The 134,135-nt window shown below is 55.5% G+C and overlaps 3 protein-coding genes and 1 pseudogene across 12 annotated transcripts; 2 read left to right on the top strand and 2 right to left on the bottom strand.

Moving 5' to 3' along the window:
- Positions 1–28,332: 28,332 nt before the first annotated feature.
- Positions 28,333–92,069, bottom strand: ARAP1 (ArfGAP with RhoGAP domain, ankyrin repeat and PH domain 1). Of its 9 annotated transcripts, XM_045894370.3 has the most exons (36): positions 91,918–92,056; positions 86,933–86,997; positions 75,199–75,282; positions 70,026–70,589; positions 57,877–58,046; positions 57,008–57,075; positions 56,071–56,204; positions 55,773–55,928; positions 55,320–55,389; positions 54,885–55,005; positions 54,264–54,466; positions 52,159–52,265; positions 49,736–49,935; positions 47,745–47,830; positions 46,366–46,548; positions 45,138–45,312; positions 43,837–43,971; positions 41,835–41,970; positions 41,457–41,559; positions 40,446–40,641; positions 40,123–40,174; positions 39,846–40,009; positions 39,501–39,713; positions 39,086–39,191; positions 38,485–38,632; positions 38,310–38,396; positions 38,154–38,222; positions 37,713–37,830; positions 36,240–36,353; positions 35,842–35,987; positions 35,296–35,328; positions 31,568–31,650; positions 30,862–30,912; positions 30,620–30,683; positions 29,249–29,398; positions 28,333–28,955 (listed from the first exon to the last, which is right to left on the bottom strand). In XM_045894370.3, exons 4-36 carry the CDS (start codon positions 70,544–70,546, stop codon positions 28,938–28,940), a joined length of 4,380 nt encoding a protein of 1,459 aa, XP_045750326.1. In that variant the 5' UTR covers positions 70,547–70,589; positions 75,199–75,282; positions 86,933–86,997; positions 91,918–92,056; the 3' UTR covers positions 28,333–28,937. The 9 variants fall into 9 exon arrangements, 6 of the variants coding, with proteins under 6 accessions (XP_045750326.1, XP_045750327.1, XP_054368084.1 ...); XM_045894371.3 differs by lacking the exon at positions 86,933–86,997 and having other exon boundaries at positions 91,918–92,068; XM_054512109.2 differs by lacking the exons at positions 35,296–35,328; positions 86,933–86,997 and having other exon boundaries at positions 91,918–92,068.
- LOC123857481 (small ribosomal subunit protein eS12-like) lies at positions 50,550–50,945 on the top strand (annotated as a pseudogene).
- A 1,999-nt stretch (positions 92,070–94,068) lies between the features above and the next one.
- On the bottom strand, positions 94,069–124,411 carry STARD10 (StAR related lipid transfer domain containing 10). Of its 2 annotated transcripts, none has more exons than XM_054512114.2 (7): positions 124,391–124,411; positions 118,141–118,451; positions 98,081–98,228; positions 97,374–97,477; positions 96,612–96,729; positions 94,734–94,786; positions 94,069–94,488 (listed from the first exon to the last, which is right to left on the bottom strand). In XM_054512114.2, exons 2-7 carry the CDS (start codon positions 118,345–118,347, stop codon positions 94,243–94,245), a joined length of 876 nt encoding a protein of 291 aa, XP_054368089.1. In that variant the 5' UTR covers positions 118,348–118,451; positions 124,391–124,411; the 3' UTR covers positions 94,069–94,242. The 2 variants fall into 2 exon arrangements, with proteins under 2 accessions (XP_054368089.1, XP_045750334.1); XM_045894378.3 differs by lacking the exon at positions 124,391–124,411 and adding an exon at positions 118,841–118,972.
- Positions 100,763–101,137, top strand: LOC123857483 (large ribosomal subunit protein eL31-like). Its single transcript, XM_045894379.2, has one exon. It carries the CDS (start codon positions 100,763–100,765, stop codon positions 101,135–101,137), a length of 375 nt encoding a protein of 124 aa, XP_045750335.1.
- Positions 124,412–134,135: the final 9,724 nt, after the last annotated feature.

Raw genomic sequence — 134,135 nt, 5'->3', positions numbered from 1 at the left:
GAGCCTGGGGGAAAAGCCTCTCTGCCAGGGTGGCGGCAGCCCCTCCAGGAGGGGGCCTGCTCAGGGGCCCTTCCCAGAGGGGGGTGGGCGCGGTCTCCAGCCCTGCTGGGGCCGCCACTCCTCCCAGCACCGGCTGTCCTCCCCCGACGTCAGACGGGTAACAGCGCCAGGCTAGCCTCAGTCGGATGTCAGGTACGAATCTCTCTCTGCCCCCCCTCACTGCTAATTGTTCCGGGGGTTGTTAACACTGTCAGCTGCCCCTGACAGCCGCTCTGGGTGCTCATGTGCCTCCAGAGGCGCCCCATGCACCCCCATCAGCGCCAGCCTTGCTCTCCCCACACTCCGGAGGCAGGAACATAGCGCAGTCCAATTAAGCACCTACTATGTGCCCCTGGTGGTGTGAAGCACTTTCCATTCATTATCTCATTAAATCGGCTCCTAGGGCTCTGAGGGCTTGCCCCACCACCTGCATCTCGTGGCCCCTGGCCTTTCCACTCGCCCTCCCCACACCTCGCCGCAGCTTCTGGGGCAGCGCTCCATAGCCGTGCATGCACACGGGTGCCTGGGAGCGGGCAGTTTGATTCTCCGCTGCAGGGCCGGTTATGGGGGGCAGAAGGGGGAGGAACGGGCCGGTGTAGGGACAACAGCAGGAAGGGGAGAGAAAGGGAGGAGGGAGAGCACACGGAACTGGGGGCAGGGGGGCAGCAGGCCGCCCGCTCACCAGCCACACTCCGCACAAACGTGCATGTCTGCTGGGCCTGGGCTGCAGCCAGATGATCGACCCACGGCGCCGTACTCCCCGGAGCCCCAGTTCCTGGAAGGCAGCGCTGCAGGCATTATTGATCGAAGGCCTCCCAGCCTTCCCTTCCTGATGCCCGGAGGCTGCCTCCTCCATGCAGCCCTCCAGCTGATCAGTGTCCCTGCCAGGGTGATTCTGGGGGCAGCCTGGGGACAATGAGCAGGGACTCCTCATCTGTCTCTCAGTCCAGCACTCTCCCTACTCCTCAGGACCCTGGTCCAGATAGATGGGTGGTGCAAGGCCCAGCACACAAGTGTACACGTGTACACGTGTTTGTGGGCGCACATGTACACACCAAGTAAGTCAGTATGGCAAAGGAGCTGGAAATAAGATGTAAGCCATACGACTTGGGTTCAAATCCCAGCTCCTCCAGTTCCTGGATATGTGCACCTGTGAAAGTTATTTAATCTCTCTGAGCTCCAGTTTCCTTACCTCTTTCCTTTCCTTACCTCTGTAGTGAAGTGACCAATAGTACCCAGCCAGAGAGTGTACATGCAGAACTCTGGCGCAGTGCTTGGCATACAGTATTTTTTGATACATGATTGTTTTTATTTTATTACTGTCACTGTGAGCATGTGTGCGTGTATGCATTCGTAGGCAGCCTTGGGAGGAGGGATTTCTGGTACTCCAGCAAGGAGGGGCAGGCTGCTCCCTAACCCTTGACTCCCCTAGAGTAGGGCTGCAACCACACTCTCAGCCCAACCTCAGAGAAGGGGGAATTGCTGCACTGATCCTCTTCCCCGCCAAAAAAACCCCACCTGTGCTGGATGAAGCTGGGGGTGGGGGGAGCGGGGGGAGATGGATGGTTTGACGGCCACCAGGCAAAACTGGTGATGAGAAGGCTAAAAGCCCAGCATCCAGAAAGGAATGGGAAGGAGGCTGAGCTGTGGGGCCATCCATCAAAGCTGGCAGGGCAAGCAATGCTGCAGAGCGGGGTGGAAGAGAGGCAAGGGACAGCTGCGAGGTGGGGGGAGTGTAGCCAGGCTAAGCGCCAGGCAGCCAGGCCCAGCCCAGCACTGACCTGTTCAATAACCCCGAGTGAGTCACTGTTGCCCTGAGACCTCAGTTTCTTCATCAGGACAACGGGGCTAAATGTCTCTCTCTGCCCTGAGAAGTTCCAGCCACAGCAGACCCCATATCAGGCCCCAGGGCCAGGAAGAACCTGGGGAGGCTCAGAGTGCCCTTACCTCCTAGGGGTGCCCAATTCAGACAAAGATCCCTGAGGGTGCAGAGTAAGGGATGTGGCACAGTGCCTGGGCTGGGAACTTGACGGCCCAAGTTTCTGACCCTAATCAATTTCTGACCGTAATATCTTGCTGACCTCAGCCAAGCCCCTGGCTTCCCAGGTCCTTCCTTGGATGCCCTCTCCAACTACCACCAACGCGCAAGAGGCAGGGAGGGCCAGAGCACAGCCATTGCCTATGCAAATTTCATTCAAACTAAGGACAAAGTCACCCATGGGCCCTCCTCACCTTTTGGAGATAGTGGTTATCTGGAAAAGTCCTGGCCAGCAAGTCTGAGACAAGAGGTCCTAGCTTGGGTCTAGTGGGATCCTGGCAGAGCCCATAGCCTTGGTTTGTCTTTAGTGACCTCAGTAAGCTTAAGCAAGTCACTTTCTCTGTGCCTCAGTTTTCCCATCCCTAAAATCAAACACTCAACAACAATTCCTCAAGAGCACCTCCTTCCCTATGAGACACACTGCAAACTCCTCATTGCAACCACTGCCTCCCAGTCCTTCCCCAGGCTCCAGTCCTCCTCTTCTCCCTGCTACAAGTAGGCTGCTCTGGATTTCTGGCAACCCCCCATCCCTCTTTATGTTTCACCTCGGGATTCATGGTTCACCTATTCACCTCTGATCCTCTGCCTCTCCACAGGAAAATCTCCTCACTCAACAGGACCAGAAGTGTCACTCCTTCTGCAAAGCTGTTTGCACAGCCTCCGGCAGAGCTAAGCCAGCCCCCTCTTGCAGAGCCACCAGTGGCTCCCGCATACCTTCTCTGAAGCCCAGACCAGGATGTGTCTGTGTCCCCATCTCACTCTGGGCTCTTAAGGGTGAGGGCTGGGCTGGGCCTGATTCCCAGAATAGGGGGAAGAGGTGGGCAGCTCAGGGCCTTGCACAGGGATGAGGCTTAGAGAAAATGGAAAGAAAGAAAGGAGGAGGAAGGGAGGGAGGAATGAAAAGAAAAAGAAAGCGGGGAGGAAGAGAAATAACTATCCTCAAGTTTCCTTTGGATCTAGCAATCTGAAGGAATGCTAGGCTACTCCAGATGGAGCCCCCATGCCCTGGTCCCTGCTCCATCCCCAGCTCCCTCCCTCCTGCTTCCCCCTTTGGGCCCCAATCCCCCTCAAACACACCAGTACAAAGGCCCAGAGCCAAAGGGTCTCTGGCCTCTGCCGCTGCACCCTGACTGGAGGCTAAGAACATGCCTGGTCGTCATAGTGATGGTGCAAAGCTGTCATCACTAATTCATCGCTGGAGCCCTGGGAGGCCCAAGAGGTGTGAAGAGAACTAGTCAGAACTGATCAGAGCCACCACTAGGGGCAGGAGTCTTGGGGCTGTGGGCCTGGGGGAGGACCAGAGGTTAAACTCCATCACCCCAATCCTGCTGTGTCCTTCCCTCAGCCTCCCAAAGCCCTGATAGGAAGGAGGAGCACAGACCTTCCCTCAGTCTGTCTTGTGCACCTACTGTGCGTCTAGCTCAGTCCAATCTCAGAGCTGGGGGTCAGTGAAGGCCGGAATAGGAAACCCTGTACCCCAGCGTCTCTGAGCAGTTATCCAGGTCCTGCTGTCTCCAGTAGGGCAGGGGGATGTCCTTCCTCAAGTCACAGGGGCTGAGAAGAGGTGGAGGGAAGCCGGAAGAAGTGAGCCCATATGTTGTGCCCTTTCCAAGCAGGCAAATATGCCAGGCATTCCTAAAAAGTAACTCATTTAATCCACCTAGAAAACCTATAGGGTCAAAATTATTACTTCGGTTTACAGATGCCTGGATATTCTCTCTGCCTAAATCTTCCCCACCAATCCCATTCCTCTCTTCCGGGAAGCTTTTCAGGATGCCCCATCCTGAGGATACACTCATCTTCCCTCCCTTGACCTCCCAATGATGGTGAGGGTCCTGATCTCTCCAGTCTGAGTGGACTGCTGGCTCCTCTCACCTGGAGCTGTGGCGTCGACTGGGCGGGCCCTCCCATCCCAGCTGCGCGGCCAGCGACCAGAAGACCACACCCAGCGACCAGAAGACCACGCCCATTATCGCGGGCTGGAGCTGTCCGTGGTTCTTAACTCTCCCAGGCCTGTCTCTGGAAGTTGCCTTTTTTCTGTCCTACGTCGTCTCTTCCTCAGCCTGGGGGAGAAAAGCCAGTCTCCACCTGCGAGGCAACCCTGCCCTCCTCTCACATAGGTCCATCATCCACAAACCTTGAAACAAGGAACCCATTTGGAGTAGGAGAAAAGGGAAATACGCATTCACTTAACAAGCATTTATTGAACAACTACTATGTGTGGCCCTGTGAGTAGAGCTTGGGATAAAATATTGAACAAAACAGACTTACTTCCTGCTTTTTTGGAAATTTTTGTCCTGTTAAGTCAGCACTGGAGTTTTCTTTATGCACATTAACCCACTTGATCCTTACTATGTGTGTGAAGGTGGATATTATTATGCCCATCTGACAGTGAAGGAAACTGAAGCTTGGGGTGACAAAGAAACCTACCCAAGGCCACGCAGCTAGTAACCAGTGAAGGTAGGCAGGCGGGTCACAGACCTAGTCCCTGCCCTCAAAGAGTTCATAATCTAGTTTACCTGTCCCAGTTCTCCAACAAGCATCTCTGGAAAGTGTTCCTTGAGTCTGATCTGAATTCCTCCTGCCACAGCTCTGACTTGGCTTCTCTTTGTTGAGACCTCAGTGGGGTGGAGGATCAGCTTTCATCTCCTTGCAGACACTTGGGGTGCTTCCATGAGCTCCCAGCCCTTTCTCCACCCCCACCTTGCACAGAGGCCTCTCCTTCCCCCCAGGAGGGAGTGAGGTGTGTGCTCTAAAAATACCTTAATCCCTCCCTGCTCTCGCTCTAATTAAGCTGAGTGAGTCACTACTTTAAGTAATTTATTGCTAGTTACATAATTGCTTTAATATTTGGTTGCAGAACTGGGGAACAAAAGTGCCCCCTTCTTTTCAGGGAATTGCTAATCCACAGAGGGGTTTATGGCCCCTGGAAGGGGGAGATAGATAGGAAGAGATGTGGAGTCATCTTGGGCAGGCCCCTGCCATTCCTATCAGGGCCACAGGGCTCACCTGATCCAAGGAGGGGCAGGTTTGTGAGAACACCAACTCTCTACTCTCTGTCACCCACTCTGTGGATTTCCGAGGCCACCACTTCCGTCTGACCCAGCCCTCAGACCCAGAGTGTGCCCTCAGGAAAATGTGGCCTGAGCATCCCTTCCCCTCCCTGGCCTCATTACCTCTGCCAGGAGGTATAAAGGCCACAGGAATAAAGGCCCAGAAAGGGTGAGCATTTCCTTGGCATCTCCCAACATGTTAGAAGGAGCTCCAGTCTATGCGCCTAGGTTTTCAGCTCAAGGAAAACCCAACGCCTCTCACAGCCCTGTAAAAAGTCACCCCCCAAAGGGGATTGACTGCAAAGGGCACAGGGAAGTTTGAGGGAGTAATACTCTCTTCTTGATTGAAATGGCAGTTATATGACTGTATACGTTTACTAAAACTCATTGAATCATACACTTTAAATTGGTGATTTTATTGTATATAAATTATACTTCAATAAAATGGATGTAAAAAAATTAAATTAAAAAAAAGAAGTTATACCCTCACCTTCTGAGCCCCCCATAGGGTAACAGCTGTGCAGAATCAGCAGGCATGCAGAAACTGAGGAGGGGAGGTGCAAAGACCCAGCCATGGAGGACACATAGTAGGTACTCACACACATGTTTGTTTCACTCAGTTCCAATTAGCAAGGACTCACTAGGCACCTCCTGGGTGCACTTGCACATCCTTGATCTCATTAGCTCTCCCTCAGCTCTCACACAGCCCGGAGTGGGAGCCGAACTGCATGCCAAGTACCTCACACACTTGTCTCATTTAATCCTTGCGGCAGCCCTAATGAGGTGGGCTCTATTAGCATCCCCCTTTTACAGATGAGGGAACAAAGGTGGCAGAACTCACACATGTCCTGCTGCCAAGAAGTGGAAGGGCTGAGATTTGAACCAGGAGACAGTCTCCAAGACTTATGCTCATAAGCATCCCTTTACCAAACTAAATGGCCTGGGTTAGGAGACCATGTATGGAGGATTTGCCTCTGACCCTAGGCATTGAATCATGAGGTTTTCCGGAGGCTTAGAAGTAGAGGCAGGGTACACCCAAGCGAAGAGGGCAAGTGAACATGTGTGAGCTCAGAGTGGTGGCAAGAGGCAGGACTGGCTTTGGGAAGGAGGGAACTAGGTTGGGCAGCAAGTCTAGAAGAAACACAAAAGAAATCAGGCAGCGTCTGAAAAAAAAAAATGAGGCAAAGGACATCTGGCTATGCTAGCCTGTGAGTTAAATGCCTGCTCAGGCCCTGAGCAGTCAGGGCTCCTCATTGTTATTCCTGACTCTGTCCCCCTCAAAATTTGTTTCTGCTCGGTTTCTCAGCCCTAATGGCCCACTCACAACCACAGCCACCACCTCACCAGGCACAGGCAAAAGTTTCATCCCAAAACTTGTCAAAGACCGGTTGGAAAATAGTCAGTGATGCCATGTAGCAGGGGAGAGCTTCAAGGTTGGGGAGTATGGAAGGGATACCACGACCTAAAGAAGGATAGGAATTAACCCTGCGAAGTGAGGGGGCATCCAGGAAGAATGTTCCAGGCAAAAGGAACAGCATATGCACTAGCCCAGGGGTGAGAAGGCTGCACAGGTGGGGAACCAAAGGTAGCTTGGTCTGGCTACCTGATGGGCAGCCCGTATTTATGCCAAGTATGAGTGTTTCTGTGTGCTGAGTGCGTGTCTGTGTTGCATGTGTGTATACCTGGGTGATGTGCACAGGTGTTGCAGTTCATTCCACTACTAGGTCAGTTTTTTAGATTTATTCTCTCTCTGCTTTTCAGTGTATATTAATGTCTGTGTTATGTGCGTGTTCGTTGTGGGTCTCTCCGTGTCTTTGCACTATGGTCTGCTCCTCTGTGAATGGGTTTCTGAGGCTGCTGAGCTTTTCTCTTGTTTATTTCTGTTTGTCTCTCCATGCCTGGAGATGGATGTTTGTGGCCAGGACACTTGGTCCCTTAGCTCAGGCAGCTAGACCAGGAGAAGCCTGAGGTAGGAGGTGCTAGAGTTGGAATCCAGTTGCGCACAATAGCACCTAATGATTGTCAAGCACTTAGTGGGGTGGAAGGCTGCACCAGAGATGCCAATTAACACTGATAATGAGTCAGTGACCTGAGGCCCAGCAGAGGCTGAGAGTGGGTCCCCACTGGCACATAGGCACACGGATGAGCTGGCTGGGCCAAAGCCCATAACTGCCCCCCAGCACCAGGAGGGAGCCATCTCACTGACTCATCTCCCAGGAAGGCCAAGGCCCAGGCTCTGGAAAGCAAGAAGGATTGAGATCAAACTCCAGGATGAAGGTCTTAAAAGAGAAGACTTTTATTAGACTTGGCAGTGGACAAGTCATAATTTTCATTAAGAGATGAGGCAGCAGTGACAGAGCTTTGCTCTTGGGGGCTACGGTGTGAGGGGGTGGCTTATGGTACCAGGGATGGAGTGTGGAAGCCACAGGCAGGATCAGGCAGGGAGGGGTGCTCCTGGAGGAGAGTCTAGAGTTGCCACCCATCCCTGCACTGGTGGGTGGACCCTGAAGAACTAGGGCCATAGCTCAGATGGGTGGCTGGGGGTTGGGGATTGCCACTCCTCCTCTGACCCATCTACACAGCTCACTTGTCCTCAGCCATCTCCAACACAGCCGTCTTGCCTCTTACCTGGGTCTCCACACCAGCCTCCTCTCTGGCCCCTCTAATTCACCCCTCACTTGGGGCTTTCAAAACTCAAAGCTAACCATGACCCTGCTTCCGCCCTCCCTGGCTTCCCTGGGTGAACTGGGCTTCCACGACTGGCCCTTCCCCCAGCCCAGCAGCCCTGGCCCTGCCACCATGACTTCCTGCTGTTCTTCACACTTCTGCTTGTGCTGGCTTTTTGCCTAGAATCACCTTCCTCTCCTCCCTCACCCGGAAAACTCCCATTCATTTTTCAGGGCTAAGACCCAGCATCACCTCCTCAGGGAAGTCTCCTGATCAGCGGTCCCAGCATGGGCTTTCCTCCTTCCCTGCACTCACCCCATAAGGCTCACTGCCTTCCTCTAACACAGGGGAGGACAAGGGCTGTGCAGCCCATCTCCATGGCCAGGGTGACAAGCACCGGGCAAGGGATATGACGGCATCACTGAGGAGGGGTGGGATCCATGAGCAGATGGCTCAGTGGGGGCCCAGGGCACACCAAATCCTGAGAATGACATTCTTCAGCAGCCCCAGTGCTACTCAGGTAGGGAGCAGGGCAGTCTTGGCAGAAGTAGCTCCAGCCGAATAGCAGACCACGAGGTGCCTGGGGGAGCATGCAGAAAGCACCGGTGGTATCTGGATCCCACCAAGCATCAGAGAACATGACAAAATGCATGTGCAGAAGCAGGGCCTGGCTTCTGGCTCCAGCTCTGAGACCAACCAGCTGTGTGACCTTGGGCAAGTTGGCACTCTCTCTGGGCTTCGGGTTCCCATCATCTGTTTGTCCCTCCAGACCTCCATTCTTTGTCTCCTTTGACAGCCTCTGTGGGGCAGCCCTTTATTCATGCTCTGGCTCTCAGATCTACAGCACTCTCCTTGCCCCTTGGGCCTCATGGATGTTAGTCCAAAGTACCTCGACATGCCCTGTTTTTTCCCTTCATCCTGCCCCATCTCCACAATGGTTGCTTCATCAAACTGCCTTCAATTAAATCACATAAGTGTGTCATCTGTTTCCCCTCTACAAAACAGTGCGAGCTCCTTGAAGGATTGTTGAGGTGATTAAACAAGGTAATTTGGAAAATATAAAGGGCACTCCATAATCGTTAGTTCTCTCCATCTAGCCTCCAGACTGCACCCTACTTGGAGTTTTAAGATACCTCTAAATTCTCTGCCACGGGAAGGATGCGGTGCCGGGCTGCCCGCTTCTATCCAATCCCTGCCCAGCCTGTGGCACCGGGAAGCCTCTGCCCCCAACCCACCCAGTTCTGAGCCTCCCATGGGCCTCCAACCTTAGAGCCCCCCACATCTCAGCCCAAGGGAAGCTAGCTGCCTGTCTGTCTGCCTGTCTGCTCCCTCCCTGACAGTGCTACCAGCAAAGCCACTGTCTGCCACCCATTGCAACCCCAGCTCCATTGGAGTCTTTGAATCCAGCCCCCTGCCTCCAATCCCCAAACTCCAGAAAGATAGTCTCTCCAGTTTCGCAGGGAAGGGGATCTTCCAGCTTCCAGCTTCCCACTGCCCAGGCCACCAGGAAAAGCACTGTGGGGCTCAAGCTTCCCCATGCCGAGTGGGCTGAGGTATGTCCTTCTCTGGCCCCTCCATGACAGCTAGAGCTCAAAGGGACTTCAGAGAGTTTGCAACCAACTTCTCTGCTAGGACAGGAGTCTCCTGTGCAGTCTCCCTAACCAGGCTGCCCAGCCTCCCTGTTCACACCTCCCTGTGCCATGGACCCAAAGCTCATCCCTCTGCCTTAGGGCAGTCCCTTCCCCATGGGACTACCCTGCCCTCCTCTCATTGAGCCAAGCTAGGTTTCCAGGACTCCCCCACCACCTCAGCACTTTTTCAGTACTAAGAGCCCAAGGAAGGATTACAGGAAAAGCCTTGAATATTAGAACAGTAAAAACCTAAAAAAGCCATGTGATGCAAAGATGAGGCCCCTCCCCCTGGTCCCACTCCACTGCCGGACTCCTCTCCATGGAATCGCAGTGCTCCAGGAATGACAGACTTCACAAGTGCCCAGGCGGAGTCTCACAGCAGGCAGATGCTCTGGTATAAACTTCAAAGGCAGCATCTGAGGCCTCGGAGGAGTGCAAAGGCCCAGGTGCAGGAGGTGGCCTCATGCCACAGAACAGTATCTCTACTTTGAGCTCCCCATCTGCTCCAGAGGCTGGACAGAGAGGGGCCTTCTAGGCCAGACACACCCCCTCTGTGCCATCTCACCCTGGATCCAGCTATGTGACCCTGAGTCAATCATTACTCCTCTCTGGGCTGCAGGATTTGTATCTATAGAAAAAGACTGAGCTGGGAGCCCCTGAAACTCTGCTAGTGGGGTGCAGGTATGGCCATGTCCAACATCTCCAAGTGATAGCCCTGGATCCTGGTTAGTCTGATCTGAGCCTGAATACAAAGACACCATGTTCCTCTAGGGCCCTCACTGACGAAGAAGGGGTCCCAGAGTCTCCTGAGGGAGGCCCAGCCTCCCTGACAGCCCCTCCAGCCCAAGTCCACACACATATCGTCTCTACCTTCAGGCAGATGGGACTCGGGAGAGAGAGTGTTGAGTATCCAGACCTTGGGCGTGGCTTTACTGGGTCAGCAGAGCAGGGGCACGTGCCTTCACACACATTCACTCATCCCTGCCTTTACGCTGAAACACGGAGACCCACATACATGGAGATACACACCCACATACAGTTTTATTAGAACATATGTGCATAACACTGTACACAGAGGTGCACACATAACCATTTACCAATAATCAGGCATAAAAATGGGCACTCATGTATTCACACCTATGAATATGTCCACACTTTTATACAAACACTGACCCACACACTTACACCCTCAGACCCATAAACACACATGCACAACTGGAAGCTCACATTCAGGTTCACACACACAGAAACACAAATAAACCAACCAATCTTAGCCCTCATCTCAGGATCAGGCAAATCACAATCCAATAGAAACCCAGACTCCAGCTGCAATTGTCATTCTAGATCCATTTCCAAATCTAAACTTGTCCCAGAACTGTAAGGAGGTAAAATACCTTGTCCTCTGGCTTAACGCTTTCTACATGTCTGTGCTTGCCATGTGGGATCTGGTCTCTCCTCAGCCCTCCTTCCTCCCTATGCCATGTCAGCAGTGCCCTCACCCTGGGCCCAGTGGGAGTGGAGAACAATGGGCTCCCCCCACCCCCAGTCATCTCTGCTCCCAGTCCAGCCTCTTCCTCCCTCTGGCCTTTCAAACATGAGGACCATCCAGGCTGCAATTGACTGTGCACGACAGCAACCCCTGCTGGAGACAGGTGGCATTACAGCACAGCTCTATGGTACACAGTCCTCACTCCCCAGGCTGGGGTGGAGGGGAGCGGGGTAGAGGGGGGAGGAAAAAGAGGAAGAGGAGGAAGAAGCTGGGAAGAAGTGTGGAGGATGAAGAGGAGCAAAGTGCTGAGAGCACCATGGATGAACCTCAGAAGCCTCAGATTGTTTCTCCAATCCTAACCATTCAGCCCAGATCAATCTTTCCAAAGTCCAGCTCTAATCAGGCCCTGCCCTTGCTCCAAACTCTTGGGAAGAGCCTGATGGGCCATGGCAAGAAGTTCAAATTCTCAGCCTGGAATTGGTCGTCTGGGGGTCTGCCTAGTCTGCTTCTTAGCCTCATATCCCTCGGGGCTCAGCCTTTGCCTTCTGTCCCTTGAGTCAGGTCTTTGTTCCTCGGTTCCTCTGCTGAGATGTCTAACTGTCTATATCTTGCCTGTCCTTCACCGCCTGGCCTTTGCCACCTGGAACAACAATCCATGGAAAGAAGAGGAACTTCGGGGAGGGCAGATATGTGCTCCAAGCCTGGCTCCATCAGTCCCTGGCTGAATGGCTCTGGGCAACTTATTTCCCCTCTCGGATCTTCGGTTTCTTCATCCAGAAAACAGCAGTCTCTCGGGTTTGTAGTGAGGATTAAATGAGATCATAGATGTGAAAACATGCTCTGGAAGCTGTAAACTTCTGTGTGAATGTGTGAAGAGTCCTAATTATGGCCTAGTCCCTTTATCCCCCACCTGCACTGCCCAACACACAGCAGGCTGAGGGGTCCTGAGGGAGGGGTTGATGCTGCTCCACTTTGGGGCCCTGCATCCCCCAACCCCCTCCAGGGCCTGTCCCCAGCCTGCCTCAGCAGCAGGGTGCACATTTGCACGCAAGGAGGCTGGACTAAGTATACTTACTGCAAATTCACGCCAGACTACAACTCCCAGAATGACTCACAGACTGCTATGAGTGTGGCCGCTGGCTTAACCCCTTCCTATTGAGCCCTTTCCTCCACCGTATCCTCTGGGGGTTAGTCCCTGACCAGCCAGTGCAGCCTAGGGAGGTGGTCACATGTCTCTGAAGGCCCTCCCACAGAGCATCCACACTTCTCACCATTCCCACCACCATGGCTCCATTTCAGACCTCCTTGTGTCTCCCACACGATGACAGCTTCTGGGCTCTTAGCTCTGGTCTCTCCCCCTCCAGGCCCCCACTGAATCTTTCTAAAAGTGTAGGTGAGTGTGGGTGGTTTATAATGGCAACAGCTAACCTTTATGAGCACCTGCTGCATGCCTGCCACTAAGCTCTCCACTTCCAGATTCTTCACAGTCATCCTGCCATGAAAGTATTAATATTCCCAGTCCACCATTCACACAGGGTTCAGAGAAGCTAAGTAGCTTGCCCAGGACCACACAGCTACAGAGTAATGGTGCTGATATTTGAACCTCCAACTGTCCACCACCTTTTCTATTCTATTCTCAAAGCCTTCTCTGGCTTTGGACCCAGCTAGCCATCTAAAGAGTGAGAACCCAGAAACCTCAAGGTCCACACATATTTCAGCAACTACACTGTTGGGATGTCCTCCCAGATGTCTGACTTAAATCCCTTCTGCTGCACCAAGCCCCATCTGCCTCCTGTTTTTCAGGGAGGGCAGTGAGAAGGGTGACTTCAGGGAATTCGAGAAGTGGGTCACGTCACTGGGGACCTGGCCTTTCCCAGGGAGCGGGCAGCTGAACAATGGGAGATAAATGTGTTGAAAACATCCGTTACTAAATATATCGACTTTCCGAGAGGATGGGGGTGCTGACAGGGAGCCTGTGGCCCCTAACCTAGAGGCTATAATCTTGTGGCTCAGACAAGCTGGGGCACTCAGAGCAGCAGACAAGGCTGTTCTGGCTGTCCCGGGGCGGGGCAGAGGGGGTGGGAGGCAAGCAGGGAAGGGGGTGATGTCTCATCCTCCCAGACAAAGCTGCCAAGCCTAAGCTAGCTTATTTGCATATTACTTTGCATTCATTTGCATGCCACTTTTTGGAAGGGGCTCACATTCAACTGCCGCCTCTCCCCCATTTTCAGGGTCTCTGTTCACTGAAGATTTCATTCCCAAGCAAGAAGGAGTCCCTCAGCAGTTCACTGGGAGAGACCGAGAAGTTGCAAATTCACACCAATGCTTACATGTCAAAGCTGCTGGGGGTACCTTGGCTATAGAAAGTGCTTCCTATAGTGTAACCTCAATTCCCTCACTTCTCTCCTTCTCCGTCTCTGCTCAGGCCTTCCATACCCTTGCACTTCATGCTTAGGCCACTCTGAACTCCTCCAGTGCTCACATAAGCAAAACCATGCTTGCTCTCCCCTCAAGACCTTTGCACATGGCATTTGCTCTTCCTGGAGCTGTCAATTCTGCCTGAAGAAGTGACTCTTCCTTCTAAGGCCGGCCCCAACCGCCCCTCCTCTGAAAGACCTTCCCAGCACACTGGCAGAGGTAGGCGGGACCATGGGCCTTCCTCCATGTGGCCATTGCTCTGTCCAGCTCTCCGCAGACCTGGCCTGTTTGGTTGGGCAGCAGCCCAGGAAATACCCGCTAAATGAATGAGTAAATCCTGATCTCCCTCCCCTGTCTCTCTCAGCCCCTGCTGTCCCCCTCTCCCTGGATGACTTCACTCACCGGCAGGAGGGACAGGGCTGGAGAGGCCCTCGGTCTCCTACTCCCCCTCCTGTCCCAGAAGACTTCTCCCTCATGCCCACAGCCCACTCTCACAAAGCCAGGAGATTCCACACCCCTCTGAGCTGGTAGGAAGTTCTTCCTGTTGTCTATCCTCACTCCCTTTTTTAGCCATGCCTGCTTCTTTATCATTATTTTTGGAGAGGGGTCAGGGACTGCTCCATCTCAGTTTTACCATCTGTAGTGGGACAAAGGCCGCTTATCTCTCCCTACTCTCTGCCCGGGATGTGTTCATACCACTCCTGAACCATTATGCCCCAGCCTGGCCCTACTTGGGAAGAAGGATAGTGACCCAGGATGGAGAAGGGACACAAGGCCAAGCAGCCAGGCCCTGTAGAGGATCCCAGGACAGATATAATCACTCCAAGGGAAGGGCTGCTCGAGAGGGAAGGGATGAGCCACCTGTCCCGGGGGTATGTAAGCAGGGCTGAATAGATCTGTGGGCAAGTTGCAGAGAGGAGTAAAGCAACTGCTAGAAGGTGGCCCAGATGCTCTACATGTCCTCCTCCGTTGGGAGGCTGCACTGAGCCTAGGTGCTCAGCTCTGTGCTGGGAAGCACGAGGAGAAGGCTCCTGCCTCAGAGGAGCTCCTTGGCTGGCTGGGTAAGGACCACACACCCAGGGGGCATCATGGGGGGAAGGCTGAGTCTGGGCCACAATCTTGATGCCATACTGCAGGGTGGGTCATGGGGTCAGAGGGAGGGGTAACCAAGGAAGTCTTCTGGGGGGAGGCTTCCTATTTCCTCAGCAACCTAGTCCTATGACGAGAAGTCCAAACCCCTTCACCTGGCATTTGGGACTCTACAGAATCCGGCCCCTCCTGTCCTCTCTTCCTCTTCTCCACTCCCTTCTTGCTCCCGCCAACCCAAACTCTTTCTGTCCCTTGGTCACATAGCACTCTCTCACATCTGCCCCCCTTTACGTGCTGTTCCCTCCACTCTTCCCCATGCGGGCCATTCCCATCCCTCCTTCAAAGTGCAGCTCAAGTGTCTCTTCCTCGGAAGCCCTGGCTTGGGGTGGGCCCCACAGTTCCTGGTTCCCTCTGCACAGCACCGTTCATACCGCAAGGCTGGAGGTTTCCACTCCTGCCTCCTTCATCAGACCAGGAGTCCCTGAGAGCAGGGTCTGGGTCTGTGTCCATTCTGCGCCCCTAGTGCCCAGCCCAGTGGGCACCAAGCAGGCATTGGACAGTTTGTGTTGAGTGAATAAATGAATGGATAAACACAAAAATGCCAGAATGGGAGCATGCCGAGCGGGTAGGTTGTATAGGCCCGGGCAGCAGGAGCCTGGGGAGTGTGGGCCTGACTTGACAGCAGCCTGGCTCAGGGTGAGACTCCCAGGCCATTAAGACCGAAGGCGGGTATGGCTGGGAGCTCTGCCTCCCCTGTTTGGCTAGATCCCAGCCAAGCCATCAGCAGTCCCTGGGGACAGGAGGCTAGTGTGGGAAGCAGCAAGAGTGGCAGGAGCTGCTTGGTGGGCAGGGGCGACTGGGGGGTGCAGGGAGCAAAAAGGCGATTAACCCTCACCAAGCCGACCCAGCTCAGGCAACCCACAGGTCCCCTGCAGGGCCTGAGAAAGGAGACCGAGGCTCGCATCTGCTGAGGAGCTTCAGCCCTGGCCTTACAGCCAGAGGAGGTGGACGAAGCCACAGCCTCAGTTTCCCTGTCTGGGAAGAGGCAACTCCATGATTTCCAACCCTCGGCACCCAGGCTAGAAACCCCGTGGGGATCTCTCCTGCTACCCTGTTGGCCTGACTTTCCAAAGGCTTTTCCCCTCTAACACCCTGAGCCCCTGAGGTCCTGCCACCGCACCTCCCACCTGCGTCCAAGCCCAAGCCACCTTGACATTCCCCGTCCCATCCTCTTCCCCAGGCCCTCCAACTTCTCCCTTCGGAAAGGCCCTGGTCATCTGCCCCTTGGTCCCCCGGCCCCAGACCTCCTAGATGCCCACGCGGTCTGGCCTCCACCCTGGCCTCCCTGCCCCCTCGCTCTCTTCCAGTTCAACTGTGACAGTAGCACAAGGGCAGCTTTCTAAAACCCAAACCTGATTCTGTCCCTCCACCACACGGAACCTTCTCAGACTCCCCAGGGCCCTCAGGAGAAAGCCCAAGAGGTCTGGAGTTCTAAGTGCTGCAGGCTGAGGTCGCTGCCCCTCCCTTCAGCCTCCTCCTGGCTCCAGGCACGGGCCCCATCCCCACCCAGGGCCTTTGCTTATGGTGCTCACACTCCACCCCCACCTGTTAGCTTGATCCTGATCTTTATGCTTAATTATTTGCAAGCTATTTTATGTCTAGGAAGCTGAGGAGGCCCCAGAGGGCAGAGCCATTATGGCCTATTTCTTTTCTGCTTCTCCCCACAGGGTGGAGAATGAATTGTCCTGGGCTCACAGGGGTGGTCGCACATTCAGCCACCCCCGCCCTGCCTCAGTGGGCCACAGTGTCCCAGCTGTGTCTTCAACCACCAGGGGAAGGAAACAGCAACCTACACACAGTTGGATGAACACACACATAGACACACACACACACACACTCACGCACACCAGCATCAGGATTACACACCCACACCCGAACACTTAGCCTAACAGACATCCACGTCGATATGCACACAGTGAATATTAGCAACACTAATATTCACACGTGAGTGAAGGAGCACACAAACGTGAATGTGCATGGAATCAAACACCATACTCAGTACTGTGTCACTCTATTTTGCAGATGCAGCACATCTATTAACATGCATGCCAACATACAAACTCAAACTAACACACACCCACCCGCACCGACACACAGAGCACCCTGCTCTGACACGCGTACAGATGAACTCTCACGGTCACACAGCGTTGCTCACACATCCTGACAGGCTACTGCCCACCCGACCACCAAGGACTCCACAGGTCCTTCCATACCCCATGTGTCCCCTTGCACCTCGCACATGTACACACACACGTACCTTCATGTGCAGGCATGGACCTGCACCTCCACGGACTTGGAGACACACATGTCACTTGTCCCCCACCTCGGCAGCCCTCAGATGGTGGAGGGCCACCTCCACAGAACCCCCCACTCACCTGCACAAGTACTCCCCCCACCCCGCATGTGGACACACATGAGGCTGGTGCACAGGGGCCTCATTCAACCAGCCCCATGGCTTTCTCTGGGACAGGTGTTTTGAGGGTAAAGTTGCCTAAACTGGTGGCTATGAATCCCAATCCCATGAAAGGTGGTTGCCCCAGACCCTCTTCTGTTCCAGCGCCACTCTTACTCATTCAAATTCATGTTTGTTTTCTCCCTCCTTTATTCTTTCTCTTTCACACACACACACACACACACACACACACACACACACACACACACACATGGTCCCAGACATCTCATCCTTCTCCAGGGTTCTTAATCACTTTATCTCAGCCCCCCAGGAGCTCCTTGGAACTCCCTGCAGACCTCCCCCACCCCCAGCCCCTGGAAAGATAATTCAGGTTCATTACCAACCCCTCCCCCAGCCCCTTCTGCGGGACTCCAGCCCCATCACCCCCTAGGTTGATGCCAGACACCCCCAGCCCTGTGCAGAGGCCCCCCAGGCTACAGTGCAGCAACCAGGCACCCAGGAGCACGATTGATCCTCCCACGTGGCTCAGCTCCACGCCAGCCCCAGCTCTTCACAGGCACTCCCAGGACCCTTGTCCATGGTACGTCTTGCAGCCGCTCGCCCAAACCCCAGGCCCTCGATGGTACTCACGGCTCAGCCGGTCGCGCTGCCGGGTACTGCTGGCTCCTGCAGAGGATGGAGTGGCCGCATGCCTGCCCCATCGCTCCTCATCGTCTGCCTCCCCAGCCAGACTAAGGTGGCACCTTGCCCTGTCCACCCTGCCCGGGGCTCCAGGCAGGGTGCCTGGCCCAGCAGGCACAGGGACTGAGAGCGCTAGCCTGTCCCCAACTCAGCCTGGACTCAAAACCCCGGGCCAGCGCTGCCGCTGCCCCCGTCGCTCCCACCTCTCCTGCTTCCACTGCCTCTGCCGCTAGGCTGGCTCTGGGAGGAGGCTGGAGCAGGTCTGATAATGCAGAAGGGGGAGGGAGGAGGGAGGAGGGACAGAGAAGCCCAGACAGAGAGGGAGACAGGGAGGGAGGGGTAGAGAGAGACTCTGGCTGGGAGAGGAAAAGAAAGACTCACACACAGAGGAACAGACAGAGACAGAGAGAAACAGGAAGGAGAGAAATACATAGAGGAGAGAAGAGAGGGATCAGAGCCTCAGAGATCAAGATGGAGATATAAAGAGATCAGAGAGGCATAGGGAAAACACATACAGAGGAACAAAGACAGAAAAGAAAAGAAAAAAAAAGTAGAGATGGAGAGAGAGAGTGAGAGAGAGAAGCAGATAGAGGAGCCCAGAGAGGTACGAGGATGAAGGATTTGCACTGTGCAAGGACTAGAATGGGGGCTGGGGATGAGGGGCAGATGGATGGGACTCAGACCCTGTGCTACCCCATTTTAGAGGCCCTCGGGGTCAGGGACACCTCTGAGCCCTCCTCAAGTACGGAAAGGCCAGTCCTCCAGGCAGAACCTGCTCCTCTGGGCTCCCTTACTGAGTTTGTATCATGTCCTGGGGTGCATCCCCAGTGTGGAGCTGGGTACATGGGGGGGGACTCTGGGTGCTTTTGCTAATGGCCTTTGGACTCAGAGTCTTGTCACAGAGTCCACTTTTTGGTGGCTCTGCTTAGTTGGGACACTGTGGGACCTGATGCTAAAGCATGCATTTTTTGTTTGTTTGTTTGTTTGTTTTAAGTAATCTCTACACCCAACATGGGGCTCGAACTCACAACCCTGAGATCAAGAGTCACATGCTCTACTGAATAAGTCAGTCAGGTGCCCAGAAGCATGAACTTCTCCTAGGAATTGTGGGCACCCAGGCCACAGCCTGCCTACATACGTGGCTTTCCCTGTCCACAGGCTAAACGCATGGGAGAAGGCCCGCTGGACCCTGTTGCCAGAGAGGACTCCTCAGGAGGAAATCTTAACCCAATGGAATGGCGTCATTTTATCAATGGGACAAGTAGGGGGTTGTCTCAGTAGAGAGCCTGTCGGACATAAAAGAAAAAGCTCCACACTTTGAGGCAAGAAATGGGGGTTCAAATGCTGGCTCCTCCACTAACTTATTCATTCATTCATTCACAAACACCTACCATTGGCCAACTTCATTAGATATGACTCAGACTGTTCCTTGCCTTGGAGAAGCACCCAGTCAAGGTGTGTATGTGTGTGTGTGTTGGGGGGAGACTTGTAGTGTGACAGAAACACAGAGTCTGTGGTGCCCAAAGAGGGCCCTTGACTCAGTCTGGGATTGGTGAGCATTTCTGTAAGAGAGGATACCAGCTGGGTCTTTAAAGGACCCCAGGAGAAGGGGGTGTACTCACCAATAACCTCACGCCTCTGACCTGTGGGGGCAATATCCCCTGCCCCACACGCCAGGACCCAGGCTGCAAAGCCCACGAGACGGAGTGAAAACCTAGCCCCTGTGAATGGGCACGGGGGTGCACAGTGGTGGTGGGATGGACAGGAGTGACCCAGCCCATGCACGAGGCCTGTCCAGGCTGACAGAAAGCAGTTTTCTCATGGCTTGCGAAGTGTCAGGAAAGAAAATGGGAGGGAGCTTTTGCTCCCCACTGTGGCCCCAGAAGGTAGACTTTCAGACCTCTGAAAGCTCTGGCCGAACTGTTTTCTCAGCCTGACCCACACCTGGGACCTCACTGCTCCATGCCTGTCAGCTGGGAAGGCATTTTTCAGGCCCAGAAAGCCCAGGCCCTGGCCCACGTCCAGACTTGGCCTCTTATGGTTCCCCTTCATGCCCCAAGGAGCCCGGCAGGAAGAAGCTGAGTCAGAAGAGTTCAAAGGAGGGCACCTCCTGGGCACAGGGGAAGCAGGTGCACTGAGACCTCACCTACCCTCAGCCTCTTCTCTGCCCTCCCACTCTGGAAACTATGGTGGAGGCCTCATCTTCAGAAATCTCCTGGGAATATACTCAAGCAAGTCAGGGAGGAGGAAAGGTCTCCTCCCACCCCACTGCCACACCAGACTCCACAGCTGCAGAAACGAGGTACTCCAGGACTTAGAGCCAGGCAGGTGGAAGTTCAGATCCCAGCTCTGCCATGTGCCCTGGGCAAGTCATTTAACCTCTCTGAACTTCAATTTGGTTTGCTCACCTGAAAGGAGAGGTCACAATTTCCAAGCTCAAAGAGTTGTAAGGCTTTGGAAATGTCTGTCAAGTTCCCAATGAATAGTCTTCCTCCCCTCCCGTCAAGTCCCGTCCCCTGAAGAAGTTGAATTGATGGGGCAGAGGCAGTAACAGCCTCAAATGTTGGGGTAGGGGCTCCTGTAGGGCAGTGCCAGGATGGGGGGATGCTTCTGAAAGGGGAGAGGGCCGGAGTGTCCCGGCCTGCTCTTCCCTCCCCCGCCGGCTTGCAGCCTGCCAGGCGGGCGCGGCACGAACCCCAGGCCCCGAGCGCGCCCCGCGCCCCGCGAAGCCCCGCCCCACCGCCGGCCCCGGCCGCTCTCCCGGGTGCTGATCCGGGCGTGCCACGCTCACAGGCCCCGGGCTGGCGCTCTGCAGCCGGTCGGCAGACACCGTGCCTGCTAGTCCGGGGAGCTGGCGGGAGGTGAGAGGAAGCTGGAAGGCGGGTGGCTGCCCAAAGTGATGGGAGGTTGCAGCCTCTGGGATCCAGCCTCCGCCCTGCGCCCCCTGCCTCGCGAGGATTGCAAGGCTCTAGCTACCTCCTCATTGCCTAAGAAGGCGGCTTCTTCTGAGGGCCCTCTCCCGCCCCCTTCCTGCTCGGCTGTTTCCCTCCCACCTTCCAGACGGCCCAACCTCTGTCTCTCTTGCTGCCTCATCCTATCTTTGCACCCTCAACATGGGTGCTCCTCAGAGGAGCACCAGGCCCTGTCTCTCCTCTTTCTCCACCCCACCCTCAGGGAGTTTGGAGCCTTCCCCCAACGCACTGGCTCCGTCCGAGGGCCCCCTGCGGCCCAGCCCTCTCCCCCGGGCTCCGGTTGCCTCCTGGACATCTGTGGGACCACCCCGGGGCCCCCCACACTCAAATATTCAACATCCAACATATCTTTTGTCTCTATCAAAGGCATCAGCAAACTTCTAATTCCGTCTGGAAACTTCAAAGTTTCTTTGCCTCTTCCTTCTCCTGCACTTCCTGTGTCAAATCTGTCACTGTTAATTCTCCCTCTGTAATCCTCTCTTCTATCCACTGCCTCCATCCTTCCAGGCCCAGCTTCCTTCCCCTCCTCTGGTCTTTCTCCAGCTCCCTACCCCAACTCCGCCCCTCCATTCCACTCCACCCTGCACCAGGCACTGACTCCCTACCTAGCTGGTCATGTAACTCTTCCTCAAAACCCTCTCCAGTGCTTTCAGGATAAAGGCCGAGCTCCTCAGCCTGGTATTTGAAGTCTCTCGTGTTCGGCCCCGACCAACCTCTCCATTCTCTGATCCACACGGAGCAGGGTCTAGTCCCTAAGCGCGCACCAGTTCTTTCTTCCTCCTTGACTTGGTACCCTCTGGTTGCCAGGCTGACTCCACCCTCCTCTTGCTTTTCTCTGCCCATCCCAAATCCTGGCCTATTCTTCTTGGATCAGCTCAGCACACACCCTGCCCAGGGGACAGGGTGGGCAGGAGGAACCACTGGGTTCTGAGCTGAGCAGCCTTTGGCTGCCTCCCTCTTCCCTGTCATCTGTCCCACCACTCCACCCCCCTGCTCAGGGTCACCTCATTTCTTCCACTGGATCACGCTTCCCTCAAGGACAGGCCAAAGTCCTAGTCACCTCAGCCCCAGTCCACAGCCTTTGGGCAGCCTCACCAGGTACGAGTGAGAAATGTTGCGGAAAGTAGGAAGGATATACAGGTGAGTGTGGAAGTGAGACAGTGCTTGAGAGCTCAGTGCAGGATTACATCAGAGCAAGGCCTCAAGAAAACGCTGCAGGCGGATGGTGTGGGGGACTCCTTGCCCCACTCTGTGGGAACCATTGCTCACCCCCGCCCAAGGGTAGGCTGTGGCCATGGAGTGTCCCTTAGCCTTCTCGGGGGAAGGCGGGTAATTGGCGGAACATGGATTTCATGGAGGCTTGGCCTGAAAACCCCTGGGTGACTCCCTCTGGCTGAGAGCCAGGAGGGGCCCTGCATCTGAATCTTGGCAACTAAAGCCCAAGGAGGCGGATGGGGGGGTTGAGTGGAAAACTCTGAGCCATCTCACAGTGCTCCTCTGCTTCCCCCTCAGCCTGGAAGATGTCCCCTGTGACTCCAAGGACAATGCCTGAAGGCCACCAATCCTCGCCAAGGGCCTGGCATAGTTCCCTGTGTTCCCACACTAAGCACAGACCCCATCATGCCATGGGTGACAAGGCCCTTGTGGACAAAGGGACAAAAAGCCACCCCGGGCTCCAGAACAGCTCTAAGCTGGTGTGGCTTCTTCAGCACCCCAGGAAGGTGGCTTTGGGGACCAGAGCTGAGGGCTGAGGCACTGTGTGGGCCTGCTTCAGGTCCAGGGTCAGTCTGAGCTGAACTATGAAACAAGGGGCGACCTCACACAGGGGGAGTAAGCATCTCGTTCCTGCTGGGCAGGGGAATGAAGTGGTGGAGCAGATGGCCAGTTTAGGAAGGGGAGAGGCAGTCAAAATTCAGCCCCTCAGCCCAGAACCCAGTGACCCTTCCTGTCTCCACTGCCCTGTGGATTTGGTGGGGAGCAGGGGTGCTGAACTGGCCCATGGAGGATGGACAGGTTTGGGATGGACAAAGAAAAGGAAGAGAGGGAAGTCAGCCAGGGATGGGGCTAGACCAGATGCTTGGAAGTGCCTTCTGCCTAAGGTCGAGGTCATCTCCAGAAATACGGACCAGACAGCACAACAAGATGCCAGAGCCAGTGGAATCCAACTTCTTATGGTGCAGAGGGGGAAACAGGCAAGAAGGCAGAAATATGCCCAGGTCACACAGTGAATAGAAGGAGGACTCTAGACCCAGGACCAGGGACCCCTGGCCACTGTCCCCTCCACTACCTCCTCCTCTTTGTAATCCTCCACCTCTCCCTCCTCCTCCTCACCTCTTCCATGGAGGCACAGGACTAGGAAAGAAGGCTGTGGATACAGCTCGTGACCCTGGGGAGGCATCCCCAGGAATGTGGCGTTCCAGCAGGGATAGGTCCGAACAGGCATGGCCCCTGTGGCTTCATACTCTGGGAAAGAATTTACTCTCCCTGGGGTTCTGGCCCCCGCTTCCTCATCTCCACCGGCCTCCAATGCGGCACACCAGGATCCTCCTTCCAGGAGGCCCTGATCTACCCACTCAGCCCTAATCTACCTCTTCCCCCTTAACTCCCCGCACCTGAGTGGGGGCGGGAGGGGGTGTGACTCAGTGGGATAACGGCAGCTGCTATATTTGAATGATTACATAAGCCAGGAGGGAGGCAACTGCACTGTGACTCCATCAAGGTCGGTAGACAAGCTGAGGCTGGGCCTGGGAGGCAGGGTCTCCTCCCTCCAACACACAGCTCCAGCTTGGGCTTGGACATGACTCTACGTGGACCTGGGATCTGTGAGCTTGCATTGCTGGACTTCGAAGGAGGTCCTCCCTAGGGCTAACCACACTAGAAAGTCTCTGTTCCCTCTCTACCTTCTTAGAAAAATAACCCCCTGGTTTCTAGAAACCCTACGGCCAAACTTAGACTAAGCCCAGATCCTCCCCGTGAACTCTCTCCAGAAGGAAAGACAGAACTGAAAACATGGTTTGTCACGGACTTAGAAAAAGAGTGCCTGCTGGGGAGGGCACTGGGCATGAAGCTTTGGCTCACCTGCACCATCTGGGAAGGACCTGTGTTCCTTCCCAGCCACACCACTTATTAGTCACCTGACACGGTCAAGTCCATGCCTTGGTTTCTTCAGCTATAAAATGAGAATATCTTCCTCCTGGGGTTTGTTGCAAGGATCAGAGAAAACACATGCAAAGCCTTAGCCCAGGAAGTGGTGGGTGCTTCATTGTGGCTTATCAGCATTATCATTTGCATCTGGCTGGAGACCTCCCAGATTGGAATGACCCCTTTGCCCCAGTAACCACTGACCCAGGTGGAAGGTGGGAACCCAGAGGAAAGAACCAATGTCTGAGAGTCAGAAGCCTGGCCAGACTTGCTGTGTTCCCCTGAGCAAGCCCCTGCCCTCTCTGGTCCTCAATCAATAAATGAGCTCTCAGTCAATGAAAGACCCTCAAGGTCCCCAGCTCTGGAGCTCATGTTTGCAAGAGAATCCACCCTCCCGCCCCCCACTGGGGATTCATGGCTTGTGGCACTGGAAGCTGGGGTGCAAGTACAGATGGTCAGGGTGGGGGTATCCTGGGCTGGTATGAGCTGGGGGAGGGCGCCAGCACAAGGCCCATCTCCTCAGAGCCGCTTGGCAGCTCCCAGGAGGCCATGGGGGGCCCCCTAAGAGGAGGGAGGCTGTGCCCACCCAAGCTGTGTTACCATGACGCTGGTCTCCATGGTGCCAGGCACACAGGAGGAGGGGCTGACGTGACAGGATCTGGAGGCTCAGGACCTTGGGTCCCCTAGGCCTGTCCTTCTGTCCCCATAAGCCCCCATGAGGTCCCCAACCGAAAGCCCCCAGGAGGGAGGGCAGGGAGGAAGCACGGTTTCTACCTCACGGGGTCGAAAGAGTGCCGAGAGGACTCCGAATGACTGAGGCGCAGGGAGAGAGAGACAGGAGCAGAGAAGTGGCAGAGAGGGAAGGATTGAGAAGCTGAGGAGACAGACGGAGGGAAAAGCGGGTGGTGGGGAAGGAGGACGCTGTAGTCAGGGAGTGGGATGTGCCTCCCAGGCTGACAAGTGGTGGGAGGGCCGTCCAGCCCATCTCTTTGGTCTCAGTGTTTTGAGGTGGTTGGTGGTGGGAGGACAGAGTGGAGGAGGAGAAGGGTGGGGGCAATTTTCCTAGAGAGCTTTGTTGTGGGGGCGTTCAGACACGTGCCGTGCGCGAGCATATCTGGAAGTGCAGGCTGAGGTGTGCAGGGCATGAGTGCGCGTGTGCGGCCCGTGTGCGCCCGCATCACCAGGTCTCCAGGGTGACAAACGGAGCAGGAGGAGCTGTAACCAGGGCAAAGAAAGTGTGGAAATTTCCACAAGCTCAGAGTGGCATGGGAGAGGGGACACGCCAGGGCTGGACCAGCTCGGGCTGACCAGGGGGCCCTGCTCTGGTAGCTCCTCCCCGGGCCTGGCCCTAGCTGGGGCCAAGTGACTGGGCATAGGCCCACATACTCTAAGTACGCACAGTATGGAAGAACAATCCAGAAGAGCTTCCTGAAGGAAGTGTCATATTGGAGGAGAGGTTGGGAGGTTCATGCCAGCCGTACCTATGTGTATATGTGCGACAGACAGACAGACATTCCCCAGATTAGGGCCTGGATCACACGTTGGTCACAGAGCTAGCTAAAGGAATAGGAATTATTCCTTGTTCTGCTGAGGGAAGACCCCAAGGAGCCCATTTGACTGGGATGTGGTTACATTTAAGAGGCAAAAAAGGCAAAGCCCCCAACACCAGAGGCATGGGGGACAGGACCCGGGGCACTTGAGCTGCACCCACAATGGGCTGATCACTGCAGGGTCACATCACCTTGCCCCTGGCTCATGCTGTTCCCTCTCCTGAAGACACCTTTCCTTTCCCTCTTAACTCCACCTGTAAAAATCTGCTCATCTTTGTAGCCTCACCTCCTCTGTGGAGTCTTTCCTCATCAATACCCCTGCCGGAAGGGCTCCCTCTCCCCCCCCCCGCCTCCAGCATTTACTTATCTGCTCCCCCTCAGTGTCCAGTAAAGCTCTGCACAAAGTACGTGTTCAAGAAGTGCTTGTTGAAGTAAAAGATATTAGGCCTGGAGAAGACTCTGGATGCTATGTCTCCCCAGACATGTTTGGGAAGGGGATTATCAAGGGATAGTGCTGGTACTTCACACATATTAGCTCATTTAATCCTCCCATTAGTAGGTACTATTAATATCTCCAAAGTAGATGAGAACAGTGAGGATCAGAAACCTCAGGAACTCAGCCAAGGTTCCAGAGCTTATACGTGGGAGCGTCGGCATCTGCCCAACTGGCATCCACACCCATGTTTTTCCAAAACTTCCAGCTGTGGGCAGGGGGCTCGGGAGCCACCAGAGCATGGGGCCAGGTGAGAAAGCCTCAGCTCCAGGCCTCCTGCCAATCCCTTGGATCTGGGGGAAGGAGGAGGCAGGGCCCATCTTCCCCTCCCCTGCCCCATTGATTTCCTGCATAGCCTGGGGGTCTCCGGAGGCCTGGAGGCCCTCCAAGGCTGCTGAACACTTTGCAGTGTGGGCAGGTTGAGCAGGAAGGAGGTAGCAGAGACAGACAGACAGATAGACAGACATCCCACCCCATCACCCAGCCCTTCCCCCCTTCCCTCCTCCCTCTCCCTCCATAATGCTCTCACCACCCAGACTGACTTGCCACAGCCTTTTCTCCCAGGGCTCACTGTGGTCCCCTGCGATCAGGCCGACTTGGGTCACCCGGTCCTTCTCTACCAACACCTCAACCTACCCTCACCCTGGCTTGCACCCCTCCCTACCATGTGCACCTGGCAAGGCTTCCAGTTTTCAGGGCCAGCTTGGGGGCACCTCCTCCTCCAGAAAGAGCTGCTCCCCACCCCTCAGCCGGTCTAGCTCTGGGATCTTCACACATCCTACCCCTCACCCTCCCCCCAATCCCAACCTCAAATATGTGAATATAAACCACTCAGGGTCCCAAGAGGTCCCATTTCTAGGAATCCTTGTGACCAAGACCAGCAGAGCCTCCTGCCCTAATCCACCCATCATCTGTTGTCATTGCCATAATTCATTAAGGTTGAGGCCTGAAGGCTCCTGTTGGGACGTCGTCCCCGATCCCAAGGGAAAGCACTTTATCATTAACTCCTGACAGTTCAGATCCCCTTTCCCAGGGGACATATGGGGCCACTTACAAGAGGAGAGAGAAGAGTTGAAATCAGGAGGGATGTGGAAGAGGGAGACCCCCTCCCCCTGAAAGTGGGATTGTAGAAATGGACCTCAGGCCTGATTCAGGAGAGCTATGTGACCTTGGGCAAGTCACCTCCCTTCTCTGAGCCTTTCTTCCTCTGCCAGGCGGAGACAGTGCAGAGAGCGCAGGTACTGACCCACAGTGGGTACTTGGAAAAGGGCTACTCTCTTTCCGGCTCCTAGATCACGGGAGTCCAAAGCACTTGGTGTTGCCTTCCAGAATATCACTAGTCTTGGAGTCAAAGGCAGGGCCCGTCCCACCCCACACTCCAACAGAACAAGGCCTGGGCCAGGACAGCCACACTGGGGTCTCCAGAACCTGTTCTGGGACCAGTAATGTTGAGCTATCCGTCCAGAACCTGTTCTGGGACCAGTAATGTTGAGCTATCCGTGGCTGCCCCCTGGTGGCCTAATTGAGTCACTGCAGCCTATCCCTGAGCCTGGGCAGTGACATTGGCCTCCTGGCATTGGGGCATTTCCAGTCTCACCCACCCTCTCTCTAGGCTTCAGAACTAGCTGGTCAGTCCAAGGCCAGATCCAGGGAAGAATTCCAGCCCCTGAGCACTTGGACAATAATCTTGTCCCAGCTGCAGGCAGGTAAGAGGGGGAGACTCAAGGGGCTTAGCCCCAGCCTGTGAAACTGGCCAGGAAACCCATTCCAGTCTGGCATCCACCTCCCCTTCTCAGGGGGAGGCTGAGCCTGGAACATGGAACCTGGAGGAACCTTCAGTTCCCAAGACCCCATCCATCCACTGGCCTTCCCCAGAGCCGGATCCTATGAATCAGAGGTCATGTGACCCATCTCCACCCCCTTTGCCCAGCCCCCATTGGCTGAGGCTAAGGTTGGAAGGTCAGCCTGTCTGCCTGCTGAGCCCCTGGAGAGAGGCCGGTAATGAGGCACTAGGCAGAGGCAGGAATGTGGTGTCTGGCCCCTTCCCAGGGAGTCCCAAATAGGTCTCTGAACAGCTCATTATCTCCCCCACTTGCCAGGGCCTTGTCTTCCTGGAGGAGATAACCAGGCAGTGCCCAGTGAGGGCAGCCTCCTGGGGTAAGGCAGGGCCCACCTCTTGAGGGGCATGCATAGGCATCAAGGGACACCTGAGACTCTTCTTCCTAATTTAATAAAGCTCCTGTGACTCTGTGACCTTGTGTCTCAGAGGAGCTGGTGGGGGGCTGCCCTGAGTCCCTCACAGGCTACACCCAGGCCCTGGCCCAGACTCTGGACTGCAGCAGGGAAAGGGGCTCGCTCCAGCTGGGGTCTGTCCTGGCCAGGGTCAGGACCAGCCTTCCCCAGCCTGGCTGCACAGGCGTGCAATGGGAATGGCATGGAGCTGGGCCGGGGCTCTGCCTGTGGCTAAACAGCTCAGGGCCCGGGTTCCCCCAGCTTCACAGCACTAGGCACTCACGTCTGGGCCTCCTGAACTCCTGGCCCCTCCTACACCAGAACACCTAAAACCCCCATCCAATCACAGGCCTCAGCAACACAGGATAAAATATACAGATATATTTATATTATCAAAAGGCCCCCAAAGTGGGGAAGGGGCACCAGGCAGCCTGGGCCCTCCCAGTCAGCCTAGACTGGAGGGGGCTCCTGAGGTCCCCCAGGCCCAGCTCTAGGCTACGGAGAGACATACCCAAGAGCTCCCTCCCCATCCCAGCTGAGTGTTCCTTTAGAGCATCCACTTTTTGCTGTTCTGGAGTTTGGGACAAGGGGGTGGGCACCCTTCCAGCGGGGCCCCAAGGCCTTGGGCCTCTGCAAGGATGGTGGTCCCCCAGAGTTCCTGACTGACGCCCATCCCATCTCTCCAACCCCTCAAACTCAGGGTGGGTGACCCTGGACAGGGGAGCAAGGCCAAGCCAGGAGGGCTGAGCACCTGGACAGAGCCCATGAGGGGTTCCTCCTCAGGCAGACCCTGCTGCCCTCCACTTCCTGGCCAGGGAACCCGGTGCTGCAGTCAGGATGTGGGGCGTGGGGGTGAGGCTTCCTCATGCGCCCCCTGCTGGCTCACACCGGGCACGTAGGGCATGAGGGTGTCCGAACAGGAAGGCTTCATGGCAGCAGAGTCCCAGAGGCAGGGGCTGGCTCCAGCGCGCTCAGACGTTGCGGAGGAGCTGTGGGAAGGCACAGAAGCCCAGATTCCATAAGCACTTTGTGAAGGTTCACAGGGGCCGGCGGCCACTCTGTAATGCTGGCCTGGGAGTGCTCAGGTCAGCTGGGGTCCCCCAGGGCCAGGCAAAGAGGGGACTCCTGTGAACTACGCGGACCAAAAGAGCCTGTCAGGATTGGTAGGAGGACAGAGGGAGGGGGCAGGGCGGGGGCAATCAGAAGTGGAGAGGTGACTCAAGTGGAAGGTGGACCCAGCCAGGCCCCGGCCCTCTGCCCGCAGGGACTGAAAGCCACTCACAGAAAGGGGGTCCGCAGCAAAGGCGGCCACACTCCGGCGCATCTCGTTCTCACTGCCACGCAGGGGGATCAAGGACACGCTGCCCAGCCGGACCTCAGGCACTGCCCGGGACACACGGGAAGGCTCCGAGGGCCACACCAGGCCGTCGTGCTGGGGAGCAGGTAAGAGGAGGGCACTCAGCTCAGCCGGACGCTCAGCTCCTGGTCCACCCGCCCTTTCCAGAAACGCCTCCAGCTATGAGCCGAGGTGACACCCTCAGCTTTGATCCCAGTCAATATGAGAAGCGGCTGTTAGAGGAGAACATGACGGTATCCCTGGCAAAACGCAGCCAGTGATGTTACCCCACAAACTCCCACCTCCAGGTCCACAGATTGCTCCAAGAATGCAGCACCAAGAAGACCATTCTAGAGGAACGTGTGTGCCTCCTTTCACCAGGAACCGAGAAAGCCACCTGTTACCCTTTAGGCTTGACTACCAAGAAGCTCAGGGCTAAAAGGGTGCAGCTTAGGGCCCTGGTACAGTTCTGTCTCCCCTTTCCCCAGATAATTCTGAGCTCTCATTTAAAATCTATGGCTGGAGTCCACCCCCCTCCCCCCACCCTGGCCCTGCGCTGGCTCGAAGCCCTTCCTAGCCTGTTCCCACCCGGCCCACTGCAGCGGCCACCTGACTCCCTCAGTTCCTCCTCCCCTGCACGCCGCATCCAGAATGAGACCTCTCTGACGCAAACCTGCACACCATTTTCTTGCTTCAAACTCTCCCTTCAAACTGCTGACTAGGTCAAATTCGGCTTCCTGGGAATGGCCTTTAAGGCTCTTTGAGATCTGGCTCCTGACTCCCTCCCTTTCCAGCGTCAACTTCTGGCACTCCTGGTTTCTCTCTTTGCACCCTGCCGGGCAAGCTGTGGTTCTCTTGCCATGCCTTTGCATCAACTGTTCCCTCTGCCTAGAAGCCGCCCCCCACCACCCCCTTTGCAGGGTGAAGGCTTCGTCATCCTCAGACTCAGCTCCCGAGACACCCCCTCCCTGCCGCCTTCCCCACCCACCCGCCACCTCCCCCAGGTAGGGTCCCCGGGCTTTTCTCTGTCTCCACACACTGATCACACTGGGCTACTGAACAGGCCACTTCGAGGTCTGTGTTCCTTTCCACCTGGGGAGCGCCTGAGGGCGGGGGTCTGCACCCTCTGTCTCTAGCATGCCTGGCTTGGGGCTGGACCAGCATGGCCTCTAGGAAGGGCTTACTGAGTGAATGAACAAATGAATTAAAAGCAACTTAAAATCTGCTTGAAGCAATTGGTGGCCTATATAGTGAAGAAACAAACATACCCATTGCCCAGAATGGAAGCCTCCCAGGACCCCACCCTCCTCCTGGTACCTGCACAAAGAGGAAGGTGGCAAACCACTCCCGGAGTTCCATCTGCGTCTCACAGCAGAGGTACCTGTGGGGTAGGGCACAGATATGGACACTGCCAAGGCTGAGCAGGGAACACCCTGCCTGTCTCCCCAGCCCAGGGCCTCCGGGCAGGGCACAGATGTGGATAGTGAAGGGACCCAACCAAAGGGGACACGCAACCATCCCTCCTCAGCCTGGGGTCTCAGGCCAGGGCCCTCACTCACCACTGCTGCTTCTCATGCTTCTCAGTCTCATGCACCACTGTGAAGCCCCAGCTGCAGGGGAGGGGCAGGTGGAGTCATTTGTCAGCCCACGGAGGCCTCCCAGCCCAGGTGCCCAGGACAGAGCCCAGACGCCTGGGCCAGAGCCAGGGAGCAGAGGTCAGGGCCTTCTTGCAAGCACAGCACATTCTGGCCACCACCTCTTCCTCTCAGCCCACACCAGCCTCCCAGGCCCCTGGCTCCCCACCCCCTAGTCCCTGTGAGACAACCAGGCACAGCCTGCGGGAGGAGAGGAGAAAGTCAGGAAACCAGGTCTAGCGACTGCAATTAATAACAATAATGGTGGCCTTGCATCACTTTCCATCTCAAAAACATACAGCCACCCTCTGAAACAGGTGTACCATTATTTTCTGCCTTCTACAGATGTGGGAAGTGAGGCACAGGAAGGGCCCAGAGGTAGTGGGTGACAGGATTTCAATCCAGGCCAGTGGTTCGCAAACATGAGCAAGCATCGGAGTCCCCTGGATGGCTTGTTACCACACAGACTGCTGGCCCCACCCCCAGGGTCCATGACTCAGCAGGTCTGGGGTGGGGCCGAGAGTCTGGGAGACCATACCCTCAGAACTATGGTGCCAACCCCTGTCAAGTTCAAAGCCCCGCCACCCCCCCAATCGGTTCTGAGCTCTCACAGGCCCCAGCCCCAGCTCACCAGGTGGGTGGCCGCAATTTCTTCTTCACTCCCAGGTAGACTTTGAGACTCCTGACAGGCCACTCCTTCTCAGGCCGGTGACTCTGGGATGGGGGAGGGCAGAGGGACGGCACCCAGTCAGTGGGGGCAGGAATTGGGGTCACTGTGTACCTCCCACCTCCCTCTCCCCAGCCCTCTTTGCATCCCAGCACAGGGAACCTCCTCCAGGAAGCCTTCCAGACAAAGCCCTTCCTGTTCACGATCCAGCCCAACTGAGCCCCCCAGGCCTCTCTCCCTGCAGCGGCATCAGACAGTCAACCCTCAGTCCCCGCAGCGGCTGTCCCCGCAGGACGACACAGAGCAGTGATCCCCAAGCCCTCCCTGCTGCCCTGCAAACCGGAGAATGGACTCGCAGCATCAGCTGACCCAGACTGTCTGTGGAGGGAGAAGTCTGCACATCACCCTCCGCACCAAACTGAAGGAGCGCGTAGGACCTAAGAACCCCAGCTGGCTGCTTCAGTGCGTCTGTCTCCGGTCATTCATTCCTCACCCCTCTCCACCCCACGGAGGCTCCAGGGTTGACCGTGTGAACAGCTACTAGCTCTTGGGTTCCACCAGGGGAAGGCTCATGACTCACGCTGAAGCAGGATGGCTCTTTGGTAGACCAAAGGAAGAACTTTCCAGTGGTCTAGGTCAGGCAGGGAGAGACCGATGTACTGGGGAGGGGCAGCAGATCACTGACAAGCACACCTCTGGCCCCCCGGCCCTGCACATGGGTCCGGCCTTGGAAGGAGCAGGCTGGTTCCAAGGCAGAGGTATGGGAGCAGTGACCCCCAAGGAAGAGGCGGATTGGGGGTCAAGCTAATGAGCCTTCCTCTTGCTTTGGGGGCCACCTGCTCCAAGCCCTGCCCCCACCAGGCACCCCAGGCAGCAGCCAGGCACCAGGGTGGATGGTAGGGGAGGGGACTCACTTACAACCAAAACTGGGGGTCAAAGATTGAGCCGCCTCCACCCTGCTCCCACCACTGCTCCCAGCCACCCCCAGGCATGGCTCCACAGGGGACTAGAGGATGGCCAGGGAGGTGGAAAGTTCTGGGGATTGGTAGACTCCCTGTGAGGCTACTAAAGGATGGGCTGCCTAGGGATGAGGGGAGACCTGGGTGCTGTCAGAGGGGATGTAGCTTAAGAGGACTTACTAGGACCTACTGCCCTGCTTTTACCCTGATCCTCCCTGAGAACTAAGGCCCTGATGGAGAAACCCTATGTCTCCTACACATAGCACCTGACCTGACAATGGCTATGTGCCCAAGAGGGCCTGGAGCAAACTGGGCTGCAGGCAGGAGGGCATGGGGCAGTGGGATGGGAAATCAGGCTGCGGAGACTGGGCAAACACAGTGTGGGTGAATACAACAAAGAAGAAAACCTCCATGCAGGCAGGGAAGAAGCCAGGCCGAGAGCACTAAAGACGTCAGACGGCAGGTTGGAAGGAACCAGGTCATGGGGGTAAAAAGACTGGAGACAGGGGTCATGAAAGAAATGGGTGTGCAGGCAGGGAAAACAGCAGGCTCGGGGCAGGACGGGGGGAAACTAGGTTGCAAGTACGGAAGGCAGCAGGCTGAGGGAATGGAAAGCAGGCTGAGGGCCTGGAAGAAGTTGAGCTGTGGGTGCCAGGGAAAGAGAACCAGAAGCAAGGGGTAGAGTGAGTTGTGAGTGGAAGCAACAGGCTCATGGGTGTGACACAGGAATGACGATGGTTCTAGTCAGGGTTTGGAGATAACTGTGGGAGTCAAGGAATTCAAGCCAGGCTGTGGCTCCCTGAGAATTCAAAAAACACTGTCCTCAGACCTCCCCTTCCTCAGGCTCTGGTGTGTGTGGGCTGGCGTATGCGTGGCGCACATGTGACAGGACAGTGGCTGAGGTGGGGAGGGGGAGGGGGACATCAGTCAATGTGGGACGTCGTTTCTAATCAAACAGCTCATGTTTCCTGCATCTCTGAGGTATGAGGTCACTGGAAGAGAATAAAGTTCACCCCTTGATGCTCAAAGATCTCTGCTGGAACCAAGATTTTTCTAGAATGTGACTCTCCAAGGTGTTTAACAATGGAAAGATGCCCGGGACGAAGCATCTTCCATTTAACATATCCTGAATTGCTGGATATTGTCCCAATTTCAAATATTCGGTCTGTTGTACCATAAACCAGCAAATACCAGAATTACCAACACATCAGTAGCCCAACCACACCCTCCTGGGGCTTCTGTCAGGGCGAAGGGGCTGGCTGCCATTCAGAGAGCACCACTTGGCCCTGCACTGAGCAGCCCAGCTGCTGAGGCCTTGATTCCTGTGTTTCAGGGAATAAAGAGCTTAAACTCTGATGCTAACACACCTGAGTTTGAATTCCAGGTTACCACCTAGAGATTGCCTTAGGCAAGTCACACAAAGCCTGTTTTCTCGCCTGTGAAATGGGGACAATATCCAATATCCCTCCTCAGGAAGGACAATAACGAGATTACGTGTCCTAGTACGTGGAGGGCTGGGCACCAAATCTAGCTCGATAAACATTAGATCTTTTTCCTTCTTCTAGTTCTCCTGACTTCTCCCCTCCATGCTAAGGGGTCAGCAGCTGCTTCTCCAGGTGCCTCGGCCATCCTCCTTCTCCTCTGCCCACACTGATGGTCTTGCTCTGCGCCAAGGGGCTCATACAAAGAGGGGGTCAGGGACATAACATCCCAGAGCCAAGGGAGACTGACGGGAGGGGTGAACAGACCCAGAAGTAAGTAATCATAGAGGGAGGCAAAAGAGAGAAGACCAGGCATTCCCCACAAGGGTCTGTAGGAGCCCAGACTGCATTAGTAGAGGTAGAATGTGCAAAGAGAGGGAGGTGAGGGTCCTAGTCTATCTGCTCTGCTCCGTCCATGGCAGCTAGGCCTGTCCAGTGTCCTCAGGAGAGGCAAGGGGCAGGAAGGACAGAGGCTGTGCAGCTGAGTGGTAGAGGCAGCTGTGGGAGCTCAGGCTAGAACGCTGGGCTTGGAAACACATTTCCGCTGCCCACCTCTGCAGACATCTATGCTTTGTGGCCTGAGGCATAGCTGGGACCCACAGGGCCATCACAGGAGGCAGGCTCTCAGCTGAACTGGAGGAAGGGCCTTCTCCCAGGCAGAACTATCCCTCTAGGAACAGCGCAGTCCCGAGGGAGGAGTGGATAAGCTCCCCTCTCCCAGGGGTGTGCACGTAAGGGCTGGCAAGCAGCCAGGGAGGCTGAGCAGGAACTCCTACCCCAGGTGGGATTATACCACAAGCCTAGGCAGTCCCAGCCCAGCATTGTAGGATCAGGGCGGCGGGGGGGCAGGGGGGGGGGGCAGGGGGGCGGTACAGACGTTCTGATAGGCTAGAAACTCTCTGCAGGGTCAGGAAGAGGATGGCTCCAGGGCTGGCGGAAGATGAGGATCAGACTCTAATTCAAACCTAGGGGCCTCCGCTCCTGGCTCCACAGCCTCCACATGGAGTTCTCTGCAAAGCATCACACTGATGGGGGTTCTACCCTGGGGAAAGGACTCTGGGGCAGGGCTGGCGATGAAGGGCAGGAGCCTAGGGCACAAGCCACAGGGTGGGAGCCCGTGCTGACTGGCAAGGGGTCAGGGAACCATGCCTGGGGGCGGCCAAGAACTCTGGCTGTGTCCCCACGCTCCCACCAGGCTCGCTTGGCCCCCAGGCGGTGTAAGGAAGCTGGCAGTTGGCTCACAGCTACTCACGGTCTCAGGGGCCCCGCTCCACGACCTCTGGCTCTGTTTGATAGAGGATCAGGGTTATGGAAGAAGGAGGTCCGGGTCCAGAGCCAGGACAGTGTGTGCAGTGATGGGCTGGGGCAGGTACGTACAGAAGATGTGGGAGGCAGGGTGCCAAGATGTGGGAGGACACCTGGCATGTGGACAGAGTGGGCATGGAGGAGGGACAACCTGTGAGGTGGCGGGGCCTGCAGGGGCCGAAAGTGGGGGCTGTCACCATGTAGCATGTTCTTGTAGGTGCCACGACAAGGCACAGGCGAGACGGCATGAGCCTGATGTGACGGCATCCAGGTGCTAGAGCCTGGTGGGGCCACGAGGCACAGAAGAGTGGCCACCGAGGGCCACCGCGGAAGGGTCCCGAGAGTCTCTAGCTCTCCCCCGCCACTGTGCCATCCCGGGCCCTGCGATGGGGATGCTCCCACTGGCAGACACTGGCAAATGTTTGGAAACAGGTGTGTGAGCACACCTGGATGCCAGTGCTCATTGCACGGCCGGACCCCCGGGGTCACTTACCCGGATCTCCTTGTAGAGCCGCAGGCAGCTGCTGTTCAGGATGAAGTATCGATCGTGAAAGCCACCTGAGGGCAGGCCCAGGCCCAGGAGGCTACGGTCCTCACGGAACTTCATCATGCCGTGCTTGGTGTCGCCCACATGGCTGGCTGGGGGAAGACTGGAGTGGGCATGGGCTGCCCCGACACCCAGCCCAAGGACACGGACATCCAGGGAAGGGTCCCAGGATGAAGAGAACCACCCCAGCCTGTCCCGGCCACCAACGAGGCCTGACCGCGAGGCACCCTCTGCCTGAGCGGCTCCTGCCGAGCACCAGCAGCTCCTGCCCAGCCCTGCTCCAGCTGAAGGGACCCACCAGCCTGCCCAGCCCTGTGGGCAACCCCCCCAGGTGCACCACCTACCCAGGTACAGCAGCATGGCCTCCATGGACTGGTGCTTCTTCACCACCAGGTAGCTGTCTGTGCCCAGCCCGTGCAGGATGGGCAGCACCTTCTCCGCAAAGTGCAGGGGGCGCTCTGGGGAGAGGTCGCACCCGCTGTTACCACGTGGCCTCACAGCACCGAGGCCTGGCGTGCACATGTAGCACCTACATGTCCCCGGGCTCCGTCCACTCCCAACGCCTACTAGCACCGTCACATGCCACCAGCAGGACCGTCCTTTCCACCCCCGAGCTTCAGGCTCAACACATCTGGCTGGGACCAAAGCTGCTCCAACCCGCATGTCTAAAAGCAAGCCAGCGATCCTTCCTGTGTGTCCCCATCAAGGAAAACACCACCCACCAAACCACTCAAGCCAGAAACAAAGCCTCCCCATCTTCCCTCCATATGTCGAATCTCTTTGCTTCTGTCCATCATCGTTGCCACACTGGCCCATGTTACCATTTGTCCTTGGACTAATGCCGTGGCCTTCCATGTGATCTCCAGCATGTGTTTCATTTCCCGCCCCCACCTCTCCGTACCCAACAGCAAGGAACAACCTCTCCAAACTCCCATCGCTAACCCTTGCATCGTGGTCAGGCCCAGTGGCTGCCTCTGTCTCTGTCTCCAGCCCCACCCCATGACACGACCCCTTCACTGCCACCTCAAGCTCCTCGAAAGGGTGATGTCCATGGCTACCCCAGGGCCTTTGCCTGTGCTGCTACGACTGCCCAGAGGCACTCTTCTTCCCCCTTTACCAAGTAACTCCTATTCGTCTTCACCTCCCAGCACGGGGACTCCAAAGCCTGAGCGCCTGAAAACTCCGGCGGCGCTGTGGCCCTTTCCTGCACCGCAGTTATCACAGCCTTAGTTGTACGATTATCGCAACGATCACGGCATTCATGTCCCTTCCAGACCACACTAACCCCCGCGAGGGGAGGGATGGTGTGTCTGGCTCCCCGGCCCAGTGGCTGGCACTCAACAAATCACAGGAACAGATACACCCTCATCACCACTGCTATTCAGACCATCCTTCATCCTAAAATGCCTTCATCACCCTCTTCACCACCATGGCTCCCTCACACTGCCGTCACCATCACCCTCACAAACACCACCACACCCCACCCCGCCCCGTCCCTCTTGTGTGGTCATCACCACTACTACTCCCTTCATCGCCAATCCCATTAACGAATTCAGCACCACCCCCTCGAAAGCAACACCATTCTGACACCGAGAAAGCATCGTCATACCTCCTCCACTGCCCTTCCCATCAGCCACATTACAGCCATCCCCTCAAACTCTGCCAGCATACTATCACCAACGTCACTGAGATGACAGTGAGACAGCAGCATCCATCCTCCAACACTCCCTTGGCCACCACTGTTGCCACACTGTGGGTTGCAGCCCAGACAGGTACGGGCCATGCCATACTCTGCCCCAACCCTGGTGGCCACCCACCTGCCTCCTCCCTCTCATTGACCTCGAAGCAGGTCCAGTAGTCCCTCTCCCTGATGCCCACATTCCTGCGATCCAGGATCTCCAGGGTGAGCTCCTCAGCTGTCATGGATGCTGGGATCTGCGGTGGCCGAGGAGGAAGAGGTCAGCCCGCACCCCCACCCCTGCCCCTGCTCTGCCCCAACCTCACCGTGTGATCCAGGGGCTGAGCCCACCCTTCAGGTCCTCTAGAGTCCTGGGATGCTGGGGGAGTGTCTCTAAGTACCCCTGAGGAGCTGGGTGGGGAGGAGGCAAAGAGACGGGCCCTGGCACCAGCCACATACAGGTTCCAAAGGAGGGTTCCCCCTTGGGTTGGAAGCTCTGCTCCCCTGGTCACCTGAGCCTATTATGCCTGGCCCAACCTGACTTTCCTGGTCCCCTGGCTTCTAGGTCCCTAGCCCCCACCTTGATATGCTGTTCTGTGTCCGCCTTCTTCTCCTCCAGGTACACTGTGCAGATGAAGTCACCGGCATGCTGTGAGGAGACAGGGCTGAGCTAGAGGTCTGGGCAGTGGGTGCAGGCAGCTGTCCCGAGCCCCCTCACCCAGGCCCTGTCTTTCACCTGGGTCCCACTGGCAGTGCCAGCCACACGCATCTTCACAATGGCAGTGATCTCCTCCCGCTGTTTCCTCAGCTCCTCCTCATCTACCTTCGGTGGGGTGGGGGGAGACACAGATGATCACTGCCACGCAAGAGGCTCATCCCTGCCCTCCACTGCCCACTGGCCAAGAACGCACACTGAACACCACCACATAGTGGCTGATGAGGTCTTCCACCACACGGCCAGCCTTGTAGTCCTGCCCATCGGTCTGGAAGAGCGTGGGTCCAAACACAATAGCCAAGTTGTGTGTGTTCATCTGGTTTGTGTCTGAGAAGCACTGGACGCTGGACAGGGAAAGACAGAAGGCATGAGTGAGAAGTACAGTCCAGAACCTCCCCACTTCACCTTCCCAGTTCCAAGCAGGTCCCCGACTGGCTCCTGGAGTCAGGTCAGGGAAGGTCCTGGTCAGAGTGCACCACTAGTTAAGGGGAAGTGGCAACAGTCTTTCTGGCCATGTCTTCGGTCCTGGGGAGGAATAGAGCTGGGAAGCTGGGAGATCTGGCCAAGGTCCCCTGGGTCCTAGGTGAAATTTCCTCTATTCCCCGCCCCCCCCCCCTCCACCAACCCCCTGCAGGAAGTAAGTTGGGAGACAAAGTTCCAAAATCAGGGCACATCAAAGTCAACATTCAGTTTCCAGGCCTACCTGGTTCTGAGGAGAGGGCAGTTGGCCAGGTTGGGAGTAGAAGAATCTTTCCCACCCCATCCCCCCCAGAGCCATACAATAGTACGCTGCTCACCAGTACAGGTGGCTGATAAGGGCCTTCACTGTGGCGCGGTTGACTGGAGGCAGGCGAGCCAGGAGCTCTCTGTACCTGGAGACCTTTTCCTCCTCATCCTCAATCTCTGGGTTGGGAGAGATAGATCAGGTCAAGAAGCCCCCCTCCCCCCCCCCCCCAGCCATCTCCCCTGTCCCACCCCTCTGGCTGCTCTGCCTCTCATCCCAGGGGACAGCACTTCCTGATTCTGTTTAGAGTGACAACGGAAGGAGCAGCAGAGGAAGGGAGGGGAACTGGAGCTTGTCCCCTGGGGCATGCCTCGTCCAAGTGTCCAAGTGCATGGATGGACAGTGGAAGGGAGGGAATCTGGGATGGGAGTGGCCCAGCCAGCAGCACTAGCCCGGGTCTCGGGCTGGACAAGGACTGCGGGGCCCACCTGAGGTGTCCAGCCAGGCCAGGCGCTGGGCGCGAGTGAAGAGCCCATCGGGCAGGTCTCGCAGGAAGCGCTTGAGTGCTGAGGAGACATCGTCCACGTGCTGCTCCCCCTCCTTGAGGCGCACAGACCGAGCGTCCTGCCGCAGGCTCTCCAGCAGCCGCTGAGTCTTTGACGTCTGCCCACACTTGCGGTAGATGCCCTCCGACGTCAGGCCTGGAGAGGGGTGGGACTGAGCCGGGGGCGGGACCTCACAGCTAGGCCAGGGCGATGCTGGGAAGGTGGGGCTTGGCCTGGAGGGCAGTCTCGCGGGTGGGGCGGGGCCTGTGTCACGGGGGCGGGGCTCACCACACTGCGTGATGTAGTCCACACAGCGGTACACAATCACGGGGATATCGGAGTCTCCGAGCTGCTGCTCCGACAGCGTGTCCCCCGAGCTGGCCGCTGCTTTCTGGATGGCCCCCAGCCAGCCCGTGAAGTCCAGCCGTCGCTCCCCCTGGATGTACAGCGTCCTGGGTGTGGAGGGAGAGTCGGTCACTTGGGGGCTTACCCCTGTCCGACCCCCCAACAAGCCTCTCAGACTGCTCCAGGCTTCTCAGAGGCCCCCACGGAGTCCAGGGCTCACCTCCTTCGCTCCACCAGCACCAGCACTTGGTTCTCGCTGTCCCCTTGGACGGCTGTGGAGGGGCCGGTCAAGGTGAGGCCCGGTTCATGGTCCCCAACCGACTCCCTCCTGAGGCTCTCTGGGCACAGAGGTCCCTGGGACCCACCCCCCAATACATGGAGTTGCTGAGATAAACCCCAAGGGCAGGAGAGGACATAAGAGGGTAGGCTGGCTCCTTCTAGCCAGGCCAGGGTAGAGTTCAGACTTCCAGGGAGGCGCTGGGGGCCTGGGAGCCCAGGATAGGGTGCCCTAGAAGTTAGGGGCCCAGGGCTGGGTCCACGCACAAAGCTCCTGCAGTTTCCGAAGTTGTAGCGGCTCCTCGCAGGGTCCCTCTGGGAAGACAGCACGGAGCTCAGAGCCAGTGAGGGAGAACCAGCCCTCCTGGGCCCGCTGTAGGCTCAGGCCAGCTTTGTAGGGTAGGCGCCCAAGCCGCTCAAAATCCCGGGTCAGCAGATCTTCAGCCAAGGGAGGTATGAATGCCTAGTGTGGAGGCCAGGAGAAAGGGAAGGTAGCCAAGGAGACCGCATCAGCCAACAGCCCTGCCTGCCTGGGACCCTCCAGCTCTTTGGCTCGTGGGCATGTGCCAATTTCTCACCCAGCTATCTCCTCTCTCTTCCCCAGGGCAGAACCCAGCACAGTTCATGAACTCAGGTATCATGCCCCACTTCATACCCACTCTGAGGTGTCCTCCTCTGGAAAATGTTCCCAGACACCTTCAGGGATGCCCCTCCTCTGCCCTCTGTTGCAGCACTGATAACTGTATTGTTGCTGTCTGGGCCCCATCTGTCTCCCCCACCAGCAAAGGAACCACCGAAGAGCCAGGACCAAGACTGGTTCAGCTGGGTGCCCTGGGCTCAAAGGACTGACCATCAGAAGGCTCACAGATGACTGATAAAGCAAATAAGAGTCACAGGCCCTCACAGCATAGGGGGACCCTGTAGGGCACCTGGCTCTGGTCCCCAGGGGAGAGCTCTGCAGCCTCCTTCTTCCAGAACAAGGAACTCACTCCCTCTGGAGTCAGTACTGTCCATCCTAAGATGGCTCTGTTATTCATTATTAAACATGTATTGAGCACCGATGGAGTGCAAGGCCCACAGCCCTTCTTCCACAGGTCTCCTGACCTCCCAGCTAGGGGACTGCAGATTATGTTGGGCCCTTGGCCCAAGCAGCCTGCCCTATGTCTGCTCCCTTCATTCATGAGGTAGGGGAGCTGGGGTACCTGGGTACCTGGACTCAGGAGGTCCTACCCTGGGCCCTGTCAGACTCCCCACACCTGCCCACTAACCCAGGCCCACCTTAGCAATGCACTTGACCCACTCACGAGCCAGCTCTGCACTCTCCAGCCCAAACAGGTATAGCCGCTCTCCCTCTGTGTACACCTCAAAGGTGTGCTCAAAGCTGTAGATACACAAGCCAGGATTCAGGCCCACCCAGCCCAGCCATGACCCACCCCACGCAGCCCTGCCTCCACCCCCTGCCCACTGTCCTTTCTTGGCCCCCTAAGAGGTGGTGGGAAAGCCCTAGCCTGGGGCCTCAGGAGACCCGGCTCCAGCCCCAGGTTGCTGTGTGCCCCTGGGAAGGTTCTGCCCCTCTCTGGGCCTTTTCCGTTTCCTCAATCGGGGGTTAGACCTTACGGCAATAACAGTCTGTGATTCAGCCCCAGGGGTGCTCACCCATGGGTGTCAGGAGGGGGCACTGCCAGGCACACAATCTCGCTGGCCCGAATCTCCCCGTTGGGGGTCACTGCCCGCTCATTCTCATAGTAGCTCAAGACCCCGTCGCTAAGGACACACCAGCGTCGGCTGAACTCTGGGGAGAAGTTGGGCAGGGGAGACATGAGGGAGCCCCCACCCTCCCCTGAAAACCACCTCTGTATCCTCCCTGGGCCCCCAATCCCACCTGACCCGTGTCCTCTTCACTCTAACTCACAAGCTTCCCCCAGTTCCATCCTCCTCCCTGCAGCCCGCCACCCCAGCCCAGCCCACACCTCTCCCCTGGACTGCTGCAGTGACTTCCTCACTGGTTCCTAGTCTCACTTCTTCCAAGATTCAAAAGTGATCTAGGTAAAACCAGACTCCGTCCTTCCTCTGCTCAAAACCTTTCCATGCCCCCCTCCCCTTATCCTATATTCCTTACGCTGGCATTCAAGGCCCTGCTGGGTCTGCCCCCACCCACCTCTCCAGCTGCCTCTCTGACCACTCCTGGGCACCTCACCCTCCCCACTTTTGCTTACCTTGTTCCCTCCACCCACACCCTCCACCCTCCGAGTCCAGCCCACATGCCACAGGAAGCTTCCATGCCCACCCTGCGCTCTCGCCCTTCCTGCCAGTGGCACCCATTGCTCTATACTCTGTCCCCTCCTATAACGGCTCTGAGGAAACTGACAAGATCCCAGAAAGGAAAAGAAATGCGAATCTGGACCAGGAAAGGCAGGAGAAAGAACCGAATGTCAAGGCCATGCAGGCTCATACAGTTCACAGCACTGAGCTTCACATTGTCTCAGAGCTTCCTGGCACCCAGGGCAAAAAGGATGACTCAGGCAGTTACATAAATGACATTATCAGGCAGAGGGAGGTAGACTAGGGGCACTGCCCCAAGGGCAGTGAGGTGATGAACAGCACAGAGTGCCAAAGAAATCTCTTTGGGTGCTAGAGGGCTTCAGAGAGGGGTGCTCAGGGATGCAGAGCAACGGTCTCAACAATATTCCCACAGTCCTGTCTGCGAGGCTATGACCTCTGTCCTCTGAGGGCAGTGTATCCCAGAGCCTGCCCCCACAGGCTGGGCCCCTCCAGGAGCACCAGCCCTGCCTCAGTTACTCTTCGTCCCGCAACGTCTGCCAAGTGCCCACTGTGCTAGGAGCCGTTCTAGGTGCTGGGGTACAGTGGTTACCAAGGGGAGCTTATAGAGTGTTAAGCTGTCTGTTTATAGATGTGTCCAGTGTTTCTCTGTGCCCCACTGGACACATCTATAAATAGACAAATTAATGTCAGCTAAGTGGTGTGAAATTAGGGAAAAAGTAGGGTAAATAGGGCATGCTCTTTTGGATAAAATGGTCATGGATGAGGTCTCTAAGGAGTAACATTTAAACACTGGACTGAAGTGAGGGGACTGATCATGCAGATATCTTGGGGAAAAGCATTTTAGGCAGGGGGCAGAGCAAATGCAAAGGCCCTGGGGGAAGTGAATGTACATGTTTGAGAAACAGCAAGGAGGCCAGTAAAGCTGCAGCAGAGTGAGTGAGGGGAGAGGGGTCACAGGTCATAAGGTGGGAGGGTTGACGTGCAGGTCCCTGTGGGATGTGGGAAGGACTGTGGATTGTACTGAGTTGGGGAGCAAATGGAAGGCAAAGATGACAAAGGGATGGGGCTCTAAGCTTAGCTCCGTCTGGCTCCAAATGCCAGATGCCCAGCAACCAGCTCAATAATGGCTTTTTTAGCCTAAAGGAACTCTAGCAGTGACTTGCTCTGCAGTGCCAGGCCCCACTCCCACCCCTACTGGCCCGTTTATTAAGCATCTACTTATCCCAGAGACTACATCCCAGAAGCCCTCTAGAGGGACTCTGCCACAGTATACTTGGTGGACTCATGGGTCCACCAGCCCAGCCTGCCCTTGCTTCTCTGGCCCTGCACCATGCCAGAATGCCATGGCAGGAACGGGGTCTGGCCTGGCACCCACCTTCCCGGGCACGGCGGTCCTGCAGCAGCTTGCCGGCCGAAGCGGTCTTGTAGAGAAAGCCACTGTGGCTCACAGTTGGCAAGACAACTGAGTAGTGCTTTTCCAGGGGCTTCGTTGACTCCAGCCGAGGTACCTCTTTAGGGAAGGTGTGGGGGTGGGGGGCGGAGGAATGGCTGCTCATGCTCGCCATCCCAGGGTGTCCCCCTCACCCCCGCCTAGCTTACATTCAAGTCACAGCCCCGTGACTGTCACCCTCAGGCTCTCACTGCCACATCCCGGGCTCTGCCCAAGGCATTCTCCACCTCTCCCCACTTGTGCAAATTCTAAGGCCCAGCTCCAGTACCTCCCCTGCCAGGAAGCCCTCCTGACTCCCCAGCCCAGCCCAGCCCACTCTCTCTGCGGAGGTGCAGGGCAAGCACACTAGAATGAGGGGTCTTAGGCAAACTCACTAACAATCCCCAGAAGGAGGTTTGTCCCAGATAATACAAAGCCTAAGGAAGCAGCCCGTCTCCAGCCCTGCTCCCAGCGGTCCCAAAGGCCAAGCCAGCTGGGTGGTCTCCTGCGCCTCCCTGGACACCTGGGCTTGCTCCAGCCCAGCACACCCCACCCACCCGTGGCCACGAGCCGAGCTCTGGCCGCCGAGCTCCACCCTTGGTCCTCGGAAATGGCCCCAGAGGCCAGCCCTGAGCCATGACCAGCAGTGCTCACCCCCCACCTTCCCCTCCTTACCCAGCCGGAGAGGGACAGCCCAAGGGGACCCAACCCCAGTCTGCGACAAAGCCCCGCCCAGACAAAGCAGCAGACAGGGCTGCCGTCACCGTGGGTCACTCGCACACAGAGAAATGCAACCCCCACACAGCAATTCAGATACTCTGCAGCTACACAAACCCCAAAGCCCTCAACATCCCAGGGGCAAGGAGACACAGATCCACTGTGGCTCAGAGATGCACGGACACGGGCACACAGATGCCACCCTCAAGGCCCACACTGCAGGGCAGGGAGGGACCCACAAATCCAGAAAGAGAGATGCAGAGACAGACACAAAGGGACACACATAGGAAGGGGAAGCCAGACACAAATGTACACTGACATGCAAACCCAAACATACCCCAAGCCACACGCTGTTGTACCAGGGCCCCTCAAGGAGCTGCAATCACAGCTCAAGTGGTACATCTATCTGACCTCACAGGGTCATGCACAGCTTCTGGCAGACCCCCACCCAGCACCCCTATCAAAGGGCCAGACCGTGGCAGCAGGAGGGCCCCCATTCCTCGAGGTGGACAGTCCCACTGGCCACTCACCCGTGGTCCGGTTGTTCCGAAGGAATTCCATCTGCAGTATCTGGCCTGCCTGCTCAGCAAGAGCCAGGGGCGTGGGAGCCTCAGGATCCCCTGAGAAGCAGTTGACCCCAGCCCCACAGCCCAGGAGAGCTTGGGTCTCAGCCAGGTCTGTGGTAGTGACTGTAGCACACAGAGCCTGGGGGGGGGGGGAGGGTCAGCCTAAGCCAGAGTGGGGGGCCAGTGGGAAAGGGGGCTTGGGGGAGGAGAGGAAGAGGAAGGAGTCACCCAAGTCTGGAGGCCCATCCTCAGGTTCAAAGAGGCAGGAAGGACAGAGAGAGAAAGGAGAGGGGGAGGAAGAGAAAGGCCAAGGGATTAGGAGGGTGGGTAGGGGCCGCCCCAGGGACCCAGGGCTCACCCCTACTAGCAGCCCCTAGGACCCAATCAGCTGCCAAGCCTGTTCTCTAGAGGATCTCAAGCTCCTTCTGCCTTGTGGAAGGGCAGAGGGGGGTGCTTTGTAGCTAATTCCTCCCACATTTGAATTCCTCACCGCCTGCCCAGCCCTCCCGACCAATGGGAGTTGCTGCCCCTCCTAGCTGGCGGGCTAGCCTGGGCTGGGTTGGGGGCTGGACGCCTGGGTTCCTGGGAGGTGGAGGCCTGGCTCCCACTGGGCTTCTAGCTGGCCTGAGCCTGCCTGGGTGGGGCTGCTTGGGGGAGGGGCTGAAGGCCAATCAGAGGTCACAAGTGGCATCCCCCTGCCTCGGTGCAGGCAACCTCCCACTCAGGCTGAGCCAGACCAGGGCCCAGGGCTTGGCTCCCAGCCTGTCAGGGCCTGGGGCCCATGTGGGGCCTCAGCTTCAGTGGGGTGTGGATGGGGGTGGGTCAGAGCAGCCAGCTGTTTTTCATGAGCCTGACAGGAAATAGCATCCCCATCAAGTTCACTCCTTTTGGCAGGATTCACAAGGAGCAGGACCGTCCGGGAGACAGAGGAATCAGGAGGGGAGGGAGGCCGACAGATGCTGGGGATGTGGATTTGGCCCAAGGGTCAGGCCTGACTCCTCCTTGCTTTGCCCCAACTCTCCCTGTGGCTTAGGCAGGGCCCTTCCGCCTTCTGGGCCTCAGTTTCCCCATATGCCAACTCATCACTGTGAGCTGATGGAAGAGATGAGCTGAGACAGAGAGAGCAATAAAGGGGGGCGGGTAGAAAGAAAGCAGGTGGTCTCCAGGGGCCCCAGAGGCCCAGTGCCCTGACCTTGTCCAGTTCCTCCTGGTTGCCAAAGAGCGGGTGGTAGCGGCGGTACTTGCCCTCACGGTATTTGGCCTCCAGGTGGCGCCGCCGGGCACCAGGGCTGCTGTTGGGCTGCAGAGCCTCACTGGGGGGCACGTTGGCGGCCCAGAAGTGGTTCCCAGTGCCATTGCCCAGATGTAAGAAGAGCTGTGGGTGTGGGCAAGAGGTCAGACGGGCAGCCTATGGCCAGGCCCATGTGTCTGGTAAAATCTTTGTTTTGAGGTTGTCAGGAGAGGGGCTGGGCGAGCCAGGCCACCCACCCACTTTCCCATCAGGGAAGCTGAGGGGCAGCCTGGCCAGTCGGTGGCTATGGGCCCAAACCCAGTTCCTCAGCTCAAAGACAGGACGAGAGGCAGACAGTCCGACAGCTGGATGCCCCAAGCCTGGTGTCTGGTTGGGGGCCTTGCTATTTCCCCCACCCAGTCCCACATCTGGAATTCTGCATTCCTGAGGCTATCACAGCTTGGGCGAGGGTGGGGGGCGGGGTAGCTAACCTGTCAGCCAATGGGGTGGGTAAGGATTTTGGAAACCTCTCCTGTCCTTGACATTCCTCTCTGGGATCAGGGGAGGAGGAGCAGGGGTAGATGCTGGGGGCGCAGATGCAGGGGTCCAGTCATCAGGGGACTAGTTTATTAATCCTTTCACTTTGCTGATCATTCGTCCCACAGCCATTTCCCGGGCCCCCCATCCTGCCTCTTTGTCAGGTCCTGTGTGGGGATGCTGGGTCATGGAAGAGAAAAAGCAGAAACAGACCCTGCCACCCCTGACTCACTCTGTGACTTTGGGCAAGCCATCTTCTCTCCCTGGGCCTCCATGTCCTCATCTTTAAACTGGGGATTCTAACCCTAACTCACAGGGGATGTGACAGCCAAACTGCACTGGGGCCTGCAGCTTGGCTGGGGCTGTCAGGAAGGCCCCGTGCGGTCAGCCTCCTGCTGTAGGTTCTCCTCTGTAACCACCACACACCTCGGTGTGGGGACCCTAAGTAGATAGGGGCACATGCACATGTAAGTGTGCCCCCAGACGCATGTGCTCATACACACTGGCGTATGTGCGTGCAAATGAAGTAAATAGTTTAGGCTCTGCATGACAGTTTGTTGTGTATTCCCTTTTTTTTTTTTAACCAACCCTTTAAAACTGTAAAAACATTCTTAGCTCACTGGCCAGTTTGGTGAGTTTGCCAAAAATCAACTTTTCCAAAATCCCCACCCACTAGATGATCCCAAAGATCTCTTCTAGCTCCAGGGGGCCAAGGTCTGTGAGTGGGGAGAGGGGTGGGGAGACCCAGGTAGCGGTGGAGTGGAGCAGACCCCAAATGCAGGTGGCAAGCAAGGCCTCCCCACCTCGATGAGTGTTTCAGTCCACACCTTCCTGTCCATCTTCAGGCTCCGCACCTTGGAGACACCAGCGCCCAGGCCACGGTGCTCCCCTGCAGACAGAGGGCCCTCACCTTCACATGAGCACTTACCTTCCCGCCCTCCCTGCCTCCCTGTGGAGCCCAAACAGGGGCAGACATGGAGAGGCTGTTCCCAGTGCCGGCCACACACATCCCTGCTCCAGGCACCACAGAACTGAAAAGTCACCCCCCGCTCCCCCCCCCCCGCCCCAGGTCACTCTGCACAGCCCAGCCACTGTGATCTTTTTGATTTTTTTTTTTAAAAGTAAGCTCTATGCCCAACATGGGGCTTGAACTCATGACCCCGATCCCCACTCTGAGATCAAGAGTCACATACCAACTGAGCCAGAGTGCCCCTAGAGTGATTTCCTTAAAATGCAAATCCCCTTATTTCAAATCCCTGCTTTAGACCCCCCAGTGGCTCCCCAGAATTAGATCTAAATTCCTTACCTGCTTCTCCTGCAATCTCATCTCAGAATTTCCCCCAACCCCAATCCTGCTCAGCCATACTCTCCTCCCTCTTCTAATCAGCCAACTCATTCCTGCCTCAGGGCCTTTGCACTCACAGTTCTTTCTGCCTGGACTCTCTTCCCCCATCTCCCCAAGGCTGGCTCCCTCCTCACATTTAGGTCTCAGCTGACAGGTCATCTCCTCAGACAGGGCTTCCTGACAAACACATTCTCTGCCTAGCACTTTATTACCTGATATTTCTATTGGTTTGTATATGTATTTTCTGCCTCTCCCCACTAGAATGTAAGCTGCCTGATGGCAGGAACCTTGAGTGTCTGCTTTAGGGTATAGCCTCTGTGCCTAGAACAAAGTCTGGCATGCAGTGAGCACTAAGTAAATCTCTGTGGAATGAGAGGCCAGGGCAAGTTGGGGCTGGAGAGAATGCAGCCTTACCTCAGCTACAGGTCTGAAGGAGCCCTGGGGTAGGGAGCAGGCTGGGGCACTAGGAGCACCTAGCACCACCTAGTTTTGGCTTCAGCCTCACCCCCTCTGCAGCCTCCTATGGAGCACCTCATCCACACCAGTCACCCACACCCCTCCGTGAGCTGACAACTTTCTAAATCAAGTCATTTCTTTCCTGAACGCAGACCTCACAGCCCCAGGCCTCCTGGACGTTTGCCCTAGCTCAGCACCTCCCCAGAACTGCCCCAGATCCCCATCTCAAGCTGCCCAAAGCTGCCACCTGGGCATCATCAGCTCCCCTGAGAGCCAAATCCCTAACACCCCACGGTGTCTGGCACAGCATAGACCCCCAATCAATGCCAGGTGGAGAGATGAATGCATCTTGGACTCCAGCCTCTGTCTTTCTCTCCCTCCTCATCTGATCTGTCACGGCGACTTTGACACCACAGATCCTGTACATCCCTTGAGTTCTCTGCATCACTTCCCCAGACCAGGCCTTAGCCTGTTCCTCTCTCTCATGGAGCCATTAACAGCCTCCCCACTGGCCTCCAGTCTCAGATTCCACCCACCAGCCAGGGTCTGAGGCATGAATCTGACCATGGCCCTCCCACCCCTGCCTCCCATCTCCTCCAGATGAAACATCAGCTCCTCCCACTGCATGCAGAGCCCTGCTAGCCCCGCCTGTCTCACTTCCCTCCACCCCTCTGATGTGACGGGGAGGGGGTGGTGCTGGACCCCAACTGGCCTGGGCTCAAATCCAGACTTACTTGCCGGGCCACCCGCAATGAACCATTTCCCCTCTCTGGGCCTCAGTGTCCTACCCACGGCGTGTGCAGTCAAATCCCTGCCTTGCAATTTAAGGACTGCAGGCTCATCACAGTAAGAAAGGCCTGGAGCACAGATGCAACTTCATCGACAAGGATCTGACTACCGTCTTGGCTTCGGCCCCTCTGGCCAGACAGGCCACCTGCCATCCCGACACACCAGCCCTGTCGTGCCTCAGCCTGGTGCCCCAGCCCCACACACCTGCACAGCGCTTGCAGATGACGACACAGAGGTTGATGGAGGCCCAGTCAGGCTGGGCAGCTCCGCAGTCGGCACAGAACCTGTTGGGGGCCATGGCCCAGATGCGCTCGGCCACCTCCGAGGTAGACAGGGCCTCAGCAATGGCTCCCTGCATGGCCTCCAGCCACTGCTCCTTCTCTAGCTCCGATTCGGCCGAGAAGCTAGGGACACAGGAGTGGGGGTGGGGGCTGGTGGGGAGAGGGCTCAGAGATTTGCGGGCAGCATGAAGAGGCACAGCATGAAGTGGGAGGAGCAAGGAGTTGAGCACTCATAACCGGAAGAGGGAAGCATCCTGGGTCTGTGAGGAAGGTGGGCATGGACAGAAGCAAGGGTACCATGAACCTAAGAGACACGTGGGGGCTGGGGGAGCCCAGGCAGGCACTGCCCCACCCAGGAAATAGAAGAGGCTGCTGGGAAGAAATGATGCCTGAGCTAGACTTGACAGATGAGAAGGGCTTAGCCAGGAGAAGAGGTGGAAAGTCATTCGACAGAGGGAATAGCATGTGCAAAGGGGCAGAATGGTACATGGGGCATTCTGGGACCTGCGGCCAAGACGGGCAGACTGGCAGAGAGGAGGCCGGAGACATATACGCACAAGCCTGTGCTGGGCAGAGGAGGTCAAAGTGCACCGAGAGGTCAACAGAGAAGCAGTGGAGGGTTTCAGTGGGGCAGAGGAGAGGGTAAAGAGATGTCTTCTCTGGTTCTTTCTTTCCCTGCCACCACCACCCCACCTATGTGTGCAGTCAAGATTCGGCTACCCCTATAACTCACTACCATGGCCAAAAAAGGTGTCACTGCTAGAGATTTGACAGACATTAATGCTGCCTGACCAGAGTGCTGAAGACCGTGCTCATCCAAGAAGTCCTCACACGTGGAATCTGCAGGCTGCCAAGGCCTTAGCTAAGCACTACGCCTGTCTTCGTGTTCTTACATCCGGTGGGCTCGGCCTACATATGTCAGGCTGATGGAGACCCTTGGTGCTGAACACCAAATCAACCTAATTAAAGTTGATGACAACAAGAAACTTGGTGAATAGGCAGGCCTCTGTAAAACCGACAGTCAAGGAAAACACTGGAAAGTGGCTGGTCGCAGTTGTATGGTAGTTAAGGATGATGGCAAAGAATCTCAGGCCAAGGATGTCATCCAAGATTACTTCAAAGGCAAGAAATAAGCAAATAAAAACTTGGCTTTCAACAAAAAGAAAAGATCAGATCCCACTGGCAGTCACAGACAGGCAGCCAATGCACGAGGCGGTGCCGCCACTGGGCCAGAGACCTCCCTGGCCTGGGACAAAATGGGGAGGGACCGAGGGGAGGGGCCAAACGGAGGTGAGAGAGCCATGGAGGCAAGGCAGGGGTTGTGGCGGGCATGCAAGGGGCTGCGTGGGAGGGGCAGGCATCCCCATGGGTGGAGACAGGGGCCTGGGAGGTCCAGGGAGTCAAGGAGGAAGTCACGGGGGACATACATCCACAAAACTGTTGGACATGCAGGTCTGGAGCTCAGGACAAAGTCCCTGTGGAAGACAGAGATCGAAGCTAAGGACAAAGGCCAGGACAGCGGAGGTGCGATGGTGCTAATGTTGACAGTTACCACGCACTGAGTCAGGGAACAGCTTTACCAAGACTGCCATGGTCTTACTCACAGAGGAAGAGAACTGAGGCACAGAGAGGTCAAGCGATGTGCCCGGGTCATACAGTGATTCAGTGGTGGACCCAGGATGTTATGGACTGAACTGTGTCCCCCAGTGTGACTGCATCTGGAGATAGGGCCTTTGGGAAGTAATTAAGGTTACATAATGTCATAAGAGTAGGACTCTAATCTGACAAGACTGGTTTCTTTATAAAAAGAGGAAGGGACACCAGATAGCTCACTGTCTCTCTACCTGCACACAGAGGAAAAGCCGTGTGAGAACACAGTGAGGAGGTGGCCATCTACAAGCCAGGAAGAGGGGCCTCACCAGAAACTAACTCTGATGGCTCCTTGACCTTGGACTTCCAGCCTTTAGAACTGTGAGAAAATAAACTTCCATTGTTGAAGCCCCACCCCCCCATCTGTGCTACACTGTCATGCACGGCAGCCAAGCTGACTAATACACATGACACGACCTTGGGCTTGGCCCAGTGCCCCAGAGGTGGCAGCTGACGGCCTAGGAGCGAGCAAGGGGAAGGGGGGATGGTGATGGCCAGAGGGGGGTGGGGTAAAAGGGAGACTTCTTAGAAGGGAAGGGTCAGAGAAGGTTAGTGAGTGAAGGTAAAGGATGGGGGGGGGGGCTGGGAAGGGAGGGGAGAAATCCATTCTAGAAGAAGGGGCAGCTTCCCACATAAGCAAGAAGAAAATCCTGGCAGAGAGAGATGATGCAGGTAAGCGAGGGGAGACAGGCTTACCTGAAGATGCGGTAGGGGGTGGTGAGGTCGAAGCTGCGCCGGTCTGCTTCCTTCACGTTGCCTACACTCATGTCAATGAAGGTGATGCCAATGCCCAGGTGGTACTCCTGGCAGGTAGGGGGGAGGGGGTGAGGGCAAGGCCTGGGGGCAGGGCTCAAGGCCCAGGGAGGGATAGAGAGGAAGAGGAGGTAGTACCTTAGGGACTAGAAAGTACCTTGGAAGGAGATAAAGAGGGCTCAGGAATCTGGACATGGGTAAATGGACCCAGGGTCAGGGGCCATGTAGCAACAGGGAAGAGAGGGCAGGGGGCAGGGCAGTGGTGGGAAGATAATCCTCAGGGACCAGGCAGGGGGCAGGGACAGAACTAGGAGCAGGAAGGGTGGGCAGCACAGGGCTGAGCTCAGCCAGGGGAAGGAAGAAAGGGAAGGGGCAGGGCTGAGGGGCTGAGGGACCAGGGTGGGCAGGGGGTAGGGCTGAGGGACCAAGTGGGCACAGGGCAGGGGGAACGCTGAGGGACCAGGTGGGCAGGGGGCAGGGCTGAGGGATCAGGGTGGGCAGGGGGCAGGGCTGAGGGACCGGGTGGGCACAGGGCAGGGGGAAGGCTGAGGGACCAGGTGGGCAGGGGGCAGGGCTGAGGGACCAGGGTGGGCAGGGGGCAGGGCTGAGGGACCGGGTGGGCACAGGGCAGGGGGAAGGCTGAGGGACCAGGTGGGCAGGGGGCAGGGCTGAGGGACCAGGTGGGCACAGGGCAGGGGGAACGCTGAGGGACCAGGTGGGCAGGGGGCAGGGCTGAGGGACCAGGGTGGGCAGGGGGCAGGGCTGAGGGACCAGGTAGGCACAGGGCAGGGGGAAGGCTGAGGGACCAGGTGGGCAGGGGGCAGGGCTGAGGGACCAGGGTGGGCAGGGGGCAGGGCTGAGGGACCGGGTGGGCACAGGGCAGGGGGAACGCTGAGGGACCAGGGTGGGCAGGGGGCAGGGCTGAGGGACCAGGTAGGCACAGGGCAGGGGGCAGGGCTGAGGGACCAGGGTGGGCAGGGGGCAGGGCTGAGGGACCAGGTGGGCAGGGGACAGGGCTGAGGGACCGGGTGGGCACAGGGCAGGGGGAACACTGAGGGACCAGGTGGGCAGGGGGCAGGGCTGAGGGACCAGGGTGGGCAGGGGGTAGGGCTGAGGGACCAGGTAGGCACAGGGCAGGGGGAAGGCTGAGGGACCAGGTGGGCAGGGGGCAGGGCTGAGGGACCAGGGTGGGCAGGGGGCAGGGCTGAGGGACCAGGTGGGCAGGGTGCAGGCGGAGGAACCGGGTGGGCACAGGGCAGGGGGAACGCTGAGGGACCAGGTGGGCAGGGGGCAGGCGGAGGAACCGGGTGGGCACAGGGCAGGGGGAACGCTGAGGGACCCGGTGCGCAGGGTGCAGGCGGAGGAACCGGGTGGGCACAGGGCAGGGGGAACGCTGAGGGACCAGGTGGGCAGGGGGCAGGGCTGAGGGACCGGGTGGGCACAGGGCAGGGGGAACGCTGAGGGACCAGGTGGGCAGGGGGCAGGGCTGAGGGACCAGGGTGGGCAGGGGGCAGGGCTGAGGGATCAGGGTGGGCAGGGGGCAGGGCTGAGGGACCAGGGTGGGCAGGGGGCAGGGCTGAGGGACCAGGTAGGCACAGGGCAGGGGGAAGGCTGAGGGACCAGGTGGGCAGGGTGCAGGCGGAGGAACCGGGTGGGCACAGGGCAGGGGGAACGCTGAGGGACCAGGTGGGCAGGGGGCAGGGCTGAGGGACCGGGTGGGCACAGGGCAGGGGGAACGCTGAGGGACCAGGTGGGCAGGGGGCAGGGCTGAGGGACCAGGGTGGGCAGGGGGCAAGGCTGAGGGACCAGGGTGGGCAGGGGGCAGGGCTGAGGGATCAGGGTGGGCAGGGGGCAGGGCTGAGGGACCAGGGTGGGCAGGGGGCAGGGCTGAGGGACCAGGTAGGCACAGGGCAGGGGGAAGGCTGAGGGACCAGGTGGGCAGGGTGCAGGCAGAGGAACCGGGTGGGCACAGGGCAGGGGGAACGCTGAGGGACCGGGTGCGCAGGGGGCAGAGAAGAGGTTTAGCAAACTGGCTGACCCCTTCGCACCTCCAGATTCTTGTACAGCTGCACTTTGTCCCCAGCCACAGCCACATACAGTTTGTTCTTGAAACCGCGTAGTTCCAGGCTGCCAGCATGGTCAGGCAGCTCTGGGCCCCGGACCCCCAAAGGGTAAGTGCTAGACAGCCGGGCCCGGGCTCCCTGCTCGGCCGCTGCCTGCTGCAGGGCCCGCACCCACTCCTTCCGCTCCGCTGCAGGCAAAGGGGGCAGAGTCAGTCTGAGGTCAGCCTGGCGGCCCTCCAGGCTCCTCAGGCAACACCTCTGCCAGCAAGTCCACCCAGACTGGCCCACCTATCTCCGACGATCTGAGTTCTCTGACTTGGACAAGCTACACTGAGCAAGCCACTTCGCCTATCTGAGCCTATTCCCCCGTAAACGGAAATATAATGGTTCTGAGGACTCAGTGGGTATCTCAAGCACAGAGCCAGTCCGAGAGGGCCCCTCACTCTCCCCTACCTCGCAGAGGATGGACTCCTCTCTGGGTTTGATGTGGGGGGAGCAGAGGTGCCTCGGTTCTCCCCCCACCCAAACTTATCTCCACCCCCCCAGCCCCCCCAACCCCCACTTATCAGGCCAAACTGCCAGTCTTCTCCCTGCCCTCCACCTCACCATCACTCTCTGCCCGGAAGGCAAAGGTTCGGTTGTTTGTGATCACTTCAAACTTCTGGTCCCCAATGGCAGCCACGCGGGAGATGCAGGCCACAGAGATAAAGCGCTTAGAGTAGGCATCCTGGGGAAGAGAAGGAAGCCGTACTGTGGGGGTGGGGCACCCAGAGGCCCAGCCCCTCCTTGGCTCCCTCAACCTCAGCTGAAACCAAAGTTAACTACAGCTCCGTCTCCCACAGGTGGTCAGGGACAGCCCCTACACTGACCCTGACCACAGCCCACAGCTGGCCGACCGGCCAGAAGACACGGCTCAAGGAGTCAGACTGGAGCTCTGGTGAGGACTTGTCTGGGGAGGGACTCCACCTACGTCCAGTGTCAAGGGTCAGCCCAGGGCCAGGTTGGAGCAGGGGTCCTGTCGGGGACCAACAGGGGCCTCACCTTGTTACTGTCAAAGTATCGCAGGTGATCGGCATCCAGTCTTACCCATCGCTTCTGATAGATATAAGATCTGGAGAAGCAGAGACAGAGGGACAACAGAGCAAAGGATTGGGGATTAGAGGGGAGGCTCCAAGATGACCCCAGCCCCCTCTGGCAGTCACATACAAAGTTAGGAATAGCCAGGTTCAAGGGAGGAAGGAACCCAATGGTCACTGAGAAGATGTATTTTTATCGACAGCAAGAAGGACTGAAGTCAGACTCAAAGTAGGCCTTCCCAATTTTAAGGGTAATAAAACATACGTCTGGTGGGGATGATCCACTTACAGTCTGCCTGCAGAGAGACCTGTTCAAATAACCTTAGCCCCTCTGGTTTTCAGATCTGGTATGACCAGTATCCTAGAGCACTCCCATCTCCATGCAGAGAACCAGCAGAACCTAACAGGCCTCACTCACCCCTGCGGTGGGTTCTTGTCCAGCCAGCCGGCCTTGATGACCGGTGTGATGGGGGTGGGGTCCCCAGGGAGCCCGTCCATGCGGGGTGGTGGGAGCTCGGGGATCAGGAGGCTGCTGGGCAGGGATGAGCTCAGGCTGCTGGCGTGCCATCCACCACTGGGGAAAGAGGAGAGGGAATGAGGGAGCCCAGGAAGGGGGCTCCCCCAGGGGAAGGGCCGAAGAGGTGGAGTGGCTGGGCTGTGCTTGGGAAAGGAGGGTGGCTGGGTGGGACAACCACCGGGGAAGAGTAGACACTTACTTGGGGACGCCCTCATAGGCATGGTCATCCTCATCTTCATCTCCTTGGTCGTCATCCCCAGACAGTTCCTCCCCCTCGCTCAGCAGACTGGCCACACGCACAGCCCGTGGGAAGTGGCTCACTGGGAGCTCCTCCTGGCAGCCCCCCCAGACCCACTCAGCATCATGCTTCCCTTCGAGCCCCAGATCACACCCACCCAGGGGTGCCACGCCCCCGTGGTCCACTCCATCCCCGTGGTCCACTCCACCCTGGCCTGGCTTCACATAAGACACCTTCAGCCAAAAAGAAACCCTCATTCCAGCCCGGCTTTCAGAAATAGGCACAGGGGACAGGAAATGCTATTTATACTCTCAGGGCTTCATAGGACAGTACTAGGGGTGGCCAAAGGAGAGGAGGTCTGAATAGGTAGCAAGTTTGGGGGTCAGAGGCAGGGGCTGTCTAAAAAGCCTAAGGACCCACACAACTCAGCCCTTTCCCTGCTGTTTTCACACCCTCCCCCTGTCGGCAGACCACACAGGGACCCAGGGAGACAGCATCAAAGACAGAAAGATGAAGGGATAGTGAAAAGTACTCAGGCATGGAGAGTTAAGACACCCGTGGAACCCAGGAACACAGAAAGTGAAAGAGATGGAGGGAGACTCTCCAAGGGAGAAGTGCTCAAAACCCCAGGGGAGAGAGGAGGCCGTACACAGCCGTCCAGATGTGGCGGGAGACTGGAGCTGGGGCCACAAGCAAGCGCCCGCAGACCCCTGGCCCAGAGCTCAGGTGCTATGCTCCATCCCCAAGCCCTGCTTGACCAGACGACAAGGGGAAGGAAGCTCTCCCAGAAACCAATGGCCCTTTCTCTCTCTGGTGGTCCCCAGGGTTTGCAACGCAGCTGGGCAGCCCACCCTCCTCTCTGACGGACAGCCCAAACCCTAATCACCACCTGGCCCACCTTCTTGGTCATCAGGCCGGCTGGGGCCCCTGGCCCCTCCTCTGGAACCTCATCGTAGTCAGAGTCATCTGAGGAGAGAGAGGGGTGGGGGGAGACTCAGAAGCAAGGAACCTAGCCTCCCCTCCTGGGCACCCTGGCCTGGCTTCACATAAGACACCCTCAGCCAAAAAGAAACCCTCATTCCAGCCCGGCTTTCAGAAATAGGCACAGGGGACAGGAAATGCTATTTATACTCTCAGGGCTTCATAGGACAGTACTAGGGGTGGCCAAAGGAGAGGAGGTCTGAATAGGTAGCAAGTTTGGGGGTCAGAGGCAGGGGCTGTCTAAAAAGCCTAAAAAAGGGCGCCTGGGTGGCTCAGTTGGTTGGGCGACTGCCTTCGGCTCGGGTCATGATCCTGGAGTCCCGGGATCGAGTCCCACGTCGGGCTCCCTGCTCAGCAGGGAGTCTGCCTCTCTCTCTGACCCTCCCCCCTCTCATGCTCTCTGTCTCATTCTCTCTCTCTCAAATAAATAAATAAAATCTTAAAAAAAAAAAAAAAGCCTAAAAAAGTAACAAGAATCAAGAATCAAGAAAAATGGACAATCCAAGGAAAAGCAAACCATCAACAACCATGGAAAATATTCCTAGACTTTAAACCAGGAACCGCTCAGAAAGTTTGCTACGTGCACTTAACAGTCAGTAGGTCAGATAGGTGGGTGGGTGCCGTCTCCATTGTGAGGATGAAGAGAATGATGCTCACCTGCCCAGGGCCACACTGTGTTGGTGGCAGAACCCAACAGAAAGTTCGATCCTTGCATCCTTGCAGACTCTGGAGGGGCCCTGATTCCATGCTATGCACTGGGAACCCCATGCCTGGCTACACACTCACCGAACTCGGGGAGCAGGCGAAGAGGTTTCGGGGGGATCTCCGGGGGGCTGGGAGGTGGAGACGGGGGCTGTGGAGGCACCCGGGGGAGGGTGGCTGGAGGCTCCTCAGGCTCTGGCTGGGGAGGGGAGGATAGCAGTGGTGACAGTAACTCCTCTTCCTTGGAGGGAAGGCTGGGAAGAGACCAAAAGTTGGGCACCAGGGGGTTAGCTCCAGGCATGAGTCACTGGGCTGGCTCACTATGTGACAGAGCCAGGACTCTAACCCACTAAGCCCCCAGTGCACCTGAGCTGCAGCAAAGCTCATTCATTCCACAAACTCAGACAGGAGCCCCCCTCACCTCACTCCCCTGCCCCCAAACCTCCAAGCTCCTCAAGCTTAAAGGAAGCGGGCCCCTTCTTTGGCCATGAGCTGGCCCTGCATTGCTGTGACCGGGTCACCTGTCCCCAAAGCTCTAGCTTTCAGTCACATGTACCCATACGGTCTCCAATCTAGAAGAGCCAGAAGGGGTTAGGGGGTGGTCTGCATCCTAGCCTGGGGAGTCAGATTAGACTGGAGGAGGTGATGCTTGACCTGAGCTTTTAAGGATAAGAAGGTATTTGTTGGCGAGTGGATGGGTCAGGATCAAAATGGGCATCCAGGCCAAGGGCACAGACCAGAGCCTTGAAAACCAAGTCCTAAGGCCCTGAGTTGTGGGTCTCTGGCTCAAGACCACCTTCTCTCTAGCCCCAGATATGGATGTTCACCACCCCCTGGCTGCCCTCAGACCCCTCAAACTCACCTGATCCCACCATACCCCTCTATTTTTTTAAAATTCCAATACAATTACCATACAGTGTTATATTAGTTTCATGTGTACAATATGATGATTCGCCAATTCTACACATTTCTCAAGGCTCATCATGCTAAGTGTACTCCATTTCCCCTTCACCTCTTCCCCCCATCCCCCTGCTCCCCTCCCCTCTGGTAACCACCAATTTGCTCTCCATATTTAAGTGCTGGCTTTTTGTCTTTTTTGTTATCTTTTTGTTTCTTAAATTCCACATATGAGTGAAATCATATGGTATTTGTCTTTCTCTGACTGATTTCACTTAGCATCACAGCCTCTAGGTCCATCCATGTTGTTGCACATGGCACGGTCTCATTCTTTTTTATGGCTGAATAATATTTTATACGTGTGTATACACACACACACAGACATATAAATATATATCTCCCACATCTTCTTTATCCATTCATCTATCAAGGGACACTTAGGTTGCTTCCATATCTTGGCTATTGTAAACAATTCTACAATAAACAGGGCTGCATATACTTTTTTGAATTAGTGTTTTCATTTCCTTTGGGTAAATACCCAGCAGTGGAATTACTGGATTATAGGGTAGTTCTATTTTTATTTTTTTGAGGAACCTCCATGCTGTTTTCCACAGTGGCTCAAAAACTTGCATTCTCATCAACAGTGCACCGAGGGTTCCTTCTTATACACATCCTTGCTAACACTTTTTGCCCACCACACTCCTCTTGCACACCAGCCCCTCATCTCTGCTATCACCATCCTGCCCCCCCATCAAAACCCTTCCCCAACTCCCAAGGCCAGGTTTAGGGCCCCCTGGGCTCCCACAGCCGCAGGGCTCCGTGTATCTGTCTCTGCAGAGATCACACTGCTCCCTACAGGCTGAGTGTCTCCTGGCTTTGGCATCGGATAGGAGTTTGAACCCTGCCTCAGTCTTGGTTCCTATGTGTCCAAGGGAAAGCACTTAGCCTCTCTGAGCCTCAGTTTCCTCTTCTGTAGAACGGGGACTACATCACCGATCTGACGGGGTGTTTGGAGAATTAACCAAGACAAGGCATGTTGTGTGCCCACACAGCTTGAACAAGGCACCTAAGCCCCAGAAGCCTGGCCCCACCCACTGTCTCAGCCAGCGTCTGGCAGGGGCCAAGGAGGAAGACCAGAGTGGGTGAACAACTTGTCTCACTGGTTATTTTCAGCCTGGTTATTGCCTCAGTGTTCCTGGCAGTGATTGGCAATGTGTGTCTACCGCAAAAGCAAGCCAGGGCTGGGGCATGATCATGCCAGGCCTTTGTTCCTGCTCTTGCCTCCTCCAGGAGCCCCTTCTTCCTAGGCTCTGACTAGAGAACATCATCTTGTCCTTTAACTCCAAACTTAAGTTCTGCTTCTCTGAAAGTCTTTCCTGACCCCTCTTTCACACTCCCCCAGACCCTGCCCACCTTCCCCTCTGTTACAAGCTTTCGACAAATTATTCCAATTAACATTTTTTAAAGTAGCTCCGTCCTTTGTGCCAGGCATCCTGCTAGCATCTAAGCCAAGACCTGAACCCTGACTCCACGGGAGAACCATACTCCTAGGACACATGGCTACTTCCATATCACCCTGTCCTCTCATTGTCTCCTCTCCGTGTGTGGGGAAAGAATGTGACCTGCAGTTAGCTTCCTCACGCTGTTCCCCTAGAAACTGGCTGCAGGGGGTAGGTCAGCCATTCTCCTTGGCAACACTGCCTTGGACAAAAGTGGCCTGAGTAAGGCACTGTACCTAGACTAGAAACTGCAGGTGGGCTGTCCACCTGCCGGAGAAGCTGGAGCTTCGGGCTTCCCTGAGGGTGCTGGCTTGTAAATGGCCACATCCCATGTAGGAACCTGAAACCACACCTGTGGGGTCGTTAGAGGACATACTGGACCCTTGAGTCAAGATGTTTCTTTCTAAGCCAGGGTGGCTCTCACGCCTACCTGCCGTGAGTCTCAGTTCCCTATCCCTGAGCGATCTCCTGGGCGGCCACAGAGAATGGCCCCCGGAGAGCTGGGTGAACAGTGGCACTGACTGCGACCAGGACCCCGCAGCAGAAGAAGAGCTGCCCTGACCCTGGTGGCCGCCCTTCCCTCCCTAAATGGCAGGTGGGCCTATGGTACTTGCGAGAGCCTCAATGTCGAGCTGGACCTACTGTACCAGCTGTCTCCCCTCCCTGACCCTGAGTCTCTTTGGGCCAGGGGCAGCTTCAGGCTTGATTCTTTACCCCCACAGCCCAGCTCAGGAAGTGGCCGAGTCAGCAACGAGAGCATGCTGAGCGGGCCGGTGAGCGGGCAGCCGAATGGGTGGGTGGGTGGATGACAGCACAAGTAAATGGCTGGCTGGCTGGATGGGTGGCGGGGAGACAGATGGGTAGGTGGACAGGCTGGCCATCACGATGGAGAAAAAAGCGAATGAAAGGGTGAGGAAGACCTAGAGACTGAGTAAATACCCACAGGTCCAAGGGTGTGACCCCAGCTGGTCAGCTGCAATGTCCTTGGAGACTTCCTGATAGGCAGAGCAGTCTATCACACATGGCCTCCCAGACCCCAAGCAGAAGGGGGCCCCCGCAAGCCTGGCCTGTGATCAGCTAAGAGTGGAACTCCAGGCTGCAAGGCCAGTGCCTGTCAGACTGACCCAGAGGAGGTGGGGACAGGCTCTGCCCCTCCAATGTCGAGCAGTGCCAAGTGCTCCCCTGACCTCCCCCAGGAATGAGGGCCAGCGCTGAGGGGAAGATGGTGGCAACAGAGCATCCTTGGAGCCGACGAAGGAACGGTCCTCCCATCCCTGGACCCCGGCTGCCCCCATCACTGTCCTGTCTGTGAGGGATCTGCCCCCCTGAGGCAGGGGCCGCAACTACCTTCTTTGCTATTGCGTACCCAGCATCCAACAGGGATGAATAAATAAATGAAGACCTGGATTAATTAATTCTTATTAGTATTCTGTATGTGTATATATTCCCAGTTGTCTTCTAAGTGCTTTACATGGATTCATTCATTCACTCCTCACAAGGGCTCTATAAGGTATGGCTGACTATTATCCCCACTTTACAGATGAGGAAACTGAGGCACAGAGACACACAAAGTAATTCGTCCTGGATCCCACAGCTGGGATTTGCACCCGGCACCACAGCCTGTAAACTCAACCACAGGGTCAAAAGAGGCCACAGCCAGGCTCTGAGAGCTTCTCTGAGGCCTGCCTCCTTACACTGGCCACCCAGCTCAGGATGCAGGCAGCTCCAGAGTTGCCATCCAAGAGGGAACACGATCACAGCTCTGATGGCCATTGTGACCATGGCAAGAAGGGAAAGAGGAACGGTGCACACGGCCCCTCTTCCAGTACAGTCTTTGCAGGCAAATGACTATGTGCTAAGCGAGTGGAAGCAAGGGGACCCCCCCCCCGACCTCCAGGCCTCTTTCTAGCCGCCTCTTCCAGGAACCTTCCTGGCTGACCCCGCCTGCCTAGCACAGGGGACAGGGCCATGCTGAGTCAGAGCCAGGCCAGGAAAGGAGAAGTGGTATCCGGAGGGCACAGTATAGTGGGAAAACCCCAGAGGAAGGGACAGTGCCCACAGAGTGCCCCCGCCCGAGCTGGAGTCCTGGCCTTAGGGCGGCAGGCCCTAAGAGCCACCTCAGTTCCAATCTCTACCTGCGGCCCAGCTGGGACGTTTCCCACTGACCACTGACCCACTAGGCCAGAGGACTGGCCCCAACCCTCAGCCCCAAACATGAGCACGTGCTCAGTGGCCTCCCCCTCCAAACCTTGGCTTACATTGCTTGCTTCCTCCTCACTACCCTCTCCCTACCATCTCAGCCCATGGAAAGCCCACATGTACCTAAGACCACAGCTCAGTGGGCCTCCACCTGCCCACCACCCCTGGCTCCCCTGCTCCTTCAGCCTGTTTCTCCTCTATCCAAGTGACATGTGGACATATCTGCTCCCCCCAACTATGCCCAAAGCAAGACTGGGCCACTCCTGGACAGGGGCACAGGCTGATTCACCTCAGCCTGAGAAGGTTTGTTTAATTGAACTGGGGCAAATACACACAGCGGCTTTCAACGTGAGGGCTGGGGGACATGTGAGGGGACATGGGTAAGAATAGGGTGACCATATAATTAACCGTATTAAAAAAAAATCATATAAACCAGAACATTTCTGACAGTTTAAAGAGGCACTATTAGTGTATAAAAGGTATAAACAGGGCCTGACCTGGCAAAATGAGATGGGTGGTCAGTCTCGCTAAGAGACGGAGCTTTAGAGGCAGGCTGAGCTGGCTCAACCCACTCAAATCCCAGCTTGACTCTACGTCAGTTTTTGACCTCACAGAGCAGGTCACTTTACTTCTGAGCCTCAGTTTCCTCTCTGATCTGCTTCCAGGCTTACTGACAATTCAGTAAGGAAAGCCATTCCCACGGGTCAGGGTCATCAGCACAACTTCTCCACCCTGGCTGCGATGAAAGAGGATGGGCCAAGAACCTGCTTCCTGGCCTCTTCCCCCAGGGAGACCCCTGGCTCTCCCTTCCTATCTTTCTGTCTATATCAATCTCTGGCCAAAGGAACCAGGCTTCACCATAAGGACAGATGGGCCAGCAGAGCAAGGCAGTCTAAATACCTCAGGCTGGCCTTGAACTCATCCCCTACTCACATTCCAGCCATGCCTGCTTGAGCTGTACCCCATAAATGCGTACTTCCAGGCATTTGCATATGTGGCTCCCTCCATCTGGAACACCTTTCCCTGTCCACATTCTACATCCTCCCCCTCCACTCTGTGCCTCCTCTTAGGCTCCAGGCTGGGCTGGGGCCTCCTTGGGGCTCCTCCAGCCTCCACACTTCTGATCACTCAGTATAGTTGTGTCTATCAATGTTTGCTTCACTGAACTGACCTCAGAGAACAAAGGACCCGGGCCCACACTGTGTCTCAGATTCATGACTTTCCCCCTAAAGTGTCACACAGGCCTTGGAGGGACCCAGCCGAATCTCAATCCCTGGGCTCCCACCAGCAGGACCGAGAGGTGGGATGAGGCCCAATGATCTGGCCACATCTGTCTCCTACCCTGACCTCACCTTCCCACGGGGGCAAACCTTCCCAGCTGTCCACTTCCTCATTTGTGCCCTGGCTACCCAGGGCTCAGGCCTTAGTCCTGTGCTTCTTGCTTCCTCCGGAGCTGCCCCTGCCCTTCCTTCTCCGTCATGAGACCCAAAGGTCAACCCCTCCAGCACTCCCCTGCCTCTGTTCTGTTAGTTCTGCCCAGGTCACAGCATGGAAAGCCCTTCCCGGCTTCCCCTTGCTTAGATGTAGCCCATAGCATGCCCCTCAGCCTGATCTCTCTCCATGCCATGACATCACCCAACACAGAGGGGGCTTCGGAGAGCGCGTGTTGGTGACTGAATGACCAGCACCCCACTCGCATCCTGATCACTGGAGACGGGCCACAACCCCCTCATCCCTCCATAGAGCATGCCCGATTAACCTGGCATCCACCCTCACAACCAAGGCTCATTCAGCTCTTAGCACTTCTCCCTGAACAACAGCTACCACTTACTAAGTCCCCACTATGTGTTAAGCATTCTTCTGGGAGGCTTTTTCATTTAATCCCCACAATGATCTAGATCATCAGCTCCACTGTGCTCAGGACATGCATTCAGGAAAGTCCACTCAACTGCTCCTTCCTCTAAGCTCACACAGCCTGTTGGGCCCTCCATGGCATGTCTACCACCAGGCCTACACTGAGCTTTCCCCCAGGCAAGCTGTGCTGTCATGGGCAGGAGGAGGCAGAGACCCAGCTCGCCCATGGCAACTCTTCATGCTTCTAGGTCTGGGCTGTGCTGGTCCCTGAGGGTTATGGAGCAAGGAAGTTCATCCCTGAGGGAGCTCATGACCGTATGGACCTCATCCCCCGCATCCTGAGTGCCCAGCTGTCCTGGAAGGAGGAGAAGGTGCAGGTAGGTGTCTGCTGAGCCCTGTGGAAAGATGAGCCAAGGGCACAGGGCAGGGCTGGATGCACAGACAGGACCTAGTGAGAGGCATCTCTATGTCCCTAGTGACCCAAGCACAGGGTTGTTGAGTTCATGAGGGGTCCACAGCAACTTGGGGGAGGGATGGCCAGCCCAGCCACCCAACATCATAAGCACCCATCCCTCTACTGCCCTGGGGAAGTGGGGGAGGAACCACACCAACTAACTGCCAGCCCTCAGTAGGTCTCCCTATTACCCTGGACTCGGTGGGAGGGCAAAGGGGTTCAGGTAGGAGCTGCCCAGAGCCACAACACCCTCATCTGGACACCGAGAGAAGCCAGAACTGAGATCAACACCAGCTCCCTGAAGGGGAGACACCCACAGAGGCCACAGAGGCAGTTTCCCAGGCACCATGGGCTCCCAGTGGGCCCAGGAGACAGGCTTATGGGAAGATGGAGGCCTGAAAGGCCCAGGGCAGAGGAAAGGAAAAGAGAAGGGGAGAAAAGGAAAGGGCAAGAGAAAAACAAGATGTGGAGAAAGTGAAAGAAAAGAGAAAATTCCGAGAGCAAGTAAAGGAGAGGCGGAGGGAGGACCACAGAAAACCCTGCCCAGAGGGGCCAGACAGACCCTCGGAAGGAGCCTCCCTCCTCACCCTCTGCTGACAGCCCAGCCCAAAGCTGCCCCTCGCTCACCCTCAGACGTCCACCAGGTCCTGGGCCGGAGGACTCCCACAGCTCCGCCCAACAGTGCTGTGTGCCTGACCAGGCAGCCTGTCTGAGCAGGGCTGGTCTGGCAGACAGCCAGGCCCCTGTTCCCTGGGTGTGTCTGAGGCCGTGTCGGGGTCCAGGTACCGCTCTGCGTGGCTGTGATCTCTTGTCTGAGTGTATGTTTCTGTTTAAAACTGGATCTGTCCAGGAGTGAGTGAGTGTGAGTGCGTGTGAGTGTGTGTGTGTGTGTGTGTGTGTGTGTATACATCCAGCTCTGGCTCCCCTTGGCTTCCTGCTCTCCTCCTCCCCCACCCCCTGCCGCCCTGGCCAATACACACACTTCCTGAAAACACTGAGAAAGAGAAAAGTCACCCAGAATCCCCTGGGGCAGACGCTTCCTCCCCGCCCCCAGCCTGCCTCCCCAACCCCAAGTTGGAATGGGACAAGCCACCCCAGTGCTGTCTAGCAGGGCCTTACAGAGTAGATCCTCAGGAAGCCCTGGCTTTGGCTGGCCCCTCTCCACCCCCACAAGGAAGCCCAGAGGGGCTGGGAAAGAGGTCCTTCGAAGGGAACAAGTTCTGCCCCAGCAACAAGTGACCAGCCTTCAGGAAGACCAGGGATTGGCTGGGCTGCAGGGCAATCAGGGGCACAGGTGCGAGGCCTTGCTGGCAGCTGCCTGCTCTGGGCAAACACTCCCTCTTTGGAGGTATTTCCAGGCGTCTGGGTAGGGTATCAGAGGAGGAAACTGAGACCCAGAGCAATCTGAGAGGGGCTCTGTGGAGTGACCCTGGAACCCTGGATCAGAAAAGACCCCTCTGCCACTTAGGGAAGCAGGCTCAGAGGGTTCACATCTATGATGCTTGAAGCTGAGTAGACTGGGCCCCAGGCTAGGCAGCAGGGTCTGAACACTGGCTTCCACTCTGCTGGGCTGTGTGACTTCGGGCAAGTTTCTCCGCATCTCTGGACTCATCAACAAGTTCCCTATCACAGGCTTAAATAATGGTGGGAGTGTAGACCCTTGGAGGGGTGAAGTGGGGTTCCTTCCAGGCCTGGCCAGGCTGCATGTGAGCTTGGTTCTGAGAGGCCTGACCCGGGTGGGGCAGGGAGGTGGCAAGCCTATCCCTGCTCATTTCCTGCCTGCCTCCTCGAAGGCCTCTGCCTTCCTAAGACATCTGGGCTGATACAGGTTGCCTGGTGGGAAGGGATGTGGGATGGTGAGCTCGGGGCCCTTTAACCCTATTGTCTAATGTGCAGTGTGTGCTGAGGATGCTCTGGGTGCAGAGCCCGCATGGGGAGCACGCATGTCATCGCTGGGGACTACAGAAACTCAGGCAGTCTTCGTCTATTCGCGCACACAACGAATACTTTCGGAGGGCGCTTGAGGCACCCGGCCCGGTTGCAGATATTGGAGATTCAGCAGTAAACAAAACCCACAAGAATCCTGGCCCTCATGGAGCCAACACTAGTGGGCTTGGCAGCACACGGACACACACTGGCTCACACCCCGCAGTGCACAAATGATACACATGCCAATTCACCACCCACAGCACATGCACTCACAAGTGGACTCACGCTGTTGGAGGTCCCACTGTGCCAGTACGCACGGGCACATATAAGTGTGCACACGGGCCCTGATGAACTCACACGCGCACACACCACCGCAAACAAGTAACCACTGAAACCGCATAAATCTCCACTCACGTGGACATGAGGACCACATGCGGCCTCCCTGAAAACCTGTGCAGAAACCACTACTACCTTGGCGGCTTGCACAAACATGCACACCTATGGGTGCACACCTACACACTGGCCAGGCATGCCCGCCCATGGAGTCACTATCTCAAGAATACACACATGCACACACAGCAGATAATCCCAAATTCCACTGGGGAGGCTGGTGATGGGCTGGAGGCAGGCAGAAGTGCTCACTCGGTCACCCCATGAACTGGTATAAGAGGTCCCGAGATTGAGAGTGTGAGACACCTATCACTCAAGGGTGCAAGTAAGGACCCAAAGGCCGTCTCAGGAAGAAGGGACTCCTACAAAGGGGACAGGAGAAGGCCAGGCTGAATAGCCTTCTGCTGTGCACCGTGGAGCCTGGGGCCCAGAGGAAGGGGCTGTGAGGGAGAGCCATCCCGCTCTCCTCCCCACCCAGCCTCCAGCTGTTACACATACATGAAGCTCCATCTGCAGTGAGCTTTTCTGCCACTGGGCTTTAAAGATTTAGTATACCCTAGAAGTCAGGGTGCAGATGTCCTGCACCTGCACCTGCAGATGTCACTGTTCCAAATATCAAAGACCCTGGCCAGGACAAGGAAGCCAGGCTTGGCAGCTCACCTCCCATCACACTCTGCCCTAAGAAATAGCCCCAAATTGTGAAGAATAATTGTCTACAAATTCTCTCAGCATGGAATGAATTTTGGGTCCTCTAGCTACAACGGGCCAGACTCCTGAGCATGGAAGCCTGGCCTTCGCCACAGGTCAGCTAAGTGACTAAGTTTAGGCTGAGGCTCTGAAGGTGGAGGCTGGTTCTCTGGGGCATAGACAGGACCCTTGCTCTACCCAACAAGTCTCCTGAACGCAGATGTTAGTACCAGGAGGGCCATGGAGGGCCAGCGAAGGCACCTGATAGAGAAACAGGCCCAGAGGGGCAACTGCTCATGAGTCACACAGCCAGCTGGGCCTGCCCCAGGTATTCTGCCTCCAAAACAGGAATCCAGGTCTCCACTCCCTCAATGGGAGGTTTGCATCCTCAGCCTTTGTGAGCTTCTAATGGACAGGGCCCTGCCTCCTGTCCTTGTTCACCTACTCCCATCCCTAGAGACAGATGGACAAACAGACACAGACACACATAGACACACAGACACACATACATATGATCTCTCTCTCTCCCTCAGCCCCTCTCCATGATGATGGAATGAAAGGAAATAGAAATGGACAGGGGCGTCTGGGTGGCTCAGTCATTAAGCTTCTGCCTCCAGCTCAGGTCATGATCCCGGGGTCCTGGGATGAAGCCCCATGTCGTTGGGCTCCCTGCTCGGTGGGGAGCCTATTTCTCCCTTTCCCTCTGCCCCTCCCCCACCCTGCTCTTACCCCGCCCCCCATTCATACCCCTCCTGCTCATGCCCCCCCTCCATGTTCTCTCAGGCATGCTCTGTCTCTCAAATAAATAAATAAAATCTTTAAAAATAAAATAAAATTTTTAAAAAAGAAACGGCTCATGCATGTAAAAGAATGGCCACTAGAGGGCACAAGGGCTCCAGGAAACTCCAATCTATGCTGTGAGCCAGGCTCCTAGGGGTACCTAGTACCATCCCCCTTGTGTGAACCCAGGAAAGGCAAAAACCCTTTTAATGCTTCCATGAATCAAACTTCAAAACACCACAGTCCTGGTTTGGACTTCAAGGCCCCCTTACTATTAATGCCCCTCTCTGGGTGGGGAAAACCTCCCAGACCCTCCCCACAGGGGCTCCCTGAGCACGCACTTGACATGGATCCAGTTTGTGCTCCTCTCCCTTTTCTGAGCCTCAGTTTCTCTACTTGAAAACAGGACACAAATCCCCCAAAAGACTTGAGCAGGAATCAAACAAGATCGTGTAAGTGAAGCACCCAACACAGTGCTCAAGAGTAAGGACCAGGAGACCTCTCTCTACACATCCTTTCCTCCTCCAAGAAGGCTTCCCATATTAGGCTGACTTGGTCCAAGTACTGCAATAATCTCCATTACACCCTGAACACATATCCAGCACGAGCTGGGGATGCTCCCTCCCAGCTGGGCACCCCAGCAAATGGCAGGAAGGGAGGGCATATGTGAAGGAGGTTAAAATGGACCATCCACAGAAGTAGGAGGAAACTCAAGGAAACAGGAGTATGGGGAGCCAGGAGAGGGGGAAACAATTCTGAGGAGGAGGGACGGTGAGTAGGCTGCGGCCTGAGAAGTGTCCCCAGGACTTGGGGCCATGCAGCAGGGGCAGTGTGGAGGGGACGACAGGAGCACAAGTACCAGGCCCTGGGCAGTTCCCGCTCCCCGGAGGGCTGTTTCCTAGACTGTTTCCTCCACACGCTACCTACTGACTTGGAACGTACTCCCATCTCCCAGCGTCTCATACCTACCAGGCCCCAAATGGAACTCCAGATTTCCTCCCTGGCTACACTTCTGTCCCTGGACCCCCAGATCAGGGATGGCACCACTATCCACCCAAGATGGAAACATGGACACTGCACAGCTCCCCGTGCCCTCTCTGCTTATGCCTGGCCATCCCCAAGGCCCGTCCATTCCAGGGCCAACTTCTCACCCCAATCTGCCTACTTCTCTCCAGCCTTGTTAGCACAGCCCGAGTAGGGGCCTCTCCTGGGAGCCTGGGCCCTGTCACTAGTCACCCAGCCTCCTCCTCCACCAACCTCACCAGCCCCCAGAGTCATCTTTTTAGTATTCAGCTTTTATCAGATTATTCTGCTTGAAACCTTCCTGGCTTCCCACCTGGCCTTCACAGAATATCCCACTAGTGCCATCCACAAGCCTCACCCACCCTCACCCAACAGTTTAGGTCCAGTCTGCTCAGAGTGCCTCTGAGCTTTACACAGGCTGAGGGAGCCTTTCTTACCCCACTGCCGGGGCCACAAACGCCCCCTCCACTTTCTAGGATCCTCTACCCGTGTTCCTCCCACCATGGATGGCATCCACTCACCTCACCAGCAGGCGGGGTGGCCCAGTGCGGGGGGGCACAGGCGGGACACTTAACTCTGCCAAATGCCGCTTGGCGGGCAGCGGGGGCAGCACAGGGTCCGGGGCTGCTGCGGATGGGGCGGAGAAGCAGGCGGGCGGCAGGCAGCTCCTCCGGGGGGGGATGGGGGGGGCAGTGGGTAGCCCCGCCTCCTCTCCAGCGGTGGGCAGCGGCTCCGGCGGCGCCGCAGGCGGCAGGGCAGGTGCGGGCAGCGAGCGGAAGACGTGACGCTTCATGGGCACAGGCCGTGCGGTGGGGCGGGGTGCCGGGGTCGGGGGCGTGTGAGCGCGCAGCAGGCCGGCCAAGATGCGGCGGCGGTGACCAGGCAGCAGCATGCCCATGTCCTGCAGGCGGGCATCACTGAGGCCCTGGCACTCTGTGGCCCACACCAGTCCATGCTGCTCGAAGAGCCCGGCGTACTGCTCCAGGTGCAGCGCTCGCAGCCACTCGGCCACAGAGAGCGCTGCATCCCCGGCCTCTGCCATGGTTCCCGCTAGCAGAGGCCAGCCAGCAGGGCCCTGTCCGGACCTGGAATAGACAGATGGGCACAGGTGAGAGGCAAAGCTGCCCGGCCACAGTTAGCAACTGTCTGTGGCTCTCCCATGCCATGCGGTCAAGCTCTGTCCTTGAGCTTCTCCCCCGTGCCAGGCAAGGCCAGATACTGCCAGGTCCCTGAACACATAGGCTTTTGCCTCTGCCTGAAACCTGCCACCCCCACCCCCGTGGCCTCCTAGTGTCCAGCTCACACCTGCTCTAGGAAGCCCTCCAGTAACTCCAGAGTTGGTACCACCCCTAAGCCCCATCCACAGCCGGGGCCGCTGCTGCAAGGCTGGCCAATGGCTGCATCTACTGCCCTCTGCAAGACCCGGGCAAGGGCCCAGTTCCTTCTGAGGCACCAGTTCCCAGCTGATGGCCAAGACTAGGGGCTTAGCCAGTACGGGTGGGCCTGCTGGTCCCCTTGCAGGCCCTGTGTAGGGGTTTGAGCTTCACCCCACCTCCATGCCCCTGGAGAAAGCAGAATGCTCTAGGAGTTAAACGAAACCAGCATCACACAGCCTCTGGGGTCCTGGCCCTGTGAATGAGTCACCCCTCCCACCACCAAGGGGGTTAATGTATCGGAAAGGCTATCCACTCATTTGTTCATTGGAGAAAGCCTGGCACTGGGCGAAAGGGACTCAGGTCCCATCCCTGCACTCCAGAGCTCCCGGCCTGGCAAGAGTCAAGAGACTGATGACACAGAGAGAAGGTGATTAGCCAATCAAAAGAGCAAAGTCACCAGATCATCTCCACAGATACCAAAGAAGCAAATGATAAAACACAAATATCCAGTGTACTTAACAAAAATCTTACTAAAATAGAAACAGACTGATACTTCCTTAAACTAAAAATCAGCACCTTGCTTCATTAGAAAACAATGGAAAAACTTTCATTTAAGTCAGGAATGAAACAAGGATATCCATTCCATGATGGTGATTATTATTAATCATGGGATTAAAAATTAAAGAATTTAGCAAGGAAGCTGGATTCGAAACTAACAGAACAGAATCAGTATTTATAGGCAGTAACCAGGTAGAAACCAGGATGAAGAGCCTCAGTTACTATAGCATTACAAAACCTAAAACACCAAGAAGAAACATAATAAGAATTGTACGAGATCTATAGGAAGAGGCAAAAAGAAGAGACCTGGACAAATGGAAAGACATGGTATGCTCCTGGGTGAAGGCATCAGGAAGACAGTAATTCTAAGTTAATTTATAAATATGCACAATCCTATTAAATACACACACAATTTTGTGGAAGGGGGAAAGGGAGCTAGACAAGCAGATTTGAAAATTCATGTGGAAAAGTAAACAAGCAGGAAGAGCCAGGAAAATTCTGGAAGCAGGGCATGGGGGAAAAGAAGGGTAAAGAGAACCAGCCTCATCACATATTAAAACATATAAGCCATTGTAATTAAAACAGTACATGTTACCAGCACCTGAACAGATGAATCAAAACAGAAAGTTCAAAAACAGATCCAAATACATATCATAATTTAGTGTCCAATAAAAGTAACATCTCAAACTAGTGGAGAAAAGATGTATTATTAAATTGTTGGGACAGCCGTGGAACAATCTAGAAACAAAGTTAGACCCCCTACCTCATACCTTACAACAGTATAAATTATAGGTGGATCAAAGATTTCATTATAAAAAATAAAAACATGAAAGGGTTTAAAATATCATCTCAGAGAGGCAAAATCCTTTTGGAAATGATACAAACCCAGGAAGATAATACAAATATTCAACTATAGGGGCGCCTGGGTGGTTCAGTCATTAGGCATCTGCCTTCTGCTCAGATCATGATCCCAGGGTCCTGGGATTGAGCCCCACATTGGGCTCCCTGCTCTGCAGGAAGCCTGCTTCTCCCTCTCCCCCTCCCCCTGCTTGTGTTCCCTCTCTCACTGTGTCTCTCTCTGTCAAATAAATAAAATATAATATTTAAAAATATATATTCAACTATATAAAAATCAAACATTCCTGCATGATGAAAATGCACCAGAAACAAAGCCAAGAGATAAATGACAAATCAGAGGACATCTGTTTCTCATATCCCAGACACAGAACTGATTTTCCTAAACACTGAAAAGCACCTAGAAAGAAGAAACAGGTCAATGACCTAACAGAAAAAGGGGAAAAAATATGCAGAGAGAAATTCACAGAAAGGAAAATATAAATGGTTCTTAAGCATATGAAAACGAACTTAAGGGCACCTGGGTGGCTCAGTTAGTTAAACGACTGCCTTCGGCTCAGGTCATGATCCTGGAGTCCCGGGATCAAGTCCCGCATCGGGCTCTCTGCTCAGCAAGGGGTCTGCTTCTCCCTCTGACCCTCTTCCCTCTCGTGCTCTCTGTCTCTCATTCTCTCTCTCTCAAATAAATAAATAAAATCTTTAAAAAAAAAAAAAAAAGAAAACGAACTTAACCTCCTCACACCAAAGGGTGACAGTGACTGGGATGAGGCATTCCCCTGCCCGGCTAGTGGGAGTGCCTCTGGGGAGGACAATTAATGTCACAATAGTATGAAAAGCCCAAGTCCTTCTACCCTTTGATGCAGCCACCCCTAGGCACTTATCCTGCAGTCTTCCAAGGTGACTGGCAACATCGATGTGTACAATAACAAAAGATTGGAAATAACCAAAATACCCATCAAACAGGGAACGGTTAACTAAATTATAGTGCAGTCATACAGTAGACTACTGAGCAGCCTTAAAAAAAAGGAGGAAACTTGGGGCGCCTGGGTGGCTCAGTGGGTTAAGCATCTGAGTCTTGGTCTCAGCACAGGTCTTGATCTCAGGGTCGTGAGTTCAAGCCTTGTGGTGGGCTCCACGCTGGGTGTGGAGCCTACTTAAAAAAAATAAATAAATAAAATAAGGAAACTCATTACATGTTGATATGGGATGACCTCCCAGATAATGTTGTTAAATGGCTAAAGAAAGGTGCAGAACAGTATATAGAACATTCTGCCTTTTACGTAGAAAAAAACAAAACCAGAGAGGATAGACCAGTCTGTGGTGATGGTAATGCATAAAATATCTCTGAAAAGCTACATCAGACAGAGAAAGGTGACATTGCCTCTAAGGAGGAAAATGGAAGGCTGAGGGGGGATGGGAAGGAGCAGACATAGAGCCAGACTTCAAGGGGTCTGACGCTGACACATGTTCAATTCCCTCTTTAAGAAAAAGATATCAGGGGCGCCTGGGTAGCTCAGTTGTTAAGCTTCTGCCTTCGGCTCGGGTCATGGTCCCAGGGTCATGGGATCCAGCCCCACATCAGGCTCCCTGCTCGGCCAGTAGCCTGCTTCTCCCTCTCCCACTCCCCCTGCTTGTGTTCCCTCTTTCGCTGTGTTTCTCTCTGTCAAATAAATAAATAAAATCTTTAAAAAAAAAAAAAGAAAAAGATATCAGAGGGGCACCTCGGTGCCTCAGTCTGTTAGGCATCCAACTCTTAATTTCGGCTCAGGTCACGATCTCAGAGTGGTGAGATGGAGCCCTTCTGCACTGGGTGTGGAGCCCTGCTTGAGATTCTCTCTCTCCCTCTCCCTCTGTCCCTCCCCACCTCCCTCTTGTAAAAAAAATAAAAGATATCAGAATATCTTTATCATTTTACAATATACACAAATATCAAATCATTATGTTGTACATCTGAAAATACAATGTTGTATGTCAATCATACCTCAGTTTAAAAAAAAAAAATTCAATTGGAAAAACAAAGAATATCTTACTTTTGTAAAAATTTCCCAAACCACATGCACACAGTACCCAGGCCCCTTTCTGGGCCTTGGAGGAAGCCTGAAGGTCAGGCTCCAACAGCTTCCCTGGAAACCCACCTCCAGTGGGAGGGAGACTTTTCACTCTACATCTTTATCAATTACCTACATTTTGAACTATGTGAGTTCTTTAAAAAGGCTGCTGAGGGCCCCTAGGAAGACACAAACAGAAACACATTGGATGTTCTTGGGTAAACCAGCTTTCAACATTATGAAGACATCAGTTCTTCCCGGGTTAAGCTATAACGAGCACAAAGCACAATCCCCCCCAAAATTACCATTAGGCAAATTCTAAAATTCATATAAAGTGATATTAAGGATTTGTTGTTAGGTGGAATAATAAGATGCCAGAGCAGTGTTTTGTTATATAAACATCTAGGTTAAATAAAAAATGTACATATGTTCGTATGCACATACATATACATATATGTATGCACACACACATCCACGGACCACTCCCAGATGGGTATACAAAAAACCGCCTGCCTTGGGGAGAAGAACAGGAGGCTGTGAGGACAAGGAGGGAGGGTTACCTTTCACTATACCTTTCTGTACCTTAAACTTTTCTATCACTTTCCAAAAAAGAAGTACAATTTAAAAGAGAATGTGATCCACAACCCCCACCCTGCCGCTGGTCCCTGCCCTATCCCACCCCTTCAAAGCCCTCCTGGGAGGCTCTTTAGCCTCACCCTCTCCCCTGTCTCTCTGCCTATTTTCAAAATGAAAACTGGGACCTCAGGTCTGGCCTCCAAGAAGCCTCCTGCACTTCAAAGCTGGGGCTCAGCCGACCACACCCAACCCAGCTCCCCGCCCCCCACCTCCTGACTCACCCGCTGGGCTGCCCAGGACACCGGGGACTATTCCAGAGGCAGCGGCTACTCTGAATGGCTCCTCATCTTGGTCCAAGGTGGAACCTGCAAGGACAGGAGCGGAAGAGAAAGTCTATGAGCCACTTTGAGCAGGGGGATGCCAGCAGGAGGAGGAGGAAGGAAGGAAGAAGGGGAAGGGAGAAGGGGAAGGGGGAGAGAGGGAAGGAAGCAAGAGATGGGGAAGATGGTAGGGGAAGAAGTAAGGGATCAGGGAGCCTAATGGAAGCCGCATGGGGCAGTGGAGGTTAGGCCAGAGGAAGGCCTTCCCGCGGGAGGGAAGAGGCGGACATGCCCCCCCAGAGCTAATGGCCACACAGGTGGCGAAGAGGAGTCAGGACTTCCCATGCTCTGGCCTCCCCAGGACGGGTGGCTGGGCTGTGCAGACGCAGGCTTCGGTGGGAACTGTGGGGCCTGCCGCGCCCCCAGGGAGGACTGAACAGGGGGCAGATGCAGTTCCCACTACAAGGCAGACCATGTCAATGAGCGGTGGGGGACGCGGTGGAGGCCGCGGGGAAACAGGACACTCTCCACTGAGGCTGGAAGCCATGGATGGGGTGGGGTGAGCGCAGAGGAGGCAACTGAGGCATGGGTACAAGACCCCAGAGGCCCTGCTCCTAAACATGTGTGGGGGCCAAAGGAGGGTGTTTCCAGGCAGGAGAAGGAACGGGCCATCCCCGAGCGCCATCCCCAAGGGCAGCACCAGCAAGCTCAGATGGCCTGGGCTCTGTGTGAGGAGGGTGGGGGGTCGATGAGCACGTGGGGGCCACAGCATGTTTCCTGCCACCAGGGTGGGGTCAACAGAAAACTGCGAGGCTCTGAGTGATGGTTTCAGGGGGGCACTTGTGAATATTTGAATTTACTAGCTAGGTATTTATCTTAAGTAGACTCCACAGCTACTTCTTAGGACGGGGCTAAAGTAGGTATATGTTTCACAAGCATTTTTTTTTTAAGATTTTATTTATTTGGGAGAGAGAGGGCACAAGCAGGTAGAGGGGCTGAGGCAGAGGGAAAAGCAGACTCCTCACTGAGCAGGGATCCCCATGCAGACTTGATCCCAGGACCCTGGGATCATGACCTGAGCTGAAGGCAGACGCTTAACCCACTGAGCCACCCAGGAGCCCCTTAAAAGTATTTTAAAAATAAATTTTAGGTAATTAATACTTTAGAAAGAATTGGCAAAGAACGGCAGTACTACTCAAATGACAATTTTTTTTTAAATATAAGACATCCTAAATAGTCCTTATTATACACCAGGTACCTAAGCATTTTTTATTAACTTACTGAATCCTCACAGCAACCCTATAAGGTACACAGCTCATAGTACAAGGTGAAGAAACTGAGACACAGAGAAGTTAAGTAATTTGCCCAAAGTCACACAGCTAGGAAGGGGCAGCTTGAATATAGTCTTAGTCTACTTTGTCTAATACGGTAACCAGCAGTAGCCACATACGGCCATAAGCACTGAAGATGTGGCCACATAACGAAGTGTGCTGTATAGAGTACACACTAGATTCTGAAGATTTATATCTCTATTGTTTCTATGTATTATATGACAAAAGTATAATATTTTGGCTATTTAGATTAAATACATTAGAATTAATTTAAAAAATTTTTTAATTGCACTTGTGGCTTGCATTTCCATTTCTCCTGGATAGTCTTAACTCTGGATTCTTTTTTTTTTTTTTTAATATTTATTTATTTGAGAGAGAGAGAGCACGAGTGGGAGGGACAGAGGGAGAAAGAGAGAATCTCAAGCAGACTCAGTGCTGGGCACAGAGCCCGACACAGGCCCAATCTCATGACCATGAGATCACAACCTGAGCCAAAACCAAGAGTTGGATACTCAACAGACTATGCCACCCAGGTGCCCCCTAACTCTGGATTCTTAGCCACTCTGCTTCCTGCCTCTCAAAAGTGATCATGAATACTAACTGAGCACCTGCTACAGCTCAGGCCCCATTCTAAAGACTCAGCGTGGACTAATGATGGCCCCAACAACCCTACTGGAGTGACCAGGGCTGGGAAACAGGAAACCACTTCCAACCCTAAGAAGGGGTCCCCCTCCTGGGCCTCCCTCAAGTTCCTATTCCTGCACTAAAGACTTTAGCCCAAGGTCAGACTCAGGGATCCACGCTGACACCCCTCTAGGATGGCCTCATTCAAGGCTCTAGAAGCATAAGCCCGACCTCAGACCTGGACTGGCTCTCCAGGAAGCTCAGGCTAGCGGCGGGTCAGACACCATGCAGCCAGTGAAAACAGCCCACAGGGCCCTCACCAGGCTGAGGGTCAGGGAAGGCTTCCTGGAGGAGGCAGCTCCTTGAAAAAAAGAAGTTTGTAGCACTGCCTTGCTGAGCCATACTGGAGCCTGAGACAAAGAAGGAACTGGCAGTACTGATCCTCTTTATTTAAAATTCTGGTATTTTATCTCGGATTTTTCTCATTAATTTTGATTTTTTAAAAATACGGCTTAAAAATATTATCTTGATTACCGAGCCTTTTGCCCACCCCCGACCCTTACACTTTGTGCCCAAGGCAAGTGGCACACTCACTATACACTAATCCTGGCCCCGGTTTGGAGGTGGAAGACCTCCAGCTGCGGTGACACGTCACTGAGTCTCCACCCCCAGGGAAGCAGGGACCCCCCAGAGGGGAATGTCATCCTGTTGTGACAGCATGGCCACAGCTGGGAGGTTCCCCCCCCTCCCCTACCTCAAGGGCCCAGCTCAAGCCCCAACACCCCACCACCCCACCCTGCCCCAGCTTCTCCTGTCTCCCTCCAGCTCCCCTCTGCTGTGCCAACTAAGATACCCCCCCAGCTCAAAGCCACAAGTCCAGCCCCTTGTCATTCGACCTGCTCCAGCACTGACATTTACAAATGAAGAAACAACACCCACAGAGAGGAAGTGACTTGATGTAACCCAAGCCCCAGCCAGGCCCGACTGGCCCAGGACTCCCTCCATGTTGCTTTTTGCACCAGGCACCAGCTTAGCATATGGGGCCCCTGAAAATGTCTGCTGACAATGAGTAAATGAGCCACATCCCCCCCACCTTCAGGCGCTGATTCCAGGTTGCCTTCTCCAGCAAGTCCTCCCTCACCGCCCGCCTTGGGCTCCTAAACCTCAGAAGCTGAGCCCTGTAGTAGAGCACTGCTCTTCATCTGTCTCTAGCTGTTCCATTCATGGGGATCCACCCCACCTAACCCCTACCTGGCCTGGGGTATCCTGAGAGTCTGCAGCCCTTCTTATCCCCTGCCCTCCACAGTGGAGTCCAGGGCCTGGATGGCCCGGGGGCACTCAGTCCAGAGGTAAGAGTCATCCGGAATCACTAATCCTTGCCAGCCAGTCCTTCTTCAGGTCTGACCTGAGTCCTTCTTGCTGGCAGCAAAGCTTTCACCTTCTGTCCTCTGACTACCATTTCAACCCCCACCACAGTTTAAACCTCATTGCCCCTTCTCTGTCCTAGCCCATAATCTCCCTTGCGCCATACCCACCAGTCCAGCAGGAAGGCAGCCCAGAGCCTTAGCCAAGGGCAGACACACTCCCACTTCCTCTGTTTCCTAAGTGCCTGCCGCATGCCCAGCCCTTGCCAGATTCCCACCTTTATCTCACTTGTCCTCATCACAAACTCAAGGCCCGAGATTCTTGCCCCATTTCAGGGAAGCTGGGGGAGGTGGAAATGTGCCCAGGTCACTTCCTGGAGTCAACAGGGCCTTCAGAGGATGTGACTGCCCCTGTCAGGGCAAGTCAGAGAGGCTTCCAGAGGGCACTCCTGAGCTGGGCTTTGAAGAAATAGGAGGTTGCGCTTCCGGCCAAAGGGAACTGAGCGTGCAAGGCTCAGGGATAGGAAAGGACCCAGCAGACCCAGAGACAGGGTTATTTCAGTGGGGCAGGGACGAGGGATGTGAGAGGACAGTAGGGACACCCCGACAGGTCTGCGGACTCCCATATGGGTGTGAGCCTCCTTTGTATTCTGATTTGCATGAGTGAGTCAGGCCTGAGTCAGGGCAGCCTTGAAGGTCCCAACTCCTTCCACATTCAGCTCTGAGGTCCCCTCAGCCAAGACCCTGCCCGGCCCGCCCCCCCCCCCCCCCGGACTGCATCCTCAGGCCCCCTCTGCACAGAGCTGCACTCTGGGTTCAAGGGAAGGCCCAGTGATGGGGGGACTGGAGGGAGAGGAAGGCAGGCCCAGGCTCCACACTGAGGCCTGAGCTACTCCACCACTCAACCCCTCCTCCCCTGCACGCCCTCCCCTCCCACCCCCCACTGCCCCAAAGAGGCTAGGCAGGGACCCTAGCATCCAGACCTCAGGACACCCCTCAGAGCATCCCACACAGGAACCAAGAACAATATACATGCAGCTTTAGCCAGGCCAGGTCTACAAACCACAACCTACCAGCATCACAAACACCTCATACAGCCTCTAGGGACACCCATCTCTCACACCACTTGGCAGCCACACAGCAGATCTGCCCCTCCACCACATACACCCCCTTCAGCCCCCACACTCCCTATGTCCAACTGCCCCCAGAGCCCCACGATGCCCACTACCCCCCAACCCAATCACCAGGTGATACCTATGGGCAGGGCCGCATTTGATCCACCACCCTCCCGGGTGTTCTCAGGACTCCGTGAAGCAGGCAAGGGGCCTTGGAGACACTTCCCTTAGATATGAGGAACTAGGCGGGGCTGGGTTCCCGGCCCAGAAGGTGCAGAAGTGGCCCCCACCCGCTGCAGCAGCTATTTCCCTCCAGCCCAGCTATAGGCAAAGGCAGCAGGTGCAGCCCTCAGGCAGGCAGCTGATTGATCCCTGGGCCAGGGAACCTACTTTGTTTCTCTCAGGGATGGGGGGGGGGGGGGGGGGACGGGCACTGCATACTGGACCTAAAGAATTATACCGGAGTCTCTTGCCTTGCCGCAGCTCCGAATCTCTGCCCCATCACTTGCCCTGGCACCAGATTTCTGCCCCAACCCATCCATGGTGTGACGCATCCTCTGGGGTCCTCTGAGCAGCAGCCCTCAGGACAATGAGGACTAAGTTGGGGCCCCAGCAGCTGGGTGTATGAAGAGCTGCCTCAGTCCCCTGGGGGGGAGATGGGGGCCACTGGTGAGTCCCTAGGACTCTAGGTCAGGGCCCTTTCCCCCCAGGATGCAAGGCAAGTCCGGATCCCAGTCCTGGCTCCATCAGTTCTTGCCTGAAGTGCTGGGAAAGTCTTGTCACATTTTGAGCCTCAGTTTCCCCCTCCATAAAGCAGAGTTGTCACCCAGATGACTATGACACGTCACCATGTATGTACTAGAGACCACACTCACTCGTCATCTGCTCACTCCTCTGCTGCGAAGACAGACACTTCCTATTCCTTAGCCCCAAGGCCTTGGCCTGTCCTGACCAGAGGGGCCCTTGGTGCTGGCCTTGTAGCCAGGCTCTAGTCTAGACCCCGCAGCACTCTGGGGCTCTACATTACCCCAGCCCCCAATGACTATCACACCCTGCCTCCAGCCACGTCCCCCTGCGGGGTTCCAGACTGGATACCCCACTGCCCCCTGGACCTCCGTCTGGGTGGCCCCAGGCACTGCACATTCCCCACCCCACCATGCACTCTCCAGGGAGGGCAAGGCTACCTCTGACCTAGGTGGGGCCTTTGAGCAAATTAGAAAAAAATGCCTCTTCCTTCAGGAGCTCCACAGCAGGACCTGCAGTTCAGCAAAGAGGACAGGCTAGGTTTCAGGACCCCCTCTCCCATCTCTCACCTCACCCCCTCCTAGCCAGATACCCTTGGACAGTGCACAACATGCACATCGCACACAGTGGACCTGGTGAGAGGTAGGCGATTTTAACAAGCCCCTTGGGGTAGCCAGTTGAACATTACCCTAAAAAAATATAAAACCGGTTTTATTCATGCCCATGGTGCATTAAAGACTAGAGGACAGTAAACATCCCTGAGCTCAATTTCAGGCCTAGCCCTAACTCCCACCCCAATCTTGAAAGACTATCACTTTCTACAACTTTCATGTCTGTATTGTTTAAAGTTTTATAGTTGTGTATCACTTTTATAATTAGAAGACAAAATGATAAAAGTCTCTTAAGTCTATTAGAATTGAGTTTGTCCCAGTACGTTCCTCAAAACCATTATTAAAAAATACCCTTATGATTTTAAATGTAACACGAGTAGACGACTAAGAGGACAGTGATAAACAAAGCTGATTTCCTGGGCCATCTGGACTGGAGAATGAGAAACTGAGACCCAAAGCTCACTCCCTCCCTCCCACCATGGTCTTATCCTCCCCAAGGTCTAAAACACAGCCTAGCAGATAAGAACAGGAAGGCCAGCAGCAGAGTGCAGCCCAGGGACTTTCAAATGGGAAATGGACTGAGGTCCATTAGTAAACATGAGACTTCAGAATCCCGTGGTTTGTCCTCTAGACAGCATCTGACCCCATCCTAGCCCTGACCGTCACCCACGTTTCCCCAAACCCCACCGGGGGCCCCATCATGCCCAAGCCCCACCCTGGAGAGGGTCAGCTAGGAAGGAAGGTATGAAATCAAATGTGACTATCTGGAGTACCTCATTTGCAAATTAATGAAACTGAAACTTAAATGATTTGGGGTTTAGGCCTTGTCAAAGTCTGTGACATTCGAATCCCCCTTGGCCAACCATGTACTCCCACCTTCAAACAGATCACTCAGGATCACTCTGGGCCATTCCCTCCCATTTCCCCTGAGCCTCCTCATTACCTTATTTTGACACACACCTCCCTCTCCATCCCCACTGCGCCCATCCACTCCAGCCTCCCAGGCAGGCCTGGTTCTCCGGGGCCTCCTCCCTGCTTCCCGCCCTTGCCCCACCTTTAGCCAGCACACCCTTCAGCCTACCCCATAACTATCCCCAAGGCAGAGCCCCTCACCTAACCCTAACCACATAGCCCTGACCCACACCCAACTTCCCTGTGCCCCAACCCTTCACTGCTCAGGCACAGCACCTGAGGAGACCTGGGACACTCCCAGCAGGAGCACACGGGGCTCTGGTCTGTTCCCTGACCTCAGGCACAGATAGTCCTCTCCTCAGCTGGGGGCTCCCCAGGTAGGGTAAGGCCAGGGGTGCTACAAGGTTACTCCAGGAAGGTCCTCCTCTGTGTCCACTGCCCCATACAGCAGGGCAGGGTGGGGATGGGGCAGGGGGGTGGCTCTTAACACTATAAATGAGGCAGAAACAGGAAGAAACAGGGCTGACCACATGGTGGGTGGGAGCGCCCAGGGCTGACAATAGGTTCCCAGGCAGCAGGAGTGGGCAGAACCAGAGTCAGATGCTGGGACTCTCAGAGGGGCTGAGGGCTAGCCCTGGCCCTGGCCTGGGAGAGGGACGCAAGGCTGCTTGACTCCATGCTCTCTGAGCTGCCCCAGAACCTGAGGTGCCTACCCACCCAGGAGGAGAGACGTGGCTCCCCTGCACCTGACAACTAGCAGCCCAGGAGAACAGAGACCCGAACCTCCCTCTCCCTGGGTGGCCCCGGGAATGGAGAAGCCCAAAGATAAGCAGACCCCTTGATGCTAGCACCTGGAAGGAGTAAGCTGCCTGTCTGGATGGGGTAGAGGTGACCAGACTGGCAGGGCGGGCGCTGGAAAGGAGAGAGAGAGACCGGGTGCCAGCCTCACAGGCTCTGGCCTCCAGTGTGATGTGTGATCTCAGCCTCCCCAGCTATAGAGCCAGACAGAAGACAAGAAGCCTCCCTGACTCGGCCTCTCCTCCCCAACTCACGGAGAACATTCTAACCCACTATCCGACCAGGCCATCCCTGCCTAAAACAACAAAAGGTGGTGACTATGAAGTGCTTACCATCTACCAGGTGCTGTGCTAAACACAGCGTGTGGATTGTTTTATACCATCCTCACGACAGTCTAGAAAGTGAGTGGTTTTAGCCCACCTTACAGACGAGAAAGAAACTAAGCCTCAGAGAGGTTAAGTAACTTGCCTAAAATAACACAGGAGCCAGCATCTGACCCAAGGGCTGCCCGGGCCCCTCCTTCTACTCCATCTCCTCAGAGGGGACAGTGCAGAGGAAGGCAGAGAGCAGGGAGGACACGGGGGTGGGCAAGAGAGAGGGAGCATGAGTGCAGGCCGAGAAGGGCCTTGAAGGCTAATGCTAAGACACCTGCCCTTACTGTTCAGACAGCTGGAAGCCATGAAGGCAGCAGGGTGCTTCTGGGATGCATCACAGGGCGGCAGGTGGGTGGATGGGCGGGCACCCAGGGGTGCCCGGCTTCTGGGAGACTTGGGAATTCACATAATCTCTGAGTCTCCAGTTCGCCATCTGCACGATAGGGATTACGACAGTTCCACCATGCAGACTTGTGAGGAATGAATGCATGCCTTCAAAACACAGCCCAAATCTGACCAGTTCTCACTCTCCAGAGACTTCCCACCTCCCTCAGACTAAACGCCAAAGCCAGCACATGGCCTGCCAGGCTGCATGGTCTACCCCCACTGTCTCTGTCTCCTTGCTGTTACTCCAACCCACTCTGTGTGCTCTAACCTCAGAGCTGGGCACTGGAGCTCCTCTGCCTGGAATACTCTTCCACCCATCTGATGACTCACTCCCACACTTTTTCCAGCACTTTCTCAGAGGCAAGGCCTTCCTTCCCTGAACACTCTACCTAAAAATGTGCCCCCCATGAGTCCCTGACCCTGCATCGTTTTTCAGCTTATCACTGTTGGGTTACGTACTCGGATGCCACATACCACTGTTGGGTTACACTACTGCATTACCCATTTATTTGTTCATTGTCAGTCTCCTCAACCAGAGGACAGGGGCACTGTCTCATTCACAGCCCTATGCCCAGTAGCCAGAAGCGGCCGACCCCTGGAGGAATGGATGAATGGACATCCACAAAGGCCTGGCTCACCTCAGTCAGGAGCTTGGGACAGGGGCCTGCGATGCGGGTAGGGAGAGGAATGGTTGGACAAGGTGTCCAACAAGCTGTCGAGGTTCAGACTGGAGTTCTAGGAGTCAAAGATTCAACTCCAAGGTTCCTTGCCCCCCTCTGTGGTTGGGCTTGCCCCTTCTCTGCACCTGAAGCTGCCGCAGCCACCTCCTGCTGTGCTGGCCTGATAAAGCCCACTCAGGGAGCCCTCACCCACACAGAGGAAGTGCTGACTCTCAGAACCCCCACCCCCACCCCGCCCGCCTTGCTGCCCACCCGGAGCAGGTCAGAGCCCGCCCAGACTTCCAGGAGTCTCTGAGATTAGCCCTGCCCCCTCTGCCCTGCCTACCCCTTCCATGACTCTCTATTACCCCATGGGGTTCAAAGGGCCTCCACCCTCTGGCTCCTGTCACTCACTCCTCTCCCATCTCATTCCCTCCACTCCCACTGCCTGACACTTGACCTCCAGGTCTTTGCTTATACCGTTCCCTCTGCCTAGAACATCATTCTCTCCCTTGCTCTTCAAGGTAGAGCTTCAAGTGCACTTGAAGTTCAAGTGTCAACTTCAAGGGTCACCTGCTCCAGGAAGCAGTCTGTGACTTGCATGGCCACAGCCCTGATCACATTGGGATGTCACTATCTGTGACTCTCTCCTCACAGACTTGGCTGGGTGCTCCTTGAAAGCAGGACCAGGGTCTGACTCCCCTGCATCCAGCCTGAGGTTGGCAGACAGTGAATATCTGCTGATTGAATGAACATCTCCCAATTTTATACATGGAAATTTAGTGCCCAGGCAAGTGATGACTTGTCCAAGGTCACAGTGCAATCAGTGGCCGGAATGTGGCTAGAACCTGGCCTCTGGCTTCCTAGATCATGCACCTCCCATTCCCCTAGTGCCCACCCAGTTACAGCTCTAGTCTCCTGCCTGCCAGACCCCAGGCCTACCCTCCCCCAGCGCTCCACACCCACCAACTACCTGCTCCTTAGGCACTGGGCACCCAGAGAGGTGCAAGAAACCAAACTAACCAGGGCCACAGGACAAGTCAGCACCAGGACCCAGGACGCCCAGACTGGACCCCCTTCCACTAGCCTGTTCCTTGGAAGAAGTGGGAGGGACCAGTCCCCTCAGGTGACCTCAGAGATACGGCAGCAACCCCCGCCCCGACTTGGGCTAGGCAGGCCCAGCACCAAGAAATGTGGGTTTTCAGGTCACTGGCAATAGAGGCAAATGAATGTCCTGGTTCATGTCTCAAAACAGAAACTGGAACAGAACCACTAGAACAACTAGATGCTCCCTGGATCTTTGGCCTCTCTCCCTAGGATTAGTACATCTATCTTCAAAGCTGAGGAGACAGAAGGGGGAGGAAGAGCCCCAGTCTGAGGGGAGAGGTAGGTGTTTAGCTGAGGCTCCGGCACCCCTTCAGCAAGCAAGACAGACCCCACCCCAAAGCTGGCCTGTTGTCATCTGGTAAAGCCTCGTCCCCAACCCTGCTCTCCGAAGGGCCCTTTTCCCCCACCAGGCTAGGGTTGGCTCTGGGAACAAACTCTGCCATTTCAGCTGCAGACTCACAGTGGCCTGCCTAGATGAAGGTCCCTGCTCAAACGGATAAAGCCTCACCTAGCTCACATATCAAGGAGCGCAACGCCCAGCACCTCCTACCCCAATCCACTGGGATGCTGAATGCTGATCACACCTGCACAAAGGTGAAATCACAGGTCCTCCAAGGATGCATCTGGGCCCAATAGCACCCACAGGCACATGCACGGTGCCTGCCCAGAGGGTGCGGAGCAGGAAGGAGATTGGAAGCACAACTCAGGAAGGAACACACCCAGCCAGGAAGTCTCCAAGGAGGAAAACACTTCTCTCAGGGGAGGGAACAGGTCACCTTCCCACAAGGTGGCTCCCACTCTCATGCCCAAGGCCCTTTGAGGGCAGCTGCTGTGCCCATAGGCTCAGAGGGGCACCAGAAGGAGCGGGTGAGTGTGGCAGCACTGCAAAATATTCAAAGGCCCTGAGCCAAGGCCCAGCCTCCCTGCCCCCTGAGGAGGGGCAGTGCCTCCCTTAGGGCTCCCAGGCTCAGGTCTCTGTCCACCAGGTTGTCACGGCCCTTGAGCCTGGCTCTGATCCTCCAAGACTGGACCTGGGCCTGCTGAGCCACATTCCATGTTGGCCCTGGGAGGACCTGGCTCACCCATCAGCGTGACCCAGACCTTGCTCGGTGACCCAGCCAGCCATCAGCTCTCCCTGGGCCTCCCCTCAACCCCATCCTGGTATCCAGGATGACAGCCCCACCGCCAGCAAATGAAGAGGATGCCTGGCTTCTACCTGTTCCCTCCCCGTTCCCCACCGGGGTGGCTCTCTCTTCTGCTACCACCTAGTCCCTTCCAGGGTCTGGTTCTCAGATTTCTTGAAAGGCGACAGCTGGGTGCTCATGCTGGGGGTGGGGGTGCAGAGAGCACACAGAGCCTGGAGGCCGGCTGTACCACTGACCCCCAGAAGCAGCTCTGAGAAGCTCCAGGCCTTGTCTGTCTGGCACCAGCCAGCCAAGGTGTGGCACAGGACTCAGCCTCAACTCAGGGGTTATCCAGCCCAATTCGAGGCTTTGCAGGCTCTTGGAACCCAGAATTTTAGAAATTTAGAAGCTGGGAATCACCAGCACACAAAACCCTGGAATCCTTGAATCCCCAATGCCTAGAATCTCAGACTCAGAATCCTAAAATCCTAGCTGCTCAATGTGGGGAGAGAGAGGAGTGGAGAAGGTCCCCTACCCCACCTTACCTGCTCTGTTTGATTCATTCCTGTCCTGATGTGTCCACACCTAGAGACTGGGGTGGAAGCTGCCTCTGTAAAGATCAAGGGAAGCTGAGTTCAGAGCCCTGGCCCTGGCACTGTGGTGGAAAGGAGGAGAGGGGAGAAGAGAATGCCGGGAGCAAGGCAGTGCCCTCTGGGGCAGTAGGGAAGGAGGCAAAGGAGACCCAGGCATATGGGGTAGCAAGATGCAGTGGCAGTTTCCCAGTCCTGGGGGCTGTCCCACTCCAATATTGGCCTGGCCAGAAGGAAGTAGGGCCAGGCCAGACTACCCCAGTGAGAAAGATGTTAGTTCCTTGCCATGGGAATGGAGACAGAGGAGTGGTCATGAAAGGTCCCAATCCTCCTCTCTCTCCCCCTTGCCCTCACAACAATGAAGATAATAAGGAGGATGAAGATTTTGCCACATTCCTCCCTGCTGTGGTCGGGGGGCGGGGGGGGAGGTGGCCTCTCTGACCTCTGAATCCTCCTCCGGACCCCTCTGGCACTGAGCACCACACTCTTGACCATAGCTGGTCCCTGTTTCTTGGCCTCATGGCTCTGGAACCATGTTCCCCAGGTTTGTTCATTCAGTCACTGACATCTGGCTGGTCCACATCCCAGGCACCATAAGAGGACTCAGTTTGGGCAGGGAGAAAGACTCAGGCCCTGTGAGAAGGCAGGTGGGCAGCGTCTGAGGGAAGTCAGGGCTTCAGAGGCCCAGGAGGCCCTGACCAGGCCCCAGGCAGGGAGGTGGCGTGCGGGCCTCAGAGCCTCTGCCTGGGTGTCGGTTCCAGCTCTCCCTTTCCTCAGCTGAGGGACCACAGTCAAGTCCCTTGGCTTCTGCTCACCTCAGTCTCCTCATCAGCAAAACAGGGCCCGGGAGAGCCATTGTATTCAACAAAGCCCAGAGCAGACAGGACAGGACAAGAGCAGTGAGCAGACCTCCAAGAGGTGCTTGTCCCCATGGGGGGCTCAGAACTTGACAGCAGTCGGTCCCGTCTACAAGCAGGATGCCCATGCAGGCCCGCCGTCCCCACAGCTGGCTGCCAGCAACGTCACTTGACCATGTGGCCCTCCACGCCCTGCCTGCCACCCAGACTGGGAGTTCCCAGGGTAGAACAGGGTTTGGATCTCCTCCGCCTGCAGTGTCTCCCAGTGCTCAGAGTTCTCACTGTGAGGAGGGAGAGATTCAGACTCCCAGCTCTTCCCTGTAATGGGTGATCTTAGGCAAATCACTTCACCTTTCTGGGCCTGTCTCCTCAACAAAATGGGAATGGTACCTACCCCACCAGACTATTTTTGAGGATTAAATCAGTCCAAAAAAAATGCTTCCACAGTGCCTGGCACATAGTAAGCTTCCAAGAAACAGTAGCTACTGCCACTATTACTACTACTGTTAAATAATAATGTTGTTACTGAACTGGCCACTGAATTCCATATCCCCTCCCAGCCACTCGGACTGTGCCAATGGTCTGGAGCAGATGTCCTGAGTACAGGACAGACCTTTTCCCTTCTCAACTGTGTTCAAAAGGCTGAGACAGAAGAAAAACTCCACAGGAAGGTCACGTGGAAGACCAACCAGGCACTGTCCCCCCAGCCCCCGGCCATCCCTGACACCTGGGGGTCATCGGCCTCTTTGGGCTGTCCTCTCCAGGGCCCTCATCAGAATGTACGGGTCTGGGGGCCTGATGGGGGCAGGGGTAAGGGGACACGATGTCCTCTCTGATCAGGGCTGGGGGGACTGGTGTTGAGTTAGCGGCAGGGCCTGAGCTCTGTGGGCAGTGCACTTGTAGGGGATCTCTGAGGGCCCCTTGCATCTTCCTGCTGTTCAGATCCTTGGAGCAACCCCTTAGCACAGAACCCCCTCCTGAAATATGAAACACCCCTCTGTGCAGGGCCATGAAGGGGGCTGAGGTCAGCCAGACTGAGACCAGAGGAGGGGGTGAGCGGGCCCACCCAAGGGTCTGGACTCTACCCGTCAGGGAGGGCTGGGTCTGCTTGGCTGGGGTCACACTCTGCTCAAGGCTGCCTTGGCCACCACCCAAGGGAAAGCCCCGCACTGCGTGGACCCTGGACTGAGCTCAAAGGGTAAGGTCAAGCCGGGGGAGGGGAAATCAGGCAGAAGGAGGCAAAGGAACACCTAACTGATCCTGCCTCTACCACTTATTTGCTGTTTGGGAGGACGAAAGTGGTTAACATACATAAAAGTGCCTACACCAGTGCTCTGTGCCTATTACTAACATCTTTCTCATGGATGTGACTACTCAGCTTTCTGAGGTTGTCCCCCACCCCATGTTACTGGCTGGTGATCCCCATCTCATGGAATGATATGAAGTTAAATAAAGTGCAAATGTACAGCGTCAGGAACACGATAGGAGCTCAAGTCAAACAGAGCTCCCTCCCTTTCCCTCTTCTTACTCCAAGAGGGCCCAGACTAGGGATCGGATCAGTCCTGACCCCCACCCACCAGGGCTCGCTGCCTGATCCTGGTCTGATCTCTGGCCCTTGGCCTCAGTCTTTCCATCTGTGAAAAAAGCTTTTGGGCCAAGTGGTATCTGAGTGTCCGTGACCATATCTATTCCAGTCTCCCTCCCACCTCCATTCCCTCCTTCCTTCTCCATTTCCAACTCATGTCCTACTGCATCCCTCCTGCTGTAACAGAACCCGTGGGAGCCTAAAGTTGGGTGGAGGGGACAGCTGGTGAGCAAGGGGTATGAGGCCTTAAGCAACCCAAGGCCCACCCCAGGCTCCCAAGGGTTAAGATCCAGAGCGAAGGGCGGGGGGTGGGGGTGTTCAGCAGGGTCAGCACTGGACAGGCGGGCCTAGAGCCCAGGGCCTGCCTCCCCTTCCCCCACCCTGGGAACAGAGGCTACTTGTTTGGGCATCAGCCGGCTGGCTTTGAGCTTGGCTAAAGGAAGAGTGGAGTGGGGAGGGGAGAGGGCCCAGAGAATAGAGGGAACTCCCCTCTCTTTAGCCGATGCCCTAGTCTTAGTCCTAGGCTAGTCCACCACTCACCCCTAGGACCCTCAGAGGCCCCTTACCCCTCTGAACTGACCCCTTCCCTCCAGGTTCTCTCATTACTTCATTCAAACACTCATTGCAGGGGATAAGATTTACACTCAGGCCCAATTCTTGCCCCAGTGGTCTCTCTCTCGAGCATGAGACCAGGGGTTATCAGCCCATCCTACAGATGGGGAAATGGAGGCTCTGAGAAGTGTGGGGACTTGCAGAGTCACATGTTCGATGGCTGCACAGGGACTACCCCACGTCCCAGTCATCCCCAGGGCTCTGCAGGCCCTTCCCCACAGAGCTCCAAGGAGACCTTTCCCAAGCTGTGCCACTAAGGACTGAAAGGTGAGGCACGGAGAAGCAATAAGCAACCCACCTGTGAGGTCCCAAAGGACCTAGAAGATAGATAGATAGATAGATAGATAGATAGATAGATAGATAGATAGATATTTTTTTTTTTTTTTTGGATGGGGAGAAAATTTCTGGAGAGGAAGGGTGGGTAAGACAAGCAAGCTGCACAAAGGGCTGAGGTTTCAGGTACAGAAAAGCCTGACTGGAGCCTGAGAGGCGGTGGGGGTGAGGCTGGGGCGATGAAGCGTGGGGGCAATCTGGGCCCCAGGTTGCCTCTGCCACCTCACCAGTTGTCAGGACTGTGCCTGGAATGACCCCCTTTTGCCCGACTCCTGTGAGCAAGTGGTGAACAAGGAGGCAAGGTCCCCCAAGCCAGGATCTGGACAATCCCCACCCAGCCATGGGACACATGGGGACGAGTTCTCGCTATACCCTGCCCCAGGTACCCCTTCCAGCCATACCCATCTCCTCAAATATACCACGAAAATTCCTGCCTTTGCACAAGCTGTGCTGTCCTCTGGAGGGTCCTTATCCTTGCTAATTGCCACTTCACTGCCAAGGCGCATTCCAGTCATCTCCTTCTCCCTGGACCTCCAAAAGTCCCAGTCCCTGATTCTATCTCAGTACCTGTCTGCACTTGTCTTCCAGATTCTGCTGGGATCTTTCTACCCTGTAATGAGCTTGCTGGGAGGTCTCCCCTAACCTGGGCACGCTCTGCTTTCCAAGGACAGACATCCTGGGTGCCTCAGTCTGGACCTTGGTGCTCAGCACACAGTCAAATCCTACCTGAATACCTCCACAAATCTGTACCACTCTGCAGCAACTCCCGCCGCCAGCCCCTTCCCTGCAACCAAGCCTGGGGATCAAGGAAAGCTCCCCAGCACAAGAGCTTTGGGGGAGGGAGATGCATATGCCAGAAACCATACTGTGATCGTTCCTGATCAGAGTTCCCCAACACCAAAAACCACCCTTAGAGATCTTGGACCAAACGCCCACCCCATGCCCCCTAGGCTGCACTCCAAGCCTGCTCTCTCCAGTGCCAACAACCCACTCCCGGCTTGACCCCATTCAGTGAACACACACCACCTCCTCTTTCCAGCAATTGGGCCAGGTAGGGCCCCTTGGGAGGCCATGCCCCCATTTACTGGTGGGGAATTGAGGCACAGAGACCGGAAGTAGTCTGCCCAAGGTCACTGGAGCCCCAGGTTCAGGGCAAAGGGTCATACGAAAGTGCAGAGCTGTAAGGGTCTCCGCGGTTAACGAGGTGGGAGCCTTCATTTCACAGATGAGAAAAGCAAGGCGGCCGAGGGCGGGCTGGCTCCGGCTCCTGGGAACCTTCATGCTAAAGGACTAAGAGCTGGAAGCCCCCTGACCCGCCGGTTCGCCCTCCTCCCTACCGACTCTGGCCCGACCGCACATCCTCAGGTGATGACCCTCATCCCCAACACCAGACAAGAGAGCAGACAACTACCCTAGGAGAAACGCCCGCGGAAGTAGGCGCCGGGCGCACAACCGGCGCGCGGCCTTGGCGTTCCCTTCTGCGAAATGGGGAAACTCTGGTCAACACCTGGCGAAGGGGCGGCGGGCGGGGAGGTCCCGGCAGCCTCACTTACCTGTTCTGAGCGAGGACTCCACGCGGGGACGCGGGGACGCGGGGACCCGGGGACCCGGGGTCCCGGCGCCGTCACTGACTCACGCCGGCGTAGAGAACTCGCGGCCGCAGGCCGGGCGCGCCCACCCGCCGGGTGCTTCCGCCCGCCCCACGTGACGCCCCGGGGAGGGGAGGGCCGGAGGGGCAGGGACCCGCCCCCTGCTCCGCCCCGCCTAGTCGCGGTCTCTGAGTCCGCGGGCCTGGCCCGCCTAGCGGACCGGTCCGTCTGTGCGTCTCCCGTGCCCCTCTCGTTGCTGGCAGGTCCGTCTCTATCTCGTGAGATTCAGATCTACCTCCACCTCTCCGCCCGCTGAGTCTCCATCTCTTCCTGAATCTCCCAGCCTCTTGCCACCCTTCTCCTGGTGACTCTACCCCCCGGAGGCGCGGCGGGAAATGAGCCACACAACACTCCCAAACCCCCTCCCGCCCCAGGGGCCCAGACCCCCAGGGTGGAAAGAGGCAGTTGGAGGCAGGACGACCTAGGTTCCTAACCTTCTCCTCCTGGAAGTCCTTCCCCACCTCATTCTCCGAGGATATCCCACTTCCCTCTTCGGGCCCACATCCCCCAGGGGCAGGGTGGTGGGGAAGAGTCCTACCCAAAGGGCTCCAGGATCCCTTGACAGAAGGCTGCATTCAGCCTGAGGTCCTGGCACCAAGACACCTTCACTGGCTGAGACTGGGGAGATGTCTGCCCATCCTGCCAGCACATACACAGATAAGGGCCCTGGGTTTGGCAGGAATTCCTGGGTCCTGTGTCCCTGTCACCTCTGGGACCAGCCCAGTCAAGAGACCCTAATTTCTCTGTGCTTCTATTTCTCCAAATGCCCGATGGAGATATTTGAAAAAACAGCTCTCACCAGGATGGGGCATGGGGGTTGACTCTGAGATTAGGAGTCATTAATCTGAGCACCTACTACATGCCAGGCCCAGTGCTGGGCAACTTATTCCTTTTATCTGAATCCTCATACCTCTCCTTGAAGGCAAAAATCATCACCCCAGGTTAGGGATTAGAATATGAAGCTCCAAGAAGTTCCAGGACTTGTCCAAAGTTACAAAGCCAGTATTGGGCAAGCCTGGGATTGGAACCCAAGTTTTGGTGAGTTATAGAATCTCCTGCCTACACTCCACTGGACATCCACTTTGCCCCTCTAGAAAAGAGTCAACTCCAAGTAGGCTGCTAAGGCAAGTCACTTTCCAGGAGGGGAGGACAGGGCCAAACCTTGGAGAGCACTTCCCAGCCCCAAATTCATATGGGGTGCAAAAACACTAGAGAGGGGCAGAGCACAGAGCCCTCCTCCTCCCAGTCTGATAGCAGAGGTGTCCCTCAGGCAGCAGAGGGTACCTGGAGGTCACCGAGAACAAGGGAGATTCAGGCACCCCTCTAGATTTCAAAGCCTAGACTTCAAAACAGCCAGGTGGAACACAGTACCAGGGGACTGGCATCTGATCACTTGCAAAGGACTGAGAGCCCAACCTTTTCTGTTAACACAGGCCTGAGGTCTTCAAAGTGACCTAGGGAAGTCTCGAATCACAGGACCTGGTCCCTCCACTGCACTGGAGTCTGATGACCCTCATTGCAACCCCCAACCTTCCTCCTCCAGAACATGCTGTCCCCAATCTTCATTCTGAGGCCCACAGCCATGTGGTCTGAGACCCAGGAACCTCGCCCCCTTCCTTCCATGATGACTGGAGACAGTCAGACCCTCCACTTCTGCAGCTTGTACTCACATGGTAGAACCTCACCCTCTGACCCCTGACCTGAGGCCTCTGGCCAGACCTACTTCTTCTCTTAGAGCAGTGAAAGATGGCCAAAGAGCCTGGAGCAAACGGCAGAAGGAACAGGCAACAAGGACGGGTGAATGGATGAGGGAACTAATGAATAGACACAGGAGAAGAGAACACACTATGGGCAGGAGGCAGGGATGAGATAACCTGACATACCCCCCCCCCCACCAGCTACACATGGGGAAATGAGGGGTTGCCTAAAGGGGCAAAGGCCAGGTGATCAATAATGAAATTAACAAAATGAACTCTAGGAGATGGGGATTAAGGGCAGCGGCGAGTGGCAGTCGTGCCCCAGGGAGGTGGGAAGCAGGCACAGCGACGAGCCGGCTGAGGCTGTGTGATCCTTTATTGGGGCTGCGTCCAGCCAGGCCGCCGCACCAGCCTGGGCCCGAGCCCAGCGTCCTTAAGAGGCACAGGGGGTGGGGGAGGGGAGAAAGCGCGGGAGGATCCGCCACCCCTGGCCCCACTCCATCTTGTCTTGGTCCCTGCGGTGGTGCCGCGCTCAGGTGAGCGAGGTGTCATCGTCGCTGCCCTCGCCGCCTGCGCCACCCAGGCGCTCCTCCCGGCTCTCTGTCACCGCGCTCTCATCGATGTTCTCCAGCGAGTCCGCGTGCTGCACGGAGAGCTCCGACAGCGCCAGGCTCGGCAAGGGGCTCTGCTCTGGGTGGAGCCACGGCTTGAAGTGCGGCTGATGCTTCTGCTTCCATTCAGGGTACTTGACGCACGCCTTGTACATCTTCTTCATGGCCTGCGGGGCCGCCGCACAGCCGAGTCAGGGGTGGACGCGGACGGGGACTGAGTCTTCGCCACGTCCCGGCCTGCACCCTCCAGCGTCTCAGTCCCCCTCTCCGGGATCCTGACTCTGGCCTATTTCATGACTCCGCCCCTCAGCCCTGACTCCGCCCCCTGACTCCCAGTCTCCATCCCTGACCCACCCCCTCATCCGAACCCTCTCCCCCAGCTTCCATACCCCAAAGTCCCAAGGCCACTCACCTTGGGAGCCAGGAACTGAGAAGATTTATTCACTACCCACTTGGGTAAGGAGCCTATGAGAGCAGGGAAGGGTAATGAGGAGAGAAGGAAAGCAGCCGCCTCAGGGACCCAGCCCCCACCAAACATACATACCAGCCCGCTCCTTCCAGCCTGGGGCTTCCAAAGAGACTACCCTCTTCCCCCCGGGAGGCGAGGGGGGGGGGGAGGCTATGAGGCAAGTCCTATAAGACTACATCATCCTCACTTTCTCTTTCCACCTCAGCCCAAGGTCTCCAGGCTCAATTCTGTTGTGTCCCCCCAAACCCACCCCCTACACCCCTCCTGTCCCTCTGCTGACCCCCAGAGGACTGCATGGAAGAAAACCACAGGGTCCTAGGTGACCACAGGCTACAAGTAGGTTGAAATCATGACCCACCCAGCTCCCGCCTGCCACCTCCCCTCCACTGACATCCCCCTTCTCATACCCAACCTGTGAATGGCCTTGATGCTCAGCCCCTCATCTACCCATCTTTCCACGCCCCCTGCCCCAGGGGGCTGCTACATAGGCCTCTTGGCTGAGTACCCCACCCTGGCCTAACCTGGAATCCACAGCCCACCTGCCCACCCTTTCTCATTCCCAAGTGTCTACTCTGCCTCCCAACAGTCAGTGAGGTCCTAGAGGGCCCTGGGCCTGGGTCACTGGACCCCCAGTGGAGCCGGGGCATACCCAGGCAAAGATGTTCAGGGCTTACCCACCCTCTAGACAGTCACCCATTCACTCACTCACTCCACATCCACTCCGTGATACCTACTCTGCGACAGTACCAGGGACCCAAAGAGCAGCTCACTGGGGCCCAACTGGGGCCAAGGGCTCTGCTAGAGGGGAATGAGCCTGCCAAGCAGGGAGCTGGTGGTGTCTCTAGGTATCGGTGACTTTGGTATTGGAGACAAAGGAGGTGACATCTGAAGCAGCCCTAGGGGTATGAGTGAGGAAGGAGAGGTGTTTCGAGGCTGAGGGAAAGTGCTGCCTAGACAGGGAGGTGGGACCATGTAAGGTATGAGGAGGCACTGGGAAAGCTGGGGAGGGGGCTTAGACTTTACTCTGAATGCAACAGCCAGAGAAGAATTTTAATCAGAAGAGAGTCATGAGGAAAGGCATGTTTTGGAAAAGTCCCTTGGTAGCTGTAAGGACAGACAAGGTGGCTGAGTATGGAGAGAAAGGACAGATTCAGGAGCTATTTAGGAGGTAGAATCAGTAAGAATGGGTGGCCAGATTTGGGAGCTGAGTAGAGTGCACCCCAGTCAACCCCCAGGTTCTTGGCATGGGTGACTGGGGGTTGGAGGCTTAGGAGAAGGCACAACCTAGAAGGGGAGATAGTTCAGCACTGGACACAGTGAGTCTCAGGTCCTGGAAAGACATCTTGAAGGACGAGTCCAGGAGGCCAATGGCCACAGGGATCTGGATCCCAGCAGAGATGCACGTCAGCTGGCCACAGAAGCCTTGAGAATAGCTGAGCCCTCCCAAGGAGGCTCAGGCCTCCAGGATGGGCAGAGGATAGGAGCCAGCAAAACAGACAGAGTGAGAGTAGCCAGTGAGCGGGAAGCAAGTCAGAGCCTGGGGGTGCGGGAGTCCAGGAAGAGAGCTCCAAGCTTTATCATGGAGCAGCATCTACCACCTTGGCCTTTGCTTTTCAAACCATTATAAAGTCTCAAACCTTGGTTCAAATGATATTTTGGATGGAGATGCCCCAAAATACAAAACAGCTCCTAACAGAGGCCCTTTTTGATCCCTAATCAAAATTAGGGATCAAAAATCAGATCCCTGGCTTCCTGATCTGGTCGCATCCCCTGTAGTATAGGAAAGGATCCCATGATGGGCTGCCAGGGCCAAGCCCTCACCTTTGGGGTCCACCTGGGCCAGGTAGGTGATGACGCAGCTCTTGGGCCCCGTGCTCTGGATGAGGTAGCCCGTCTGGATGGACACAGCTCGGACCAAGTCTTTCCGAGGCGGGTATTTCTGGGGATGGAAGGCAAAGGGAGGTGAGACTCAGGGTTGGGACAAAAGAAGTGTCTTTGTGAGTACACACACACACACACACACACACACAGAATTAGTTAGTTCAAACCCCCTGGCATCCACTCCAGGCCAGGCCTGATGCAGGGGTGAGGAGAAAGGGAGGACTCAGGCTAGGTCACCCCGTTCTCCTCAGGAAAGCCCCCAGTCTGGGGTCATGAGCACATACATGGGCACTCCCACACACACACACACACACACACACACACACACTCATCTTTGCTCAGGCCAGCTGTACCTGCCTGTCCTGCCTGCCATGGAGAGCAAGGTGGCCCAACCTCAGGGAGGGTCAGAGAAGCCTGCCTCTCACCCCTCGCACCCCCTTTCCCAGCCAGCCCATCGCACTCGTCCACAGTGATGGCCCTCATCACCCTCTTCCCATCTGCTTGAGAGCTCAGCAGGGAGACAAGAGCCATTATTTTCACTATACAGGAAGGAAACTGAGGGCCAGAGAGCGTCATGCCCAGGCTGAAGTCACATGAAAGTCATGATGGCAGCCAGAGGCCTCTTCCTGGGCCAGGCCTGCAGGCCTGGTCGTACCTGGCACTTTCCCCTGCCCACCCAGCAGGGGAGGCAGGGAGACTCACGGGATGTTTGACTGAGTAGTTCATAATGATGTAATCAGTGCCCATGGGGAGCCAGGAGCGGAGGGTGATGACATCACGGTTCTTCAGGGGCTTTGGACACCTCCCTGTGGAGTGCAAGGGACAGTTCAGCCAGGCCACTGGCCTGACTACCTGCAAGGGAGGGCACAGCTGAGGCCCAGGACACAGAGATGCCTAGTTAACTGCCAATTCTCCCTGATCCAAATGGGTACCCCTCCACCTCCCAGCCCACAGTCCCAGAGCTGAGACTAGGAAAGGGACAGAGCAGAACCCTCTCCCCTCTCGTCTCGGGCCATTCCTGCTCACCACCTCACACGGCCCTTCCCTTGCTGGCCTGGCTGTTTGTCTGTGTGAACGTATGTGGGAGAACCATAATATTGTGAGTGTGTGTATCTGAAAATGTGTGACTGTGAGCATATGGCACGTGGCCGTGGGCTGCGTACGTGACTGTGTACACGGGTGTGGAGTGTGTATACGTGAGCACGGGAGTGTCTGTGTGTTTGTGAGTGTGCACGTGTGTGTGCCCAAGTGTCTGGGAATGGGCGAGGCTGTCACAGAGGGCGGCCCTGCATCTCAGCACTCAGGTGTCTGAGCAGCCTGGCCACGGGAGTGACCGCAAGGCGGGCAGGTGGCAGAAAGAGGCTGTGGGCTGGAGGCCTGGCTGGCACCATGTGCTTGAGCCTGCTCACAAGAGTAATAGCCCACGTCGGCGTTGACTGTCAAGCGGGCGATGTCGAAAGTCTCAATGACGTTGCTGTCCCACTTCTTTCGATATTCAATGTCATGTAGCACGTCATAGAGTGTCTCAGCTGGCACATCTCGGCACTCCATCCGGCACTGCAGACAGACACAGGGGTGGTCGGGGTCACACAAGGCTCCAAGCCCTGGCCAGGAGACCCCAGGGGGGACAGGCAAGAAGGGGAGGAGGAGGACGAGAACAGAGAAGAACAGCAACCTCTGAAGCCAGCATGGGCTTACCTCTTGCCACAAGCCCTGTCCAGCCCTCCCAGCAGCCACCTGTGCCAGGAGACAGACAGCTCTGTATCCAGAGACCATCTCCCCCTGCTCAGTCTCCCCCAGACCTCCCCTTCCGTCTCAGTCTCCCCCAAACATCCCCTTCCATCCCAGTCTCCTTCTCCAGGAAGCCTTCTTGAATGACCAGGCCAGACCTTCTGGACTCCCATACACTAAAATCTATCTGCACCTTCCCAGACCCCTGAACTTCATGGATGGAGGTACACAGAACCTGGAATGGGTACATGTTAAAAGAATTGAAAGCATAGGGACGCCTGGGTGGCTCAGTCGGTTAAGCATCTGCCTTCGGCTCAGGTCATGATCCTAGGGTCCTGGGATCGAGCCCCACGTCAGGCTCTCTACTCAGTGGGGAGCCTGCTTCTCCCTCTCCCTCTACTGCTCCCCCTGCTTGTGCTCTCTCTGTCTCTCTCTCTGTCAAATAAATAAATAAAATCTTAAAAAAAAAAAAAGAATTGAAAGCATAAATAAACAAATGCCTAAATGGATGATTTTTCTCATCCATGATACTCATCACCTACTGTATCATCTGTGCTCTTTTTTTTTAATCCAACGAACATCTTTGGATTTTTTTAAAAGATTTTATTTATTTATTTGACAGAGAGAGAGAGCACACAAGCAGGGGGAGTGGCAGGCAGAGGGAGAAGCAGGCTCCCCGCTGAGCAGAGAGCCCAACATGGGACTCAGTCCCAGGACCCTGAGATCATGACCTGAGCCGAAGGCAGATGCTTAACCGACTGAGCCACCCAGGCGTCTCTGGATTTTTTTTTTAAGATTTTATTTATTTATTTGAGAGACAGAGAGCGAGTACGGGGTGGCAGGGAGGAGAAGAAGGGGAGGGAGAGGGACAGACTTTGCACTGAGCACAGAGCCAGACAGGGGTGCAGCTCGATCCCAGGACCCTGAGATCCCGACCTGAGCTGAAACCAAGAGTCGGATGCTTAACTGACTGAGCCACCCAGGTGCCCCAAACATCTTTGGATTTCTTACAATTTTTAGCCTTGTCCTTGAAGAGCTTTCCATCTACGGGAGAAAAGAGCCAAGGATACTTTTTTTATTTAGCCCTCAAAACAACTCTGTCAGACAAGAAATCCAAGGAGGAACGTGAGGCCGAGAGAGGTTAAGTAACTTGCCCGAGGTTGCCCAGCTGGTAAGCAGCAGAGCTGGGATTTAACCCAGATCATATGTCTGTAAAAACAGAACTATGTTTTGTTAGGTTTGCACTCAGCAAGATGAAACTTAATTCATGTCCTTGTTCTGTGCTTTTTTTTTTCACCCCAAAGCCCAAAACCCCAGGACCAACTTCCCCTCAGCAACTGGACGAGTTTGCTTGTATAGTTTAAAAAGGTCTCCCAGAACTGGGCATTCAGATGGTGCCAAGGGAGCCACCCATGTTTCTAAAAAAGGAGATCTATGCAACCATATGAGGGAGAGTCACATTGCCTTTCCTCTAATCTTGTGTTAGGCCTTGGCACCACTAATGGTGAGGAAAGGCCACAGGAAGGGCACATCACTACCTATTGGGTATTCTAGGCACCAGTGAACTCATCAAGCCCTGGATATACTTCACTTTATAGAAAATACAGAGGACAGAGAACAAGCTAAATTTCACAAGAATACAACCAAAGGCAGATGGTGAGGCATTCTCCATGGCTACTGGTCCAGTCTCTTCTACAGATCAATGTCCTAAGGGAGGGCCTGGGCTAGACTGGCAGGACACAAGAACCAGATAGAAGGTGTGGTCCTGGATTGAACACCAGCATGGACAAAACAGCTATAAAGGCTATCTTTGAGATGACTGGAGAAATGTGAGTATCATCTGAGTATTAGATATGCTGAAATTTGCTGAAACAAAGTGGTGGGTTGCTGCCTGAAGAAAAGCAGGTTACAAAAGGGAACGCACAGTATAAGCTCATTGGGGGGAAATATATGCACAGAAAAGCCTCGGGAAGAACAATCACTAAAGTGGCAGCAACAGCGGCAATCTCTAGATGATGAGAATATAATGGTTTTCTTTTTGCTGTATTTCTAGTTTTCTAAAATGTATAGTACTGCTTCTACAATATGAAGATTTAAGTAGAAAGGCCCCCAGAGATACTGAGAGGTACACTCACCAGATGCCAGGTACTACCCTTTTTTTTGTTTTGTTTTGGCTTCTCCTCTCCACCCCCTTCTTCCTCCAGCCACCAGCAGAGGAGACAGTCTTCCTTTTTTTTCCTCCAGGCACTATCCTAAGTGTTTTATACACATTACCACATTTTGTTCTCACAGAAAGGCCCCGAGGTATTAGCCCCATTTTAGAATTAAGGAAACCAAAGTTCGCTTTCCAGCCTGGCAGAATGGCTCCCGCAAAGATGGGTGGTGAGAAGATGAAGGGCCATTCTGCCATCAACAACATAATGACCAGAGAACACACCATCAACATTCACAAGAGCATCCACGGAGTGGGTTTCATGAAGCGTGCCCCTCGGGCACCCAAAGGGATCCAGAAATTTGCCATGAAGGAGATGGGAACTCCAGATGTGCACATTGACACCAGGCTCAACAAAGCTGTCTGGGCCAAGGGAATAAGGAATATTCCACGGTATCTGTGTGCAGTTGTCCAGAAACAGAACAAGGATGAAGTTTCACCAAACAAGCTCCATACCTTGGTTACCCACGTACCTGTCACCACTTTCAAAAGTCTACAGACAGTTAATGTGGATGAGAACTAACTGTTGATTGTCAAAGAAAGGTCTAAAACACAAAAGAAAGAAAAAGAAAGAAAGAAAGAAAGAAAGAAAGAAAGAAAGAAAGAAAGAAAGAAAGAGAGAAAGAAAGAGAGAGAGAGAAAGAAAGAAAGGAAAGAAAGAAAGAAAAAGGAAGGAAGAAAGGAAAGAGAGAGAGAAAGAAAGAAAGTTAGTTAGTTCAAGGACAGACTCCAGACTGCAAAGATTCACTGTGTGACCCTGAAATGTTACCCTCCCTCTCTGCTTTTCTGCTCGATGAAGGGGTATGACTCTAGATCCAATCATTTAACTAACAGCCCCCAATTCCAGCCCTGTACAGAGCACAGAAGAATCAGAGTTGACTCAGGCCTGTGCTAGAGAGGCTTCCAGTTGAGGGAGGAGATCACCTTGACAATGGAGAGGTACCCCAAACTGCCCGGTGAGGGCAGAAAGGAGGAGGTCAGCTCTGCAAGGTGGAGGGAGGCATCGGGCTGCAAGAGAAGCTGTCTGGAAGGCAGGTGTCTGCCAAGGGGCCTGGAAGAGAAAAGAGCCAGGAAACAGGCACAGAGGCAGACAAGAGTGAGGCGTGTAGGCAAGCTGAGTTCTGTCTGCCCCAGTCCCCCTGGTGTGGTGTAGGCTAACACTCAAAAGGTCCTGGTTCCAGGTCTTCTTGGAGAAATGTGTGATTCTAGAGCTGGGTCAGATAAGATGAACCTGGAGCCTCTTGAGCCAGCAAGTAAGGATGAACTCACAGAATGACAGGGACCTTGTGCAGCAGACACAGGGTCCAGCATGAAGGGCTCCCACGGGTTCAGGGAGCGACTTGTCAGGGTTTGCCCAAGGCTTTGCCAGTTTTTTTTTTTTTAAAAGATTTTATTTATTCATTTGACAGAGAGAGACACAGGGAGAGAGGGAACACAAGCAGGGGGAGTGGGAGAGGGAGAAGCAGGCTTCCCGCCGAGCAGGGAGCCCGATGCTGGGCTTGATCCCAGGACCCTGAGATCCTCACCTGAGCCAAAGGCAGACGCTTAACGACTGAGCCACCCAGGCGCCCCCTTTGCCAGTTTTAGCATTGAAAATGCCACATCCTGGGAAACCCCTCAGTCCCAGACAAACTAGGTTGGCTACCTACCACAGGCTAAAGCTGGGACAACCCGTGTATTAAAATAGTGATAACGACAGATTACATTCCATGGAATAAAATAGGAAACCAAAGTATATACAGGTATGAATAGATAAATTAATGTTTGATGAGGAATAGGGTATTTACATAGCTTCAAAGTAACTTCCCATCAAATACTTATTAATTACAAAGGGAAAAATGAGTAACTTCATTGTAGAGAAGCATGGCAGACACCTCCTGAAGCAAGTGATCACAGCGAACGTCATTAGGGATGAGACAAGTTACCACTGGGTGTCACCTGATAGGATGCAATGAAGAGAATACAGGCAGCACTTAGGTGACCTTTCTGCCAAAGATGCATAACCGAAATCGAATCATTAGGAAAATAAGACAAACCCCAAATCAGGGACTTTTACAAAAGTCCCGCCTGCTGAGTGTCAGGGTTGTGAAGGGCAAGGAAGTGTTCCTGACTGCGGGTGGGGCACTCAGCATCAAACTCCGTGCGACTGAAGGAGACTAAGGACGCATGAGTGAGCCCACGGGTGAGCGAGTGAGCGAAGTGATGGGCGGGCGTGGGACGGAGAGACAGGTGTTGGAGAAGGCGCCGGGAAGAGGTCAGACTGGCAGCAGCAGGAGCACGGGGACAACCTCTACCGAGCAGTCACGTGGAGGTCTGGATGTTGCAGCAGACGTTCCACGCACACTCGCGCTTCACCCCAAATTATGAGCTGGCATCACTCCCGCACTGCAAAGCAGGAGACCGACACCCAGGAGCTGCAGCGACCTGCCAGAATCGCACAGCAGAGGAAGCCGCGGAGCAGGGATCCGAAACCCGCTTTTCCTGTACCCTTAGCCATCAAGGAGCACTCCAGGGTGGTCTCTGAGGAAACAGAACTTCTCTGACTAAAGCCAAGTTTGGAAGCTGATGTGGCTTTGCAAGGCCTCAGAGGTGTTCTCTGGGGCCGTGAGTGTGTGGAGGGGGCAGTGACAACAGGACTCTGCTCTTAGATCAGAATCCTACCTGGGACCGCCTCCTCCCCCTGGCCAGGCTCAGCGTCCCCAGAGCCCAGGTGCACTCGCGGCTGGGGGTGGGTGCACACTGAGAGGGGACCCATGCTGCCCAGACACTGGAGTGGTTTCAGGCCTGGCGGGGGTGGGGACGCTGCGAGTGAAAAAGCAGGCAGGCTGGGGGGCTGGTCCGGAGAAGACAGTGGATAGGGACCGTGGGTGTCCTCAGCCCGCCTGGCTCCTGGCAGTGCTCCTTCCACGGCCTCCAGGAGGCAGCGCAGCTGAGCCAAGAGGGGTAAATTACATCCAGCCCCGTCTGGGCCCACAGCGGCCGCCACCACATGTGCGAGGTGTAATTCTAAGAGCTTCAGGAGGGATGGTGGGGGTAGGGGTGAGTCACTGGAGAGCACCTGGGCCGGGGGGGGGGGTCGCGGGGGGGGTACTAAGGCCTGTGACAGGAACCCACAGCCATTGGGCCCTGCGCAAGTCATCACTTGGGTGGCCGTCTGGGAGCACCCCCTGCAAACCCGACCCGGAGGGGGGCTGCTCCTGGCTGCTCAGTGAAGGAGCCATGCAGAGCTGCAGAACCCCCCAGGGCCTGGTTACAGCAGGGAAGCTGACGTGCAGCCGAGCAAACTGAGGCCCAGAGGGAGCAGGTGACACTGGAGAAACCACAGACTGTGTCCCCCGCACTCCCTTCTCTCCAGCCCCAGGAGGTAGAAAGCAGAGTGCTCAGAACCCTTGGGACCCACACACCCTCAGTCCCGTAGAGCCACGGTCAGAAGGGACTGGGCAAGTGAGGAAGGCCTTCAGGGAAGACTCTTGCAGGTTTGAGTCTGGCACTCCCAGCTTCCAATTCCAGTTCCTCCCCTTGGGCACAAACTTCCAAGTCTGTTTCTGTGCATGAAAAGTGAGGATAATAATAGTACCCATCTCATGGAGATGTTGTGATCAAATTAAATGAGATAATGCACGTGATATGCCTGGCATATAGTAAATACTCAAAAAACAGTAGCAGCTCTGACTTCAGCAGGCTTCCGTAAGCAGTCATTTACCCTTCTACAGGACAGGACCAGGTCCCATGTGCATGTGCGACCTCATATGTGTGCCCTGGGTGCTCCTCTTGCCTCATCTTCACCCTGCCCATCTGTCCATCCATCCATTCACCACTTTCTGGAGTCTGCTGTGTGCCAGGCCTGCAACTGGACAGTAGGGCCTCAGAAGTGAACCAGGAGCCCCAGTGAACAGGTGGCAAGAGGGACAAGGACACAAAATCCCAGGAGAGAATGAGTCAGGGTGGGGAAGAGGGGCATGGTGACTGTGGGAGCAGAGAGCAACGAAGCCTAAAAGGAAAAGGAGGAGAAGTGCCACAAGGGAGGAGAGGGTGTTTCAACAGAGGGACCACTGGGTGCCAAGCTGTGTCTCACTCTGCCCCTCCCTTCTCCCCCACCCCTTGCCCTGTGCGTCTCTGGAGGCCTTCCCAGGGCTCTGCTTTAGAGAAGGAAGAATCTCCATGGGAGGGAGGGAAGTGGTAGGGAGAAGGGCTGCAGTATCTCCCAAGACCCAGGGAGATAGCTGACCCCAGACAGGGGAAAAGAAGTCAGGTCACCTCCACGGGGCTGCCATGTGGCCATGAGGGCCGAAGGCCAGGGCCGTAACATGCAAACTGACAGACAGGTGGACCCAAGTTTGGCCCTCATGCTGAGACTTCACACAGCAGGCCTCCAGTATCCTTGCCCGTAGGATATCTGGGGCACACGGATTATCCCAAAGGTCTAGCTAGGGACCCGGGAAATGATTTCTTCCTCCACCACTCTTCAGTTACCACTGGGAAAGGCGAGGCCCAGAGAAGGTAAGGGGTTCGTGTGGGCTCTGTAACATCCCACAGGCTGTCCTGACTGCTCACCATGCTGCATTTTAGCAGACAGTGTAAGAGGAGTAACTGTAAACGCAAATCATCTTTTCCCAACAGAACCATATTCAAATCAAAGGGAAGTGCTCCTGACTGCGGGTGGGGCACTCAGTATCAAATCAATCATAGCCCTGAACCACAGCCACAACCTCAATAACCATTACCATGCATTAATGGCTCAAAACCACTACCTAAATCATCATCACAAAGGAGACCTCTGTGGAGCACCTGGGCCATGGACCCAACAGGGGCTGACATTTAGCTCCAACTGCCTCTGCCAGTTGTCAGGGGCCCCAACTGCATGCATCCTCTATAAACACTGTCTCTGATCCTCCCAACTCCCCAGTGGGTATCATCATCCCCATCTTACAGATGCAGAAACTGAGGCCCAGAGAATTACAAGGATTGACCAAGGCCTCAAGGCTAACAGTGGTGAAGCAGAGAACCAGCACCTGGTTGTGCCTGACCCCAAAGTGTCAAGACTTTCTGCTACCGTCATCAAGGGGCAGGACTGGCCCAGCCCAAACACCACGCAGGCAACTGGAGACTGTCTTAGTTAACTGATGGCTATTATGCAGAGCTCACTGGATTCAGACGGCTTGCTGACCAGGAAGGCAAAGCTCATACATTCTTCCTCGGAACAAGTTCCACACTCCATCCTCAGACCTCACTGAGCTCAAAGACAGAGCCTCTTCCAAATCTTAGCCCTGGAGCCCCGCATCTGGAAGATGCCCTGAGAAGGTTTCGGCCATTGCGCTGCCCGCCAGACCCAGCCAGGCCCAGCCAGGCCCAGCCAGGCCCAGCCAGGCCCCACGGCTCACAGATTACTCAGCAGATCCTTTCTGGCTATGGCTTGGGCAAAGGACTTCAGCTCTGAGTCCCCGTATCTTCATCTGTCAAACAGGGAGAATCTACCCCTCAGAGTGGAGCTGTGAGGATTAAATGAGTCTTGTACATAAAGCCCGGGCCACAGCTGGCCTTCCTCCAGCCCCAAGCCCCGGCAGCTTCCCCGGACTTCTCAGGCCCTGCCGACGGGAGCACCTTCTTGCTAATCCCCAAAGGGCAGGATATACAGGGCCAGGGAACAAAGTTAAAAAACCAAAAATGCCCCAGATCCCTCCACAGGGTGGATGGATAGAGAGTGGGGTGGGTGGCCCTCTTCCACTAGGACCCCCACACAAATGCCCCAGCCCCCCCCCCCCCGACGGCCCCCACGGCCCCCATCGCCAGGCACTTGCCAATTCCATGTCAGCCCCGGCGCTGAGAGATGCAGACTGGCCTGGGGCATATGGCATGTGAGAGGCTTAGCTTCAGCAGCCCTTCTACCCTCTCTGCTCTGGGCCCCCTCTCAGGGCCCCCCACTGTCTCTCCCAAAGGCCCCAAGAGGCCAGCACTGAGCCAAGCAGATGGAGCACCTACCCTTGCCTCTGGGTTTCTGGGGCTCCCAGAATGGAGACTTCTAAGACCTTCCTCCAAAGCCCCCCAGATCTCAAGAACAGCTCAAGGGCACTGACACAAGGGGTCAGAGAAAGTGGGGAGAGGGGTGCGGGAGGAGAGAGGTCTGATCAGTCCTGCTTTCCCCAGACTTTCCTTCCCTGGCTCCTTCCCTATTTTGTTTCTGAACCTCAGCCGGCTGAAACCCTCCCAGTCCTTAAATCCTTCAGGTTGGCCTGGGGGCCTCTTTCTTGTCTCCTCCACCCCCAGGCCTCCCTCCGTCAACACACGCTGCAAAGCCCTGACTGGCCCAGCGCTATGGCCCCCTTGTTCATCGTGGCATCCCCTGTATCTGGCATGGTTTAGTAAAGAACTGTTTCTGAATGGAAGGGTGGGCAGATGAGCCAACAAAGAGGCTGTGCCTGTGTAGGTTTCCTCTGACTCTCAGAGTGCAGGAGCCATGGCTGGTGGTCCTTAGTGCTTCTGTGGAATCAGAAGGAAGAGTCGTCGTGAAAACCTCCTGGACTCGTAGAAATCTCTATGGCACTTGAGGCTGATGACTCCTGCCATCACCCTTGCCTGAAATGCAGTGTAGGGGTAGAGGGGGTCAGAGACAGGCTTCAGGGAAGATTCTGGGACTTGCTGAAAGATCTTTAATAGTTCTGATAGTTAAAGTAAATTTAAATTGTACTGAGGTGCCAATTTATATTTAGTAAATTAGCAAAAATATAGAAAATACCCACTGCTTGTGAGGATATGGTAAAACTGTTATACAGTTAATGACAGCAAAAATTGATTCCATTATTCCAAAAAACAATTTGGCAAATATTTTTAAAATCATAAAAATGTCTTTCAGGGGCACCTGGGTGGCTCAGTGGGTTAAGTGTCAGCCCTCGGCTCAGGCCATGATCCCAGGGAGCCTGCTTCTCCCTCTCCTTCTGCCTGCAGCTCCCCCTGCTTGTGCTCTCTCCCTCTCTCTCTGTCAAATAAATAAAATCTTTAAGAAAAGAAAAGAAAAATGTTTTTCAATTCAGTTCCTGGAACCCCAGGACCAGAAATTTATACTCAGGAAAAAACACACCAAAAAGCTGTTACAATATTCATGACTATGTCATTGCATTTATAATTAGCAAAATATATTGAGAACGACCTGGAACACCACCCACAGCTGGGCCCGGATGGGTTAAGACACATCACCTGGATGACAACTGTCCAGCTACTGAGAACTTGGGCTCCCCAGGGCAAGGCTGGCTCTGAACCCTCAGAACCTAGAATAGGACAGGCAGGGAGCAGCTGCCGGAAATGTTCGTGAATTAATAATTCTGTAGCAATATTAGAAACTTTTACAGATGCAATGTTAAATGAACAAAAGAGGATACATATTTGTGCCAAGGTCTAAACTATGTATAAATTATCTACACCTTTGAATGAGACTTGGGAGGAACCAAGGAAAAGTTTTACTCAGGAATCGAGGCTTCGGGTGATTTTTCATTTTTGGATTCTTGTTATCAACACAGTTTATACAAGGCATAGAAACTATACCTTTTTCCCCCTGAGTTGAGAGTGTTGTCCAGAATCCAGAGGTCCTCGTTCCCTGGACCTGCAAGTCTTGGGCTGAGCTGAGCTGGGGCCTGAAGCTGCCCATGCTGATGCCGAGTCAGCTTGGAAATGCTCCACATCACCTGACCATGCTGCGAGTGGGACCAGAGGGGACCCCGGGCCCCTGTGCCCTCAGGCTGAAAGGCAATGACCTCTGCTGGGGCCGGAGGAGCAGGGGAAGAGGGAAGCCAGGACAAGCTACAAGGCGGAGCAGCTAAGTGGCGTCCTACAGGATAAAAGGAAGAGAAGATGGCGCTCAGAAGAAAAGGAGGGGGAAGAGCTCCTGGCAGATGTGCTGGCGTGAGTCTGGGGCCTGGAAAAGGCCCGGACTGGCTGGAGGAAGGAGAGGGCTTGAGCAGTTCCACCAGGTAACCTGAGTGAACAAGAAAGGAGGCGGGAGAAAACGGAGCCGTCCCTTGAGTACCTCCGACTGTTCATTCATTCATCCATTCAGCAAATGTTAATGACGTGCCAGGCTCTGTGCTAAGAGCTTTACAAATTCATTTAATTCCATCCTCCCAATTACCTGGGAGGAGGGAAGATTATGCCCATTTGTAAATGGTGGCTCAAAAAAGTGAAGTGAGGGAACCAACCCGGAACCCAGTATGAGCCACAGTCCACCCAAGGCTGTTCCCCAAGAACCTGGCTCTGCTCTGTGGAGGAGCCAAGGCATCGCAGGTGAGCAAGCACCTGGCCAGCTGAGGACTGTCCCTGGGGCTGGGTCTGTTGGGGCCGGCTGTGTCTGGAGTGAGGGGAGCTGGACGGACAAAGAGAGCATGTGTGGCATGGGCCCAGTGCAGAGGCTCCTTCCCCCACCTTCTAGCTCAGCATTCCCACCTGCACAATGACCGGCCCAGCCCTGTGGCCCTCTCTTCTGAAGGGAAGGCGATCTGGCACCAATACCTACAAATCATCTTCTCTCCCAAAGTGGGGTCCCCTTGAGACCGTGGAGAGTGGACGTGCTGCCATGCCTGCCCTGGACAGGGCTCCTGAGTCAGCTCCAGCTGCCCACGCCGGGCCCTCGGCTGCTCTCCATCCGGGGCTGAGTGACTCACAGCCGTTCTGCCTCCTTCTCCCTTCCCTCCCCGCAGTCTCCAGCAGCCTCCCTGACCCCAAGCACACCCCTCGGGCTCCAGGCCAGCAGGCCCCAGCTCTGCAGCAGTGAGGAGCATCCTGCTCTGACATCTCAGAAGTTGCCCTCCTGGGCTGGAGCTCCTGCCACTCCACTCCAGCCTGAGGGGGTGGGGCGGGGCAGGGGAGCCAGACAGAGGAGGCAGAGCTGAGAGAGGCAGAGGGTGGGTGGGCCTGGAGAAGAGGGAGGGCTAGGGGGTGACTAGAGAGACAAGACAAGGGCCAGGGCTGACACAAAGACATCAAGACCAAGACAAATTGGATAAACACCTCCCAGGGTTTCAGAGACTGCCAATGGTCTGATGCCCCCCAAAGCACTCTCTCTAGAAAGCTCCAGACTTCGTCTTCAATAGCCTCCTGGGCATCACCCCCAGGCTCACACTCACCATGTCCAGTGCTGCCGTATCATCTACCCCAATGCCCACTGCCCTCCACTCTCCTCCAGTGCCTGGAACCCGGGCATGGTTCTGGACTCGTCCCTCACTCCCATCCCTGGGATTCCGCTCAGCCACCACCTTCCAACACCTCCTGTTCACCAACCCTAGGCAGGCCTCCCCTCCTTGCTTGGACCACTGCAGCCACATCCCTGTCTCTGGTCTCCTGGCTCCTAGGCCAGTGCTTCCCCTGCCCTAGGGAACTTTGTAAAACCCAGAGCTGATGGTGGCACTACCCAGCTTGAAAGTCCCTGCTGTCTCTCTCTCTCTGCCTTTGGGCCCAGATCCCAACTCCAAAATGTCCTCCTCTCTGGCTCCGCCTCCACTCCTTCTCACTCTCAGTCCATACTCCTGCCTCTGGGAGCCCTTGGCACTGAGGGATTTGCAGAGAACTGCTCAGCTTGCAGCCTAGCTCCTGCCGGGCTCCCAAGGCCCCACCCAGACAGCCCCCACACCCTGCTGTCGGCCTTGGGGTCCCTCCGCCGGAGTTCTCCTGGAGGGCTGTCCCAGTCTTCACTGGTCTCCCCACCAGGCCTCAGGAGCAGGGCCCGGGTCTGATCCATCTTCAGGTCTCCAGCACCCGCACACTGGCTGAGGTGGGGCAGAGTGGGTGGGAGGCATGAGAAGTGGTTTGTTAACTGAATAAATAACTGGGACAGAAAAAAAAAAACACAGTAGAAAAGGGACAAGTAGAGACATAAAGGAAGAGGCAGTAACCCTCAGACACAGGGATAGAGAACGCACCCCAAGAGGCGACTCTGAGACTCAGAGGTAGGCCCAGAGGCCAGGCCTGGAGGCTGGATGGAGGCAGGGAGGGGAAAGCTGTGGTAGAGCCCGCGCGGAGCCCGGGGCTGGAGCCGCCAGGCGACAGCTGAGGAGACATAATTGGATCAGAGACAACTCTGCAGCAGTGAGGGGGCGTGACTCTCTCTCTCACACACACAGTAACACCAGACACCGAGACACGCAGTCCCACACTCAGAGGCACATACACACAACCTCAGACACATGCAGGTGGAAACACACACACACACACACACACAACCCCAATATGATTTACTGACCCTCGTCGGGTTTCTGCCCCAGAGTTGTCACCGGGGCACCTGAGAGGAGGCTCACATCACACACACAGCCGCCCCCAATCCAGCTCCACACACTGAAGATACACACAGAGAAGGCCAGACAAGCCCTATCACATCACCCTGCCCTCATAACACACAACCACCATCTGGCATCTTACTTAATTATAGGTTTGCTTCTGTTTTCTCTAGTCTCCTCCTCAGGATGTAAGCCCATAACAGCAGGGTCTGATCTGTCTGATTTGCCACTAAATTCCTGGATATAACACAATATGTGGCATATAGTACGTGCTCAATAAAAATGTGTTGAATGAATGAATGTTGGAGACACACCAGGAAACTCCATCCCCTCTGGTCATCAGGCCTCTGCCTTAAGACTTATCACTTCCGGGGCACCTGGGTGGCTCAGTTGGTTAAGTGTCTGCCTTCAGCTCAGGTCATGATCTCAGGGTTCTAGGATTGAGCCCCGTGTCGGGCTCCCTGCTCAGCGGGGAGCCTGTTTCTCCTTCTCCCTCTGTTGCTTCCCCTGCTTGTGCTCTCTCACTCTCTCTCTCTGTGAAATAAATAAAATCTTAAAAAAAAAAAAAAGACCTATCACTTCTTTGGTCCAGAATCAGGTCCCAAGCAATCTGGAAGGACCAAAGATAGAGAGGGGGCGTCCAGAAGATGGTAGAGGGGATCTCAGGGAACCAGGGACAGATGCAGGTTGTGGCATGAAACCCAAAGGACAAGATTAAATGGCCCAGGACCACAGTACTCATCCCACTTCCCACGTGTGTGTGCTCTGGGGGGGGCAGTGTCCATGCCTCGGGACATGACTCTAGAGATAACAGAGGTAGCAAGTCTTCAGCAAGGCCAGGCTGAGAGGCAGGGAGACAAATGTTAGGCTAAAGCCCCAGAGAACAGCTCCAGCTGCTCTGGGCCACCTGCCCCAAGCTCTCTCAAGACAGGTGAGAGGAGCCTGGATTTGGCGTGGGACCCACCACTAAGTCCTGGGCCTGCCACTTGCTTTCACTGTCTGTGTTTCTGAAGGTCCAGGCGCCCCAGCCCAAGCATACCAGAGGGGATAAAGTGAGGCACCAAAAGGAAGAGGGGCACCTCCAGCCTAACACCTGGTCTGAACAGCTGTCCTCCCACCTGTTGATGGGGCAGGCTCACCTGCCCAGTCAGGGGCAAAGGTAAAGCGTTGGGGCTGGAATAAGGTTTCCATCCTGTCTATCATGGTGGCAACCTGGTTGCCAGGCCTGTGGCCGTTGGTCCCTCAGGAACAGGCTGGAGTGGTCCAACCAAGATCCCAGTTCACCGAAGACTGCCAGGCTTCTGGAGTCATGGGGCCCACAGTCCTGGATCTAGGTGGCCCCGCCAGGCATGGAGACGCAGGGGAAGAAAGAAAACCCGTCTGTCTCCAGGACTCCCTCCTTTCATCTCCTGAAACTTTAAAGACTCTCGGCTGGAAACTGAGCTGGGGCTTGTTAAAGTTTAAAAGCCAGCGCCTGGGGAGCTGGGCGTGGACATACAGAGCCAACCTGTGGACTGAGGGCTCTTCTGGCCCCAGGGGGACACTGACTAGAGGCACCCACCTTCACCCCACTCACATTCACAAGGTTCCTCACATCCCCAAGGCAGGCATCAAGGGGGCTGCACATCCACACCATCTTACACTCCAGCCTGCACAACACAGTTTGCACATTGCAAAGGGTTATGCTAAAACCACCATGTCCCATCCATTATCGCTCCTAAATCTCTCTGGATGCATTCCCCACAGCCCCAGCTTTAGCATGGGCCTCAGCACCTCTGTCCAGACAAATACAGAATCCTCCTCCTCCTCCTACCTGCCTTATTGAAAACCCTCCCCTGGCACCCCAGGACCTCCAGGACCGAGATCCTAGGGCCTCGGTCCAGCTCCCTAATCACCTCCAAGCCCCTGAGTCCCAAGCTCCCTACTAAGCCACCTGCCAGGCTCCTAATGCACTGCTCTATTTCCCGCCTCCGGGCCCGCGCAGCGGCTCCTCCGAACGGAATGCTCCCAGTGCTATCAAATGCCTACATCTCAGTCTCCGCCCCATTCCAAAGGTATCACCTGAGCATTCCAGCAAGCCTTCCCTGGCCCCCAAGGCTGGTTCAGGGGCCCCTCTGGGTCTCCACAGCTCGTGTGACAAGTGTCCCTCCATGCACGAGGGAGCTCCTTGAGAGCAGCACGTGGGCTTGATTCCCCTCTCTGTCCCTAACCTCCAGCACAGGGCCAGGCAGGAGGCTATCAGTGAATGTTCACTGAATGAATGAATGGATGGATGAAATGCCCAAAGACAGCAGGGTGGCCCTACTATCCACATTTGAGAAATGAGGAAGCTAAAGCCGAGGTGGTGGCAGCAACCTGCTCAAGGCCCTGTGACCGGGACTCTGGACCATGTGCTCTCTCCCCTACAGCCCCAGCCTAGCCCAGGCACCTCCTCCAGAAAGACTTACCAAAGCTTCCAGCCCCCTGTGACCTTTCCCTTCTCTGAGCTCCCCCACCTGATGGTCCTGAGAGCACCCCATGCTCTCTGGGAGCCTGTTTGCTCTAGAGCTACTTCCCCAGTTGCCCCCATGCCAAGCCAGAGCTAGAGGCAGCTGGGACAGGTCCTCAGGGCCGAATCCTGGATTCAAGTGCCCCATCTAGAGAGCTCTCGGATGGCACAGAGTGGCAAGGCCTTAGCTCACCTTCCTTACTCTGTGTCCACCAGTATAGACCCCTCTACCATGGTCTAAGGCCCAAATGGCCTCTACAAACCACCTGCCCAGCAGCTTCCTGTAGAGATGGGGAAACTGAGCCCCAGATGGGCAGAGTCCCAGCCTGAACCTGAACTCAGAGTCTAAGGCCCTAGAACCAGATTAACTCACACTCTTGCCACCACAGATAAGACTGACTCGGCAAGGTGAAGTGACCTCCAAGGTCACACCAAGGACTGGGCTCTTGCTCAGCTGGGTCCCCTCCAGGGGGCTCTCCCATAACAACACTGCACGGGGAGACCCAGGCAGGAGAAAGGGGTATGTTGGGACCCATGGGGTCCTAAACACAAAAGGGCCCAGAGGTGTTTATAAGCAAGCCCAAGGGAGCAGAGAGATCTCAGCTTCGGAGACCCACGGAGCTGAATTCTGATCCTGCCTCAGCCACCTCTAGCTGTTTGGCCTTGCACAAGTGAATTCCTGCTCTAAGCCTCAGTTTCCACATCTGTTCAATGGTGTTAATAAGACCTACACAAGACAGCTGTGAAGACTCAGTGGAAAACCATAAAGAAAACATCTGCCCCTGCCCCCACATTCCCCACGACCCTCTTGAGTCTGTTAAGAGTGTTAAGACTGTTAAGAGTGAGAAGGGCTCTTGGAGATCCGTAAAATAATCCCACATGTCACAGGGGAGCCAATGAGTCACTTAGAGGGAACAGACTTGAAGGCTTGAAACCTGGGGTGGGGGTGGGGATGCCTTGTGATGTGGGAACAGGGGGACAGAGAGATAGGGAAGGGAGGGGCTGTGGAGCTTTCTCCAAAACAGAAGGGGAGGAGCCATAGGAAAGGAAGTCAGAGAAGACAGGTCCCCACTGCCCAGCTTCCTGTAGCAAGAGGAACCTCAGGTTCTCAGCCACACTCCCCCAAGAGACCTCCCACCCCTGCTCCAGCCACCAAGCCCCTCAAGGCCCCTGCTCACTGGGCCCACTCCTGCCTCTGTGGTCTGCCTGTGAACATCTGCCTCATGCAATAGGCAGGGGTCACCTGGCATTGTCATTCCTCTCTTCACCAGGGTCTAGAAACTTCTGAGGACAGGGCCAGGTCTCCTCTGCCTCTCACATGGCTAGCCAAGCACAAGGCTAGGCAGGCTGCAGCATCGGAGAGCCTGAGTACATGAGCATCAAAGGCAGGGCTTGGCAGGCCACATCACCTCCTACTCTCTGTCCCCTCATTCCTCCTTTCTCTCCCACAGGCCCCAGCACAAATGTTGAGTTCAGAGGCTCTTAGAGCTGGGAAAACCCCGTGGCAGATGAAGAAACAAGCCAGAGGAGGGCAGGGACGTGCCTATGGTCATACACAGAAGAGGATACCACAGCCAGGACTGGACCAAAGCTGGCCCTGCTTAAATGACTGGCAGACCCCCTAGTTTTGCATTTCTCATACACTCAGACACTGGCCTGGGCATCGAGAGACCTAGGTTTGGGTTCCAATCTGCCTTCTGCCTTGGACCCAGGATGCGTGTTCAGCATCTGCCTCTGGGACAAGGCCTGACTTCTCAGGAGGTGGTGTCTGCCTCCTCTCCAGGGCCCAGGCACAGTGCAGACCTGAGGCCAGGCCAGGCTGGAGGCCAGGAGGGAGGAAAAAGGTAGAGGTGGCCTCCATCAGCCCCTTCCCTTTGCCTTGGCTCCGAATGCTGGGCCCAGAGCTACAGTGGCTTTCAGGGACCTCTGGACACAGGGACAAGGAGAAGATAAGTCTAGGGGAAGAGACATGAGGAGGAAATCAATCAGGCAGACAGATAGGCAGAACCCCATCCCCACCCTCACCTTGGGATCACGAGAACAAGGCCTGTCCAGGGGGCAGGCTGGCTTTCCCAGCTCAGGGGGTAGGCCCATGACACATGCGGTAAGGGGGCAAAAGTTCAACAAACAACTGTGGTTGAATCCCAGCCCCCTGGAGTGACCCAATCAGCCCTGGGCACTCGGGCTTCAGACCTGCTGCGTGACCTTGGCAAGTCACTTCCCCTTTTGGGGCCTCAGCTCTTTCATTTATCAGACAGGAATGGGATTATGAGAACACTGCCATACTTCAAAGAGTTATTGATGGGGTCAAGTGCTACAATGTTGACCAGCAAAGTGAGCCCAAGCAGAGAGGGGACCCAGGCCAGCCTGCTCTGGAGCCAGGCTGGCCTGGGTCCTACTTCTGCCTCAGCTGCTCTGTGATCACAAGCAAGTGACTCTTGGCGTCAGTTTCTTTGTAGCATGGAGACAAGCCTACAACTGCCCAGGACTGGCCAGAGGGTAAATTCGAAGGTGGAGAGAGACACAGCTCCTGCTTGGCTCGGGGCGGGGGCTCCTGTCAGAAATGGGATTCACTGCATGGAATCTGGGAATCCTGGAATCTTGAGGATGGGGAGCTCAGAGACCCCTGCCCATCTCCCAGAGCTCCACTGGGCTATGCTGAGGGGATCAGGAATGGGGGGCTGGCCCCTTGGGGTACCCATAGCCAAGTCCCCAGCCTCCATCCTAGGCCCCAACTCTGTTCACCTCCTGTCCCCAGCTCTACCTCCATTGTGGGGAACAGAACAGAGACAGCTAGGAGGCTGGAAATCTGGGTTCCAAGCCTGGCTCTTCTAAGACTTGGCTGTGTGACCCTGGGCTGGCCCCTGTCCTTCTCTGGGCCTTAGTGTTCTCACTTGCACCCCAGTGAGGAGGGAGTATGAAACAGGGATGGCAAAGGGCCTTTTGGCACCTCCAAACTCTGCTCAGTTGGAGCAGGAAGGAGGATCCAGGTCCCGCCTAGGGACCACGACACCCAATTTTTCCAAGTCCCCCTCCTCTCCCAAAGAAGGGCACCTGACAAGTCTGATCTGACCACAAGGGGTCTCTTGTGGCAGTCTGGTCTCAAAACCCACCAGCTCCAGTCCGGGACTGGGCTGGGTTTATTCATTAACCAAGCCAGACGGAGGAGGCAACCCCTCCCTATTGACACAGAGGGTGGGAGTGTACTGGACTTAGTTCAGACCTTCGGCTTCTGGGGGGCCTTAAGCCTTTCCCAGGTCACAGTCTGGAAAACAGCCTTGTTCTCGCAACAACCTTGCTCACCTTTCATTCAGCTTGTTCCTTCCTTCTTTTCATCCCTTCATTCAACCAACATCCCTGCTCTATCTGTGTTGGATGCTAGGGACACAAAGAGGGATGGGATCTATCCCTACTCTGAGAGAGCACCAAGCTGGGACATACCAGCTGCCCTCTGCTTTCCTGCTCCTCAGCCTCAGACACAGATCAGGTCCCCAGGAACCTGCTAGCCCAGGGCCCTCAGGCCTGGGCAGAGTCCCAGATGGAGAGACACACATGGAAACCTGGAGAGAAAGAGATAGTCAGATAGCTGGGATCCAGACAGAGAGTCACGGTTTGGGGGGAAGGGGGGAAAGGCAGGAAGGGTGAGCTAGAAGGCCACATGGGACAGATGGACAAAGCTGTAAATGACAAAGATACAGTGAGGCAGAAAGGCACGGGAGAGAGAAGGTCAGATATCTCCAACCCTGGAATGAAGTCAAAATGCCGCAGCTAAGTCTGAGAGCAGGCCCGGGGCAGAAGTGCCCTCTGAGTCCAGTGCCCTTCCCCTCCCCCCCAATAGGAATACACTCCTCCATGCTGAGGAGGAGGGCAGCAGAAAGAGGAGAGCAAGAGAAAGGCAAGGGAGGTGAAGGGCACAACCTACTGCCAAGAGCCCACTGAAGGGAGACCTGCCCCCCTTGGAATGTGGCATTCACAGCAATGCCAGATGTGTTGGGGGGCAGCTACTGAGGCTTCTAGGCCAGAATCTTCACCAGCCTCTGCCCCGTCTTGTCCCGCAGGGGAAGTGGGCTCATGGGGTCCCAAACCTCAAGCCTGTCCTGTATGAGGAAAATCACAGGGCTGTGAGGAATGGGGTTGTTGGCTCTGAGGGAGCTGATGTACCCGCATCTGCCCTGCATCTGCTGGCTTCCCTTGGCCCCCTCCTCCGCAAGCCTGGCCCTGTGTAAAGCAGGGACATCCAAGCCCTGACTTCAGGATCTGCCAACCATGATCCTAAGTCCCTGCAGGAGACTCTGGGAGCAGCGAGGGAAGGAAGAGGGAAGTGCAGGGCATCCGGCAGGAAGGAATCAGGTCCCTGGCACCCAGGGCTGCAGAGAGTGGAAACAGAACCAGGAATTAGGGAGAGAAGGGCTCAGTCTCCCCACCTGGGATAACTCAAGTCAGGGACCCGGTGAAGACTTGTGGGGGCAGAGCGGTCCCAGAAGGAGACCACTCCCCTAGACAGGCCTGGCAGCAGCCCACCTCCCCAGGAGCAGGCAAGGACATGAAGAAGCCTGGGCTCTGGCTGAGAGGAGCCAGAGTGAGTCACACCCCCTCTCCGGGCCTCAGTTGGCCCAACTGTGTGATGAGCGCTTGCCCAGCAAACTGTGCCTCCTCCTGGTTCCTGGCAGGAGACTCCTTCTGAGGCCAGGTGCACAACCAGGTGTCTGTGGCCCTGCCTCCCTCCCCGTCCCAGGCAGCAAGGGTGCGGTGGAGGCTGCACGTGGGGCAGGGCAACCCTACCTTGATCTTGTGCAGGGTCCGATCCATCTCCACAGCGTGCACCCACACAGACACGCCGGCCTTGCTGTAGGTCAGATTCCAGCCCTCCTCGGCCTCACACTCTGACCGGAAGCTACGGAAGTCCTGGTCGTCGGGCACCTGGACACTATCGCGGCCCAGGACTGGCCGAGGCCCTTGGGGCTCTGTTGAGGCAGCGGACTTCTCCATGGGGAGGCCCGGGGCCCTGGTCCTAGTCCGGCTCTCCTGGGTCCTCCGCGGAGGCTCCGACAACGTCGACGCGGCTGCAGATGCTGACGCCACCTTCCTGGGACCTGCAGGACCGGTTTGAGGACGGGAGTGAGCGCGCTGGGGGCGCGGGTGGGGCTGTCCGGGGTCCTGGGCGGATGGAGAGTTCCAGACAGGCAGGGACTGGCCCCCTAGTGAGCGCGGACCAGCACCGGGCAGTCACGGGGCCACCCCCAGGAGCGACCCCCGACCTCCTGGGGCCGGAGTGGGGGCTGCGTATCGGGGGCGGGGGGGGTTCCGCGAGAGCTCTTCGGGACCCAGGGGAGGCCAGGACCCGCGGGGACGGACCGCCCGGCGGGGCTCCGCGCAGTGCCGGCCGGACCGGCTCAACTAACTCGGCAGCGGCGCGGGCGCGGGCTGCGCGCGGGGCGGGTGGTGGGGGCGGGGTGGGGCGCCCGCCCAGCCGGACGCTCACCTGTGCCCGCTGCTCCGCCGGGGCCCGCCGGGGCCGGGGGTGCGAGCGCCTCCGCCGCGGCCGCTGCCGCCGCTGTCCCGGCGACCGGGGCCGCGCGGGGGCTCCGGGGGGAGGAGCAGTGGGTCCCGCCGCCAGGCCCCGCCCCGTGCCCCCCCGCGCCCCGCGCGCCCCCTCCCTTCTTCCCTCCCTCCCTCCGGATTAGGCTCGGGGGCTCGGGGGCTCCGCTCCCCGGGGCTTGGTATTTTCCAGGCTGTGGAGCTACAGCTGACGGAGCTCGGAGCCCCGCCCCGCCCCGCCGGGTCCTAGCGCCCGCCCCCGCGCGCCCTGGGAGGGAACATGGCCTGGGGAGGACTAGTCCTCAACTCCGGGTTGGGGACGGGGCGGGAAGGGGCCAAGTTAGAGTGGATTCTGGGAGGAGGGGCCCTGAGGTGCTTGAAGAGGGATTCTGGAAGTTAATTAGGAGCCCCTTCTCTCCATCCCCCTCCCATACGCACAGTTATACACCCCCGCAACAACCTACTTACACACAGGCACGCTGTCCCCAGACATCCCAGAGACACCCCCACACGACACTCCAGAGACCCAAACATGGGCACACACCCCCGCCACAATCAAAAGCAACTCACTTGCATCCCCCACCAACCACGAGGCACACCAAGCCTACACACTTCTAACCCATTTCCCAGTGAGGTTCGCAAACCCAGGGGGAAGTTGATGGAACCCACCAGCCTCAAGGTTCCCAGATTGACCAGACTTGGGCAACATCTCTCCAGTCTTACTCCCAGCTGGGAGCTTTAACCAGGGCCCCCGTCCAGCCCAGGACTCTGGCCACTGTCCACCACCACCTGTCCTGAGCACCCAACACACCTCCCATGGACTAGACTGGGCTCTCAAGAGTATCTGGCCCGGGGCGCCTGGGTGGCTCAGTTGGTTAAGCGACTGCCTTCGGCTCAGGTCATGATCCTGGAGTCCCGGGATCGAGTCCCGGGATCGAGTCCCGCATCGAGTCCCGGGATCGAGTCCCGCATCGAGTCCCGGGATCGAGTCCCGCATCGAGTCCCGGGATCGAGTCCCGCATCGAGTCCCGGGATCGAGTCCCGCATCGAGTCCCGGGATCGAGTCCCGCATCCAGTCCCGCATCCAGTCCCGCATCCAGTCCCGCATCCAGTCCCGCATCGGGCTCCCTGCTCGGCAGGGAGTCTGCTTCTCCCTCTGACCCTCCCCCCTCTCATGTGCTCTCTCTCTCTCTCTCTCTCTCTGTCGTTCTCTCTCTCAAATAAAGAAATAAATAAAATCTTAAAAAAAAAAAAAAAAGAGTATCTGGCCCCAGAGTCTGGGGCTCCCCTGTCCCTCCCGGGCAGAGCTGGCCAGAGCTCCAAAGCCAAGGGGGGAGTGGGGTTACCTCCACCAGCACTCCAGCCACCCCCTCCAGCCTGGGAGGCCGACATCTGCCCCCCCTGGGTCCTAGTGCCAGGTCTGCCTCCAGCCACTTCCTAGGAACTGAGGCCAATAGTTCAACTTCTCTGAGGCCAGGCGGGAATGAGTGTGGCGGATGGCCCAAGGCTGAGCATTGACTCACACCAGCCACTGGCCTGTGACCACAGAGAGGCAGGGAGGGCCCATGGGAGCTCACCTGGATGGGCAGCTGACTTGCCCAGTGTCACACAGTGAGTACAGAGCCATCCTATCCAGTACCCAGGTCTCATCCTCCTCCCACCCCAGGGTTCCTTTCTCTGCTCTGGCAGCTCCATCCTTTCTGGGCCTTAGTTTCCCATCTGTGGAATGAAGGAATCAGAATTCCTTCCTAGCCTCACCATCCTAGAGCGCTGGGATAGAATAGCTTTTCTTAAAGGTGCCAGAGAAAGATGAGTTGTGACCGTGGGTTGTGACCATGGGTTCACAGATAGAGGTGTTTCTTCCTATAGTGCTTAGGGCTCCAAGCACTTTGTGAATCAAAGCACTTTGTGAATACAAGCGAAGGAGGGTGAGCAGGGAGCTGTGATGGCAGATGACCTCAAGGGGTATTCTGCAAAGTAAATCCTGTAAAACGAGTAGCAGGTCCCCATGAGGTGTGATCACCTTCCATCTCCAGTATGTGGGTGGCATAGTCATATAATCACTCCCGCCCCTTCGAACCCAAATTCTTTAAATGTTTGGGAGTGGGTGGCAGGGGAGCTGGTCCCGGGCTCAGGAGGCCGGGGCTATTGTTCTCTGCTAGGTACCTCCTCTGTATCCACCCCAACTCTAGACAGATCACTGCCGCTCCCCTGGCCTCAGTGTTTTATCTGACAGCCTCACAGCCAGGCGGGTGGGAGACCCAAAAGAGGAGTCCAAGAGCCTACTTTGTGAACTGTTGCCTCTGGGATCTACCATAAGGAAAAGCGATGGGAACAGCGGGGCCTGGTGGATCCTGTCTTCTTATGGCCCCAATAACATCTCAGCAGATAGCAAACACTAGGGCAGTAAACCTTTCGTGCCCATCACCCAGTCCAGGGTAAAAGAGATAAGGCTGGGGTGACAGCAGTGAGGGCAGACTGACAGAGAGCTGCCCATCTGAGAGAGACACATAAACTCAGGGAGGTACAGATGGCAGAAACCATAGATTAACCAAGAATGAATCTTTTGGGTCTTGGGTCAGAAGAAGTAAGTGGCCTGGTACCCCAGCTTCGATGGCCATGCCCTGGGCTCAACCCTGGGTCCTGGGTTTAGGCCAGACTAGCTAGCCAGTGAGTGAGCAGAATTATTCCCCATCCTACTCATCATTCATTTGCCCTTGCAAGTGTCCACCCACCCCCGCCATGCCCCTGAAATTTAGGTATCTCTGGCTTAGGGGTTTATGACAGCCTCTCAAACATGACCGCCAAACACCCCTGAGCAAGAGAGAAGGACCCTGTCTGCTCAAGGGCAGAACAGTGAGCCCAGGAGGGCTGAGAGAGGGGACCTGGGGGAGGAGTCTGGAGAGGAGTTCTAGAACTTGGCCACCCCTGCTTCCCATAGCCTGGCAGTGCAAAGGGTCTGTGGACCTGGGTTTAAATCCAAGCCACACCGTTTCCGAGCTGTGTGACCAAGGGCAGGTGACAAGTCTCCCTAAGCCTATTTCTTCATCTAAAATAAAAATACCTACTCTCTGAGAATTATTGCAATGAAAAGAGTTGTACATGTGGCAGTTTCACCCCCAAATAGTCAGAAATATAACTGGGAGGGGAGGTAGAGAGAATATACTGTCCAAAAATGGCATGTTTCCAACAAAAATTGTTAAGGTAACATCTTGATACGATGGTGGTTAAGATTCTCATGGAAGATTAAACAGTCAAAAAGGTTGGCAAGGCATGCCCCCTGCTCGGACCCTTGCAGTCCCCTGCCCCAGCCATAGGGCCCCTCCACCAGAGGTGGGTCGAGGTATTTCTTTGGGCCCCCAAGGCACAGCCCAGGTCTGGCTCCTGTCTGGGTCCCAGGCGCCAGAATGGGGCATCACCGAGCAGGAGTCAGAGTGGCTGTGGAAGGCAGGAACTTGTATGAGAAGGAGAAGGTGTTAGCAAACTGAGGGGCATCATGGGAACGTGAGGAATCATTACCTAGGGCGCTGAGCAGGTGCTGGGGCTTACACATGCCCCTCACAGAGAGAACAGCTAAGGCCGCGAGAGGCACAGGGACACCCCTGAATCACAAAGCAAGTCAGAGCCCATTTGGGGACCTCTAGTAGCTCATGACTCTGATTCCCAGAATGGGGCAGTGGGTCATTTGGAGATTCTTTGCCAGACTTTGCCCACTGCCCCCTGACAGTTATTGGAGCGGAGGTCAGGCACCTGCCTAGAGCCACCCGTGACCTGGTCCCCAACACTCCCTTTAAATCCCTCTACTATGTCCCCATCAGAACTAAAGATCCTCAGACTGATGTCATCTGTCCCCAGCCCCTCACTGTACAGATGGGGACACAAAGGCCCAGCTAGCAGGAACAAAGCAGAGAGAAGAACCTAGGTTTCCCAGTTCCTATCCCAAGGCTCCACCCTGCTCCCCATTATATGCCACCACTTTCACTACCCTGGGGGGAGGATGTGGGTACAGTTACCATCCTCTCTCTGTCTTAAGATTCAGCCTCTGCCCAGGGCCCCCACCCTCCCCAGTGTCCTGGACAATGAGGGGCCACCAAGTCTTGACTTGCTCCTACTCACCATCTAGTCAGACAGACGGATGGCTGCCCCGATCTCCCCTCTGGGAGATGAGGAGAAGGCCCCCCCTGGCCCTTTCTCCCCCCACCCCCTCCTCAGGGGTAACCTGGCCTGCCAGCTTGGGTGGAGACATTCCCAGGTTGCCTAGGGCAACGAGGCAGTGTCCTGGGGACACTGTTCTAGAAGATTGGGCAGTGACGTGTGTGATGTCACCAGGAAGCAGCAGTTGAGAGGTGGTTCCAGAGGCCCCACTGGAAGGGCCTAGGACAGAGCACTCTGAGGCCTCCAGTGCTGGCTTGGCCTTGAGAGCGACATGTCCTTTACAGTCTGACTGCAGGTGGCAATAGGCTCTGCATCCCAGTCCCACCTGGAGCCGGATCTAAGTGTTTGCCCAGGGTGGGTCTCTGCCCCTGCTGGGCCTCGCTGAGCAAACAGCCCAGACCCTGCCCTGAGGGAGTCACAGAGAGCCTTACGGGCAGTCACTCACATTTTGGCTTCTCCTGGTGACACTGTCATAGCCACAAACCATCACACTGGTGTCCTGTCACAGTCCCGCACAACCACAGGCCACCTCAGTCTCTGGCACGGCCAGCCCCACCCGGGTACACATGCTTGGACACACCGGGTCACCCAGAGCACCCAAGGAGAGTTGCCAGATAAAACACAGGACACCTAGTGAAATTTGACTTCCCGATTAGCAAAGAATCGTTTTTCGTGTAAGTATGCTCCCAGTATTTGCTCCATTCGGCAAGCCGCCCCCACAATCACAAAGCCTCGGAGCTCCGCCCGCCGGCACATCCGTCCTCTCCAGACCTCAATCCCAGGCCGGCCTGTGAATGCGCAGACAGCAGCCGGGAGTGGCAGCTGTTATGTGTGTCTGTCACGCGCACACATGGCCCCCCACATCCTCTCTGTGAAGAGGCACTGGGCCAGAGTAAGAATCTTCATACTCATGTTGTCTGACTCTTACAACAGCTTCAGGTGGGAGGTCAGGCAGGGACCATTAGCCCCATTTGACAGATGAGGAAAATAGGCCCAGCAAGAAACAGAACCCATCCTTACTGTCCCCGGGTGTGGGCAGGAGGGGTGTGGGGGAAGTTACATGGGCCAGGATGTGGCCTTGGGCAGGTCCCAGTTCCCCAAGCAGGCCCTATCAGAGGAGCCTCTCCCCTCAGAAGAGCAATAACCCCTCCCACCATCCAAAGGGTGATCCTAAGTGCTCCCCAGGATCCTAAGCCCTGTCGTCTCGGGAGGTGGAAACTCGCCTGAGTCAGGGTGCTGAGGGCCCAGCTTCGAGATTAAAAAATAAGAAGAAACCAAAACAAGGATGTTGTGTGGGCTGCCAAAAAAGAGGCACTGGTCCCTGTGCTGGATTTCTTACCCTGGTAGAAGGGCCAGAATACTTTGTCCTTCCTGAAGACACACACGGACGCCTCCACCCCCGCTGTTAGCGGCCTGAGCACAGAGCCTCGGGTAGGGCCTGGGGTCAGGCAGATAGATCAGGAGCCTCTGACAGGAAATTCCAGGGCATTCGGAAGGCTGCATCGACCCAGCCATTGAACTGGGTTCCTGGAGGCGGCAGCGCAGGATGGACATCATCAGCAGGGGGACCCAGGGGGGCATGGCCAGCCGGGTCTAGGGCCCTCCCACAGAGGGAGTCCCCAGGGTTCTGCTTCAGACTCTACCTCCCCTGGACACCTTTCTAGGCCTGTTATCCTGTCAAAGCGGTGGTGTTCAAGATTCCCCCCATCCGGTTGAGGCGGGCTGGGGGCTCTGTACATTGTGAAGTCCTGTGTGGTGTGGGGGTATTGCTAGGCTTCTCCCTATCCCAAGCCTGGGGGTTCCCTAGGCTGCAAGACCCTGCAGGCCCACAGGGCAGCTCCCAGAGCTCCAGGGTGCAGGGACTGGAGGGTGGGAGCCGAGGCAGGGCAGATACAGTGACGTACCTGCTCAGCACTCTGGCATGATGGCTAAGAGCTTGAGCCAGGGAGTCAGGCTGTCTGGGTTAGAACTTTTTACTGATGGAGAACAAGTTACTGAACCTCTCTGTGTCTCCGTTCTCCCATTTGTAAAATGGGTGGATTAGTAGGATCTCCATCATTGTGACGGGGATGAAATGAGTTCATGCATGTGAAGTGCTTAGCCCTGTGCCTGGCAAGCAATGAGCGTTCAATAAAGGCCACAGCTCCTGAGCCCCCTTCCCCTGAGGTCTGACATCTGTCCCCAAGGATGGCCTCTCTCCTGCATCTTTGTTCCTTGACCTGGAGGCAGTACATCTCTCTTCTGATCTGGAGGAAATGAAACCGTCTGGGTTCATCTGGAGCCCGGAGGTTGAGAATAAAGCAGAGGTGAGCACTATGACATTCTGTCCCCCTTCCTCATTCCCATTCCCAAACAGCTGCCAAAGGCCTGGATGGGTCCCCTTTGGGAGGCCTTCACTCAAGGGACATTAGCTCCTTGCCCCCACAGATGCCCCTCCTCAGTGTCCGAGAGCTGTATGCTAGGACAGCGACAGGACGTGGGGAGCCTGGCCGTGACCAGCCAGCGGGCAGGACAGAACTGAGATGTCCACGCGCCAGGGGCTGGTTCCCAGGACCGTAGGAAGGGCTGGTGTGGGGAAGGCACACTAGGGACTCTGTCTGAGGATGGGGCTGAAGGCTCTTCCCAGGGCTTGGGGTTCATTCTGGGGTCAAAATCTGGACGTGGAACAGGCCTAGGACAGGCTCAGCTTTCATGGGGCATGTGTCAGAAAACTTGGAGCTGGTGTGTCAAGAATATGTAGATTATGATCTGCTGAATGAGGAGGCATGAGCCACCCACACGGGGTTGGCTGGTAGCTCCCTTGGGATCTGAGCTCCCACTCTGGGAAAGTGAAAACCCTGGGTCCTTTCGACTGAAGGCCCAGTTTCAATACACTCATACAAAGGAAGTCAAGTCACAAGATATATTACTTTCAGATCCCAGAAGAGGTAAAACGAGCCAGGGAAAGGGCAGTCCTCCGTCCAGGTCTTCTCCAAGCAGGAGACAGAAAGCAGGACAGCAAGCACCTATTACTTATAAGGTGGTCTGGGTGGAAGTCACTAGATTTTCACCGGCTCAACTCTGAGTGGTCATTTTAAGTGACCAGGAAGAGCAAAACAGGAATTTGTGGTGGGAATCCGAAGCTCAGGTCCTCATCTAAATGTCCAGACTCTGGGCGTAAGCGGGGTTGTAAATGCCTGTAAAATGCCTAAACAGCAACTCAAAACGTCTATTTTCTCATTACAGGGCAAGGCTGTGCAGGCAGCTTCCACCAGCCCCTGCCCCCTGCCCTAAGGCCCCTGGTGCCCTGGGTCGGCAGCATCTCCACGGTGCTCCCCTGGGGAGCCTCCTTCAGCACCTTCTAAATTTAGGGCCGGGCTCTGTGACTCATTCCTGAATCTGTTTTACTCCCCTCCTCCAGGAGTGTGCTCCCACGGTATTTTTATCCTCTGCTGCCTCAGACCGATTAATAAGGCCCTGGAATCCTGCAGCAGCCACCTCATCAAGAAGAGCTTCCCCACTGCACCTGCCCCAGGTCAGCTCTGGGCTGGTCTCTGACCAGGTGCTCTACTCTGCCTCCCCTTACCACTCCAAGCACCCACCTCCAGCCTGCTACTCCCCAGCCAGGGCCCCCCCAGTGGCAGCATTGGGGCTGGTCCAAGCAGGGCTGAGGGGGCATTGGGAGGGAGAAATGGAGCCATGCCCTGCCCCCTCCAAATTGGTTGCCAGGCAGAGAGCCCTGACCTAATGTCAGGAGACCTGAGTTTTGGTCCAGACTCACTCCTACCTTACTGTGGGGCTTTGGGTGAGTTCTTGGCCTCTCTGGGTTTTTCTTTCCTCCTCTACAAATAAGGGGTTTGAAGGAGAACTCCATTATGGAGGCTTAGACCAGAGTTGAAATTACCAGTGGGCCAGACCTCTACCATCTAACAGGGTGGGCTGGGGGCGGGGTACCTGATGTCAGGCCCACCTGGACCCCTCCCTGCCCTCCAGTTCTTGCTTTGATCAGAGGAAACACAGGTCAAGCATCTGCCATTAGCATTTTTGGACTTTGCCTTGCAGGGAGGAAAGGTTGTGCATGACCCCAAACCCTGACGGGCTTAAAGACCCCAGTCAGTTCTGGTCTGACTGTCCAGGGCTGTAACATGCAGCTTTGAGCAAGCATCACATTAACTCTGCACCTCAAGTTGTGGGGAAGGGAATCATGTTGCATGTGGAGGTGTAAACACTCTTTGAGGCACTTGTTCCCGGCCAGGTTCCCAGTGCCAGAGGAGGAAATGGGAATGTGGGTCCCCATCACCCCCCCCTCGCCTCCTGACTTCCAGAAACACAGGCTCCCAGGGCACAGAGGGGATGTATCTGGGAGCTGAGCAGACCTGGGGCTGCGGCATCTCTCCCCCTCCCTGGCTCTAGTAGAACCCGGCTTCAACCTGTGTTCATGAGTAAGGACAGTGGCTAATGTTCACTAAGTGTGTACCCCGTGCCTTGTGCTGTTCTATGTGCTTAACAGCTCATAACTCATTTAATTCGTAGTTACACCCTGGATAAGTCTTACCATTGCCACCCTACAGACAACTTGAGGCTCAGAGAGGTCGTGACTCACCCAGGGTAACAGCATTAAGTCACTAGGAGGGCTGATTAAAAGCCAAGTCTGAAGGCAATTCTGGCTTCTATTTGCTATCCCAAGGTAGCTGTTCTCAGAGTATACATTAGACACTCAATAAATGTTTGATGAAGATGTTTGATCACTGCCATGTAATGGAAAGATCCCTATTCTAATTCGGTTCTACCCCAACTCCTTGTGTGTCCTTAATGGAGTCCTTTCCTCCTTTAGCCTGTTTTCCCTGCTGAAAACAGGTAAGTGTTAAAGGCCCAGAGAACTAGATACTTGGAAGTGAGAAGAATCTTGGATTTCTAGCTCTACAAACATTCGCCTTTCATGACTTGCCTGAGAAGACTCCATCTGCAACTAGAACTCAGGGTCCCCCAGGCTCCCCCCACCCACCTATCCCCAGAACCTCTAAGGGCAGGCACTCCAGAGAGAACCAGCTGGGTACTGCCCAGCTCCACCACTACAAGGGACAGAGAAAAGTTCACTTCTCTGGTGGGCAGCTGCCTAATCCTGGGGGGTGGGATGCTATGTCTGTGGTACCACTTGGTTGCTCCGCCTGGCTGGGAGAGTGGCTCCTACCACCTCGGCTCAATAAGCATCCATTCCTCTCCTCATCATCAGTCCAGTCCATATACTACCTCCAGCTGTCACTGGCCCCAACTGATCACCTGAACGCCCAATTCCTCCCAGACTCTGAAACAAAGCCCCATGTTCTCCCACTCCTTCCCATTCAGGGTCTATCCCCTTAGCACTGCCCCCTCATCTGTCACACCTGGGCTCCTTCCCTTGCCTGGACCACGGTCCTGAGAAGCAGAGCCTGTACCGCTCCAGCAACACTGTTCTTTCTCCAGCATTCTCCAGATCCTCCTTAGCTTCCTGCCTCGGGTAGCCATCTCAAGAGAGCAGGGCCCTCCTTCATTAGAGCCAAGTGAGGTAGGAGAAGGATTGGGAATAGGGACTTCTCCCAGGCCCTCAGAGTAAAGTCGATCTCTGAGCCTGTATCCAACAAAGACACTGATCTTTGGGGTGCAGGGAAGGGCTCCCGGCCCAAAGGCAGTAGGGCTGGGCTTCAGCCCTTCCTCACAGACTGCTGATACATGCAGCAAGCTCCCGTCCCTTTGGGGGCCCTCAGTTTTGCAATCTGTAGAATAAGGAAATGGGCCCCTCAATCTGCAACCATGTGACTATAATATTTCGCCTTTATAGACTGCTTGGGAATTTAGTTTCACTCCTGGATCTCATTTGATCCTCCCAACAACTTCTTTCCATTTACAAACTAGAAGGCTTCCGTTCCCAAGGGAACAGAATTACCCAAGATCACACAGCAAGTCAAGAGGCAGAGCGTAGGTTAGAGCCCGTGAATCCTGAACCATCTCCGGTCCTTCACACTCTATTATGCTTGGATTTTGGCTGTGTGACTTTCTCTGACCCGTTGTCCCATTTGTAAAACACCTGCTGTGAAATAATAAATAGAATATATGATGGAAAACTAAATGTCATTACACCAAAACAAAAAAACCAAAACCAAAAACCCAAACCCGTAACCCACCACCCTGGTATGAGGATCAAAATAAGAGGCAATGAAGGGGCCTGTGCTTTACAAACTATAAGAAAAAGGACAACAGAAAGAACGCAAGGCCTTTACGCTACGATTTATTTTACTGTTGTCTTCGCTGAGGCGCCCCCAGGTGTTGATCCCGAGACGCTCCGTTAGCGCAGGCGCTCTTCGGTGTTTACAGAGGCCGCGAGGTCCCGCATTTGCGCGTGCGCCTGCCTCCAGCGGCCGCCCAATGGCCCTCAGGCTGCTCCCAGTTGGACGCTGCGTCCAAGTCCCTTCGTGGTTGCGGCCGCTCAGTCACCACGGCTCCCTGGCGCCCCCATCGGCTCCACTTCGGTTGAGGCAACCGCACAGCCGCAGAGCGGCGGCGATCTGACGAGTGGCAGGAAGAGGCCCCGCGCGGTTGCTATCCTCCTTCTACCTTGGGGATTCCAGCATCTCAGGCCCCGCTCCGCTAAACCTTGGGTGGCCATCCTGTTACCCCCGTCACGGCAGACATGGCGGCCACGGTGAAGTGGACCGCAATGACCCACGCACTGCCTTATGGGAACCTTAGTTCATGCCTAGCACCTTTCTGGAGTTGGAACGCTTTAAAAACTACATTTCCCAGAAGCCGAAGAATCAGAGTCGCTGAAGACGGCCGGGAGCATGTTGGGAGATGGGGTTTGGCGACCATAGTGAGTTTGTGGGAGGAGGGAAATGCGGTGAAGCCGGGGAACCCAGTTCTCTGAGCCGGGACTTGTGGGCTCGAGGCACGCATGAGTTACACAGTAGCTGTTATAGGAAAATAGTGCTGTTAGAGCGGAGTTTTAGAAAGAATACCAATCACTAATGTCTGCACCTCGCACAGGGCTTCCAACCATCATCACTCCTTAGAGACTGCGCTCGTAGGGGTCACCCTGGCCAGGACTCCCACTTCTCTTACTGCTGTTCAGTGAACCTTTTGTGATGATGGGAATGTTCTGTATCTGCACTGTCCAATATAGTAGCCACTAGTGTGTGGCTAACAAACACTTGACATGTGGCTAAGTGCCATGGAGGAATAAAAGTTTTTTTAAAAAAAAATTAATATAATCACTTCCTTAAAAAAAATTATTTTTAGGGGCGCCTGGGTGGCTCAGTCGGTTGAGCCTCCGACTCTTGGTTTTGGCTCAGGTCAGGACCTCAGCGTCCTGAGATAGAGCCCCACTTGGCTCAGCGGGAGGCTGCTTGAGATTCTCTCTTCCTCTTCCTATGCTCCTTCACCCCTTTAAAATAAATAAATCTTTAAAAGATTTTATTTTGGGGGCGCCTGGGTGGCTCAGTCGTTAAGCGTCTGCCTTCGGCTCAGGTCATGATCCCAGGGTCCTGGGATCGAGCCCTGCATTGGGCTCCCTGCTCAGTGGGAAGCCTGCTTCTCCCTCTCCCACTCCCCCTGCTTGTGTTCCCTCTCTTGCTGTGACTCTCTCTGTCAAATAAATAAATAAAATCTTTTAAAAAATAGTAATAAAAGATTTTATTTTTAAGCAATTTCTACACTGAAAGTAGGGCTCAACTCTCAACCCAGAGATCAAGAGTCACATGCTCCACCAACTGAGCCAGCTAGGCTCCCCGACTTTTTTTTTTTTTTTTTTTAAGTAATCTCTGTATCTAACGCGGACCTCAAACTCATGACTCAGATCAAGAGTCGGATGGGCCACAGACTGAGCCAGCCGGGCATCCCTGTAATTATCACTTTATTTTATTATTTTTTTAATTTTTATTTTTTTTAAAGATTTAATTTGACAGAGAGAGAACATGTGCACGTGCTCGCTCATGTAGGGGGAGAGGCAGGCAGAGGGAGAGGGAGAAGCAGGCTCCCTGCAGAACAGGGAGCCTGATGCCGCTCATCCCAGGACCCCGGGATCATGACCTGAGCTGAAGGCAGACACTTCACCGACTGAGCCACCCAGGCGGCCCTGTAATTATCACTTTAAATTAAAATTTAAATCACCTAGTTGCTACCTTATTGGAGAGTAACACAATAAACTAGACCTCTTAGTAGCATTCAACACCAATAATCACCCTCCTGCTTTGTGAGACTTAACACTTTAGTTTTCTTCCTGCCTACTCACTAGTCTGTCTTTACAGATACCTCTTCCGTTGTTTGTCTCTTGAAAACCTAAACATTAGTTCAGACTGTAAAAATCTGCCCTGCTCTTTATCAGGCTGGAATAACACACACAGATAAGCTAGCTGCAAAATTAACAAGAGATACTATTTTTCCTAAGGACATACTGCAGCTCTAAAATGTCATAACAACCCCCTCCTTTGAGTAACTACCTCTTTCTTACTCACTGAGCAACTTGATTTTCTAAAATCATAGACTATCAGAAACTTTGCTGTTTGAAATTATATAAGTAACAGGTGCCTGGGTGGCTCAGTTGGTTAAGCGACTGCCTTTGGCTCAGGTCATGATCCTGGAGTCCTGGGATCGAGTCCCACATCGGGCTCCCTGCTCAGCGGGGAGTCTGCTTCTCCCTCTGACCCTCCTCCCTCTCATGCTCTCTGTCTCTCATTCTCTCTCTCTCAAATAAATAAATAAAATCTTAAAAAAAAAATTATACAAGTAAGAATGAAACTTTTGCCTGGTGTATCTAACTCACTAAATGGACAAGATTTACAACCCAGATGCAGAGATTCAGATAATTTATTGGTTTCTGAACATAATATACCACATCTTTTTAAACTTTATTGTTTCTAAGGAAACAGGCACCTGGCTCCACTTAGCAATGGATGTTGGCTCCTTTACACAGAGCTCTCTTTTGCTTTGAACCATCAAAATATTGCTTCATTTAAATTTCACCTAATCCATGGGGCGCCTGGGTGGCTCAGTTGGTTAAGCGACTGCCTTCAGCTCAGGTCATGATCCTGGAGTCCCTGGATCAAGTCCTGCATCGGGCTCCCTGCTCGGCAGGGAGTCTGCTTCTCCCTCTGACCCTCCCCCCTCTCATGTGCTTGCTCTCTCTCATTCTCTCTCTCTCAAATAAATAAATAAAATCTTAAAAAAAAAAATTTCACCTAATCCTGCTTCTCTCTCAAATCCTACGATGATCTTTTCTGTTTGGTGGGACACCCCATGGTTCCTCTGGTGTATTATCGTGACTTCAATGGACTACGGGTTTGTCCCTGGTGGTGGTCTTCAGCTTGCTGGGCTAGGACACCCTGAAATACAGTCTTCCAGGTTCTGTAACAGCCCTCTCTTTGCATACTTTCTGGATGACCTCATTCACTTCCATCCATAAGCTGATGACACCCCCCACCCCACCCCCCCCCACCCCCCGCCGCCAACCTCCAGCTCAGGCCTTTCTCCTGCTTCTGGGACATGTGCTTCTGCTTGTTTTTTCGTGTTTGAAACCACTCCTCACTGCTGTGTTCAAGTAGGAACTAGGTTCCGAATCCCTCTGACCGTGAGATGGGTGGGGATGTTCCTTACCTGGGTCAGGTACCTCTTTACCCACTGTCCTCAAAACTGCATCACACTGAATCAGCTGCATTTCACATAGGTCAGCATCCTAAAACTTTAGAAAGTTGGGAGGAATGGAGGGAGGTGCAGGGGGAAACTGGGCCTGAATTACTCTGTCCCTTGTCCCTGACCCTTCAATAAAGGGTGGGGCCTCAATGAGGAGGCTGCAGAGGAGATCCTGACTGTCTCTCCTCCTCTTCTTCCCTATGGTCCCCTCCCTTGTAGCCTTTTCAGTTGGTGTCTCCAACCCTTCCAGTGCCTTGGGAATTTCACAGCCACCTGCCTTCATGGAGCCTGATGGCTTTCCCCTTGAGTCAGTCCTGCTGAGGGGCAAGATGTGGCCGGTGTGCTGCCGGGAAGGAAAGTGAGGACTGTGGAAGCTTCTGTAGGGCTGTGCCTGCTCTTTCCTTGAACACACCTGAGACCAAACATACTGAACATCTTGAGGATTTCACTTCCTTGTGAAGGACCCTCTGGCTACTTCCTCCCACTCCACTTCTGCCGTATCTCATCTACCAAAGAAGTTTGTATTCCTCTCATCCACATAACTTCCACCTGACTTCTTAGTACATACAAAGGGGTCACCTTCTGCTTTCCTGACCTTTCAAAGCATTGTTCACACTAGCTCACCCTGAATGATGCCCAAATCACAACCCTGGAAGTATGATCACTTTTGAACCTGGTCCCTTAACCTTTGCTAGGGTACAGAAGGGATAGCATCATGTCCCAAAGGATAACTGAACAGTCCTACCACAGTATTTTGAAGTAGCCCTCTAATACTTAACTTTAGGGACACCTGAGTGGCTCAGTCGGTAAAGCGTCTGCCTTTGGCTCAGGTCATGATCCCAGGGTCCTGGGATGGAGTCCCACATCAGGCTCCTTGTTCAGCAGGGAGCCTGCTTCTCCCTCTGCCTGCCACTCCCCCTGCTTGTGTTCTCTGTCTCTAATAAATAAATAAAAACTTAAAAAAAATACTTAACTTTAAGCAAAATCCCTTGGCTGTACTTTTAAGGTTTTTAAAAACATGTGTATAGTCACCAAGTTAAAAAACAAACAAAAATCCAAACAGCATACTTGAAGAATGTAATACTCAAGAATGTAATACTTCCATAATACTGTATTATGAAAGTATGGAAGTAAGGAACCATACTTCCTTATGGTTTCTAACAGGATTTATTATTATTGTTACTATTATTGGGGTTTTTTGGAAAGGGTTGGGAGGGTCTTTTACTTTTGCTTTGAAATAAAGAAGTAATGTTTTTAAATTAAAAAAAAAAAGTCCAAATCACTACATGCTTAGTGAGTGTAGCTTCAGTTCATGTCATCCCAAACTCTGTTTTCCCTGTGAAGCAATAAACAGTGTGTTTATGTGGTATGTAGGGAAGGTCAGAGGCCCCAAGATCCCATTAGCTACAGATGAACTCACCTCCTTCAAACCCTGAGTGTTTAGA

The sequence above is a fragment of the Mirounga angustirostris genome, unplaced genomic scaffold, assembly GCF_029215605.1.
Source record: "Mirounga angustirostris isolate CCGP_5_RB_7025 unplaced genomic scaffold, mMirAng1.0.hap1 SCAF_13, whole genome shotgun sequence".
Lineage (NCBI taxonomy): Eukaryota > Metazoa > Chordata > Mammalia > Carnivora > Phocidae > Mirounga > Mirounga angustirostris.
Note: the sequence above shows the minus strand (reverse complement) of the source record. Positions and strands in the feature narration are given on the sequence as shown.

What these genes read in the sequence shown, in the direction of transcription:
- STARD10 (XM_054512114.2), bottom strand. Translation starts at nt 118,347, where the DNA reads ATGGAGAAGTCCGCTGCCTCAACAGAGCCCCAAGGGCCTCGGCCAGTC. An exon ending in CGACGTGGGCTATTACTCTT is followed by an intron (nt 97,478 to 98,080) that starts GTGAGCAGGCTC and finishes TGCACTCCACAG; the next exon opens with GGAGGTGTCCAAAGCCCCTG. An exon ending in GGCCCAGGTGGACCCCAAAG is followed by an intron (nt 94,787 to 96,611) that starts GTGAGGGCTTGG and finishes CTGCTCTCATAG; the next exon opens with GCTCCTTACCCAAGTGGGTA.
- ARAP1 (XM_045894371.3), bottom strand. Translation starts at nt 70,546, where the DNA reads ATGGCAGAGGCCGGGGATGCAGCGCTCTCTGTGGCCGAGTGGCTGCGA. An exon ending in GTGCTGGTGGAGCGAAGGAG is followed by an intron (nt 40,010 to 40,122) that starts GTGAGCCCTGGA and finishes CTCCACACCCAG; the next exon opens with GACGCTGTACATCCAGGGGG. An exon ending in GGAGCGGGGCCCCTGAGACC is followed by an intron (nt 31,651 to 35,295) that starts GTGAGTAGCTGT and finishes CCCCCATCCCAG; the next exon opens with AGTCACCGGCCTGAGAAGGA.
- LOC123857483 (XM_045894379.2), top strand. Translation starts at nt 100,763, where the DNA reads ATGGCTCCCGCAAAGATGGGTGGTGAGAAGATGAAGGGCCATTCTGCC.